Source organism: Dipodomys merriami, unplaced genomic scaffold (genome assembly GCF_024711535.1).
Source record: "Dipodomys merriami isolate MVZ:Mamm:240054 unplaced genomic scaffold, mDipMer1.0.p SCAF_2, whole genome shotgun sequence".
NCBI lineage: Eukaryota > Metazoa > Chordata > Mammalia > Rodentia > Heteromyidae > Dipodomys > Dipodomys merriami.
This window is the reverse complement of record NW_027203381.1, coordinates 43,499,446-43,621,341: the sequence shown is the minus strand read 5'-3', so window position 1 is coordinate 43,621,341 and position 121,896 is coordinate 43,499,446. Positions and strand designations below refer to the sequence as shown.

At 38.7% G+C, this 121,896-nt stretch overlaps 2 protein-coding genes and 1 pseudogene across 2 annotated transcripts; 1 reads left to right on the top strand and 2 right to left on the bottom strand.

Moving 5' to 3' along the window:
- Positions 1–1,681: 1,681 nt before the first annotated feature.
- Ndc80 (NDC80 kinetochore complex component) lies at positions 1,682–51,687 on the bottom strand. Its single transcript, XM_070028664.1, has 17 exons — positions 51,548–51,687; positions 49,667–49,776; positions 46,577–46,654; positions 44,391–44,514; positions 44,124–44,296; positions 42,854–42,956; positions 34,239–34,328; positions 30,635–30,728; positions 28,823–28,929; positions 27,974–28,118; positions 22,265–22,470; positions 16,501–16,653; positions 15,992–16,081; positions 7,059–7,151; positions 6,047–6,177; positions 5,282–5,384; positions 1,682–2,240 (listed from the first exon to the last, which is right to left on the bottom strand). Exons 2-17 carry the CDS (start codon positions 49,765–49,767, stop codon positions 2,103–2,105), a joined length of 1,929 nt encoding a protein of 642 aa, XP_069884765.1. The 5' UTR covers positions 49,768–49,776; positions 51,548–51,687; the 3' UTR covers positions 1,682–2,102.
- A 66-nt stretch (positions 51,688–51,753) lies between these two features.
- On the top strand, positions 51,754–100,592 carry Mettl4 (methyltransferase 4, N6-adenosine). Its single transcript, XM_070029481.1, has 10 exons — positions 51,754–52,051; positions 53,604–54,381; positions 56,622–56,684; positions 66,805–67,177; positions 67,637–67,706; positions 75,270–75,444; positions 80,111–80,220; positions 80,587–80,678; positions 90,547–90,694; positions 100,046–100,592. The coding sequence occupies exons 2-10, from the start codon at positions 53,989–53,991 to the stop codon at positions 100,083–100,085; spliced, it is 1,464 nt and encodes a 487-aa protein (XP_069885582.1). The 5' UTR covers positions 51,754–52,051; positions 53,604–53,988; the 3' UTR covers positions 100,086–100,592.
- A 7,596-nt stretch (positions 100,593–108,188) lies between these two features.
- Positions 108,189–108,320, bottom strand: LOC138832730 (U4 spliceosomal RNA; annotated as a pseudogene).
- Positions 108,321–121,896: the final 13,576 nt, after the last annotated feature.

Sequence of the window (121,896 nt, the reverse complement as noted above, 5' to 3'; positions counted from 1 at the left end):
GCTACATGTAGCTGGTACCACTTTGGACTTGCAGATAAGACAATTTCTATTTAAGAATGATATACTGAGCTGGGTATCAGTGGCTCATGCCTGCAATCCTAGCTGGCTAGGAGGCTGAGATCTGAGGATAGTGCTTCAAAGCCAGTCCTGGTAGCAAAGTCTGTGCGACTCCTACCTGGCTTGTATTTTTTTTTTTTTTGCATGGATTCTTTCATCTTTGGGTGTTTATAAACATTCTGTGTATCCATTGTTCATTCCTTTAGCAAGTACAATTCCATTATATGAATACACTTGGATTTATTCATTCACCTATTGACTCCTACCTCCCAATTAACCACCAGAAAACTGGAAATGATGTTGTGGCTTACAATGGTAGAATGTTAGCCTTCAGAGAAAGAGTTCAGGGGCAGCACCGAGCCCTGAGTTCAAGCCCCACCACTGACAAAAAAAACAAGGAATTCTCTACTGGATGTCTGAAGCTGAAACTGTGGAATACACTGGTAACAATTAGTCTTATCTGTTAGTTACCTTACTTTACTCACTCCACTCTCACAGAGAGTGCCCTTACTTCATAAATCTGTGCTGTAAGGTGCTGCTTACTTTTATCATGTTCATTCTGATTTACAGGACAATGATTCTGGAAATCAGAAAGTTACAATGGAGACAGACACCAATTCAATTGAAGAAGCAGTTTCCTAACAACTGATATGTTTAAAAATCTCACATTTTGCTTGACTTCATTATCCCAAATATTTTTCATGGCTCTTGTGGTTAAGTTCAGGATTGTGTATGGCAAGTTTTACTGTTGTTTACCATTATTAGATGTGACCTGAGATAAATCAGAATGTCCCTAGGAGTGAATTTTCATCTCTGAAATGAGAGGTTTGAGCTAGATTATTTTAGTTTCCCATGATTTTGACACTCCGCAATCATCTGTTGCCGAGTAAAGATGGTACAAAGGGGAAGTGGTGGTATGGCTCAAGCGGTAGAGTGCTTGCCTTGAGCTGAAGAGCGCAAAGACAGCGCCCAAGCCCAGAGTTCAAGCCCCACGACCAACCAAAAAAAAAAAAAAGAGATCTTGGGGCTGGGAAGGTGGCTCAGTGGTAGAGTGCTCGCCTTGCATGCCTGAAGCCTTGGGTTCGATTCCTCAGTACCACATAAGCAAAAAGAAAAAAGCCGGAAGTGGCGCTGTGGCTCAAGTGGTAGAGCACTAGCCTTGAGCTGAAGAGCTGAGGGACAGCGCCCAGGCCCAGAGTTCAGGCCCCATGACCAGACCCCCCCCCCAAAAAAAAAAGACGGTACAAAGGTAGAAAGAAATTCAACTTCTTGGAAAGCGACCAGGCTTTACATCAGGAGAGGACTGGGTGGTTTGTAAATTGCATCTGTTCGAAGTTTTACAAGTAAACAGTATCAACATTTGTACAGTTACCAGTGATCAGCTATTTTTGTATAAAGCATTAAGAAACAAGCATTTCTGGCTTTGTAGGCCACATAGTTTCTGTTGCTATTGATCAACTCTGCCGTTCTCATTTGAGAGCAGTCATGGCAAGTACAAGTGAAAATGCATGTTGTGGCCACATATTAGTTTGCTAATGCAGAACACACTATTGACATTCTCACTAACTCAAGTCTCAAGCAAGGAAATGGGAAATCAGGTGAAAAAAAATGGGAGAAAAGTCACTCCACGGATTTAATTTTATTAACTATAAATATAAAAACCTGTTTTTTACACATCTAATAACCCAAAGCTGGGCACTAGTGGCTCACTCTTGTAATCCTAGCTGTACAAGGGGGTGGAGATCTGACGATTGCAGTTCAAAGCCAGCCTGGGTAGGACAGTCCATGAAACTCTAATATACAATGAACTACTCAGAAAAAGCTGGAAGTTTTGCTGTGGCTCAAGTGATAGAGCTTGAGTAAAAGAAACTCAGGGACAGAAACCCAGACCCTGAATTCAAGCCCCATGACCAAAACAAACAAAGAAACCAAAAAGACCCCCCCCCCAAAACCAACCTCCACATGTCAACATGTTATTTCAGGTTATCCCTATTTTTATCTGATAAACTAGATTCTCAAAGGACAGGAAATTCAACATTCTATCTTCATTCATCAGAAGCCTTAAGAAGAGTGGCATTCTTTTTATACTTTTCTGTAATTTCTCTAATATTTTCCAGGAGATCTTCAGATATGCATTCTTCATATTCCCGATCAGCTTTAGCAATCTGCTCCTCCAGGTGTTTCTAGTGGAAACAATGAACAATTATTAGTTTAAAAACATGAATTTTGTTTAAAGTGTGAAATTTACAAAGAAGAGTAATAAGTTAAAAATACAAAAATATTCTTGTATCCATTATATAGGCTTTTCTGTCTTTTTTTTTTTTTTTTTAATTTTGTTGGTCGTGGGTCTTGAACTCTGGGCGTGGGTGCTGTCCCTGAGCTCTTCAGCTCGAGGTAAGCGCTCTACCACTCCAGCCACTGCGCTACTTCCGGCTTTCTGGTGAATTGGAGATAAGAGATTCATTGACTTTCCTGCCTGTAATCCTCAGATCTCAGCCTCCTAAGTAGCTAGGATTATAGATGTGAGCCACCAGCACCTGGGCACTTTTGTCTTTTCTTAATGATGTTCCCAGAGGTACCTATTTGCCTACGTGGTGTTATTTTATATTCCTAAACGCACACACATGCACACACCTCTAACATATAGTTGCGTGCCATACAATAATGTTTTGGTTAATGATGGACTACACATACAAAGATGGTTCTACATTATGATACTATTTAATAATGACATCTTATTTTGTTCAACTAACATTTTTTTGGGTCCGGTCATGGGGCCTGAACTCTGGGCCTGGGCGCTGTCCCTCAGCTCTTCAGCTCAAGGCTAGCGTTCTACCACTTGAGCCACAGCGCCACTTCCAGTTTTTTCCTTATGTGGTGCTAAGGAATCGAACCCAGGGCCTCTTCATGCAAGGCAAGTGCTCTACCACTGAGCCACCTTCCCAGACCTCAACTAACATTTTTTTTTTAATTTAATTTAATTTGTGAACATACTGTACAGGGGAGTTACAATTACATGGGCAGGATAATGCGTACATTTCTTACCAAGCATTGCAGCCTCCTCCTGTGTTTACCCTTCACATCCCTTCCCAGCCTCCCCCCTCCCCCCCAATCCCAATCCTTCTCCTTCCCCCCTCCCCCCACCCCGCACCGACGTTGTAAAGCTTGTTTTGGACATGACAACTTGTACTTCTCATTGTTGCAACAGGTCCACCTGTATCCTTAAACAACTGGTTTTTCGGGGCTGGGAAGGTGGCTCAGTGGTAGATCGCTTGCCTTGCATGCCTGAAGCCCTGGGTTCGATTCCCCAGCACCACATAAGCAAAAAGAAAAAAAGCCGGAAGTGGCGCTGTGGCTCAAGTGGTAGTTCACTAGCCTTGAGCTGAAGAGCTGAGGGACAGCGCCCAAGCCCAGAGTTCAGGCCCCACGACTGGACCCAAAAAAAAAAAAAAAAACAACAAAAACAAAACAAAACAAAACAAAAAAACAACAAAAAAAAACCAGTTAAAAAAAAAACAACTGGTTTTTCCCCATCTCCTCCACAAGTTATACTGACATCAAATATAGTGAAAGCAGGGGTTATACTGTGGGGGAGGGACATACAAAGCAACAAAGAGATAATCTTATAAATGCGTTAAAAACACATGCATGAAAGAAAAAAACATTAAAATACACATTTAAGGGTTCATTTTCCTGACATCACATTATCTGACCTTTTCCGCTTGACTCATACATATACTAGATATTACAAATAAGGGAAACCATGGGACCTATGTTTCTTTGGGCCTGGCTTACTTCACTTAATATAATTTTTTCCAAGTTTTTCCATTTCCTAACAAATGGGGCAATGTCATTCTTTCTGATGGAGGCATAGAATTCCATTGTGTATATATACCACATTTTCTTGATCCATTCATCTACTGAGGGGCATCTGGGTTGGTTCCATATCTTAGCTATGGTAAATAATGCTGCAATAAACATAGTTGTGCTAGTAGCTTTAGTGTGGTCTTGTTTGTAAACATTTGGGTAAATGCCCAAAAGTGGGATTGCTGGGTCATAGGGGAGTTCTATGTGAAGTCTTTTGAGGAACCTCCATACTGCTTTCCAAAGTGGTTGAACAAGTTTACATTCCCACCAACAATGAAGTAAGGTTCCTTTCTGTCCACATCCCCTTCAACTAACATTTTTAATGTTTACAAAACAATGAAATTATCTAACAACACATTTCCCAAAATATGTCCTCATCATGCAATGCACGAATTTTATTGCTTTACTGGGACCTGGTTTTCACTTTTATATTTACTAAGTGGTAATGAATGCAATATTCTGACATTTTCCTCACTTGGTATTTTAAGATTCACTCATATTAATGAAGACAGCTGAAGTTTTATCTGTATACTGTTATATAATAGTCTATAATGACCTTTAGTGTTTATTTATTTACCTATGTTACTTCTGGCCTTTTGGTGGGTAATTGAAGATAAGAGTCTCATGGACTTTCCTGTCTAGGTTAGCTTTGAACTATGATTATCAAGATCTCAAACTCCTGAGTTGCTAGGATTACAGGCATGTGCCACTGAAAGTTCAGAGTTTCTGTGTGTGTTGATTTTTTTTTATGGTGCTGGGATTAAACTCAAGGATGTGCACATAACAGCAAACACTCTACCATTAAACTATACTCCTAGCCTACTGATGAACTTTCAAGCTACATGAAGAGTCCCTGGGGATAGGGTAAATAGACTTCAGACTTTATCCTGTGTCTATATGAAATTATAGAAAGGAAAATCACTTGTTATAATATTTATGCAAACAAATTTACCCTCTATCTGCTCATCAGACCAGTCAGAATTCTGATAAAATGTGTGTGTGTGTGTGTGTGTATGTGTGTGTGTGTGATGGTCCTAGGGCTTGAGCTCAGGACCTGGGTACTGTCCCTAAGCCTTCTTGTTCAAGGCTAGCACTCTACCACTTGAGCCACAGCTCCACTTGTAGCTTTCTGGTAGTTAATTGGAGATAAGAATCTCATGGAATCTTTTGCCTGGGCTGGCTTTGCACTGTGATCCTCAGATCTCAGCCTCCTGAGTAGCTATGATTACAGGTGTGAGCCAATGGTGTCCAGCTTCTGATAAAGTTTTACTATAATAGTTAATAAATACTTAGCATTGAATTTATATAGAAACAAAGCGGAAATCCATCAAGTTTTCAAGAAAACCTTCACACTTACTTCTACAGACCCTACATGTGTAGCAACCATCTCTAAAAGACGTTGTAAATTATTTCCTACTTTGCGTCTTTCTTCAGTTGTGGTCTGTACAACTAGTTGGTACCTGCAGAAGAAAAACTCTTGTTTAAGAAGTCTGTAACGTATATTAACAAATCAGTTAGCTTACTTCCTATTTCTATAGTCAGTAAAACCAAGCTGTAACTGGTCTAAATGCTGTTTGCTACAGAGAGTCCAGCAACCAATCATTTAAAGAGAAATAAGAGCATTTTTAAAGATTCTTCGTAAGCAATAAAACAAAATATTAAGCACTAAAACCTCAAGCTTCTACATAAACTTGCTTGGATTAACACCTACCTCCCTACCTATTGCCCCACTCCTACTCCACATTATAACTGGGGAATGATTCCAGGGTTGGCCTGGCTATGGTCCCCCTACCTGTGCTTACTTGTGTTGCTGGGACAATAGATGTATGCCCCTGTGCCCAGCCATTTCAGGTATTTGAATTAATTTAAAATTTTGTTTTGTTCTCAGGGGTTATAAACCATTCATTCATTAGGCCTAAAATAAATGATTTCTAGGTGGGCAGTAAATTTAACAGTAGCAGCATATATCTCAAGTTTTAAGTTGTTTGCTTATTAAGTTCTAGTCACCACTCTCTTTCCAAAATAGGTTTATAAGAGAAATTAGGGGAAAAAAACAGTCCTTACTTACAGAAGTTTTAAATAAAATGGAAACAGACATATAAATCTTGGTAGGTGAACTTACTCCCTCTGAACAGCATCTAACTCGTTTATAGCTTCACTGAGTCCCTCATTAACAGCACTCTCCAGCAGGTGCTTGTGTTTCTCCAAGGATTCAAGTTCATTAGCACATTTTTCATCCTCTTCCTCTGCTTCCTACCAGGATAAAATCATGGTTATAGATCTCTATTTCTTTGGCATTTATATCCACATATTCAAGCTAGATTAAAAATTAAGTAAAGCTCTTAGGAAACATCAGGCTGCGATATTTGTATCTTCAGGATGTTTACTGTTTAACACATAGGAGATTTGAAAGTGTTCCAGTGGGAATTTTATACTAGCAACACAAACGTGACCTTTTACAAGAGGCCTGTAGAGCATTCGTTCAGCAACATCTTCCAGTGTGACTTACAAAATTTTTTGATTCTCTTTCCCCACTATTGTTTGGCAGTACTGGGGACTGAACTCAGGGTTTGGGCTTGCAAGGGAAGTGCTTCACTATTTGAGCCATGTCTCTAGTCCAAATTTTGATACTTTGATTAAAAATTTTCCATGAACATAAATTAGCTAGGTCATTATTTCATAATAGTATCAATTGCATACAGGAAAAGTATATATTCTAAAGTCAATTTCTAGGTTTCTGAAGGTGAAGTTAGTAGCTTAGATTTTCCTATTAGTGTTGCAGAGAATAAACTCAAACCATGGGGTTGAAGGGATATGAATCAAGTTGTAAGAGGACCTGCTTAGCCAGTACTACAAAAGGAAAGAGAAAAAAAGAGAAAAGGATTACACATTTCACATGTCGGTTTTTTATTGGCTGGATGGGTTTCAAACATTTTTTGCTTGAACTGCTTCTCGAAACACTATCTCCCCCATGTTAGTCTTCTAAGTAGCTAGGATTACAAGTGTTAGCCTCTATAGCTGGCTTTTCTTCCTTTTTCTTTTTTCTTTTTTTTTTAAGATAAGGTAAATACGTGCTTAATCAATCAATGATGATAGAACTTTGACTAACCTGAACAAACTATGAAAGTTCTCACCTTAACTTTTTGTTGATAGAGATCATCCAGCTTTTGAACTTCTTCTTTTAGAGTCCTCACACTTCTCTTGCTTTCTGTTTTCATTGTATTCAACTTGGGAAATAAAACTTTGGTTGAGCCATTAAATAAATTTTAACAAGTTATTTAACTATGCTATAATGTATATATCATATGTAAAAGATAGGCTGAAATAATTACACATTTATTTATTTATTGCCAGTACTGGGGCTTGAACTCAGGACCTGGGCACTGTACCTGACCTGCTTTTGTTCAAGGCTAGCACTCTACCACTTGAGCCACAGTACCACTTCCAGCTTTTTCTGTTTATGTGATACTGAGGAATTGAACCCAGGACTTCATGCATGCTAGACAAGCACTCTACCACTAAGCCACATTCTCAGCCCCAATAATTACACTTTTAATATTAAGATACTTGCATATGCTTCTTATTGAATCATGATAAATCTCTTCTACAGGACACTCATTTCCTCCTTTATAAGTAAGAGGATGGACTGGAAATAATGTTTACTTAGGCTTGTATCAGTAGCACTCAAAGCTAGGTATTCTAACTCTGATGACATTTTTTTAAAGGTAAATATACTAATACAGTGTGTTTCACCATAATCACTTGCAATAAAAAACAGATATTTAAGTAACCATAATTTACCTCAAGATTTATTAGCACCATGTTTACCCATCTCAGAGCAGCTTTCATGCCTGCTTTACTAAAGGTGCAATTACTTAAAACATTTTTATTATAAAAATACACATTCGGGCAGGGCGTTGGTGGCTCACGCCTGTAATCCTAGCTACTCAGGAGGCTGAGATCTGAGGATCGCGGTTCAAAGCCAGCCTGGGCAGGAGAGACCGTGAGACTCCTATCTCCAATAAACCACCAGAAAACCGGAAGTGGCGCTGTAGCTCAAGTGGTAGAGTGCTTGCCTTGAGCTGAAGAGCTGAAGGACAGCGCACAGGCCCAGAGTTCAAGCCCCATGACCAAAAATACAAAAACAAAAACAAAAACAAAAACAAAAAAAAACACATTTGGGGGCTGGAAAGTTGGCTCAGTGGCAGAGTGCTTGCCTCGCATGCATGAGGCCCTGGGTTCGATTCCTCAGTACCACATAAGCAGAAAAAAGCTGGAAGTGGAGCTGTGGCTCAAGTGGTAGGGAGCTAGCCTCGAGCTGAAGAGCTGAAGGACAGTGCCCAGGTCCAGAGTTCAGCCCCCACGACCGACAAAAAACAAAAAACAAAAAAACCAAAAAAACCAAAACCCCCCACAAAATAACAAAAAACAAAACCAAAAAACCTCCACAAAACAAAAACAAAAAAACCCACATTTGCACTGTAGTAAATTGGAGAAAATTTTCAAAGAAAGTATAAATTGCCAACAATTTTTCACTCCCAAATTAATAATTTTGTTATTGTTTTTCATACTTACCTGAATGTTTCTCATTTAATCACTCAAGGGGCCTGAATCTGTTTATAACAGATACTATAATTACTTTGATGACTGCTGTCTCTTTTATCACTGAGAAAGCCACCCAGATAGAATTCCATCACTTCTGGCTTCTAAGCAAGCAACACATTTATAAGATCTTTCCTTCTTTCTTCAGTCAGTTGAAGGATAGAGAATATTCATTTTCTTCCTAATGAGTAGAAGCCCCCTTGCTCTTCAATAGATTCCATGCTTTCCTATCTCTTCAAGGATTACATTCAAATCTGTCAGTCTCTTATTCTAAATTATTTAACTTTACCTTCTTTCCTTGTTTATTTTATTTGAGACAGGATTTTGTTATGAAGCTAGCATTTATCCTGTCTCAGCCTCCCAAGTGCTGGGAATACAGGCATGTACCACCCTCACCATGCCCAGCATACCCTCTCTTTCTTTTCTTTTCTTTTTTTTTTTTTTTGTCGGTTGTGGGGCTTGAACTCTGGGCCTGGGCGTTGTCCCTTAGCTCTTCAGCTCAAGGCGAGCGCTCTACCACTTGAGCTACAGCGCCACTTCCCCTCTCTTTCTTATAGGCTTTACACATCATTTAAAAAACCAAGCCTCACTGGGTGCTGTTGGCTCACACACCTGTAATCCTAATTACTCAGGAAGCTGAGATCTGAGGATAGAGGCTCAAAGTCAGCCCAGGCGGGAAAGTCCGTGAGACTCTTATCTCCAATGAACCACCAGAAAAACCAAAAGTGGCGTTGTGGCTCAATGGTAGAGCGCTAGCCTTGAGCTCAAGAGCTCAGGGACAATGCCCAATCCCAGAGTTCATGCCCCATGACTGACACACAAGAAAAACAAACAAACAAACAAACAAACAAAACCCCCCAAAACTTTAAAAAAAAGCCTCTTTCCGGACAAAAACCAAATCATCCCTCCCCCATCTTCCTTTTTTTCTTCTAGTGTTCTAAATCCTTTTTTCAGATACAAATATTGATTGTCTAATTTGGCATAGTCATAAAAGAGTAGTTTATACATCATCACGTCTCCTTTTCTACCAACAAAATTTCAAATGGGAAAGGTTTGTGGCTTGCAAATGTCACCAGCAACAAAAGTACTACTCTCTCACTCCCTGAACTTAAGACCTAGGGAATGCCAAACATAGACCCTATCTCTTAGCTACATCCAGGCCCTCCTGTTACATCTTAATTGCCAAAGCTAATGGGTACCTTTCAGATTTAATATTACATTTGTGGAACTTTTGTGAATGTTAATCACTCCCTGTCTAATCTCCTGATTTCTTTTTCTTTTTCTTTTTTTTTTTTTTTGGGTCGGTCGTGGGTCTTTTAGTCTGGACCTGGCACTGTCCCTGAGATCTTCAGCTGAAAGTGAGCACTGTACCACTTGAGCCACAGTGCCACTTCTGGTCTTCTGGCCATTAATTTGAGATAATAGTTCTGCCCACTTTCCTGTCCAGGATGGTTTTGAATCGAGATCCTCAGATCTCAGCCTCCTGATTTGATAGGATTACAGGCGTGAGCCACTGACATACAGCTCTTCTTTAAAGCTTGAGAGATTCCTTTTAATTAATTATCTGGTAGGCCTCCTTCTCTGCTTGTATTCTTATAGGTTTCTTTCTCTGGCGGAGGTTCCCCCAGAGGACTCTAATCCTTTCTGTAGTTTCACTTGCTCAATTTCACTTGCTCAATTTGGAACGCTGCCTTCATCACACCTGGGAAATCTCTTTTTGGTGCCAGTTGCTTCCCTGAGCTTTTTTGATCAAGGCTAGTACTCTACCACTTAAGCCACAGCTTCATTTCTAGTTTTTTGGTAATTCAATGGAGATGTAAGTCTCACAAATACTCCTGGCCTAAGCTGGCATCAAACCATGATCATCAGATCTCAGACCCTTGAGTAGCTCAGATTACTGCCCTGAGATCCTCTTGACAGTTCAAAGACCTGCTTTCAGAATATTCCATTGTGAAATTCCTGCCGGCTACCTTTTTTTTGGGTCCGGTCATGGGGCCTGAACTCTGAGCCTGGACGCTGTCCCTTAGCTCTTCAGCTCAAGGCTAGCACTCTACCACTTGAGCCACAGTGCCACTTCCGGCTTTTTTTCTTTTTGCTTATGTGGTGCTAAGGAATCGAACCCAGGGCTTCAGGCATGCAAGGCAAGCGCTCTACCACTGAGCCACCTTCCCAGCCCCAACTACCCTAACTTTTTGAGGTACAGTTACTCTGTAGCCCAGACTGGATTTGAACTCAAGATCCTCCTGCCTCATTTTCCCCACTGGTGGGATTATAGACACATCTTATAAGCCTCATGAATTTAATGAAATTCTCTTTTTTGTATCTATCTCTTGTGTTCTTTATCCAGAAGAACATTGCCACACACTTTTCTGTCAGATTTGACACCTTGATATGCTTCATTTCTCCCTGCATACAAATAAATTGCTGAATTCTGTTGTTTCTATTTTCCAATTCTCACTGTAACAACCTTCATTCAGGTCATTATTATTTTCTGCATAGGCTATTATTTCATGTCTTAATTGCTTGCTGTTAGTCATGGGTTTCTAATCTATTCTTCCCAAAATACATTCTTAAAAATATTCAATGGGAGCTTGGTGCCAGTGGCTCATACCTGTAATCCTAGCTTCTAACAAAAAAAAAAAAAAGAAAAAAAATTCAGTAGGAATGAGGAGAGGGATGGGTGACCTGCAGATCCCTCTCAGGCTGGCAGAGGGTGTGGACCATGCTGAGCAGCGCATGCCACACACTGGCCTCAGTCCCAAGGTGCCTACATGCCAGTGGATTGTGGCCTACAGCAGATAAAGGCCAGAGGTCTAAGGGCTGCCCCATATCTTTGACCCAGGTCTGCTGGAGTTCCTGGTGTTCCCCCCCCCCTCAAAAAACTGATCTGATAGGAAACATTAACAAATGAATTGATTAATGAAGACTTGGGAACAGCCCATCCAACTACTGATGGAATTCCTAATTTGATACTCCAGGCAGCCACAAGAAAAAAAGAAATGGAATAGCACTAGACCAGAATTTAAAACACCACCATATATATTTATATATATTTATATATATATATATATACATGTATAATTACATGTTCCGAATACTATATACCTTTTGAAACAGGGTGTTGGAGGCTTAGGTGAGGAGAATGTTTGTGTCTTTGCTCACCTTGATTATTTGCCTTCTACTAATCTCTTTAGCAGGACTATTCTGCTCTATGTCTGTGAAAGATGACTTCCCTCAGGGTTGCACCAACACTACCAGCCTCTGCTTTTACAGTCTGCTCTTGACCATCACCATAGCAGTCTACATGTTCCTCTTCTTTGGGATCTAGATGGGCATTAAGTTCTTTGGCATAATTAGTGTAACCAGACAGGATGGTAGACATATTAATGATGTCCTACGTGTGTAGCCCTGAAAATGCAACTGAATGGAAATATTTGATGTCTATTTGGTTTGAAAGAAAGCTGCTTTGCCTCATGTCTCTCAGGCTTAGGCCTCTGGGGGGCTTAGGCTTCAGCTTCTTTGGGCTTTAGTTCTGCCCTCATTATTTTTGGAAGTTTCTAACTTAATTGTTGAATACAGAAACATTTCAGGAAAATGTCCTGATGGAGAGGAGCACCACCATTCATCATCTAAGTATTCAAATAAAAGTTAGTCCCTTGGAGTTTTATGTGTTTAACTTCAAGGTACATGGTAAAGTCACATGTTAAGATGACTCAGATGATCCCAGAGGCATAGCTGTAGTGAAATACATTATAACTAATGGGACATAAAACTGTCTTAAGTTGGGCTGGGCATTGGTGGCTCACGCTTGTAATCCTAGCTACTTAGGAGGCTGAAATCTGAGGATCATGGTTTAAAGCCAGCCCCGGCAGGAAAGTCGATGAGACTATTATCTCCAATTAACCACCAGAAAACCGGAAGTGGCACTGTGGCTAAGTGGTAGAGGGCTCACCTTGAGCTGAAGAGATGAGGGACAGGGCCCAGACAGAGTTCAGCCTACCACCAAAACAACAACAACAACAAAAAATCCTACCAAAAAACAAAAACAACAAACAAACAACATTGTCTGAATTGGAAACTGGAAAGTTCATGAATTTACAGAAAATCTGAGTTTGTAAAACTTGTGTTTCTTTGGTATCAAATGCTCATATTACAAATAATAAGATGCTATTTCCCACAAAAAAAATGCAGTGGGTCCTCACTAATTAGAAAATAAAAATCTCCTCTCAGCTCAACTACTATTTTCCTGACAAATAATCCTGTGCTTAGCCTACAGCTGAAGAGCTGAGGGACAGCACCCAGGCCCAGAGTTCAGGCCCCATGACCAACAAAAAACAAAACAAAACAAAACATCAACAACAAAAAGTTCTGATAGAAGAAAAATTGTTCTCATTCCACCCCATTTTATTAAGTACAAAATTGTAGAACACTATTAGTATCCCCAACATCTATTAAAGGCATTCAAATATTTGCTAAATAAGTATCAGTAGCAAATATTTAACTTTAACTTTATATTATATATTCATAAATATTGACTGATAACACCTCATGAAAATTATCTGACCTTCAATATTTCAAAACACTGACTTACTTGTATGTAAATCAAGTTACTGGAATCTCTTTTGCAGACTTTTTTTTTTTTTGCAACTTTTCTTTCTGGTTATATAATTTGACTTTTTATTTTATATCACTTTTGAGATTTCTGCTGTTCCAAGTTATAATCTATTTTGTCATTTTTTTTTTGGAAGGAACCTCTGCTCATCCCTCTACTACCAATGCTATACAAAATGCAATGGCATAGTAAAATTTTATTTATTTATTTATTTATTTATTCATACTAGTCCTGGGATTTTGCTCCTGAGCCTCTGTGTTCAAGGCTAGTACTCTACCACTTGAGCCACAGCGTCATGTCTGGCTTTTTCTGAGTAGTTTATTGGAGATACAAGTCTCATGGACTTTCCTGCCTGGGCTGGCTTTGAACTGTGATCCTCAGATCCCAGCTTCCTGAGTAGCTAGGATTACAGGTATGAGTATCTGGTGCCTAGCTTAAATTTTTTATTTTAAAAGTTAAAAAGAGGAAGTGTTGATATGGCTCAAGTGGTACAGTGCTAGCCTTGAGAGGCTCAGGGACAGCACTCAGGCCCTGAGTTCAAGCCCTACAACTAAAAAAAAAAAAAAAAAATGTTAAAAAAGATTTTAAATGGTCGGGCGTGGCGGCTCATGCCTCTAATCCTAGCTACTCAGAAGGCAGAGATCGAGGATTGCAGTCCAAAGCCAGCCCAGGTAGGAAAGACCATGAGACTCTTATCTCCAATAAACCACCAGAAAACCAGAAATGGAGCTGCGGCTCAAGTGGTTGAGCACTTGCCTTGAGCTGAAGAGCTCAGGGATAGCACCCAGGCAGAGTTAAAACCTCACGACTGAAAAAAAAAGAAAAGATTTTAAGTATGACTTTAATTTAAAAATTTTATTAAACTTTTATTATGTTACTTTTTCTGAGACAGAGCCTTGCTATAGCCTAAGCTGGCCTTAAACTAGCAATCATCCTGCTGTCCCTCCTGAGTGGTAGAATTACAAGCACTCACTATTCATCCTGGCTTGCATTTTTTGAGGAATGGAAAAGTTCTTTCTCATACAAAGTATTGTTTGTGGAATATTGTAGATTTTGTTTCCTGTTGAGAAAAATTAAGGAAGTTTCTATTCCTAGAAAAGACAGAATTTCATTTTCTATACTAAAATTTTAGCCAGAGCATTTTGGAAGTGATAAATTAACTAGAGTACTCCTTTAATTGTTTGATGTTATATAAACCACAGTTTGAGTACATTTGAGAGATAGTATCTTAACTTTTCTTAGTTACAATAATAAATTTTACTTTTGTGTCAGTCATGGGCTTGAACTCTGGGCCTAAGTGCTAGCTCTGAAATTTTTTTTTCTTCGGTCGATCATGGGGCTTGAACTTTGGGCTTGGGCGATGTTCCTAGGCTCTTCAGCTCAAGGCGAGCACTCTACTGCTTGAGCCACAGCGCCACTTCCGGTTTTCTAGTGGTTTATTGGAGATAACAGTCTCACAGACTTTCCTGCTCGGGCTGGCTTTGAACCATCATCCTCAGATCTCAGCTTCCTGAGTAGCTAGGATTACAGGTGTGTAAGCCACCAGTGCCTGGCTCTGATTTTTTTTTTTTTTCTCAGGGCTAGCGCTCTACACCATTGGAGTCACAGCTCTACTTTCAGCTTTTTGGTGGTTAATTGGAGAGAGATAAAAGTATCACAGACTTCTCTGCCTAGGCTGGCTTTGAACTGCAACCCTCAGATCTCAAATTCCTGAGTAGCTAAAATTACAGGCATGACCCATTGGTGCCTGGCTAATATTTACTTTAAAGGTTATTGGATTTAATACCAGCATCCTTCAGGGATACAGGTTTTATGATATCTCAAGGAACTCTGAAACAAGAATCTTCTGAAAATTACTTTTAGAGTGGACTTCCAGGGTGAATGGAAAGGGGTGAAAGAAGTACTTTATATGCATGTATGAAAATAAAAATAATAAAGCCCATTAAAAATTGCTTAAAAGACTAAGAGGGTTCATAAGGAATACCAGGGATGAATAAAAGTACCGTATTGCATATATGAAACTATCACAATAATCAAAAAGATGAAAAAGAAAAAAGATACAAATAATAACTCCCCCAACCATTAATATAAATGAAAAAATGGACTTTAGTAGCCATTTGAGTTTTCTTGAAATTGAATTGTTCAGAATAAAAAACTTGATGTAAAAAACTTAGTATATCAGCTAGTTACTTCTAACCACAAATATAAATAACTACTTGTAAGGGAGTCAGTTATCTCACACTTATTTACTTTTATTTAATAATGTTTTTGGTGGTATTGGGATTTGAGTGGGCTGCTGTGCTTGCTAGGCAAATGCTTTATCACTTGATCCACACTTTAGCATCAGTTATTTTAATATGAAAAATATATTCAATTATGTCAAGTTCAAGAGACAATTATTATACACAAAAAAGGAAATGTTAGTATTATAGCATTTCATCATAGTAACATGTAAAGCCTAAATGTTTAAATTCTTTGATAAAGTACTTCAAATTATTTCTGTTGTTTATATTCAGCATTTTCTTTATCACATTTTACTAAAACATTAATTCCTTAACAATTAGACTTTGCAAACATGTTTAACTTTAGATTTAATTTTACCTTTGCTTTTTTTGTTTTTTTGGTCCGTCATGGGGCCTCAACTCTAGGCCTGGGCACTGTCCCTTGGCTCTTCAGCTCAAGGCTAGTGCTCTACCACTGGAGCCACAGCACCACTTCTGGCTTTTTTTCCCTGCTTATGTGGTTCTGAGGAATCTAACCCAGGTCCTCATGCATGTGAGGCAAGCACTCTACCACTGAGCCACCTTCCCAGCCCCCTTTACCTTTGCTTTTAATCACTGTTTTATTACTTACTTGTTCTAATGTATCCTCCAAACCTATTTTTTTATTTAGAGCTTTATTAATCTCTTCTTCATTTTCATTCAGGAGTTCCTTTAGAGGTGCCTATAAAGTACATAGAAATGTAGGTGATACATGATGTTTAATTACAATTTGTCTACTGAGGAGGTATTCTCACATAGTGATACAAGTCAGTTTTAGGAATAAAAGCAAAGCTATGACATTTAAAAACTTGATATGTTATTGGTAATAGTTTATTAAAAAAATGTTTCCTAGGACTGAACTCAAGGCCTTGTGCTTGCAAATCTGGCCCTGTACTATTTGAGCCTTCAGGCCCTTTTTCTACTGGTTATTTTCAAGGTAGGGCCCCAGACTTCATGCTCAAGCTAGGGTGGGCTATCATATCTACTGCCAAAAAGAAGGAAAAGAAAAGAGGTTCCGTGCTTCATTTCTTTGTTTAGTCTGGAGTAATGGAAATAGTGAAGTTTGGATGTTTACAGATACTAATAGTTTAATTTACTTACGTAAACTTGAGCTCTGTATTTAACAAGGCAGTTGGCACCAGCTTCAGGATTAAATTTAATTTCAAAGTCATAACCTCTGGAATTCTCAGCACCTTTAGGGATAAGTTTTAATTTTCTGGCCAATTTGTGATACTCTGCTAACTGTGTTTCAATCTGGTAAGGAGAGAATACAAAAAGATATGTTAAAAATAATACATTTATTAAAAATAACCCATTCAATGTAATTTTCAGTTAGCATTTCTGCAATTTTATATAAAATTTTATGCCTATTTAATCTTCTGTGTAGTCTAATTGTAAATGTTAACTATCTTACCACAATTATTAAATAAAAAAAATTAAATTGAAAAAAATTCAAAGACTTCAAGAAATCATGTGCAACACTGACTGTCCTATATTTAACGTGTTTTAATAGAAGCAGGTTTTTCTTTTCTTCTCTACTACTTCCATTTCCCTCTCTCCCTCCCTCCCTTCTTTTCTTTCTTTCCAGTACTGTGGTTTGAACACTGGGCCTGGTATGTGCTAGGCAAGTCCTTTACCATTGTGTTATGCTCCTAGCTCTTTTTTCTTTTTAATTTAATGAAAATAGCTCATGCACTTTATGTGCCTAATGCAGGGAGGGCAGACATATGACAGATGTGTCTCTTTTCTTTGTTTTTGTTTTTTTTGGCGGTTGTAGGGCTTGAACTCTGGGCCTGGGTGCTGTGCACTCTTCAGCTCAAGGTGAGTGCTCTACCGCCTGAGCCACAGCGCCACTTCCGGTTTTCTAGTGGAGATAAGTCTCATGGACTTTCCTGCCCAGGCTGGCTTTGAACCGATATCCTCAGATCTCAGCCTCCTGAGTAGCTAGGATTACAGGCATGAGCCACCGGCACCCGGCCCTGACAGATGTGTCTCTAGATTTTCCTTTCCAGTTAACACAGTCAAACTTATCACATTAGTCCCCTATGAACTGAGATGTAGTTCAATGTCTAGATGGTTACTACCAAGTTCACATATGAATGTAAATTAATCCAGAAACAAAGACGACAGATGACATGTTCAATAAAAAAATGACTCAAATGAACACTTATGTCCAGTTGCCATTCTTTCACCCTTTTCTTAGCCAACTCGCAGGCAACATAGAACTCTAAGCTGTCTTCATACTGTCTATCACCCTGCTCTGACCCATCTCCAAGCCACTGTCTCTGTGCTGGCCATATATTTTTTTTTTCGGTTGTGGGTCTTGAACTCTGGGCTGGGCGCTGTTCTTGAGCTCTTCAGCTCAAGGCTAGTGTTTTTACTACTTGAGCCATGACACTACTACAGGCTTTTTCTATTTTTATGTGGTACTGAGGAATCAAACGCAGGGCCTTATGCATGCGAGGCAAATACTCTCCCACCCACTGAGCCACCTTCCCAGCCGCTGGCCAGATTTTTTAAATTCTTACAGAATAATTAATACTTTAGGATGACTAATTTTATCTATCTATCTATCTATCTATCTATCTATCTATCTATCTATCTATCTATCTATCTATCTATCTATCTAATCTATCTCTTTCTCACATAGTGTTTGGCAGACAAGGTATCCTGAAATAATTAATTTCAGACTCATCAATTTAGTTAAACCATACTTCATTTCCTAAAGGAGGGAATGGTGGATATGAGATTGGATGGCATGCTAAGATGCAAGGTGGGTAGTAGCAAATCCAGAACTAAAACTCAGGGTTATCAAATTCTAGAATCAAAGATTTTGGGCTTACCACCATTGTCTATTTCTTACCTTGGATACTCTCAGTATCGCTCTATCACTGAGCTATGTACTCCTATAAATGTATAGTTTTTTCCTTCCTTGATACATGGAGACAAAGCTTACCCAGAAAAGAAGAGGAATGTAGATAGCTAAAGTAAAAGACAAATTATAGCCAAACACGGCAAGGAAAGGAGGTAATGTTTACTGCTTATACTGAACATGTTTCATATTATCAACTATGTTTATGAGGACTAGCAGAAGAGGTTGGACTGGCATGGAAAACAAAGGAGTGAATACTGTCACGATAGATTATCTGCAACTATGAAAACAGAACAAGCAAATCTGTTGGGCATGTAATTTTTTTGGATAGGGGAGTAGGGAGTACGATGATCAAAGGATGAGATTGATTGGAATACAGGTAAACATATGTGGAGATATAACAATGAAATTCCTCTCCCCTGATATAACTACTATAAGCTAAAAGATAAATGCTTGCTAAACTTAAAAAAAGAGAGTCAGATATGTATGTATACTATAGGCTTTTAATAATATAAAATAGTTAAGCCCTGAATGATTAAAAAATTATTTTTGTATTATGGCTATAATATAGTTTATAATGATGTCAGAACAGAAAACTAGTATTACCTTCTTAGGCTAACACTGTTGCTGTCTGAAGAATTTTTATTATTTTAACAATGATAAATATATGCAATAACTACCGGGCTAAGAAAAAGTGCTGGAGGTAATAACAGAAAATCATTACTTTTGAGCAAAAGTTAGAGGCTAAATTTTTCTCAATTAAGTTTAGGTCTTAACAACTACATTTACCAGTAAACAAATGTTACAATTAAAAATACAAAGATGAAAAATTTACCCTAAAACTTAATCCTGAAATTTTCTTTTCCTTTTTTTTTTGGTCGGTTGTGAGAACTAAACTCTGGGCTTGGGCACTGTCCCTCAGCTCTTCAGCTCAAGGCTAGTGCTCTACCACTGGAGCCACAGCCCCACTTCCGGCTTTTTCTGCTTGTGTTGCTGAGGAATTGAACCCAGGGCCTCATGCATGCAAGGCATGCACTCTACTACTAAGCCACCTTCCTAGCCTCAATCCTGAATTTTCTAATATATGTTTTTTTAAAAGAAGTATTAAAAAAATGACTTTTAAAATCACACTTTTTTTTGGTACATGAACTTGAACTCAAGGGCCATGCATTCTTAGCTTTTTGTGCTCAAGGAAAGTACTCTACCACACCACTACATCTGGCTTTTTGTTGGTTAATTGGAGATCAGAGTCTCAAGATTGAACTCTGGGCTTGGGCATAGTCCTTGAGCTCTTCAGCTCAAGGCAAGCACTCTACAGTGCCACTTCCTACTGTTCTCTTTTTCTTTCCTTCATCCATTCATTTTTTTTTTTTTGGTTGGTCATGGGGCTTGAACTCTGGGCCTGGGTGCTATCCCTCAGCTCTTCAGCTCAAGGCGAGCGCTCTACCACTTGAGCTACAGCGCCACTTCCGGTTTTCTGTTGGTTTATTGGAGATAAGAGTTTCAAGGACTTTCCTGCCCAGGCTGGCTTTGAACTGTGATCCTCAGATCTCAGCCTCCTGAGTAGCTAGGATTATAGGCGTGAGCCACTGGCGCCTGGCTTCATTCATTTTTTTGAGATATTATTATGTAGTCTAGGATGCCTTTTGAGTGCAGATATTTCAGTCATGTGGCACTGTGTGCTCTAGAAAAGTATTAACTATGTGCCAGATAGGTACTTTTTCCTTTTTTTTTTTTGTCGGTTATAGGGCTTGAACGCTAGGCTTGGGTGCTATCCTTCAGCTCTTCAGCTCAAGGCAAGTGCTCTTCCGCTTGAGCCACAGTGCTACTTCTGTTTTTTTTTCTAATGGTTTATTGGAGATAAGAGTCTCATGGACTTTCCTGCCTGGGCTAGCTTTGAACAGTGATCCTCAGATCTCAGCCTCCTGAGTAGCTAGGATTATAGACATGAGCCATCAGTGCCCAGCCTTTTTTGTTTTTTAAAAAGCTGTGGTGCTAGGGATTAAACCTGTGGTGGTAGGGAGCTTTGTGAATACACAGCAAATTCATTGAACTATATTCCTAACCCTCTTTGTTCCCATTTAATAAGCTACATTTAAAAATATGAGTGAGGAGTATATATATATATATTAAGGTACTAGTAGAGAATATCTATAAAATACAAGAAAAGTGAGAATAAACTTCAATTGTCTGGAAATACATATGGTCAAAATATGTGTTTTATCAACATTGTTGGCTAACAAGTTAAAGTACTATCTATAAATAAAATTACATTTAATAATTTGGTTCTTCGTGTTTTTTTTTCTTTCATGGAACTGGGGTTTGGAGTCAGGGCCTTGTATTTGCTAAGCAGACCATTCTAATAGTTGAGCCACATTGCCAGCCATATGTTTTCATTATTTTATTTGCTGGTCCTAGGACTTGAACTCAGGGCCGGGATGCTGTTCATAAGTTTTTTGTTTTTTTTTTTGGGTCCGGTCATGGGGCCTGAACTCTAGGCCTGGGCGCTGTCCCTCAGCTCTTCAGCTCAAGGCTAGTGCTCTACCACTTGAGCCAGAGCACCACTTCTGGCTTTTTGTTTTTGCTTATGTGGTGCTGAGGAATCGAACCCAGGGCCTCTGGCATGCAAGGCATGCGCTCTACCACTGAGCCACCTTCCCAGCCCCGTGTTCATAAGTTTTGTACTCAGGGTAGTGCTTACACTTGAGCCATAGTGTCACTTCTGGCATTTTCTGAGTATTTTATTGGAGATAAGAGTCTCATGGAATTTCCTGACTGGGCTGGCTCCTAATAGCGATCCTCAGATCTCAACTTCCTGAGTAACTGGGCGTACAGGTCTGAGCCACAGCATCTGGCTATTTTGTTTTTAAGCTTAAGTCTAGGTGCAAATCTACAGTAGTCTAGTATGTTTTCTCTTGGATGCCCTATGAATACAATATATTCATTTCTGTTTCTGATTTCTTCCTTTTCTTTCATTCTTAGGTGAGTGTTACTCCTCCTGGCCAACTTTCCTTCTATCTCATTTACTGTACCATAAAGTAGTCAGAATAGTTTTTAAAATCATCATTAGCAATACATACCTAAATCCATCTTATAGTTTCTCACTAGATTATTAACACTTAACATTCTATGCAACTGTATCATTCCCTTCCAACATTTTTTCACGTTGCCAAATACCATCTTTCTGAAATGTGATCACATCTGTTCATAAATTTTAGAAATTTTCACAATAAACTTCTGTCTCATCTGTGCTAGTCTTTGGAGTCTCATTTCCTGCTGTATATGCTCAAGCCCTTATTATTAAGCTTCATGAAAGATTACACATTAGGCTGTATACTCTGAGCTTCCCCATATATTCCTTGTTTTTTTTTGTTTCTGTTTTGCTAGTCCTTCTTCCCTTGCCATGCTAACTCTTCCTGTCTTTTCCAATTTAGTTCCAGGTTGCATCTCCTTAAGGAGGCTTTTTCTAAGAATGTATTCATTTCCACATGCCATGTTCACTAAATCTGGGTTAGGTATACTAGATGCTGTATGTAAATATCTATGATTATCTGTATGGTAGAGTATACAAACAAGGTTGGAAGTTTCCTGACAGGAAAGTCTGTCTTGTTATCCATATTTCCCATATATATGCAAAGTGGCACATTGTGGGTGTGACAAACATGTCTGAGTGGTGAAGAGATATAAGAGGAGAGGACCATTTCCTCTTTCAGAAAAGGAGATGGGGTTTATGAAAATTATTTTGATGACCTTTTTGTTTTTGCTTATTTTTTAGTTTATTGTTATAAATTGCAATCTACCTTTTGCTTGAGAGAAACTGGGGTGTTACTGAATTGGCATAAAGGGATCAGTGTGTTTTAGTCATGCTATATGACAATGCTAACAGGCTATATAAACTTTAGAATTTATTGTATATACTGAATTCTTGGTTGGAATACACCTTTACAAAGTTCAGCTTTGATGTACTGCCCTTCGCGAAATGGTACGACTTACTGTCTCTTTGCCCCTGGCATATTTTAGCTCCTCATTCCATAATTGCTGTTGTTCAGCCTCTAGCTCTTTGGTCAATTTATTAATGGTCTGCTGCAGTTCATTTTTTTCATGATTTATTCTCTCGATGTCGGCAACTGAGTACTTCTGGTTATCAACAATATTCTGTAGTCGAGCATTCTCCTGCTTTATTGCTTCACATTCTAGTTCTGTAATGGAAAAAGCAGATTTTATTTTCTTCTGTTTCTACAAAGAAACTAATGTCATTATTTAATAAAGTTAATATCTAAATACTCAAATTACACCCATTTTTGGGGTAGGGAATAATCCTTCTTGATGCTATTTTGCTAATATTCTTGAAGATAATACTTATGTATTAGCCTACTATGGTTTTCAGAAAACACTATATGAAAAAAAATGATTCCCATTTGTACTGATTGAAATTAAGAATCCTGATATTAAAGGACAAGCTGGGTGCTGGTGACTCATGCCTGTAATCCTAACTACTCAGGAGGTTGAGACTTGAGGATCACAGTTCAGTCAACCCAGGAAAGTCAGTTAGACTCTCTCTCTCTCTCTCTCTCTCTCTTGCCAGTCCTGGGCTTCAACTCAGGGCCTAGGCACTGTCATTGAGCTTCTATTTTGCTCAAGGCTAGCACCCTACCACTTGAGCCACAGCACTACTTCAAGCCTTTTCTGTTTATGTGATACTGAGGAATGAACCCAGGGCTTCATGCATGTAAGGCAAGCACTCTACCACTAAGCCACATTCCCAGCCCAGTGAGACTCTTTTTTTTGGGTGGGATCATCAGTCATGGAGCTTGAACTCTGGGCCTGCTCTTCAGCAAAAAGCTAGCGCTCTACCACTTTAGCCACAGCACCCAATTTCAGTGTTCTGGTGGTTAAATGGAGATAAGAGTCTTTCAGACTTTTCTTCCTGGGCTAGCTTTGAACCGCGATCCTCAGGTCTCAGCTTCCTTAGTAGCAAGAATTATAGGCGTGAATCACTGGTGCCTGGCTTCATGAGACTTTTTTTTTTGGGTCCGGTCATGGGGCCTGAACTCTGGGCTTGGGCACTGTCCCTCAGCGCTTCAGCTCAAGGCTAGCGCTCTACCACTTGAGCCACAGCGCCACTTCCGGCTCTTTTCTTTTTGCTTATGTGGTGCTGAGGATTCGAACCCAGGGCCTCATGCATGCAAGGCAAGCACTCTACCACTGAGCCAACTTCCCAGTCCCTTCATGAGACTCTTATCTCCAACTAACCAGAACACTGAAACTGGTACTGTGTCTCAAAGTGGCAGAATGCTAGCCTTGAGCAAAAAGCTCAGGGATAATGCCTATGCCCTGAGTTCAAGCCCCACAACTAACAACAACAACAAAAGGGACAGATATTCACTTTATTCATTTAAGTGTTTTCTTTTAAATATTCCTATACAATTTTCTGAGTAATTCAGAATTATAGTTTTCCATAAGATAAAAATATTAAAATAAACCAGTGTTTTTTTTTTTTGGAGGGGGGGTCCGGTCGTGGGGCCTGAACTCTGGACCTGGGTGCTGTCCCTTAGCTCTTCAGCTCAAGGCTAGCTCTACTACTTGAGCCACAGCACCACTTCCGGCTTTTTTCTTTTTGCTTATGTGGTGCTGAGGAATCAAACCCAGGGCCTCAGGCATGCAAGGCAAGCGCTCTACCACTGAGCCACCTTCCCAGCCCCAATAAACCAATTTTTAGTGATTAACTGTACTGGCTAGTATCTTGCTGTGTCTATTTATCAAATGTGTTTTTCCAATTCATGACTCATATAGAATATGATAGTACTTTTATAGTAGTTGGGATAAATGAATGAGGATGCCCAGTTGAGTAAAGAAAATCATCCTGAGTGCTAAGAGAATCATTATGTTGGCTTTGACATACCTATTTGCAGAACAGTAATGGGAAAGCTTCACAGGTGAGCTTAAAATAAAAAATAAAGTTATAAGGTCCCAAATTCAATTCCAATCCCAAAGTATGGGAAAAAGAAAAAGAAAAGACAAAAGAATCAGTAGATTTAAGCAAAAAAAAAAAATTAGATATCTGCACAAAAACTCACAGCATATACCTATAGTTACATTCTATCTTATTAATTCTTAGCTAAAATTACTTTAAATAACCAAGAAATTTAAAATACTCATAGTATCAAAACATACTTGGTTAACAGTTATAAATATTACTCTACTCAGTTTGCAGCAAATTATTCATAAGAATAAATAAGAAGCATGATATTTGTAAAAAGAAGATAAAGTACCAATGTCAAAAATACTGATTTTTGTTGTTTTTAATGTGATTTTTGTTTCTTTTGCATTCTCCCCCCCATGATTTATCCCCTGTTGTCACTATATTTGATTTTGGTATGCTGGGTATTGTATATACATTTATCTAATTAGTGAAGGGAAGGAGAACAACAAAATGGTGAGACAAAGGACAAAGGGTGAACCAACGCAACAGCAATACTCACAAGACACTATGTTGGAAATGATCTGTACAATTGGGGGGGCAAGTTGGGGGAAGGAAAGTGGGAGAAAAATGAGGGAGGGGGTAACAAGTTTGACAAGAAATGTACTCACTACGTTACTTATGTAACTGTAACCCCTCTGTACAATAAAATTTAAAAATATATTGATTTAATTACATTAGAAACAAAGTTAGAAATGAGCATATAGTTCCCTGTCATGATACAGAACAAGCAAAGGACATGACTAGGGACCAGGCTAAATGTACAATATTTAAAGAGTTCCTTTACAGCAAATCACAAACATACATGTGAGTCAGGCATGATAGCTCAGCACTCTTATACTCCCAGCTACCTGGGAGGCAGAGATCAAGAGGATTGGGAGTCAAGGCCAGCCTAGGCAAAAAGTTCACCAGACATTATTTTAATCAATAGTTGGGCATGGTAGCACATGACTGTCATTCCAGCTATGCAGGAAGCTGACAATGGGAGGATGAGGTCCAGGTTGGCCTATGCTGAAAGACCTTATCTCAAAAACAACTATAGCAAAAAGGGTTGGTGTCATAGCTCAAGTAGTAGAGTGTCTGCCTAGCAATTGAAAGCCCTGAGGTAAAATCCTAGTACTACAAACAGAAAACAAACCAGAATTCCCCAGCACTACATAAGCAAAAAGAAAAAAGCCGGAAGTGGCACTGTGGTTCAAGTGGTAGAGCACTAGCCTTGAGCTGAAGAGCTGAGGGACAGCGCACAGGCCCAGAGTTCAGGCCCCACGACTGGACCCAAACAAAAAACAAAAAACAAAAAAACAAAAAAACAAAAAACAAGCCAGAAGAAAACAACATAAAACATAACAAACCTAATTTGGCAAATACTCCAGGATAAGGACAGATGAGGAATACTAAAAAAAAACTTAAGAGTTCAAACAAACATTTTAAAGATCATCTACACATATCCTACAAGATAGACATAACCTTTAAAAACCTAAAAGAATAAAACACAAACAGACTCCAGGAAAATTGAAGTTTTCAACTATAGCCCAGTATCGTGTCATTTCAGACATGTCCCTTTGCTTCTTGAAGTTATACAGCAATCATATGTGCCACAACAAATTCCAGGGATGAAGAACGAAGACTGAGAGGTGTTTAGTAAGACATAGGATGTAGGCACAGTTTCTTTTCTTTTTTCTTTTTTTTTTCCTGTTGGTTATGGGGCTTGAACTCCAGGCCTGGGTGCTGTCCCTCAGCTCTTCAGCTCAAGGCTAGTGCCTACTACTTTAGTCACAGTGCTACTTCCAGTTTTCCTGATGGTTTTTTGGAGATAAGAGTCTCATGGAGTTTCCTGCCCCTGCTGGCTTTGAACTGTGATCCTCAAATCTCTACCTTCTGAGTAGCTAGGATTAGAGGCATGAGCTACCAGTATCCAGTGGGCAGTTTCTTTAGTTGTGATTTGGTTGTAAGAAATGTAGTATTTAGGCTGCGTACTGGAGTCTCCTATCGGTAATCTTATCTACTTAGCAGGCTGAGATCCAAGAATCTTAATTCGAAGCCAGCAGGGGCAGTAGACCAAGAAACTCTTGAACTAATCAGCAAAAAGCCAGAAGTGGAGGTGGTAGCTTGAGTGGTAGAGCATTGTCTTTGAGTATTAAAGCTAATCAAGAGCAAGAAACTCTGAGGTTAAGCTCCAGTACTTACATACATGAAAAACTGTAGTACTTGTACTTTTTCATCTTATTTTCAGTTTATGTACACAGCTGCTTAGATGGTTAAGATATTGATAGCACACTGAGATAGGAAGAAATTAAGAATCTGGGTTTTTAATTACAAATAGTCTGTATATTTATATAAAACATTTATGAGGAAGTGGCTCTGTGGCTCAAGTGGTAGAGTGCTAGCCTTGAGCTGAAGAGCTGAGGGACAGTGCCCAGGCCCAGAGTTCAAGCCCTATGACCAAAAAAAAAAAAAAAAGGGTATCGTTGGCTCATGCCTGTAGTCCTAGCTACTCAGGAGTCTGAGATCTGATAATTGCAGTTTGAAGCCATCTCAGGAAGAAAAGTCCCTGTGAGACTCTTATCTCTAATAAACTACTTGGAAAAAGCTGGAAATGGCACAGTGGCTCATGTGATAGAGCTCTAGCCTTGAGCAAAAGCAGGTCAGGGACAACAGCGCCCAGTCCCTGATTTCAAGCCCCCAAACGAGCAAAAACAAAAAAACAAAAAAAATATAGAATATACTTATAGTGTTCTTAGGGTAGATCTCTGTGAGCCATGTACGTGAAAACATGTTAGAAGGTATAGTAGGCTGAATAATGTTTACCCAAATAAATGAAATCTGAAAGTCTAAAACTTACAAATACTACATTAAAAAAAATGTGTCTTTTCAGATGTGTCTTTTCAGAATGCTGTGAGAAGATAATCCTAGACTGTTTAAGTGAGCCATAAACATCACCATAAGTGTCCTTGTAATGCAGAGGGAAAATTTAAATCCATAGAAAGGGGAAGCTAGTCCTGTATAGTAGTACTCACTCTTAATCCCAATACCTGGGAGGCAGAAGCAGCAGGACTGAGTTTGGGGCCGTCTAGGCTAACAGCAAGTGAGGAGGGAAGGATAGGAAGAGGGAAAAAGAGACAGACACATACATAGTCAATGTGAAGATGGAGGCATAGATTGGAGCAAGGTGAAATGCTATCAAGCACCAGAAGCTAAAAGAAGCAAATATTTCTCCTGAGTCCCTGGGGAGTCTTGGATCTTGGTTGTTTGTTTGTTTGTTTTTGGGTCCGGTCATGGGGCCTGAATTCTGGACCTGGGCGCTGTCCCTCAGCTCTTCAGCTCAAGGCTAGCGCTCTACCACTTGAGCCACAGCTCCACTTCCGGCTTTTTTCTTTTTGCTTATGTGGTGCTGAGGAATCGAACCCAGGGCCTCAGGCATGCAAGGCAAGCACTCTACCACTGAGCCACCTTCCCAGCCCTGAATCTTGGATTTTGGACTTACAGAAGCTATAACTAAGAGAACAAATTTCTATTTTTTGAGCCACTAACTTTGTAATGAATTGTTATAGCAGCCTCAGGAAATTAATAAAGAAGGCAATGAAACTTACTTGGTAGCCTGCTATAGAAATTTATTACAGAAGGTAAAAAAAGATATGGATAACACAGTTATTTGTACATGAAACAAACATACAAACGTTCATGTTAGTCGGAGTGATGGCTTTATAGCATTAGGTACTTACCGACTCTAGCAATTTCTTCATCAAGACCACTTAATTTCTGGTCCAGAATGGCTGAGTGAGATTCCAAGTTGGACATATATGCCTGATATTTTTGAACATCTGCTTGTAAGGAAGTTTTCAGTTTCCTCAATGACTCTAGACGATTCTTTAAGAGAAAAGCTTATCAATTTATTCTCATCAATGATCCTTCCACATTTTATTTTAAAAGAAAGCAATAATCATTCAAAGTTATCTTAGAAAATGCAAAATTATCAGTTTCTTTTCATTTTATTATTATTTTTAATTTATTATTATTATTTTAATATTTTTATTATCATTTTATTATTATTACCCAGATTTTCAAAATCAGCTTGCAAAGAAAACAAAACAAAAAACAAGGGCCATAGTAAAAAACATATCTAAATAAAAAAATTTGTATTCTTGCTTAGATTGTAGAAAATATTTAGTCTATAGTATCTTTATATAAGCTATTTTATTACCATTCCTTTTTCAGTAACTCCAAAACTCAGGGTTTCTCTGGTTGAGACAATAGTGTTCCCTAGAGGGACATACCTTGGGGACCTTGTTCAGAAGATACTTTTGGTCTTATGTAAATAGGTAGAAAGCTTTCATCATATTCTGAGCACCATTAGTCCAAAACCGAGGGGCCACAAGGGAAAACACAGCTCTACAGATACCAAACATGTTTTCACTAGGAAGTCTATCTTACTTTAAAAAAATAACAACAACAAACTTTTAGGAAGCTTACTTTTTTAGAGCATTTAAAAACTTTTAAAAAGACAGGCAGTACTCTCTATGGAGACCTGCGTCAAAGAGCTGCTAAGTTAGTATGTAAGTATTTTTACTCACCGGCTCCTTCTCTCGTTCTTGTTCCAATCTTGCAATCTGTTCATTCAGTGCTTTGTTTTTTGCTGCTAATGATTCCAACTTGGAAGCGTCCACATTATATAAATTCTCTGGAGACAAAATTCAAAAGCTTCATAAGCATCAGCCTACAACATTTTTCTCTACATTTTCACCATTGCTTGTTCCCTCAATTCCTTCTGATCTCTGCTCAAAATACTATTAATAAATACTATTCTATATAAAACAGCAAAATTCTCCCCTTGGCTCCATTGTAGTTACTAGTTGCCTCTCACTGGCTGACTTTTCTTCAAAGTACCTTTTATCATTGGACGTGTGTGAGCTGGTCCTGGGGCTTGAACTTGGCCTAGGCATTGTCCCAGATTTTGCTCAAGATTAGTGTTCTATCACTTGAGCCACAGCTCCACTTTCAGCTTTTTGTAGTTAACTGGAGTTAAAGAGTCTCATGAACTTTCCTACCCAGGGTGGCTTCTAACTGTGATCCTTAGATCCCAGCCTCCTGAGTAGGTAAGATTACCACTGGAGCCAGGCAGAGTCAAAGATTTTTTACTTCTCATTCCTTATTTGGTGCATAAATAGTGGCTAGTACATAGGTATACAATAAAAATTTGGTCGAATGAACGAGTGTATTCATATTTTGGCATTTAACAGAAATATTAAATAGATCACTAAATATTTTCTGAATTGTTATTTTAAAACAAAGCATTACTTATCTTGCCCCCTTTCTCATGTGTACAAGGTGAAACTATTTTAGTTATTCTTCAGAAAAATTAAGAGTAACATAAGAAGTGGCGCTGTGGCTCAAAATGGTAGAGCACTAGCGTTGAGCTCAAGAGCTCAGGCCCAGAGTTCAAGCCCCATAACCACCACCCCCACTAACAAAAGTAAGAGTAACATAAGAGTAATGTTTTTCATACTCAGGAGAGCATAGGGGATACTATCTTTTTGTACCATGACTGATACCACTGACTTTGGAGGAGTGACTCACACATCTTACAATATTCTACCCACCTGTCTAACATTTATGTATAATAATTTTATTAGTATAACAAACTACAAAATAATACCCTGGGTCATTTTAGAGTTAGCTGGCAAAAATTGAATGCCACTAAATAATATCTTATTTAAAATAATTTATTTGGAAATATAATGGCCTGAAATTTTTGAAAAAAGACCTAGGTCTTTTGGTGTTTTAATTTCTCAAACAATAAAGCAAGGACACAACAGGGACATTGTCTCCCAAGAGAAATAACATTTGCTAATTATCTTCAATGCTCCCAGTAGTACACTTGGTATTTTATTCCACTGCCATCTCATCCAGTAAAGCTTTATCAGAGAGGTTGTTGTTAAGGTCATATAAAGGTGATGACTTAGGGCTGGAAAGCTGGCTCAGTGGTAGAGTGCTTGCCTTGCATGCATGAGGCCCTGGGTTCGATTCCTCGGCACCACATAAGCAAAAAGAAAAAAGCTGGAACTGGCGCTGTAGCTCAAGTGGTAGAGCGCTAGCCTTGAGCTGAAGAGTTGAGGGATAGTGCCCAGGCCCAGAGTTCTGCCCCACGACTGGACCCCAAAAAACAAAAACAAAAAAACCCAAAAAGCAAAAGGTGATGACTTAGATCTGTCTCCAATACCAGCATTCTGTCTATTGTTTCTACCAGAAAAACAACCAAGATGAAAATCTTTTAGTATGCGCAATACATTCAATATTCAGAGTAGCTATTACAAACATCAGAAAGGCCACATAAACTACCACTTTAAATGACTAAAGACAAGCACATTGGGACCAAGAATACTTACTCATCTTTGACTGTAACTCTGCATTCTTGTCTTCAAAGCTATCAGCACCAGTCATAAAACTCTCATAGCATTTTATGGTGTAGTCCAAAAACAACTGGTTAGGTTAAACAGATTTAAAAGAGACATGATTCTATATTTAGTTTGTTTCATTTTTTAAAAATGAAAATTAAATGAAAATCAAGGCAGGAATAGTGAATAATACATAAATTCTTATGAATCAGAGACATAAATCTATACTATTAATTATGCCAGACAGACCTAACTCAGTCTGCTATTTCTAAAATATGAATAATGGGGATAAAATAATTTAAATTTAGATACAAGTGATAACAGTAAATAAGCTACACTTCCAGAATTTGAGCTCAGACAAAGTTTATCAATGTGGTTCAACATAATATGCACAAACTTTAGAGAAATAATTTAAGAAATTGTTTATAAAAAATACATATGGCTGGACAACAATGGCTCACGTCTGAAATTCTAGCTACTCGTTATAATGTCTGAGATTTGAGGATCTCGAAGCCAGTCCAGGCAGGAAACTCTGTGAGACTCCAACCAACTACTCAAAAAAGCCAGAAGTGGCACTGTGGCTTAATTGGTAGAGTGCTAGCCTGGAGCACAAAGAGGCTCAGGGACAGGCCCAGGCCCAGAGTTCAAGCCCCAGGACAGGCAAAACAAACAACCAACCAAACAGATTGATCATCTAAATCCACTTAAAGTGTGACAAGGCATAATCATGAAAACCAAAATATAATTAACTAAAGGTTGTAACTACATTTTAAGTTCAGGCTAAAAAGTTAGATACATAGAAGTTTACACAGTAGAACATTAGAATATTTTTTTTTTTTTTTTTTTTTTTTTTTTGTTGGTCGTGGGGCTTGAACTCTGGGCCTGGGTGCTGTCCCTCAGCTCTTCAGCTCAAGGTGAGCGCTCTACCACTTGAGCTACAGCGCCACTTCCCGTTTTCTGGTGGTTTATTGGAGATAGGAGTCTCACGGTCTCTCCTGCCCGGGCTGGCTTTGAACCGCGATCCTCAGATCTCAGCCTCCTGAGTAGCTAGGATTACAGGCGTGAGCCACCAGCGCCCGGCGTTAGAATATTTTTTTTTAAATTTAATTTTATTTTATTTGTGAACATACTGTACAGAGGAGTTACAATTACGTGGGCAGGATAATGCGTACATTTCTTACCAAGCATTGCAGCCTCCTCCTTGAACATTAGAATATTTTATTCAAAAGAAAATAATACTGCATTTTGCAATCATGAGGTATTTTGGTCCCTGAGAATGCAGATTTTATTAGGAGATAGGGATGGCTGATCAGAATTTTCCATAGCCTACATAAAGTAAATATCTCCAAAGACAAACCAATTTCCTTTGCTCCAATTCTACACTTACTAAGTAACATTTTATTACTTTGTTGATGAAGAAGGGAGTTCCCTAAGTAGGCAGTATGAGTATTTCTTTTTTTTGTAATGGGGCTTGAATTCTGGGTCTGGGCATTGTCCTGGAGCTCTTCAGCTCAAGGTGAGCACTCTACCACTTGAAGCATAGTGTGCCAATTAACTGGTGGTTAATTGGAGATAAGAGTCTCATGGACTTTCCTGCCCATGATCCTCAGATTTCAGCCTCCAGAGTAGCTAGGATTACAGGAGTGAGCCACGGGGGCCCAGCAGTATGAGACCAGAAAGATGTATTACTGGTGAACTTGTGAATTGCTGGACAGCTCTGGGCTTATAGATGAAAAAAATTACGTTTGCAAGCCAAAACGCTGCGTATTCGAATCTGGGGAAGATGTGTAGCTCTCTACAGTCAAAAACAGCACTGTATATGGTTTTCAAAGTGCTCTTCTACATGTTATTTGAAATAAGAACTTAGATGAGTGAAATAAGAACTTAGATGGGAAGAAAAACATTATAACTGCTAGGATGAATGTCCTCCTAAAGGTTAAAGATGAATTTAATCATTAATAAATGGTCTGGGGGCTGGGAAGGTAGCTCAGTGGTAGAGTAGCTTTCCTGCATGCATGAGGCCCTGGGTTTGATTCCTTAGAACCGCATAAGCAGAAAAAGCCAGAAGTGGTGCTGTGGCTCAAGTGGTAAAGCGCTAGCTTTGAGCTGAAGAGCTGAGGGAGAGCGCCCAGGCCCAGAGTTCAGGCCCTATAATCGACAAAAAAACAAACAAATAAACAAAGATGGGTCTGTAATTACATTTGTGTGACAACTGAGGTATAACTAAAGGTGTTCTATAGTACACATTATTCAAGTGTGGGAGAGTTCTCTACAGAGTCTATTTATTTTGGTGCTGGCGATGGAACCTAGGGCCTTGTACATATTAAGCAGAAGCTCTACCACAGAGATAAATTCCCAGGCTAATACTCTCAATGATAGAATTAGAGATTTTCTAGAAGCCTACTTTGCTGGGATCTCAGCTAAAGTAGTAAAGGGCATTTCTGTTTTTTAAAAAAGGCAGATATCTTACCAGCCAGTTGATAAGCTTTTGAACTTTTTCTCAGGTAGCAATAAAAGAAGAGGCTAGAATGATTTCCTGTTTTGTGATAAGGGCTCTAAAGAGTGAAGGCTAAGATCTCTGACTTTGGTGCTGTGGCTCACACCTATATTCCTGATATTTTGTGATTTGAAGATTGTTCTCCAGATTCAACATCACTTGACTGAATAGCTGAGCATGGTAGAGATTTCCCTAGTAACCAGGGAAGCACAAGTAGAAGGAATAAAGTCCATAACAGCTTGTCTAGCCCTGGTTATCCTTAAACTTTTGAGCCTCCAGCCTTATTTCCTGAGTGCTAAGATAACAGACATATAGCAGTATGCTCTGTTCTATTATTATGATTATTTATTTATTTATTTTTTTTTTTTGGTCGGCCGTGGGGCTTGAACTCTGGGCCTGGGCGCTGTCCCTCAGCTCTTCAGCTCAAGGCGAGCGCTCTACCACTTGAGCTACAGCGCCACTTCCGGTTTTCTGGTGGTTTATTGGAGATAGGAGTCTCATGGTCTCTCCTGCCCGGGCTGGCTTTGAACCGCGATCCTCAGATCTCAGCCTCCTGAGTAGCTAGGATTACAGGCGTGAGCCACCAGCGCCCGGCTGTTCTATTATTTTTATGTCAACTACTTTTGGAAGTGGTATATGTGAGCTAAGTGACAATATACTTAAATAAAAAAGCCAAAACCTAAAAAAACAACAACATTCAGTAGGCTTCTGTACCTACTGAATTTTAGAAAATTATATAACTTCAGCAGTGGATCATTGACAAGTATTTTCAAAAATAAATTTTAGGGCTGGGAATGTGGCTTAGTGGTAGAGTGTTTGCCTAGTATGCATGAAGCTCTGGGTTTGATTCCTCAGTACCACATAAGCAAAAAAAACTGGAAGTGGTGCTGTAGCTCAATTAGTAGAGAGCTAGCCTTGAGCAAAAGAAGCAGTGCCCAGGGCCTAAGTTCAAGTCCCAGGACTGGCAAAAAAAAAAAAAAAAAGGAAGTTTTTTAGGAAGCAAAAATAAACCTGTATAAAAGTACATACTAACTTCAACAAAGACACATTTAATTTGTAATAGCAAAGCAATTCATCATAGCTTATGATAATGTATACCTTATTATGTACAATTCCATCTTCAGTTTCTTCTCCCCAAGGCTGTCCATCATCAAATACAGGTGAGCTTTCTTTCATAGCAGTATATATCTAATCAGTACACAAATCACAAAGCTGATTTGAGTTTTCATGTTCTGTCAAATTCATATTTAGTATAATTTTTAGAAGCATTCACTTGAAGGACTAAAAGTTTTACGAAAGATATTATACAGAGTTTTAAATATCATCTTTAGAGCTGGGCATGGTGGTACCCATCTGTAATCCCAACACTTGGGAGGATAAGACAGGAGAGGATCCAGAGTTCATGGCAAGCTTGGTCTATATGATCAGAGATTGTCTTAAAAAGTGGGGAAAAAGAAGAATCTTGAAATTTTGATTTAGAATTTTATGATTTAGAAAGGATGGATCCATATTTAGTTGATCCAGAGAAATACGCTGACATTTATGCTGTTACTAATCTAGGAGGAGCACGTAAGTATTTTAATTCAACACTGAGTATGCAGAAGAGAACTGTCACATTCAAGATGATCCAATATATCTCTTACATGAGCTAAATTCTGATGCTCAAATGTTATCAACTGACTCCTTCAGTATGTACAAACATAAAACTATCAATCAATCAATCAATTTGTTTTTAGTGCTGGGGATTACAGGGCCTTATGCATATCAGGAAAGCATTTTAACACTAAGTAATACTCCCCAAAATATAAAATTTAGATTGAATTTTCAGAATATACAACTTGAGAAATGCTGCAGTTGTTTAAATCTGAAAGTGATAAAAACGTCATTTCAGATGAAACCTGTTAATTTTCTTATCTTGAAACAGGATTTTAGAAACATGCTCTCTTTAGTCTATGCTTGTCCTATTATATTCTAAAGGCACTCATGTGGCTTTCTATAGGCCTAGTATGGATAGGGTGGGTGTAGGGAGAAGAGGTACAAAGTCTCATAATCAGATTTAATAAAGCCTTGGATAGAGCTCAAGATGAAGAAAAGAACTTTTTACATTGACATCAGGGTAAAGAGTTTCTTGTTGCCTTATCAAAGGTTCTTATGAAAACCCCATTATTCTGCAAAGTTCAAAAAAGCCTTAGAGAGGGAGAGCAGATCCCCAGAAATCCTACAGTGAAAAAATTGACAAGTTCTGCACTGAGGAGAAAATTTAGCTGAAACAGTTTTAACTTGAAGTTGTTTAAGACCGACATAAAAAAAATATAGATTGGAGCCATCCTCTTAATTGTGGCATTTTCCAACATAATTATCACCTACCTCTCAATACAGTCAAACTTCAGAAGGGAACAAAAAGATTCAGGAGATCTGAGATAAGTTAAGACATGTTCACTTCGATTACTAAGCAAATCTCTTGGAGTACACCCAACCCGCCTTCCTACTCATGGTTATTAGTAGAGGGGAGGAGATGGAGGAACTCAGCCTAAACTATTGCTATTCAAACCAATTATGTGCCAAGTTCTGGTCAAGGAAGCCTAGTAAGAATAAGGGGGGAAAATCAAGCTTTGTTATAAAATATCCACAATCAATGTGGGAATCTAACAAGAATAAACAACAAAGAACAGATGCTATTAAGAAGCCAATGTATTATATCATTTACAGAAAAATATTCTCAATCAATCCTGTGAAAGAATGTAACTTTCAGTAACCATTCTGGATAAAAAGCAGGTAAACTTCAACATACAAAACATTATCCCTTAACTGAAATATTATGATTAAATGATAAACTAGAAGATACTAACTTTGAAGACAATGATAACAATAGAAATCAACTAGCTGGTTGCCAGTATCTCACATCTGTAATCCTAGCTACTTGGCAGGCTGAGATTGTGTTCTGAGACCAGCCTGGCAAAAACAATTTTGAGACCCCTTCTTAGCCAATAGTTGGGTGTGGTGGCACGGGCCTCATTTTGGCTTTGTGGAAGGCTAAGATTGGAAAGATCTTAAGTCCAGACTAGTCTGGTAGAAAAATCTATGAGCCTCCATCTCAAAGGAAAGAATCTGGGTGTGATTTATCAGTCTGTCATTCCAGCTATGATGGATGTGTCTTGGTACAAGCATATGACTGGGCAGGGAGCATAGCCCTATCTCAAAAATAACCAGTAAAAAAAAGGGCTGTTGTTGGCATGGCTCAGTGGTAAGACTATCTGTTGAATAAGCATAAACACCTGGAAATAAAACTCAGAACCACAAGAAAAAAATCAACAGAGAACAACAATATTAAGGAAGTCCAATAAAAGTAGTAACTATAAAAGAATATTAATAATTTTAGAAGTACAATGAATAAAAAGTCTATTCATCTTAATAACAATGGAACACATGAAATTAACTTAAAAATGTTTTTAACAGGGTATAATATGTCTCAATCCTGTAATCCTAGCTCCTTAGAGATCAGCCCAGGCATAAGAAAGTTCAGGAGACTCCATCTCAGTCAGTGAGGGTACAGTGGTGTGTATCTGTCATCTTATTCAACAATGGAAATTCAACTAGAAGGCTCCACAGACCAGGCTAGCCCAGGTATAAAGTGAAACCTTATCTTGAAAATAATCGACAAAAGCTGGGCACTGAGGATTGTGGTTCAAAGCCAACCTGGGCAGGAAAGTCTATGAGACTCTTATCTCCAATAAACCACTAGAAAACTGGAAGTGGCACTGTGCCTCAAGAGGTAGACAGAGTGCTTGCCTTGAGCTGAAAAAGGGCTCGGAGTGGGGCTCAAGTGATAGGTCACCTGCTCAACAAATGTGAGGCCTAGTATTATAAAAAGCAAAAAAAAAAAAAAAAAAAGTTGAAGTGGAGAAAACTATAACATTTTGCTTAAGAAAAGATATAAATATGCAAAACATTTAATACTTTTTAAAATGACAAGATAATTTTTCACCAATATACCTGTGAGTTCAATGTGATGACAATGAAAGGAAAATCACAAGATATGTATGGAATTAAAAAAATAGTTTAAAGTATGAGAATATGTCTGTCTAGAAAATTATGAAAAGCAGTTAAGAATGTTCTACTGTGTAAAATATATTAGAAAGTGACAGATTATGATTCTATGATAGGGCAAAAATCTTGAGACATAGACCTAAGACTATATTGAGGACCATTCAAAACTGGGAAAACAACAAGTTACTTAATAAAAGGTAGTGAGTTATATGAGTGATAATACCTTCTCTCTCTCTTTTTTTTCTTCTTCCAAGTCTGTGCTGTTTATTTCAGGTTCAAGGTGTAAATGTCCAGTAGGGAGGTGGAAAGAGGGTTTCTAATTTTTTAGTTGTTATTATAAATGTGATGTACAGAGGTGTTATAGTTATACAAGTAAGAGTATATTTCATTCTGGATGTCACCACTTCCCTTACTCTCTCCCAGTTTTCCCCTCACTTTCTCTTTCTTAAGCTAAAATGAATTACAAATGAACTAACACTCAAAACCATTTGGCTATGTTGGTGTTTAACTGTAGGCCTAGCTATTCAGGAGGCTGAAATAGAGTATCACTGGAGTTCAAGAGTCTGAAACTAGCCTGGCAGCATGGTAATACACCATCTCAAAATAACAAAGGCACTCCCTATAACCATACCAGTTAAATAATCAACCAAAAAACTAAAACATCACAAAATCCCATAAAAATACTAGGGAAAAAATTGGAAGCATTAAAAAATATTAGAGAGAAAAGGGAGGCTTTCCCAAATGCATTTAAAGTCTTTAATTAAGTGGAAAAGATAATTAGAACAAGAAACTAACAGATTATTTACATTGTCATAGTTTTCAGTTCTACCTCATAAAGCAAAGCAAGATAGGAAGAAAGGGATTTCAACCTAAGTAATGGGATGAGAGGCATATGACCACTGCCATATAGCTATTGCATAATTCCTAGACCATTGTAGAACTACTGTCTCACAATCATCTAAGAAAACCCTAAACTGATTAGGCAAATTAAGGGTAGGTGTTCCAGTGACAGGAGGGGTATGGCAGTATCTGAAAGAGCACAGATGTAGTTCCCTTATCACATATATCATGAGGGAGAGACAGACTTGAAGGCATAAATGTAAAGTCCAATAAAATTTCATTAATGGATTATAGTATTGGATTTCTACTCCTATCTTGACAACTGGTATTGTTGAATGTAATGGGGCTCCTGGGTCAAAATGCATCTACCCACTTACATTTAGTTAAGGGACTTAGATAGCCAAGGGAATGGCTGAGGGGCCTTCATACTTTTCAGAATTCTAGCACAAGGTAGGACAGGAAACTCAGAAGGTACAAAAGGAAGAAACTGCCTTAGACTATCAAAATAGAGGAATCTATGGCCTGAAGGCTGAATAAGATATATGATAAGACATACACATATACTTCTTATTGGCTGCCTGTGGCCATCTATCTGCACTGATGATTTTGTATGACTTAAAAATGATGTTAAAAATATCCTAATGGCCTTTGACAGAAAAAAAGTTCTCCACTTCTGGAAGATAAAAATGATCAACTATGAAACAGTCAATATACAGCATATTTGCTGGATGCTGATGGTTCATGTCTAGAATCCAAGCTAGCTGGTAGATTGAGATTGATGTTTGAAGGTAGTTGAGGCAGACAAATCTGAGAGACTGTTATTTCTAATTAACCAGCAAAAAGATGTAACTAGAAATGTGGCTCAAGTGATAGAAAATAAGCTGTGATCAAGCAAGCACTAAAGCCTCTAAGTTCAAGCCCCAGTACTAGCACAAAACACATAACCAACAAAAACCCAGCACATTAAATTAGAAGGAAAAAGTGGGAAAAATATTTGCATTAAATAGAGTAGCTAATTTATTTAACTTAACCATTTTTACCCTACAAAATGGCACAACAGGGCTACAGGTGTAACACGGTAATAGAGTACTTGGCTAATACATTTAAGGCTCTGGGTTTGAGCCTCAGCATTACAAAAACAATACAAGACAAAACAAATCCCCAACTTCCCCCAAGCAAAACAGTACCTTTGTGCCATTTTCTTCGTAAGAAAAAAAGATATCTCCTTGAGTGTGGTAATATGATTTAATAAAACTTATGCTATAGAAATAACATTTTTGTTGGTTATGGGGCTTGAACTCTGGGCCTTGGTACTGTTCCTGAGCAATTTTGCTCAAGGCTACAGCTCAATCACTTTGAGCCACAGTGCCACTTCCAGTTTTCCTGGTGGTTAATTAGAGGTAAGAGTCTCATGGACATTCCTGCCTTGGCTGGCTTTGAACCATGATCTTTAGATCTCAAGTTTCCTGAGTAGCTAGGATTACAGATGTGAGCCACTGGTGCCTGCCTGAAATAACTATAATTTAATGTGTGTGTTTAAGGAGCTGTTAAACACAAGGTCTGTTATTTGTATTGTTAAAACAACTAGCTTCATGTTAATTGTTAAGTACTTTTGTAGAGCCAAGAGGTTCTTTAAAGAATGTTCCTTTCAAAATACAAAGCAGGCTAATGATAGTTACTTTTATGTGAGACATTTATTGGAGTTGTGCCTTCTCTACCATACTGGACTACTAAATTCAATAAAAGTTAAAAAAAAAAAAGCTCACGCCTGTAATCCTAGCTACTCAGGAAGCTGAGTTCTGAGGATCGTGGTTCAAAGCCAGCCCAGGCAGGAAAGTCCATGAGACTCTTATCTCCAATAAATCAGTAGAAAACCGGAAGTGCTACTGTGGCTCCAGCGGTAGAGCGCTTGACTTGAGCTGAAGACCATAGGGACAGCGCCCAAGCCAAGAATTCAAGCCCCACGACCCACCAAAATAAAAACAAATGAACAAACAAAAAAACTGAAAAGGCAAAAGATATAAACAGTTTCTATAATATAAAAATGTTCAACTTAAAAAAAATTGAGGGGCTGGGAAGGTGGCTCAGTGGTAGAGTGCTTGCCTTGCATGCCTGAGGCCCTGGGTTCAATTCCTCAGCACCACATAAGCAAAAAGAAAAAAGCCAGAAGTGGCACTGTGGCTCAAGTGGTAGAGCGCTAGCCTTGAGCTGAAGAGCTGAGGGACAGCGCCCAGGCCCAGAGTTCAGGACCCACGACCGGACCAAAAAAAAACAAACGAACAAACAAAAAAAAATTGACTATTGGGGCTGGGAAGGTGGCTCAGTGGTAGAGTGCTTGGCTTGCATGCCTGAGGCCCTGGGTTCAATTCCTCAGCACCACAGAAGCAAAAAAAAAAAAAATTGACCATTTTCTTTTTGTCATTTTGTTGACTAATTACATCACTGGGACTAGAGGGTATATCTCAATGGTAGTATATTTACTTAGAATGTCAGTCTATAGGTTCAACCTGTGGGAAAGCATAACACTGGGCAACACTGAGAAAAAGCTGGGCACAGTGTTGAGCATGAGAACCTCTAGTCATAATTATTTGGGGGAGTCCTAGTTATTGGGAAGAGAGGGCAGAGGTAGAAGGATGATTCAAGTCCATGAATTTTGAGATCAGCCTAGTCAACATAACAAGTCTTCATCTCAAAACAAAACACTCAAATTATCAGTAAAAGAAAATATGAAATTGAACAACAAAAAAAGTATGTATAGGCAGGTTTAAAGAAATATGAATAAGGGCTGGGAAAGTGGCTCAGTGGTAGAGCACTTGCCTTGCATGCATGAGGCCCTGGGTTTGATTCCCCAGCACCACATAAGCAAAAAGGAAAAAAGCCGGACGTGGCACTGTAGCTCAAGTGGTAGAGCGCTAGCCTTGAGCTGAAGAGCTGAGGGACAGAGCCCAGGCCCAGAGTTCAGGCCCACGACCGGACCCCCCCCCCCAAAAAAAAAAAAAGAAATATGAGTAACAAACCATACCTAAGTAAAGTTGTTTCAACAATATATATAGTAAAACAAGCTGCTTTTACTTCGCTAACTGAAGAAGATTTTCAAGCAATAATGCCTAGGATGGCAGGGAGTAGTGGAATATATCTGTAATCCCAGCTATGCAGAGATGGATGCAGGAGAATACTTAATTAGAGGCTAGTCAGAGCAAAATTAGCAAGACTTTCCTACAAAAACAAAATAAAGACTAAAGTGTTAGGACACAGCTCTAGTGGTATAGTACTTGCTAGAGCCCTGAGTTCAAACCCCAGTAACACAAACACAAAAAGCCTAGAGTAGGAAAATGGGTATGTTCCCACATTGTGACAAGTTTGTACTTGGTACAAGTTTCCCAAAGGGAAATTTGTCAATATGTATCAACAGTCTAATAAATATATAGCCACAAACCACTTAATGATGGAGAACATGTTCTGAGAAATAAGGGGATTTCACTGTGTAAACATCATAGCATAATTACATAAATCAAGATGGCGAGATTGCCATCATTTAATGTGGTCTCTTAATCCAATCAAGACATGTAAATGCAAGGTGTACAAAGCTGCCTCTGGCATAATGAAGCCCTTTGTTTTATAATGAATACTTTTACATTTATATTTACATTTTCTTTACTTTTTTTTTGAGATACTGTGAATTGAGCTCTAGGTCTCACACTTGTTAATAAAGTGTTCTACCACTTGAGACACACCTTACTCCTAAACATTATTTTTTAAGTAGGAGTACACTCTAATAATAAAATGCATATGAATATACACTAGTACCATAGTCACTTATTATTATGAAGTATCACGATCTATATGTAACTATATGTGCTATACTTACATATTACTGGCAGTGGCAGTGTTGTAAGTTTCATTTTCTTCTTTTTTTTGTGTGTGTGTGTGCTGGTCTTGGGGCTTGAACTCAGGGCCTGGTTACTGTCCCTTAGTGTTTTGCTCAAGGTTAGACCTCAACCACCTTAGTCAGAAGCTCTATTTCCAGACTTTTTCTTTTAGTAGTCCACTGGATATAAGAGTCTAATGGACTTTCTTGCCCAGACTAGCTTAGAACTGCAGTCCTCAGATCTCAGCCTCTGGAGTAGCTAGGATTACAGGCATAAGCCACTGATGCCCAGCTAGGTTTCTTTAGATTAGCATCAATCAGAGATAGGTTGAGTAATGGTTTGTAATGGCCACAGTGTCACTAAGCACTAGGAATTTTTCAAGTCTATAAAAATTTAGTGTGACCATTCTTGTATATGCTATCCACCTTTGATTGAAATGTTATTAAGAGGCACATGACTATACATATTTTGCAAATGAATAAAACACTTTTAAAACTATATCCAGACTGAAGGTATAAGTCAGTGGCAGAGTGCTTGTTAGCCTGTGTGATGCCTTGGGTTCATTCCCCAACTCCATAAAAATAAGCAGAAGAACTATACTAAAAGGAAGTACTCTAAGCTGAGATATTATGGCTTTACCGCATTTATAAAACTTTTTGCAATAAATATGAATTTTTAACTTAAAGAGGGGCAAATAAATTTCCTGAGGGACAGTTAAAAAATCTATTTTCTACTGACTTGTTTTTATTTAAATTGTAAAACATCATGAGAACTATCTATGTACCTCTCTTGTTTTGCATTAACATTTTGAAGAATTTAAAATCAAAAGTACTTTGAAAAGATAAAACTTTGAAGTTGACTTTGAGAAAAGTGGCAGACGTAATGTTAGAGAAACAAGAATATCTTTTTGACAAAGAAGCATTCTTAAGTATGTTCTAAAAATATTAAATTACATACCTTGATGCAGTCTATTAGCCACACCAGAGCTGCCACAATATGAGGCCAGGTGTGAGGGGCTCCCACTGTATACATGGAGCTTTTAGATAGTGCAAAAGGATATCTACACAAACGAGGGAAAGAAAAGTTAACTTCTGTTGCCATAATAAAGCACTAAATTAAATTGAGAAGTTACACTGGAAAACCTTTGCTTTGCCCCAGTTGGACAGAATCTGCTGAGATTCTTACTCGCTAATGATTTTATGTATTTTTGTGATTTCTTCTCTATGGATTGCTTTGCATTATACCTTAACCTGCAGAATTTGATTTACAACCAGAATGCTGAACTCCCAAAATATCTTTTGTTTCCTTAATGTACTCTCAATAAACCATGTGTATGAACTTCTGATATTCTCATCCTCTATCCACCCTGTGCTTACCTTTTTTTTTTTTTTGACAGTCTTGTGTAGTATAGGTCACATTGGAACTTGTTAAGTAACTCAAGCTGGCCTTAGACTGGTGATTTTCCTGCCTCAGCTTTCCAAGTATTGGGATTATAGGAGTGCACCAACTACACATGGCCTGTGCTTATTTTTTATGGTCTTTTTTCAATTTTACCTCACTCCATTTTACTCTAATCTTGCTGTTTTCACTCCTAAAATCTGTAACTAGGTTGTACTTTCTGTACTGTATTATTTCAGCATGTTCAACACCTTATGTGTATCACCTGTAATTCTGTAATAACCTACTACTATAGTTAGAGTGTTTGTCCCTTAGAACTCAGGTGTTAGAATCCTAATGCCCAAAGCTCTGTATTGGTTATATATACATGGCACCACTGGGAGGTGACTGATCCTTTTATGAATGGATTAGTCCATTTCTGGATTAGTGGGTTACTGAGAAAGTGGGCTTTGTTTTAAAAGTTAACTCTGACACACTTGTTCTCTTTTGTCGTGTGGTACTCTTTATCATGACATGACCTAGCCAGAAAGCCCCCACTAAATGCTGAGCCACTAGCCCCATTCTTCTGGGTTACCCAGGTTCCAGAACCATGGGCTACATAAACCCTTATTCTTTATAAATTTTCTAGTCATAGGAATTTTTGTTATAGCTAAACAAACAACCCTCCAAAAGCAAAATCTGAATCAATAGAACTATGAAGTTGTTTTATTTACCCTTCAATTTATTCAAACTCTTTACAAATTTATTGAGTTTGGTTCCTCTCAGTGTTCCAATAAATTTTTTTTTTTGGGTCCAATAAATTTTTTAGACTGATGAGAAACATACATACCCAAGATCTTTAAAAATTCTTGGAACCTCTTCTTCAAATTTTGTGTCAGGAAGTTCATATGAAGGGCATAAGAAGCCATAAAGAAAACTGAAGATCTTAAGGAAGTCCTTAATAGATGGAGCTTGAAGAGACTTCACGGACACATTATATGCATAACCATTTTCTGTAAGAAACTACAATAATTTTTATGAACAAGCAAACAATTTTGAAATAGAAAAAAAATTATTGCAATAAGGCCACAACTTGACTATTTAACTTAGAAAATACCTCACAGAGTTGTCGAATACACTGCTGAATGAATGCTTTGTCATTAAGTGGTCTTGGATCCTTTATTTTTTCAGAACTGGAAAATATACCAAGCTGACTATTCCGGGATCCATGTCCACTCGTTCTAGAAACATATTTTTAAAAAGGCAGTCAAAACAATATCCTTCTGTGGTCAAGTCTGACTTATTTTAAGGCGATTAATACTAAAGGTTAATTTTTAGTTCTTATTAACTAAACAAAATTCTATTAATTAAAGCAGAGGAAGAGTAAAGTATGATATTATAGCAGTCAAAGATAATTTTGATATACTTCTATGGAGATGTATCTCATGGCAGAGCACTTGCTTAGTATGTGCAATGCTCCCAGGATTGTACAAATGAAACAAAACATACAACAAAAAAATCTTCTGATGTTTTATATTATTGATACACATTATTCTTTAACAATGTACATTCACAGTCCACTCTATCGTTTAAGTATTCAATAAACACAGTCTCTTTCAGGCTTATCTGCCTATGATTGTTCCCTTACTCAGCACTACCTAATTTGACACTATTCTTTTTGGAAAAATGCCTGAGGATTATTGAAAGAGTTAATGTAGACAAAGCATTTAAAACAATATTTGACCCATAGGAATGCTCAATACCTGTTCAACTTTGTAAATATTACTGTCATCTCCTTTAATAATGTCTCAGAACTGCTTATGGAGATACTCTTATTTGTTGTCTCCACTTTTACACTTGATGAAATTGAAACACAGAGGTAAAGTAATCCTCCCAAGGCTTTTCAAATAATAGGAATTTTTCCTGTTAATCTGTCAAACTTCTACCTCCAGTACAGATAGCTGCTAATCTAGTTTAGTGAATGGGCTCAAAGTGTTAGCTAAGGATCACTGAGAAGTCAAACCTATTACAAAAATATAATTACATTGTTATTATTTATTTATTTTTTGCCAGTCTTGGGGCTTGAACTCAGGGCCTGGGCACTGTCCCTGAGCATCTTTTGCTCAAGGCTGTCACTCTACCACTTGAGCCACAGCTCCACTTCTGGCCTTTTCTCTTTATGTGGTTCTGAGGAATCAAACCCAGGGCTTCATGCATGGTAGGCAAGCACTCTACCACTAAGCCACATTTCCAGCCCCACATTGTTATTATTAAGGGGTTGTACAGAGGGGTTACAATTCTTTAAGTCAGTAAATGAGTACAATTCTTCTTGGACAATGTCACCCCTTCTTTCACTTTCCCCAGTTCCTCCCTCCAATCCCTGCCTACAAATTGCATAGTTCATTTTTTTTTTTTTTTTTGTCGGTCATGGGGCCTGAACTCTGGGCCTGGGTGCTATCCCTCAGCTCTTCAGCTCAAGGCTAGTGCTCTACCACTTGAGCCACAGTGCCACTTCCAGCTTTTTCTGCTTATGTGGTGCTGAGGAATTGAACCCAGGGCCTCATGAATGCAAGGCAAATACTCTACCACTGAGCCACCTTCCTAGCCATGTATAGTTCATTTTTAACATAAGTGTATATTATACTTAATACCATGACTGCATTTGTTCACCTTTCCTCCTTCCTGTGAATTGCTTTGCCCCTCTCAAAGACAACAAAAAATACCAAAAACAAACAACATCAACAATAATACAAGTCAAATCTCTCTCTCTTTTTTTTTTTTCGTCAGTTGTGGGACTGAACTCTGGGCCTGGGCACCTATCCCCTCAGCTCTTTAGCTCAAGATGAGTGCTCTACCACTTGAGCCACTGTGGTTTTCTGGTGGTTAATTGGAGATAAGAGTCTCATAGACTTTTCTGCCCTGGTTGGCTTTGAACTGCAATCCTCAGATCTCAGGCTCCTGAGTAGCTAGGATTACAGGCGTGAGCCATTGGTACCCAGTGAGATAAGATTTTATTATAGCCAGGACTGCCTTGAATAAACTATTCTCCATTCTCTGCCTCTAAACTTTTGGGATTATAGGCAAGTGCCACCAGGATGACTCCAAATTTTACCATCTTAAACTGGTGAAAACTAGAGTACAACCTCTGTCTTGAAAAGAATCATGTCATTTAATTTTTTCCTTATCTGAAAGCATCAGTGAATGGTTACTTGGACTGTAGAAGGCCCTGGTTTCAACTCACAATGAGACACTACCACTACCAATGAAAAGAAATCTATTAGAACAAATAAAAAATAGTATTACCTTTTACCAAATATAGATAATTTTCTTTCAGATGTAGGTTTACTTATACTCAACTTTCCAAAGGCTGGTTTCTCTTTGCTTGAAGAAAAATAGAAAAACAATTGTTTAAAATAAAAAGCATAAGCTCAAAACACATTGGAAATATGTTAGAACCAAAATTTCTTCCCATTAAAACTATTCAAAATCACAAAAGATATCAGCAGCAATCTCTAACTGTTATGACTACAACGGGCTACTATAAGTTACAATGCTAAAGTTAAGAAGCAGAATACTTACCTATTTTATTCTATCTTCAAGTATGCTATGGATAACAACTTTAAGGAAAAAGAAAAGATATAAAAATCCTTTCAGAAGCCGGGTGCCGGTGGCTCATGCCTGTAATACTAACTACTCAGAAGGCTGAGATCTGGGCTGGGAAGGTGGATCAGTGGTAAAGCGCTTGCCCTGGGTTCAATTCCTCAGCACCACATAAGCAAAAAGAAAAAAGCCGGAAGTGGCGCTGTGACTCAAGTGGTAGAGCGCTAGCCTTGAGCTGAAGAGCTGAGGGACAGCGCCCAGGCCCAGAGTTCAGGCCCCACGACTGGACCCCCCCCCCCCAAAAAAAAAAAAAAGAAGGCTGAGATCTGAGGATCGCGGTTCAAAGCCAGCCTGGGCAGGAAAGTCCATGAGACTAGATTGCCAATAAAAACCACCAGAAAGCCGGCGCTGTGGCTTAAGTGGTAGAGTACTAGCCTTGAGCTGAAGAGCTCAGGGACAGCACCCATGCCCAGAGTTCAAGCCCCATGACTGACAAAAAAAAAAAAAATCCTTTTGGGGGGCTGGGAAGGTGGCTCAGGGGTAGAGCGCTTTCCTTGCATGCATGAGGCCCTGGGTTCGATTCCTCAGTACCACACACACACAAAAAAGTAGGAAGTGGCTCTGTGGCTCAAGTGGTAGAACACTAGCCTTGAGCTGAAGAGGTGAGGGGCAGTGTCCACGCCCAGAGTTCAGGCCCCATGACCAAAAAAAAAAAAAAAAAAAAAAAGAAAATCCTTTCAGTCATACATTCATAGCTATTTTGAATTTTTCTTTTAAAGCTTGCTTTTTTAAATTAAAATTTTTGACTTTGTATTTATTATATTATACACAAACCAAACCAAGAATATTTGGGGAAATTTTCATCAGGACTCTCCTCTTCCTTCAATGGTGGTACCCAGTGCAAATAAGGATGTACCTTCTGAATACTTGTCTATCTGTCTGTCTATTTTATGGGAGTGGGATTTGAAATCAGGGCCTATGCTTGCTAGACAAGTGCTCTACTTCTTGGCCTATGCACCTAGTCCTTCAACACATAGTAAGATATGCAGTTCTACAAAAGATAAATTTAGAAATGAAAAAAAGAAAGTGAGATATGGACCTCGCTAAAAACATGCTATTGCCAGGCGCCAGTGGCTCATGCCTGTAATCCTAGCTCTTCAGGAGATTGAGATCTGAGGATTGCAGTTCCTGCCAGCCTGGGCAGGAAAAGTCTGTGAGACTCTTGTCTCTTAACTACTAGAAAAATGGAAGTGGTGCTGTGGCTCAAGTGGTAGAGAGCTTGCCTTGAGCTGAAGAGCTCAGGGACAGCACCCAGGTCCAGAGTTCAAGCCCCATGACCAACAACAAACAAACAAACAAACAAAAGCAAAAAAACCCCCCAAAACTTAAAAAAAAACCATGCTATTATGTCTAATGTTACTCTTACTAAAATTAGTATCTGTTAATATTTTAAGTTTTAATTTCTAATATGGTTAATACCAACAGATATAACAGGAGAATAGTGGTGTGTATGATGTAAGTCTGCCCTCAAACCCTCCATTTGCCTTCTTCTCTCTTGAGTGCTGGTATTATAGGTGTGCATTACAAAACTCACTGTCAGAATAAAGCTCTATGTAATGTACATGTTGTAAATTACTGAAAAACCCATTGACAATGGCAATATTTCTCCTTTAATACAACTGAAGACATAAATCTGTAACAGTACAAAAATTCCTTAGGGCTGAAGAACTTCTGGCTAGTGAGCTGCATATAGCCCAAGAAATGATTTGGTACATGACAAAACAGAATACATATGCTTCTTGTGTTTTTTGTATGTAGCCTGAGGTGGTCTACCTACATTGGGCTGATAATGGTACTACAAATATCCAAATGGCCGTTGGCAGAATAAAAGTTCCTCATGCCTCAAAATGTATTCAGAAAAATATATTTCAAACATCTACAAATAACAGAAACTCACCCTATGTAAATGCAAGGACTTTATCAAGTAACTTGTACCTAGGCATTAGTGCCCCCATTCCACAAGGGCTTACAAAAATCTTCTGTTAACTAGAAGAATGTCATTGGGGGGGAGGGGGGGAGAAGTCTACATTTTTTGATACCAAGCTCATGCAGACACCTTTTCCTGTGAATTTTGAGGGAATAATTTGAAGCAGTGTTCTGTTGCCTTCTATGACACTGTAGCTAATCAACAGAGAAAATAATACTGCTTTGATTTGAGTAAGAACTTTGGTAGTAGGAAACATTTTAGTAAGTTCAAAGTTATAGAATAGACTGTGTATGAACCAAAAACCATAAGATAAAAAAGAAGAACAGTATTGAAGGGGCATTCCTTTTAGAAGGTGCCTTGCAAAGGACTTAACTTTGAGAATTTAAGGAACAAATGAGATAAATTCGTAACACTTAACTGACGTACCACTTTTACTCCAAATTAGGTAACACTGGAAAGAGAAATCCATCATACTACATCCCCCCCCCCCCCCCCCCCCCCCCCCGGCCAGGTCATGGGGCTTCAGCTTAGGGCCTGGGTGCTGTCCCTGAGTCTCTTTTCAAGACTATTTCTCTACCACTTGACTCACAGGCACCACTTCCCATCTTTTCTGAATAGTTTATGGGAGTTAAGGTCTCACAAAGTTTTCTTACCTGGCTAGCTTCAAACCAGGATCCTCAGATCTCAGCCTCCTGAGTAGCTAGGATTATAGGTATAAGCCACCAGCACCTAGCCATACTACATCTTTATATCAACTACTTTTTATGATTTCTTTGCCCAAGACAATAGGTATGAGAGACACTTACGTTTGAGGGGTATAAAGGCATTGTTTATTCATGTCCAAAGATCTCAACTCCTGCATAGAGAGACGGCCAGCACCACCAGTAGAAACTGAACTGCGCTTCATGCTTATGACCTACATTCATGAATTTAGTGTTAGCAAAAATTCCACAGGTAAACGGTAAATAAAAAACTTTATACTCAAGGGAAAAGCAGTGTTCTGCTTTTTCAAGATAATCTCATGTACTACCTTTACTTGCTCACGTACATACAAGTCTTGATTTGCAAAGAAACACCTATGTAACTTCAAGTATTCAATACTTAAAAACATTTACTAATGGTACATCATATATAAGGGCATCTACTAGTGTAGAAGATACAAAGATGAATATGATTCCTATCTTTTCAAGGGTACTCATGATCACAAAAATCCCTGAATATCCTGACCATATCCCTATTATTGTGTGTGTGTTTATTTCAATGGGAAGTCAGAGATAGGTTGAGAAGAACTGCCTCAAGTTCTCTTTATTCCCCTTAAAATGCTCATTTCATTATTCATCTCAAGGAAGAGAGATATTCTGTTTCGTTTCCTAATACCAATCTCTCCTTTATACCCAATTACTGTCTCTATGGTTCTAATCTCAAGGTTTATACTTGGATAAACCATCCAGTCCATAAATGATTTGTAGCATGCTTCCATTTTCTTTATTATCCTTTTAAAGAAAATTGATTTTATTCTTAATTCAGCATAATGTAACATTTAAAACTTTGTAACTGTGCATATTTAGATCCAGATGTACTCGAGTGTTTTATATACAATAATTTAAAATTGTCCTAACATAACACAAATATAAACGGCAGAATAAACCTGTCAAGTATTTTTATCCTTATCTTTAAGCACATGTAAAACACACTGTCAAACAACATAAAAACTCTTGGAAGGGGTATGCGCAGTGCTTACTATACTATGGCTTTTTATATTATATATATGTGTGGACAATTTAATTCTTTTAAAAAGAAAACGAGTCTTTTATCAACTTTGCAACATCCAAACAAGTTTTGTAACGAGGAAGAATTAACACTGTAGTTGAGCCTGGGTATTAAACATCTGTTTCATTTACTGAAACCAATGCCTCCCTTCTTGGGGTCAGGGTTCCATTTTAAAAAACACATGATTAGCACCTCAGTCCTTTCAGGGCTACTCTAAAGGCTGTCTTGTAATTTATCAGGATTGACACACCTTGATCCTCGCTCCATCTCTGGTATTAGGCACTCTCCACGCAACGTTCTCAAGATCGGCCCTCCCTAACGTGAGGGAGTGGACATCTGTGCTGATTTTTACTTTGGACACCCCATACTCTTTCACAGTGACTACATTCACTTCCACTTCCTTTGTGTTTGTTTTTCGCGCATATAGGTATATACAATCCAGGGCTCTGGGCTGGCTAGGCAAGTGCTCTACCCGCCCCCCGCCCCCCCCCGGGAAGTATCAACCCCTCCAGAATTCTGGCTAGTCCTTCTTCCACTCTCTCTTCATCTCTTCTCCTTCGTCTCGTCTACTTTACAGCGCTGTCTGCTCTCAACTAACACTTAAAATGTACTCTCAAGATTTAGGCTTTCAGACATGACAGAGTCGCTACTAGACCGCTAAGTACGAAGCTGCGGTGGCAGAGGAAGCCGACACATCACAACAACAGGCGAATTCTAGTCTTTCCCTTCCCATCCTCTTCTCTCTCAGCGCGCTCCAGCCTCTCGTCTAGACCCTTCTCTCGTCCCTTGAGCAATCGCTGCCAAGAGTAATGTTGGGGACTCGGAAAAAGCACCAGGCCGCCTCCGCCCGGGCGCTCGCAGGACAACCAACACCACACCATCACCTTCTCCCTCCACCGCAGCTTGGCCTTCATTACCTTTCTTTCGGCCTTCTGACAAGGTCCAGGGGTCAAATTTCTCCAAACCGTGCTGACACTGCTCAGATACCAGAGAAGCCGCCAAAACGTAGGGTCCTACCTCCGCCACTCCGGCGGCGGTTTGAATTTTAAAATCTCCGCCGACGCTGACGTCATCGCGCACGACGTGAGCACGCGTCATTCATCTGCGCCGGCTCTTCGTCGCCGGAAGTCGGCCTCTGCACAGCACCCCGTCCCGCGGTCTTGCGGGCATACTGGCATCGGTCCCTGCCCTTGGCCAAGTTGGCCTGTCTTTGAAAGTGGGCCCTGAAGACCCGAGAGCTCCCACACCGCCGGGGAATGGCCTGGACGCTTTAAGTTTCCAAGGAAACGCCTTTTCCGTACAGCAATATGGCGGCGCCCATCGGCTCTCCTTCCCCACCCTCTCTTTAATGGTTACTGTTGGGTGCTATTTCCGTGAGGAAATCTGAGAAGGCGGCGTGCATTTTACCGGCCGGAGACGAGGTGAGGTGGCTGTAGACTGTGGCGGCTGTCCGTTCCGAGGCTTTCGCTTCGAGGCCTGGCTCAGTGTTCCCTCTGCTCTCGTGGTTCTCATGGTCCTCTAATCGTGGGTTGCCCGCGAGGGCCCGAGGTGCTGAGGAGCCTACGGGAAGTGGCCCTGAGTTGCTGTGAGGCAAAGAAGGAGTCACTACTGTTGTTTTATTTCCTAACATTTCTCTGAATTTGAACCGAGAGTCAGGCATTGCCCAGTTCCTGGAAAGTAGCAGAACGTCTCTGAGCGAAAGCTGAGAAGACTTAAGTAATTGTGTCATTAAGCAGAATTGTAATTTGGAGGCAGATTGCTTTTTCTTGTGTGGATTTTAGGTTCCCCCCCCCCCCCCCAACAAAATTTTTACAACTCATTAGTCATTTCTTGGCTTCCTCACCTCATGAGGTAGCCAAGAAAGGGGTGCCCAGGGTCACCAGCATCGCCAATTGCAGCAATGGCCATTTGGCTGAGCAATTGCTGTGGGCCAAGCATTGTGCACCACATTCCATGTGGTTTATCTCCTTCATGTAAATAATCTCTTTATACTGAGTTATTAGTGTCCTGTACACTGAGATGTAATAAAAATGATGACAGTGATGCTGAATGAGATCAAGTAACTTGTCAGTTGTCATATTGGGAATACACAGGGATTTGAATCTAAATGATATTAACTGTTCTGTGAACTACTTCTTATTTGTACTCACTGTCTGGGGTTTAGAAAGCTTTATCCAGAACTGTAAACCACCTTCTGAAAACAATAACGAAGTTCTGACCAGTTAGTTACTTGAAACTGTGGCTCAGACCTATTATGGATCTGGACCCTTAACCTTGGAGTTTTGCTTAAAGCTTGTTTTCTTGGGGGGGGGGGGAAGGGGAGGAAGGAAAGGTGTAGTCCTAGAACTTGAATTCAGTCCTAGGTACTGTCCCTTAGTTCATTTTCTCAAGGATAGTGCTCTACGACTTAAACCATAGCTTCACTTTTGACCTTTTTTTGGTAGTTAATTGGAGATAATTAGGAGTCTCAACAGCTTTGCTGCCTGGGCTTTTTATTTTTTTTTAATGGTCTGTCGTGGGGCTTGAACTCTGAGGCTGGGTGCTGTCCCTGAGCTCTTCAGCTCAAGGCTAGCACTCTACCACTTGAGCCAAAGCACCACTTCTGGTTTTCTGGTAGTTTATTGGAGATAAGAGTCTCACTGATGGTTCCTGCCCAGGCCAGCTTTGAAACATGATCCTCAGATCTCAGCTTCCTGAGTAGTTAGTATTACAGGCATGGGCCATGGGGATTCTGTGGGTTTAGTATTTTTGAAGAGCTGTTAAATTGGATTTGTTCTGGCTAGATCAGTCCTTTAACCCTTTTACTCTGCTTATAGAACAATGATGCTGGGAAATGGGGTGTATTTACTGTGACAAAATCAAGCCTTGACTCATTAACAACTTCTCCTGAAATTATAGAACCCCTCTACATTGGTTTATCTCCTTAAATAGAAGGAGTTCACATAGTTAATGTATTACTTTCTGATTTGTCAGGACACTTTTAAGGATTTATTGACTTACATACCTGAAGAATGCGGACCTAGTGACTGGATCCAAGAACTAAAGCAAGAAGTGTGGAAGACATGAGAAGATAGTAGGAGGATTATATTGGGATTCCAGATAATAACAAGTTAAAACCTTCTTTGGCTGAGTTGGCCGAAAATTTTGAATGATCAACTCTGAAATGAAAAGAAGTTTATATTAAAACATTGCAGCTTTCCTTAGAGCTGTCATATACATTAACAAGCATGAAATTCTCTTCTGTGCACATCAACTCTGTGAATCTGTTTATTGGAATACAGATTATTTAAGAACTTGATCTTCAAAGTTCTGTTTTACTTCTAATTTTTGATTCCTAGACTTTTTTTGAAGGAAGAAAATGTCTGTAGTACACCAGCTGTCATCTGGGTGGCTACTGGATCATCTTTCTTTCATTAACAAGATAAATTATCAATGTCAGCAACATCATGAACCTCATTGCAAAAATAAGCCTGCTTTTTCTGTCCATTTTGATTCTCTTCAAATGGATTCTTTGCCATGTTTTGGTGCCTCTGCTCCATGTATTGCTTTGGACTCTACCACTAAGCCAGAGAATGAGGATGGGGGAAATTGTGAAGGATTCACAAAAAAATATGTCTTTCGGCCTGAACTGTTTAATGTCACTAAACCTTATATAACTGCACCTGTTCACAAAGAACACCAACAAAGTAATGAAAAAGAACATCTAATGAATGGTGTTAAAAGAAAAATCTCCGTTTCTGTTATTGGGAAGGTAGACAGTTTTACACATATAATTTTCTAAAGAAAACAAAATTTTCATTGAGCAAATCAAATACTTTGTAGTTTATTAACTATAAACAAGATCTAATGAAGCAGAAAGCATTAGCATATCCAAGGTGATTTTTAACTAAAGATTCTACCATTCTAGAACACCAAATTGAGTATTTCAGGAGTAAGCAAGTTTGACTCAGAAGTGAGTGTTCTATAAATAAAACCAAACCCCAAGCTCTTTCTGCTTAGCCATTTAATGAGTAAGATTTTTAAAATTAAAGAACATGTTTCTTTCTGTGCAAAATGCTAAAAGCAGTAAGTGGAGTTTGGAAGGTTTATAGAGATCTGTTGGGGATAAGTTCATAATTAAAGTTTGACAAAAAGATGGTAGATTTAGAAAAGTTTCTACTAATGAAAGTGGAAATATACTGTTGGAAATGTACATGTCTGAAACACAAATGTTTGTATACATATATTTAAAAATACTAAAATATTTGGGTATATATGTAAGTATATTCTTTAAATTTATTTATATTTTGATTATGTGGTACTGAGGAATTGAACCCAGGGATTCATGCATGCTAGGCAAACACTGCCACAAAGCCATATTCTCAGCCCCATCTTTTAAAAGTTGAGAATTACATATAGGCTTGAACTATACCTCAATACATACATAAATATATATATGTGTGTGTGTGTGTGTGTGTGTGTGTGTGTGTGTGTGTGTGTGTATATATATATATATATATATATATATATATATAGTTCAGGAGCTCACAGTTGATTACACAAAGTCCATTTCACATGAGTTTTATTTATTTATTTTGTTTGTCATGGGGCTTGAACTCTGGGCTTTAATGCTGTCCCTCAGCTCTTCAGCTCAAGGCTAGCCCTCTACCACTTGAGCCACAGGGCCACTTCTAGGTTTTCTGAGTGGTTTAATGGAGATAAGAGTCTCATGGACTTCTGTGTCTGGGCTGGCTTTGAACCACGATTCTCAGATCTCAGCCTCCTGAGTAGATAGGATTACAAGTGTAAACCACCGTGCCTGGCTTCTTGTTGTTAGTGATAGGAATGACATTGATTACTCATCCATTGACTCTGTGTGTGTGTGTGTGTGTGTGTGTGTGTGTGTGTGTGTGTGTGGCTTCTTGTTGTTAGTGATAGGAATGACATTGATTACTCTTCCATTGACTGTGTGTGTGTGTGTGTGTGTGTGTGTGTGTGTGTGTGTGTGTGTGTGTGTGTGTGTGTGTGTGTGTGTGTGTGTGTGTGTGTGTGTGTGTGTGTGTGTGTGTGTGTGTGTGTGTGTGTGTGATACTGGGGTTTGAATTCCGGTCTTCACACTAGCGAGATCAGTGCTTTTACCATTGAACTACAACTCCAACCTTGATTTTAGCTTATAAATGAGATAGGGTCTTGCCCAAATGGGTACCTGGGCACATCCACCTATGTTAAACTTCGTGGTAGCTAGAATAACAGATATGCATCGCTATGTCTAACTCTTGGTTGGATAGGGAAATCTTGAAAACCTTTTACTTTCTAAGCTGGCTCAAACTGCTATCCCAATAATTCAAGACTCCTAGGTATCTAGGATTACAGGTGTGAGCCACCAGCATCTAGTTCTATGTGCTTCTCTACAGAGTGATGAGGCAGTCTTTGTCCCCATGTACCTTATAAATGAGCAGAAAAGAAGGAAATAGAAAGCATGTTGAAAATTAAAGTAGCCGATAATTTTTATTACATTATTGTAGCTACCTAAAGTGGAATTTTTAATGCTCTTGTGAATTTTTACTGCATATATTTCTTTAATATGTATTGATTGTTTATGTGTGAAGCACAGAAAAGACTATATTGTGTTGTAAGATTTCAATAAAATGTGGGCAATGTACCCTTACTGTTCTTAATTCAGACAAATAAGCAGTTGTAGTTTGGTGTGGGCATTATTTTTAAATTTTTTAGTCTCATATTGAGTTTTCATATTAATATATAAAGGTTAGATGAAGATATGTAGTGAATGTTAACTTTTTTTCTTTTGCCTTGGGAAAGTACCTCCTTACAATGTACCCTTTGCATTGATTTTAACAGCAGAAATTATTGCCTCCTAAAGATAGATACAAAATATAGAAAATGTTTGAAGATAAAAAGATACTATTAAAAAAAAGAAAATATATGTTTAGAAGTGTTAATGTCTACCAGATGGCAATATAACTTTTTCTCTGTAACTTATCTACTCTTTAGAAGCGTAAAAGATGTGTTGCTTTCAATCAAGGTGAATTGGATGCTATGGAGTATCATACAAAGGTAACTATAAAATGTTCATTAATCACTTTGCAAGTTTAATGTGAATTGGTATAAAACAAATGGACAATATAAGGATGTTCTTAAAAATCAAAGGGTGTGTGTGTGTGTGTGTGTGTGTGTGTGTGTGTGTATGTGTGTGTGCTGGTACCACATGGCTTGAACTGCAGGCCTCATGGTCTTGCTCAGTTTTTTTACTCAGCTGGTGCTCTACCATTTGAGCCAAGCCTCCAGTCTAACTTTTTTGCTGGTTTATTGAAGATAGAATCTTGCAGGATTTTCTGCTCAGGCTTGCTTTGAACTGTGATCCTCAGATCTCAGCCTCCTGAGTAGTTAGGATTACAGGTGTGAGCCCACTGCCTCCTAGCTTCAAGGCTCATTTTGATCAGTTAGAACTTGCTTTTATAATAATGACTAGTATAAGCCAGTTATCTTTCTTTTTAAAAAATTATTTTTTGTGGTGCTGAAGTTTGAACCCAGTGTAAGGTTTTAGGCGATCTCCAGTGGCCTGACAGGACCTCCTACATGCCAGGCATGTGATAAGTTACATTTTATTTCTATTTGGGGTTTATCTTGGTATCTTCTTGTTCTTGATTTCCAATTTGTCTAGTGGCATTTAAGAATATATTCTAGTGATTTCAATTCTTTCAGATATATTGAGCCTTGTGTTATTACCTAGCATCTTTTTTTTTAAATTTTTTTTATTGTAAAGATACTATACAGTTATATGAGTGAGGTAATGAGTACACTTCCTCTTGAACATTGTTACCCCCTCCATTGTTTTCCCCCTACCATCCCCTCCCTCCCTCCCTTCCCCGAGGTTCTTTTTTTTTTTTTTTTTTGATTGTGATTAAGTGATTACTTAATTTCCGGAAATTCACAGTATTGTGGAATAATGATGCTCATTTAAAGTCACAAGTTCATTCTAACTTTCCTGGAGCAAATTGTCTATCACAGTCTGTAATATATAACGGTGCTCACATGTTATATACCATATATGTGATCAGCAGCATGGGGATATTTGGTAGTGGTTCAACCAGATGAGTGGGAGTTCTTTGTTTCTTAAGTCCTGTTAGTTTTGTCATATCACCTAACATTTTGGATTTAGCATCCACTTATCAGGGAGACCATGTACTGTTTGTCTCTTCGTTCTTGGCTTACCTCGCTCAACATGATTCCTTCTAGCTCCATCCATGTCCCTGCAAATGCCATTATTTTGTCATTTCTAATGGCTGCATAATATTCCATTGTGTATAGATACCACAATTTTTGGATCCATTCATCTGTGGTGGGGCATCTGGGTTGTTTCCATATCCTAGCTATTGTGAACAGTGCTGCAATAAACATGGAGGTGCACGTGTCCTTGTATATTGGTTCCTGTTGTTCAGGGTAGATGCCTAGAAGTGGTATGACTGGGTCGTAAGGGAGGTCAATCTTTAGCTTTCTAAGGACCCTCCAGACTGCTTTCCAAAGTGGTTGTATAAGTACACATTCCCACCAGCAGTGTAATAGCGTTCCTCGTTCTCCACATCCCCTCCAGCATTTGTCGTTGGCTGATTTGTGGATGTGGGACATTCTGACTGGGGTAAGGTGGTATCTCAGGGTTGTCTTTATTTGCATTTCCTTCACCACCAGGGATGATGAACATTTCCTCATGTGTTTCTTTGCCATTTTTATTTCTTCATTTGAGAAGTCCCTCTTTAGTTCCCTTGCCCATTTAGTAATTGGTTAGTTAGGTTTGGGAGGGATTAGTTTCTTGAGTTTCCTGTATATACAGGATGTTAACCCCTTGTCTGATATATTGCTGGTAAATATTTTTTCCCAATGAGTTGGTTGTCTTTCTAGCTTGGTTGCGATAGCTTTATCTGTGCAGAAGCTTTTTATTTTAAGGTAGTCCCATTTGTCGAGTCTCTCCAACTTGTTGTGACCCTGGGACTCTGTTCAGGAAGTTCCTTCCTGTGCCTATTAGTTCAAGTGTCTCTCCTACTCTGTCCTGCAGTATTTTCAGAGATTCAGGTTTAATGTTAAGGTCTTTAATCCATTTTGAGTTGATGTTGGTGCATGGTGATAGGCTGGGGTCCACTTTTAGTTTTCTGCATGTGGCTGCCCAGTTTTCCCAGCACCAGCGGTTGAAGAGGCTGTGTTTCTTCCATTGTATGTCTTTGGCTCCTTTGTCGAATATCAGCTGGCTGTAGGCCTGTGGATTTATTTCTGGATCTTCTGTTCCATTGGTCTTCGGGTCTGTTTTTGTGCCAGTACCATGCTGTCTTTGTTATTATAGCTCTGTAGTAGAGTTTGAAGTTCGGCATGGATAGCCCTCCCATATTGTCTTTATCCCCTAGAATTGTTTTGGCTATTCTAGGTCTTTTGTTGTTCCATATGCATTTTTGGACTGTTTTCTGTATTTCAGTGATGTACGTCATTGGGATTTTAATAGGAATTGCGTTGAATTTGTATATTAGTTTTGGAAGTATTACCATCTTTACTATATTAAGTCGGCCTATCCAGGAGCATGGGAGGTCTTTCCATTTCCTAGTGTCTTCTGCAATTTCTTTCTTTAACTTTTTATAGTTCTCATTAAATAGTTCTTTTACATCTTTGGTTAGGTTAATTCCTAAATATTTTATTTTTCGGGAGGTTATTGTGAATGGGGTTGCTCCTTTTATTTCCCTCTCTTCCTGTACATTGTCAGTGTATAGGAAGGCAACTGATTTTTGTGGGTTTATTTTGTATCCTGCTATTTTGCCGAAGTGATTTATGATTTCTAAGAGTTTGGGGATGGAGTTTTTGGGATCGTGGAGGTATAGTATCATGTCGTCTGCAAAAAGGGATAGTTTAACTTCTTTCCCTATGCGGATCCCTTTAATGTCTTTTTCTTGCCTTATTGCCCTGGCTAAGGGTTCTAGGACTATATTGAAGAGGAGTGGAGACAGTGGGCATCCTTGCCTTGTTCCTGATTTTAGGAGAATTGGTTGTAGCTTTTCCCCATTAAGTATAATATTGGCTATTGGTCTGTCATAAATGGCTTTTATTGTTTTTAGAAATGTTCCTTCTATTCCTATTTTCTCCAGAGCTTTTAGCATGAATGAATGTTGAATTTTATCAAAGGCCTTTTCTGCATCTGTGGCGATAATCATGTGATTCTTGACCTTGGCTCTGTTGATATGTTGGAATTACATTTATTGACTTACGTATGTTAAACCATCCCTGTGTCTCTGGGATGAAGCCTACCTGTTTATAGTGAATTATTTTTTTTATGTGTTTCTGGATTCTGTTAGCTAGAATCTTGTTAAGGATCTTTGCATCTGTGTTCATCAAGGAGATTGGCCTGTAATTCTCCTTTTTGGTTGGGTCTTTGCCTGGTTTGGGGATGAGTGTGATATTGGCTTTGTAGAATGAGTTTGGGATAGCTCCCTCCTTCTCTGTTTCTCTGAAGAGCTTGAGGAGTATGGGTATTAGTTCTTGTTTAAAGGTCTTATAGAATTCTGCTGTGAATCCATCTGGTCCTGGGCTTTTTTTTGTTGTAAGACTTTTGATAGCTTCCTGTATCTCGTTATAGGATATTGGCTTATTTAATTGGTTAACTTCTTCTTTGCTCAGTTTGGGCAACTTGTATTTCTCTAAAAATGCATCCATTTCTGCCCGATTTTCTTCCTTTAGAGAGTATAGCTTTTGAAAGTAGTCTGTTAGAATTGTTTGGATATCTTGGGTACGTGTTGTGATGTTTCCCGTGGCATCCCTAATCCTATTAATATGGGTTTCCTCTCTTCTTTTTTTAATTAATCTAGCCAATGGGCCATCAATTTTGTTTATTTTTTCAAAGAACCAGCTTTTTGTTTGGTTTATTTTGGTTATGGTTTTCTGATTTTCTAATTGGTTAATCTCTGCTTTTAATTTGGTTATCTGGCTCGTCTAGTAGCTTTAGGTCCCATTTTTTCTTGTTTTTCTAGCTGTTTTAATTGCAACATGAGATTATTTACTTGGTCTGTCTCCATTCTCTTGATGTGGGCACTGAGGGCAATAAATTTGCCCCTCAGGACTGCTTTTGCTGTGTCCCACAAGTTTCTTTGTGAGGTGTTTTCATTTTTATTGAGTTGTAGGAAATGCTTTATTTCTTCTTTGATCTCTTCTGTTATCCAGGCATTGTTAAGGAGTGTGCTGTTCAATTTCCATGTATTAGAGAAATTTCTGCGGTATGCTTTGTTATTGAGAGCTAGCTTGATTCCACTGTGGTCAGATAGGATACAGGGGATTATGTCGATCCCTTTGTATTTGCTTAAGTTCCTTGCATGAACTATGATATGGTCTATTTTGGAGAAAGTTCCATGAGGTGCTGAGAAGAATGTGTCCTGTGTTGTTTTAGGGTGAAATACTCGGTAGATGTCAGTTAATTCCGCTTGAAGTATGGCCTCTCTTAATTCGGTAGCTTCTTTGCCAATCCTCTGGTTGGTAGACCTGTCCTTTGGTGAGAGTGGTGTGTTAAAGTCTCCTAGTATTATTGTATTGGCATCTATTTTATTCTGTAAGTTTGAGAGCATTTGTTTGACATATCTGGGTGCACCAATATTTGGGGCATATAAGTTGATGATGGTTATATCCTCCTCTTGGATTGTTCCCTTTATTAATATGTAGTGTCCGTCCTTGTCTTTCTGTACTGATTTTAATGAAAACTTTATTTTGTCAGATATCAGGATAGCTACACCTGCTTTCTTACTGGGGGCGTTTGATTGGTAGATCCTTTTCCACCCCTTCACTCTGAGTTTGTATGTTTGGCTGAGAGGTGGGTCTCCTGAAGGCAACAGATGGATGGGTCTTGTTTTCTGATCCAGTCCTCAGTTCGTTTTCTTTTAATTGGTGAATTCAGCCCATTTATATTAAGAGAAAGTATAGAGAGATGCATTGTTGTCCCTGCCATTCCGTTTTCCTAAGTTTTTCTTCTTTCCTTTCCTCCTGTGCTTGCTCAGTTAGACTTTGAGTAATGCCTGTTTGGGGCAGGCCCCAGTTCCTGGTTGCTTTCTTCAGGTTGTGTCCCCCCTCTTAGAATTCCTTGTAATGTCTATGTATTCATTTAGTTTTTCTTTGCTATTAAAAGTTTTCAGTTCTCCATCGAATGTGAATGCTAGCTTTGCCGGGTTTATCAGTCTGGGTTGGCAGTTATTGGCTCTCAGGGCTCGTATGGTGCTTTCCCAGGCTTTTCTTGCATTCATTGTTTGTGTGGAGAGATCTGCAGTGATTCTTATTTTTTTCCCGTTGTAGTATAGCTCCTTCTTCATTTTTGCTGCATGCAGGATTGTTTCCTTATTATTCAGATCTATCATTTTTACTATAATGTGTCTAGAAGTGTTTCTCCTGGGGTCTTGCTTGTTGGGTGTTCGATAAGCTTTTGTGATGTAGTTAAGATGGTCGTTTTTGAGGTGGGGAAAATTTTCATTGATTATCTTGTTAAATAGGTGTTGCATTCCCTTGCTCTGGAATTCCTCACCTTCGTCCACTCCAATTATCTGCTTGCTCTTGAATTTCCCTTTGGTTTAATTTGAGTGATTTTTCCATATCTGTCACTTTTTGGTCCAGTTGATGTATTCTGTCTTCTGTAACTGACACTCTACCTTCCATTTCATTCACTCTGTTGACAGTGGCTTCTATTGTGGTTTGCATGGAGGAAATGGATCCCTTTATGGATTCAATGTTGGTTCTCAGAGTACTGATCTCACCTCTCAATGAGGTATGCATTACCTCTAATTTGGCGTTTATCTCACTTCTTACTGAGGTTTGTGCAGCTTCTATTTTTGCATGCATCTCTTGTTTGATACCCTGTATTTCTTTGGATAGTTCATCCTTGTGCTCTTTCAATTTCTGATCAATTTCTCGCTTTATTTCTTGAGTCATTGCCTCCAGCAACCCTTGGATGTAGCTTTTGTCTTCCATTCCTGCTTTGCTCCCACTGGGGCTCTCCCCTGCGTGGCTGCTGGCTTTTGAGGTGAGCTTGCTGTCCTGGGTGGTGGTAAACCTTGTGATTTTTCTCTGTGATTTTCGCATGGAGGTTCAGGAGACTGCTCTTCAATTTTGTTTTGGTGTATCTGTCTTTGCTTGGTTGCTGATTCTGTATTGGTAGAGAGAATCTGTGCCTGATCTGGGTTCTGTTGGGAGCCTATTTCCAGCTGCTATTCTGACTTAGGATTCTCAGCTCTCTGCTGTAGATTGCTGGCAGTTCCCGCCTTTGGAAGGGTTGAGCAGCCTAGACTGCTTGTGTTTGCTCCTACGGGTGCTCTTGTGAAGAACAGATGCTCTGGATGCACTCTCCCAAATACTGGAGTCTGCTATGGGCTCCCGATGTGTTTTTGTTTGTTTGTTTTGGGCTGGTTGTGGGCTTGAACTCTAGGTTTGGGTGCTGTCCCTCAGCTTTTCAGCTCAAGGCTGGCACCCTACCATTTGAGCCACAGCACCACTGCTGACCCTTTTTGCTCTTGTGATGCTGAGGAATCAGATCCAGGGCCTCATACATCCAAGACTATCACTCCATTGCTGAGCCGCCTTAACAGTCTGAGCTCCTGCTTACTATCAGGTGCTGGCAGCCTGTGTTGCCCAATTCCCAGTCTAGGGTATATGGGTGGAGTTTTGGTGGGGTTTGGGCTTCTCTTGTCCTGGGCCTCCAGGTCTTTTGTTGTCACAGGCGTGCTTCCCAGGGGAGTGTTGTTTCCTGGTTTTCTCCCCTCTGTTGAGGCGTATGCTCAGCTTTTTACTTCAGTTGGGAGGAGTTGGTCGTGTTGTTCAGGCGCCGGATCCCCGGGCCTGGTTCCGGCCCCAGCCTGGAGCGCGCTTGTTAGGCCTGGGCTGATGTGTATACCACCTAGGTTATGCAGCCTGGAGCGCACTCGTTAGGCCTGTGCTGATGTGTATACCACCTAGGTTATACAGCCTGGGGGACACAGTTCAAATTTCTTCTACTGTTGGTAGTCTTGACCCAGGGGCGCTGTTCCTGGCTTGGGCATTTAAGCTCCCTTCCAGGGGCGCTCTTGCTCTAGCCTGGCCAGCTGAGTGTGCTCCACGGGCTGGTGGAGCTCTCAAACAGTTCCCAGTTTTAGTGGGTCCTGTGGTCCGGGTGTTGGGGTAGGGAGTCTAGGTCAGGGTCTGGGGATTCCCTCCAGCTCTGGTCTCCTTTGAGGGATACACTTCCCCTGTGCGGTACTCACCCTGGAGCTGGTTGTTTCTGTGTGGTGTAGGTCATCAGTTGTTGTTGCAATCCGAGTTCAGTTGGGGTGGTTGCGGGCTGGGTTGGGTGGTGGTGGCTCTGTGTGATTCTTTTCTGTTTCTGCCTCTGTCGAAGCCGTCGGGTCAAAAGTGTCCACGCTCAGGCAGCTTCTTCGCGGTGTCTCTGGGGCCCGAGCGGCTCCGCCGGGTCGTTGCGATCGCGATCGGGTGGGTGGTCTGCCGACAGGTCCCTTTGTTGCGCTGCTGGTGCTGAGCTGCTTTGGCGGGATGGAGCCTCTCTGCTCCGGTGGAGAGTGAGGGGTGGGGGTGGGATCCTTGTGGAGACTCCCGGCTGGTAGGTTTCTCTTTTCCTGGCGATCTGCTGTTCTGCAAACCGGTACCTGGTGATCTGCAAGCGGCCCCCTGTGTCTCTGGGGCTCCGGCAGCCCCCGCCGGGCTGGCTGGCCAGCGGCTTGGTGCACTGCTGCGCGGCCAGTAAAGGTTGGGGGAGGGGTCTTCGCTTTTCTCTGTTCTGAAATTCTTCTTTTCCTCTCTTTCTTTTTTTTGTTATTCTCCGCCTCTGGTTTTTCTCTGAGTGTTCGTCTTTTTGTTGTTGTCAGTCTCTTGGGGAGATTAAGCGTTGGAACTCTCTTTTTGGTTGGAGAGAGCTGTGGCGTTTCCCTACTGCCCTGTCGCCATCTTGGTATGTTAATCTTACCTAGCATCTTAATATCCCAATTAGCAAGTTCCTCTTGGGTATATTTTGTCGGTCACAGGGCTTGAACTCAGGGCCTGGGCACTTTACCTGAGCTTTTTCACTCAAGGCTAGTGCTCTACCACTTTAAGCCACAAGGCCACTTCTAATTTTCTGGTGGTTAATTAGAGATAAGGAGTTCTTTTGGCATTTTTTTTGGGGGGGTGGGGGGGTCGGTTGTTGGTCTTGAACTCTGGGCCTGAGCACTGTCCCTTAATGCCAGTGCTCTACCCCTTGAGCCACAGCACCACTTTTGGTTTTCTGGTGATTAATTGGAGATGAGTTTCATAGACTTTCCTTTCCCAAGCTGGCCTTGAATCATGATCCTCAGATCTCAGCCTCCTGAGTAGCTAGGATTACAGGTGTGAGCCATGAACGCTGGGCTTGTTACTGTTTTTGATCTCTGTACCCATTGTCTTGTATATAAATTAATCTGATTTAGGGAGAGGAAGGAATTCAAAGAAATGGTGGAACAAAGGGTGAACTGACTCAGCAGTGATACTCACTAGCTACTATGTTGGAAAGAAACTTTTATAACCTGGAGGTCAGTGGGTTGGGAGAGGAAAAATTGGGAGAAAATTAGGGAGGGGTAACTGTTCGAAATGAAATGTACTCATTAACTGACTTATGGAACTTTAACCTCTCTGTACATCACCTTTACAATAAAATGATTTAAATAAAAAAACACATATTTTCTAATACTTAAAAAAAAGATTCTCACAAACTTCCTGCCCAGGCCGGCTTTGAACCATGGTCCTCAGATCTCAGCCTCTCTGTAACTAGAATTACAAATGTGAGTCATCAGTGCTCTTAGATTTTTTTTTTCCCCAACTTACTTTATTGTTGTTTTAGAGGTGATATACAGTGGGGTCATTTCCTTTTGCATTTTCCTTTTGCATAGTGTCATCTGTTTCTTCTTCTCTTCCCTCTCTCCCATCTCCACCAACCAGTTTCATACCAGACATTCCATCAATGTCTGGTATATCCAGTGTGCTTAATTCCTGCACTTTTTCAACCTTTTCTGTCTGATTCTGTGCCATTCCCTTGCCTGCCCACAAATGTGGATGTGAATACGCTGTATATAAGGTAAAGAATACAGAGTTAACAAAAAAAGAAAAAAACAACTTAAGAAGAGAAGTCCATCCCCACCTCCCATCTTTGGAATTTGTTTTAGTATTTTACACACACACACACACACACACACACACACACAGAGATATATGAGGAGGCATTTGGGTATTAAGAAGAGAAGTCCATCCCCACCTCCCATCTTTGGAATTTGTTTTAGTATTTTACACACACACACACACACACACACACACACACACACACACACACACACACACACACACACACACACACACACACACACACACACACACACACACACACACACACACACACACACACACACACACACACACAGAGAGATATATGAGGAGGCATTTGGGTATTTGCACCTTTGTGATTCTCTCCTAAGACTATCCTCTTGGTCCCACTGTATGTGGGTATCTAATTGTGTGTATTTTGTCATATCCCAGTGCCTCCTCTTAGATGTTTTTAATGACATACTTTTCATATTTTACCAGTCTTGGGGCTTGAACTCAGGACCTGGGCACTGTCCCTAAACTTCTTTTGCTCAAGGCTAACACTCTACCACTTCTGGCCTTTTCTGTTTATGTGGTACTGAGGAATTGAACCCAGGACTTCATGCATTCTAGGCAAGCACTCTCCCACTAGGCCACATTTCCATCTGTAAAATCTGTTTTGTTCTACGATTAGGAAGTAATAATTCAGAAGTATACTGTATATCTCATTGTAGTAGAAAATTATTATAAGAGGGGCTGGGAAGGTGGCTCAGTGGTAGAGCGCTTGCCTTGCATGCATGAGGCCCTGGGTTCGATTCCTCAGCACCACATAAGCAAAAAAAGAAAAAAGCCGGAAGTGGCGCTGTGGCTCAAATGGTAGAGTGCTAGCCTTGAGCTGAAGAGCTGAGGGACAGTGCCCAGGCCCATAATTCAGGCCCCACAACCGGACCCCCCCCCCGCAAAAAAAGAAAATAACTGTAAGAATTAGGAATGTTGATTTTAATTTAGACATTAAAAGCTCAGTAGTAATTTCATTATTTAGGAGACATTTTAGTGACTCTTTTTAACATACTTTTAACAAATTCTCTTACAGATCCGAGAACTGATTTTGGATGGATCTTTACAGTTAATCCAAGAAGGTCTCAGAAGTGGTTTCCTTTATCCACTTGCTGAAAATGGAGACAACTGTAGTGGTGAACCCATTATTTTACCTCTAGAGTCCTGCAGTTTGTCTGAATTATGTGGAATGGCAAAGCACTTGCCTTCTCTGAATAATATGGAACTTCAGACATTACAATTAATGGAAGATGATACTTCTGTTACAGAGCAGGATTTGTTTTCACGCATTGTTGAAAACAAATCTAGCTTCTCAAAAATGATTACTTTAATGGGACAGAAATACCTGCTGCCACCAAAAAGCAGTTTTCTTTTGTCTGATATTTCTTGTATGCAGCCACTTCTGAATTGTAAGTAATTATTTTGCTTATCATTAATTAAGGATATTTCTGTAGTTTCAAATTATGTTTGTTATTAGTAAGAATAATATTTTGATGTTCTCATAAGAGACAGCTGAATTTTGAATTAAGGCCAATATTTATTGTTTTCAGATACTAGAGTTTAAACCTATGTGCCCTCTTGTACTTATTAAAAATGTGCTACTATTGAGCTACATTCCCAATCCTCCTTTAGTATCTATCTGTTTTGGCTGTCTGTCTGTCTACCTATTTATCTCTCTGTCTCTGTCTTTCTGTGTCTGTCTGTCTGTCTCCCTCTTTCCTTTTTACCAGTTTTGAGGTTTTAACTCAAGGCTTTCTATTTACTTGGGAGATGTTCTTACCACTTGAGTCACACCCCCAGACCTTGTGTTTAGTTTTTAAAGTGATCACATACAGAAGATATTTTAGAAATTATGTCTTTGATTTTAGGTAGGAAAACATTTGATGTAATTGTGATTGATCCACCATGGCAGAATAAGTCAGTTAAAAGAAGTAACAGGTAAGTAAAGATGAATTCTCTATTAAAAATGCTTTCTAAAACCTATAATCTTGGGCTGGGAAAGTGGCTTAGTGATAGAGTGCTTGCCTAGTATGCATGAAGCCCTGGGTTTCATTTCTTAGTACCACATAAACAGAAAAAGCCAGAAGTAGAGCTGTAGCTCAAGTGGTAGAGTGCTAGCCTTGAGCAAAAGAAGCTCAGGGACAGTGCCCAGGCCCTGAGTTCAAGCCCCAAGGCTGGCAAACAACAACAAGAACAACAAAACCGATGGTCTTTTGTATACTCTGGTTTAATATAATACACCATAAACTTGGATATAGGTAATCTAAAATGACTAAAATGCTTTCAATGGTTTTAAAATTTTAATTTTTTTGCTAAGTAATTCTCTTGAACTTTTCCTATATACTCAAAAGTAATGTATTTATATTTATTAATTGCTAAGGTTACTTCTGTACAGTAAAGGGCATTGTTTTTCCTGCTTTTGACATCAGATTCTAAAATTTAGAAATGTGCTAGAGTATTTCTAATTTTACTTAATAATCTGTTACATTTGTGCAATTTTTTGTGCCAGTACTGGGACTTGAACTCAGCTTTTTTGCTCCAGATTGGCGCTCTGTCACTTGAGCCACAGTTCTACTTTAGGCTACTTTCTTGGAGGTTAGTTGGAGATAAGAATCGCATTGTCTTTATTGCCTGAGCTAGCCTCAAACCACAGTCCTCAGATCTTAGCCTTCCAAATAGCCAGAATTACAGGTGTGAGCCATCAGTAACTGGCTCATTTTGTTTCTTTTTTGTTTTTTTCAGTTTATTGTTACAGAGGGGTTACATTTACATATGTTAGGTAAAGAGAGTACATTTCTTTTTGTGCAATATCATTCCTTCCCTTGCTCTCTCTCAGTTGTTCCTTCCCTTCCTACCCACAAGTTTTATAGTTGATTTTCAACACAGTCTAGTACCACTGCTTTGTTTTGTTTCTTTTTAATAGTGCTTTTGAAATATTACCTTCTATGTGTTTGTTTCTGTCATTCTCTGTCTATGTCTCTGTTTCTGTCTCTCTCTCCCTTTTGGTGCTGGTACTGGTGCCTGAACTCAGTGCCTCATGTTATTTGCTCAGTTTAATTGTTCACAACTGGTGCTCTACCACTTGAGCCATGGATCCAGTCCATTATTTTGCTGGATAGGCAATAGAGTCTCTTGGACTTTTCTGCTTGAGCTGGCTTTGAACCTTAATCCTTCATATTTCAGACTCCTGAGGAACTAGGATTATAAGCATGAACCATCAGCATCTGACTTCCCCACTACTTCTGATGAATGGTTTCAGTTACATTTCCTCTCTCTATTTAATTTTCTAGGGAAAGTAATCTTTCCCTAGAAAATTTGTTGTGCTTGAAATTTTTTGTGCTTGAAAGTAGGCCTTGAACCCTCAGAACCTCATGTTTTCTTGCTTACCTTTTTTGCTCAAGGCTGGTGCTATCCCATTTGAACCACTCTTTCACTTCCAGCTTTTTGCATGTTAACTGGAGATAGGAGTCTCTCAGTTTTGTCTGAGAGACAAAAATCCAGTTGGCTTAAAACCAGGACCCTCAGATCTCAACTTCTTGAGTAGTGAGGGTTACAAACATGAGCTACTGATGCTTGGCTTGAGAAAATAATTTTTATTTTGACTTGAAATTCATTTGTAAAGACTCCCTTTTAGCAGTTATCTTTAGGCTTCTTTTTGTTTATGAACTGTGTCAATAGAATATTTTTTCTTTTTTCTTTTTTTTTTTTTTTTTTTTGGGTCTGGTCGTGGGGCCTGAACTCTGGGCCTGGGCGCTGTCCCTCAGCTCTTCAGCTCAAGGCTAGCGCTCTACCACTTGAGCCACAGCGCCACTTCCGGCTTTTTTCTTTTTTGCTTATATGGTGCTGAGGAATCGAACCCAGGGCCTTGAGCATGCAAGGCAAGTGCTCTACCACTGAGCCACCTTCCCAGCCCAGAATATTTTTTCTTAAAGTTGCAAGAATCATACACAAATTAACATAGCTGATGTATGTGTATTTGTGTTCAAGTGTCAATATTTATGTGAATGAAATTTTTTTGAATCACCTGAGAATGAATTTAGAAGAAGCTACTTTTTAATTTTTTTATTGTTATTGTAAAGGTGAGGTACAAAGGAATTACAGTTACGTAGGTCAGGTAAAAAGTACATTTCATTCCTTCCTTCTCTTCCAGTTTTTCCCTCCCATCCCAAGTTATAGAGTTCATTTTCAATCTAGTGTCTAGTAAGTACCCCTTTTGCATTTATTCACTCTTTGTCCCTCTATTTCTGTGACCCTTTAGGCACTCTTAAATGTTATATTTTCTAAAAACATTATCTGACATAATCATAATGCAATCCTTAGAATAGGTAATTGACACTAATCAAATGCTCTTATGTATACACTAGGCCTTAATCAGGTTGCACCAGTTGTACTAGAAATGTCTTTTGTAGCAAAATAAAATTCTAGATCATGCATTTTCTTTGTCAAATCTACTTAATATCTTTTAAGTCTCTTTCTTTTACTCATTTTAATCTGTCCTTTCTTCTAATAAGCTAAAATGGTACATGTATTATCTTTCATTATGTGTCATGACTTTTTCTAACAAATTATGGAGTCTGAGGGTAGTTTGGGAAACTGAACTTACAGTTGGCGTAAGGAATGATGTTAATCTTGGAGACTGTGCCTTCCAAGATTATAGTTTGGCAGACTCTGGGTAATGATTTCAGTTCCTTCGGAAGCATACCTAGGAGTAGCTTGAACCATTTTACATTCCTGTCACTAATGAGTACTAATTTGATCATATTTTTACCATTACATTCTTCTTATCATGATTTAGATTCTTATTTTTCTAACAAATGATGTTGAGCATGCTTTTTGTGTCTTTTTGGTCATTTGTATATTCTTTGTGGAAAATAGTTTGAATTTTTTACACATTTTAAAATGGACTTTTTAAAGTTGTTCATTTATGAATTCTTTATGTATTTTGATACTATAACAGACATGATTTGTAAATATTTTTCCCATTTTTAGATTGTCTTTTCATATTCTTTATAATGTTTATGGAAACATTAAAGCTTTTAATTTTTTTGTTGGATTTAGGATTGAATCTTGATCCTCATACCTGCTAAGCAGGCACTCAATTACTTGAGCTATGCTTCTTGCCCTTTTGCTTTTATTTTGTTTTTGATATTAAATATTTGATATAAAAATAGAATTAGGGTCTTTTTAAATTTGAAGATACATTGTCTATGTCTTTCTTTTTTCTTTTTTCTTTTTTTATTAGCTTATATAAGTTATACAGAGGAGAATTTCATTATTACATTTCTTCATATGTTTATAATGTATTCCACTCAATCCCAACTCTTTTTAAAAATTTTTTATTGTGAAAATACTATACAGAGGGGTTACAATTACATGGGCAAGGTAATGAGTGCATTTCTTATCAAGCATTGTTGCCTCCTCCTTTGTTTCCCTTTACCATCCCCTCCCATCTCCCCCCACCCCACGCCAAAGATGTATAGTTAGTTTTCGACATAAGATCTTGTGCATCTCATTGGTGCGATGGGTCCATCTGTATCCCTATTTAAACAATTTGTTTTTTCCCTTCCCCTCCACAAATTATATCAACATCAAATACAGTTAAAACAAGGGTTATATGGTGGGGGAGGGAAATACAAAGCAACAAAGAAATACCTTATAAATTTGTTGGACACAATAGCAAGAAAGAAAAACCATTTGAGTCCTTAACTTGGGGTTCATTTCGCTTAATATCATCTTATCTGACCATTTCTGCTTGTCTCAGACATATACTAGTTACTGCAAATAAGGGAAACCTTGGGACCTATATTTCTTTGGGCCTGGCTTACTTCACTTAATATAATTTTTTCCAAGTCTTTCCATTTCCTAACAAAGGGGCAATGCCATTCTTTCTGATGGAGGTATAGAATTCCATTATGTATATATATCACATTTTCTTGATCCATTCATTTACTGATGGGCATCTGGGTTGGTTCCATATCTTAGCTATGTAATGCTGCAATAAACATAGTTGTGCTGGTAGCTTTAGTATGGCCTTGTTTGTGATCATTTGGGTAAATGCACAAAAGTGGGATTTCTGGGTCATAGTGGAGCTCTATGTGGAGTCTTCTTAGGAACCTCCATAATGCTTTCCAAAGTCGTTGAACAAGTTTACACTCCTACCAACAATGCAGTAGGGTTCCCTTCTGTCCACATCCCTTCCAGCATCTGTTGTTATTAGAGTTCTTGATTCTAGCCATTCTAACTGGGGTGAGGTGGTATCTCAATGTTGTTTTGATTTACATTTCTTTTATGGCTCAGGAGGTTGAGCATTTCTGCATGTGTCTATTGGCCATCCTTCTTTCCTCTTCAGAGAAGTCTCTCTTCAAATCTTTAGCCCATTTATTAATTGGGTGGTTGTTTCTTTGAGGATTTGTTGTTGGGGGATTTAATTTTTTGAGTTCCAGGTATATTTTAGATATGAGACCCTTGTCCGTTGTATGACTAGTGAAGATCTTCTCCCAATCTGTGGGCTTTCTATTGATCTTGCTAACTATGTCCTTTGCCATGCAGAAGCTCTGCAGTTTCATGCAATCCCATTTGTCCAACCTTTCTTTGATTTGTTATGTTTCTGGGTCTTTATTAAGAAAATTTCGGCCTGTACCAAGGAGACCTAGATTTTTTCTATTCCATCCTGTCATATTTTCAGGGTGTCTGCTTTGACTCTGAGGTCTTTGATCCATTTGGAGTTGATTCTGGTGCAGGGTGATATATATGTATTCTTATATAAGGATATGTAAGGAAGAGGCTGTCTTTCTTCCATTCTATTTTTTTTTTTTTTTTAGCTCCCTTATGGAAGATTAGCTGGCTGTAGGTCTGTGGATTCATTTCTGAGTTTTCAATTCTATTCCATTGGTCCTGAGGTCTGTTCTTGTGCCAGTACCAAGCTGTTTTGATTACTATGGCTTTGTAGTAGAGTTTGAAATTTGGTATTGATATTCCTCCAGCACTGTTCTTTCTGTTAAGGATCGTTTTTGCTAATCAGGGTCTTTTATTGTTCCATATGAATTTTTGGATTGCCTCTTCTATTTCCTTGAAGAATGAGGTTGGAATTTTTTAGCTATTGCATTGAATTTGTGGAGAGCTTTCAATCCCACCTCTTCTATCCCTCTCCCTTCCTTTTTCCCCTTCCAAAACATTGCCAACAGATTTCATTATTGTTTTTATAATTGCAAAAAATCTATTTTGACCGTATTTATACTCTTTCGTCTTCCTTAACTAGCTCAACAGCCTTCTGTTGATACCCTCCTTCCATCTCCTATTTCTATTTCTCTTTCCTCACTCTTCTATTCACCTATTGTTTCATAGAATTATTCAACCTCTATCCTTTTTTCCCTTGTCCTTTGCTTTTTGCCTCTTGACTCCCTTTCATTCATAGTCTGTGCTTACCCAAATATAATCATGTATGTGGATGTATATACAAATATATACATGCCCATGAATGTGTATGCCTTTTGAACTAGTTCCACATATGAGCAAAAATAAACAATAGGTTAATTTTTTATTAAGTAGTTATATGAAGAGATGACATTTATTATTTATTTATTTATACTGATGTATGAGTTAACTTAATTTGCCAAGGCAAGAAACCTATAAGATGAGGATTTTGTACTATTTGACAAGAGTAAGTAAAAGAATTAATGAGCAGTTTTGAGAATCTAAGAATAGATTTAATAAGCTTGTATTGATCTATTATTTGTTTTCCATTTTTCTTCACCCAACTTTTTCTAGAGGAAACCAGTTTTCTTGTAGGATAGGCTACAGGTGAACTCAATAGTAGAGTGTAGAGTCTGTTTTTTGTATGCACAAGAACTCGGGTTTGTGGCCTTTCACTGAAAATAAATTAAATTAGGTTTTGATTATAGATTGGGTTTTGCAGGAAGAATGTGAAGCTGAAGGGTAAAGGGGAGTTAGAGTGCTAAATAGGAGTTAGGGTGCTAGTGAGAAGGCAGTAGGATGGTTGATAGTCTCCGAGGAAGAGGAGTAATTTTGGTCAGGAAGAAACTGATAGACTCAGTAACATAGAGTGATGGGGTACTCACTATATGCTTTGATATAGTAAGAATAGATGAGACATAGGAAATTACAGCCAGAGACTCAAGTTTATTGTTTCAGAGACTGAATAAATGTGAGTGATATCAAAGCCTAACTTAGGTACAACATTGGAGTAGATTCTTGGAGTGGGATAAATGTAATTATTTGTTCAGGTGAATAATAGTTGAGGTATGTGCATGGTGAGTTGTGCTTTGAAAAAGGATAATGGAAGGATTGCATTGTTGAGGTAGAGAGATCTTTAAACTTATTCCTCATTGAATTTGGAAAGTGAGGATGAAATAGGTGTAGTAAATGTTTGAAGTTAGCATTGTGGGATAGCATACTTCTCAAAGAGGGAAGGATTTTTTTTTTTTTTTTTTTGGTCGGCCGTGGGGCTTGAACTCTGGGCCTGGGTGCTGTCCCTCAGCTCTTCAGCTCAAGGCGAGCGCTCTACCACTTGAGCTACAGCAGCACTTCCGGTTTTCTGGTGGTTTATTGGAGATAGGAGTCTCACGGTCTCTCCTGTCCGGGCTGGTTTTGAACTGTGATCCTCAGATCTCAGCCTCCTGAGTAGCTAGGATTACAGGCGTGAGCCACCAGCGCCGGGCAAAGAGGGAAGGATTTTATGCAGAGTAAGTAGTAAGCTAGAATCTGGAAGCAGCAATGCGGGGAGGAGGACTATTGTGTGTTGGTTAATTGGGTATTATAGAGCCTGCATTGTTCTCCATAAACTTGCCATGGGATTATTAACCACCAGGAAACACAAGACAATACTTGTTTTGTTTTTTCTTCTTGTTGTTGTTGTTGTTTTAATGGAAGCATGAGGATTTCAGAAAGAGCCTGGTAGAATTGATTTGAAAGGAAGAAAGAAGCAGGATGACTTCTTTTGGGTACTGGAAATGTGGTAGGAAGAAAGTGAAATTGGGTAAAATGTTAAATTACCCAAAGGGTCAGTATTTTTGAAAAGTTTTAGGATTGTAGGGGAATAAAAAGCTTCACTGAACTAAACTTGCATTAGTATTACCTGTCTCACAACCCTTACCCAGTGTCAGATTTCAGTTGAGTTATCGAGATAATTGGTTTCAAGACTTATTGTGATGGCATTCCTCTGTAGTACACAGACAGTATTTAAACAGTATTTGCTTAATTTTGAAAAGAGTAACAAAAAAAAAGGAAAGGTACCAAAAAATTGAAGTGATTATAGCCTGACAATTTTAAAGAAAAATGAACATTTTAATGAAAAAGAAAAATGAAGTTATTTTTGGTGTGGATCATGTGTCCACCAGGTGTCACTGTGGCTTCATATTTACCTATACAAATGGTATTCCAGGACCTTTGCATTTGGGGGATCAATATAGTCCAGGTTTCCTCTCTGCTTATTTTTCTTTCTTGAATCAAATTTTGCTCATATTTTTTTCTTTTTAATTTTAGGTACAGTTATTTGTCATCACTGCAAATAAAACAGATACCCATTCCTGAACTGGCTGCCCCAAACTGCCTTATTGTTACTTGGGTGACCAATAGACAGAAGCACCTGCGTTTTGTTAAGGAAGAGCTTTATCCTTCTTGGTCTGTGGAGATGCTTGCTGAATGGCATTGGGTAAAAGTGAGTTTAGAAGTTACCTTATTAGTTAATAAAGTATGGCATACTATTCATGTAAAGACATCATCCTTTTTGTTGTTGTTTAAGTCCTGGGTCTTAAACTCAGGGCCTGGGAGCTGTCTTTGAGCTTTGTTGCTTAAGGCCAACTAGTGCTCTATCACTTGAGCATCTACTTCCAGCCTCTTTTTGTGCTAAATTGGAGTAAAGACTTTCTTGCTTGGCATGGCTACAAATCATGAGCCATAGATCTTAGCCTCCTGAGTAGCTAGGATTATAGGCACGAGGCACAGGTGCCTGGCAGCATCTATTTAAAAAAATATTTTTAATACATATTTTTTATTGTAAAGATACTATACGGAGGGATTACAGTTACATGAGTAAGGCAATGAGTCCATTTCCTATTGAGCATTGTTACCCCCTCCTTTGTTTTCCCCCTACCATCCCTTCCTTCCCAACTCCTTTCCCCCGACCCCCAGGCAAAGTTATAAAGTTGGTTTTCAACATAGTGTCTTATACATCTCATTGTTACAATGGGTCCTTATTTAAACATTTTGTTGGGGCTGGGGGTTTAGCTCAGCGGAAGGGCGCCTGCCGGCTCGTGCAAGACCCTGGGTTTGGTTCTCAGCCCTGGAAAAACAACAACAACAACAAAAAAACCCAAACATTTTGTTATTTCCCTTCCCCTCCCCCAATTAGGAAAAAATATATATACAAGATGCAGGGCACCAGAATCAAATACTGTGAAAAAGGGTTATACTATGGGGGAAGAACATACAAAGAAACAAAAAAATCACATGGTACAATATAAATACGTTAGAAACAATAGCAAGAAAGAAAAAAACATTTGTGTCCCTATCTTGGGGTTCATTTCGCTTAACATCATCTTATCTGGTCATATGTACATACCTTTGACCATTTCTGCTTGTCTCAGACATATACTAGTTATTGCAAATAAGGGAAACCATGGGACCTATGTTTCTTTGGGCTTGGCTTACTTCACTTAATATAATTTTTTCCAAGTCTTTCCATTTCCTAACAAATGGGGTGATGCCATTCTTTCTGATGGAGGCATAGAATTCCATTATGTACATATATATCACATTTTCTTGATCTATTCATCTACTGAGGGGCATATGGGTTGGTTCCATATCTTAGCTATGTAATGCTGCAATAAACATAGTTGTGCTGGTAGCTTTAGTATGGCCTTGTTTGTGATCATTTGGGTAAAAGCACAAAAGTGGGATTTCTGGGTCATCGTGGAGCTCTATGTAGAGTCTTCTTAGGAACCTCCATAATGCTTTCCAAAGTCGTTGAACAAGTTTACACTCCTACCAACAATGCAGTAAGGTTCCCTTCTGTCCACATCCCCTCCAGCATCTGTTGTTATTAGAGTTCTTGATTCTAGCCATTCTAACTGGGGTGAGGTGGTATCTCAATGTTGTTTTGATTTGCATTTCTTTTATGGCTCAGGAGGTTGAGCATTTCTGCATGTGTCTATTGGCCATCCTTCTTTCCTCTTTAGAGAAGTCTCTCTTCAAATCTTTAGCCCATTTATTAATTGGGTGGTTGTTTCTTTGAGGATTTGTTGTTGGGGGATTTAATTTTTTGAGTTCCAGGTATATTTTAGATATGAGACCCTTGTCCGTTGTATGACTAGTGAAGATCATCTCCCAATCTGTGGGCTTTCTATTGATCTTGCTAGCTATGTCCTTTGCCATGCAGAAGCTCTGCAGTTTCATGCAATCCCATTTGTCCAACCTTTCTTTGATTTGTTGTATTTCTGGGTCTTTATTAAGAAAATTTCGGCCTGTGCCAAGGAGCTCTAGATTTTATCCTATTCCTTCCTATAATGTTTTCAGAGTGTCTGCTTTGACTTTGAGGTCTTTGATCCATTTGGAGAAGGTTCTGGTACAGAGTGATGTAGAAGATCTAGCTTTAGTTTTCTACCAATTTTGCCAGCACCATTTATTGACGAGGCTGTCTTTCTTCCATTCTATGTTTTTAGTTTCCTTGTTGAAGATTAAATGGCTATTGAAGATTAAATGGATCTGAGGTTCATTTCTGGGTCTTGGGTTCTGTTCCATTGGTCCTCAGATCTGTTCTTGCTGGCAGCATCTATTTTTTTTTTTGGGGGGGGGCGTTCCGGTCGTGGGGCCTGAACTCTGGGCTTGGGCGCTGTCCCTCAGCTCTTCAGCTCAAGGCTAACGCTCTACCACTTGAGCCACAGCGCCACTTCCGGCTTTTTTCTTTTTGCTTATGTGGTGCTGAGGAATCAAACCCAGGGCCTCATGCATGCAAGGCAAGTGCTCTACCACTGAGCCACCTTCCCAGCCCCCAGCATCTATTTTTTAATGCTTAACATGTCTCTCTTCTCCTTCAATATAATCCAATGAAAACTTTTGCTTTTTGGTTAAACCCCTTTTTTTCTAGTCAGCAATTTATTTTTATTTTCCTCTGTTTTGTTATCTCTAAATAGTTGTACAAAGGGGTTTCAACTTAACATATCTGTTTATGAGTACAGTTCATCTTGATCAATTTTACCTTGTCTTCCATTTATGCTATCCTTACTTCTAAAGTTTTCTAGGTCCCTTTTCATATGTGCATACTATATTATGGCCACATTTATCCACCATCTCTTGCTGTATTCACCTATTTCTCTTCCTCTTAGCATCTTCTTGCTAATCAAGACACATTTCAGTTTCTTGGCATTTAGTTTGTTAAACTGTCTGCTTATAGTTCAGAGGGGTTATATCATGGAAATCTACCCCTACGCATACCATAGTTTGGTTAGTTTGATCATATTCTGTCACTGAGCTCATTCCCAGCTTGATAATTCTTCTGTAGTCAGAGACTGGGCCAAAGCAAAAATGTTAGCTCCTGAAATCAAGCCTAGTAAAATGTAAATACATAAAAAAAACCCAAGAATGAAAAAAAAATAAAACCGAGAATATTAATTTATAGTAGTACTCAGTTCTAAGAGATGGGATAAGATCTGTTTAAAACCAATATCTAGTATATTATATGAAATATTTGTTAAGTAATTCTACATATTGTTATAATTGAGATTAACTTGTAATGAATTTAAAGACATCCAGAGAATTCGCCAGTTGTTTATATGGTTCTGTGTGTGAGAGGTGCAGTTTCTGGCCCTATAGGAAATGTAATAGGATTTTCTGATTATTGAATTGGCTGATTAAAAGTCCAATAAAAGGCAAAGGTCTCCATAGACACTAGATAAAAATATTTTGACTGAAAAACTATGGATCCATTATAAATCAATCAATTTGTATTATTAAGTTATAGTTTCTGAGCTGGATTAGCTTAAACGATTATTTGGTTAATTTGAATTTCTGAATTTTTAGTAACAAGAACTGGTCTTGGATAAAATAGTGTGTATCTTATTAACTACTACATCAGTTTTATTTCTGACCTTATTTATTTTTTGTTGGTCCCGGGGCTTGAACTCTCGGCCTGGGCGATGTTCCTCAGCTCTTCAGCTCAAGGCTGTTGCTTTACTACTGGAGCCACAGTGGTACTTCCGGTTTTCTGGAGGAGGGGACACGGGGGTTATTGGAGATAAGAGCCTCACGGGGTGCCGGTGGCTCACGCCTGTAATCCTAGCTACTAAGGAGGCTGATATCTGAGGATCACTGCTCAAAGCCAGCCAGGGCAAGAAAGTCCATGAGTCTCTTACTGGCAGTAAACCACCAGAAAACCGGAACTGGTGCCGTGGCTCAAGTGTAGAGCGCTAGCCTTGATCTAAATAGCTAAGGGACAGTGTGCAGGCCCAGAGTTCAAGCCCCATGACCGACAAAAAAAAAAAAATAGTCTCACCGACTTATCCCTGGCTGGCTGGCTGGCTTTGAACTGTGATCCTCAGATCTCAGCCTCCTTAGTAGCTAGGATTACAGGCATGAGCCACTGGTGCCTGGCCTGACTTTATTTTTAATTACTTAGTTTAATTTCATTGTTAGTAATTAATATTATTTGTGTAATTTTTAAGGTAGAGATTGTTTATGTGCAAAATGTTAATAGATTTCAGCCTATTACAGTAGCCATGGTCACAGGTGGCTCTTTAGACTTGAAATGTGACTATTTCAAATAATGTGTGGTTTGTGAGGCTTGAACTCAGGGCCTATGCACTGTCTCTGAGTTCTTTTGCTCTACCACTTTGAGCCACAGCTCCACTTCCAGTTTTTGAGTGGTTAGAGATAAGAGTCTCATGGGGACTTTTCTGCCTGTGCTGGCTTTGAACTGTGATCCTCAGACTGCAGCCTCCGAGTAGCTAGTATTATTAGGCATGCGCCATTGGCTCCTGGCTCAAATAATGTGCTCTTAAATGTAAAGTAAGCATTGGGCCTTAAAGATCTGACAGGAAAGAAACAATCTCAGTACATTTTTGTGACTTGATTACATATTAAAATTATATATTAGATATAGTAGCTTAAAATAAGTATTTAAAATTACTTACATTGTATTCTTTTTATTTTTTCTAATGATACTACTAGAAAATTTATGATGATATATGTGGCTCACATTTGTGAGCTCACATTATATTTTTATTGGACAACAGTAGCCTGGAGGTTTAATAATTTCTCTCTTTTGGGTGGAAACTCTATATACTCCATAAGAAAAAGAATAATTCTTTTTGTTGGCTCTTTCCTGTCAGATCACCAATTCGGGAGAGTTTGTGTTCCCGTTAGATTCACCACACAAAAAACCTTATGAAGGCCTTATACTGGGGAGAGTTAAAAAAAAAGCTGCTGCTTTACCATTAAGGTAAGAAAAGTGATATTTTTCAAAATTTAGAAGTGGATTAGGTTTTAGGCTTTTAAGAATAACTAACAGTGATCATTGATTTTCTTTAAATTTTACATTTTTGAAAATCTTGAAATGGTCCAAAGTAGAAAAGTGTGAATTATATGGAATATAAAATTTTCTGTTACCTTTGTTTTATTTAGTATTTAATTATTTGTATTGTGGGAAATGAAATCCTTAATTCTTAAGTTGTTCTATTTTCTTCATTGATTCTTTAAATTTGTTTTAAAATTGGATACTATTTGAAAGGGAAAAATATCAGCCCAATATATGATTAGAAAATTGTGCATTAAAGTATGGTTTACCATATTTTTTTGTTTTAACTAGGAACCCAGATGTAAAAGTGCTACCCATTCCAGATCACAAACTAATTGTCAGTGTGCCTTGTATTCTTCACTCACATAAACCACCTCTTGCTGGTATGTTCCTCTACAACAGAATTGTCATGAGTTTTGATATAACTGGAAAAGTTATTGAATTGAATATTTAAAATGTGTATAGATTTTGCAAGTAAATCTTTTATGTGTTGTTTTAATATTCTAAAATTTTATGGCAGAACTCTTAGAACTTATGAAATAGTGAGAGTATAAATTAGTTATACTGTTAAGCCATTTATCATGTTATCTTACTGTTGGTTGCTCACTCCTCACTGGCCTATACAGAAAAGACTGATTGGGCTTCAGAATTCAGCTAAGGGCTTTAATTTACCACCAGGTTTTAGTGCAAGTTGCTGGAGTTTAGGACAGTGATGAGAAGAGTAAGGGTTTGATTTCCTTTGATGTTTGGTAGATACTTACAGTTTTATGTTTCATAAGAGGTTGTACTGCTTTACTGAAACATTAGATAGTTGCTTAATTCCTTTAGCATTAAGTTCAGCATCCAGTGAAACTAAGCAGCAGGAACTAATGGAAGGAGTTGACTTTGGAAATTGGCTAACACATACGTGAATACTAGCTCTGATACTTGGGCAATTTACTGGGATCCTTTTCTACCTCACAATCTTAACTTATTGAGGGAAAAATGGTATTTAATATTTCAGAGTACAAAGATTGGATGTAATGTATTTAAAAATGTAGCACTTAGTAGAAATATAGTTAACTGCCAAGAGTTAAAAACTTAGGATGTGAGTGAGAATTTAAAATCTTAAGTATCTAAGTCTTTGAGGGAGATTCTGAATTTGATATTCAAAGTTTATTTTTTAGGGAATTTCTTTAACAATGTATTTTGTTATTGTGATGATGCATATACCCTTTTTGCCATAAAAACTTCTCTAACTTGCCACTCAGAAAACATATTTTATTGTTATTACTTTTTTTCTTTCAGAATATGGGGTCATTTATGAGCTAGGAAAGATAAGAAAGTGAATACAAATTCACAGGAAAATTAAGTTTGTAACAGGATTTCTGTTAAATTATTACCAGGAAGGAGTTTTTTTCTTTTCTTTTTCTTTTTTTTTATTGTCAAGGTGATGTACATAGGGGTTACAGTTACATTAAGGTAATAGTTCATTTCTTGTCAAACTTGTTCCCCTTTCCTCATTTTTCTCGCTGTTGCATTGGTTCCCCCCTTGTCCTTTGGTCTCACCATTCAGTTCTTCTCCTTTCCTTCCCTAATTCAGATAAACTTATATACAATACCAGGGTACCAAAACCAAGCATAGTAACAACAGGGATATAACATAGAGGGCAAAACATACAGAAGAAACAAGAAATCACATAGTACAATAAAAACAACAAAGAAAAATCTCTTGTGTCCATGTCTTGGAGTTCATTTTACTTAGTATCATTTATATGGTCATATGTACGAAGCTATTGAGCTATTCTGCTAATCTGCTAAGATTATCCTAGATGTATACTAATTATTGCAAATAAGGGAAACTATGGGACCTATGTTTCTTTGGATCTGGCTGACTTATATTCCATTCCTTACAAATGGGGCAGTACCATTCTTTCTGATGGAAACATAGAATTCACACACACACACACACACACACACACACACACACACACACACACACACACACACACACACAGATGGAAACATAGAATTCACACACACACACACACACACACACACAAACACACACACACACACACACACACACACACACACACACACACACACACACACACACACACCACATTTTCTTGATCCATTCATCTACTGAGGGGCATCTGGTTTGGTTCCATATCTTTGCTATGATGAATAATGCTGCAGTAAACATAGTTGTGCTAGTAGCTTTAGTGTGGCCTTGTTTGTGATCATTTGGGTAAATGCCCAGAAGTGGGATTGCTGGGTCATAGAGGAGCTCTATGTGTAGTCTTTGAGGAACCTCCATAGTGCTGAACAAGTTTACACTCCCACCAATCAATAGTGCACTAGCGTTCCTTTTTGGCCATATCCCCTCCAGAACCATGAAGGAGTTTTGAAATAGTATTCTTAACTTGAGAAACATTCAAATGTCTGTGTATTGAACCATTCTTTGGCTTAGAGGAATTCTCAGTGAGTTCACCTTCAAACTAGATAATATAAGCTCTTTAATACATTGTTTGTGACTTAAGTGAAAATAGTCTGTACTATTCTTTGAGGAACAATTATATTTGACATTAGTTATATTCAATGGGGAGATTTAATCTGTGTTCCTGTTATTTGAATTTCACTTATCATTTGGTGAAGACCAAAGCTTAATTTAGTGTTTTAGATTAGAGATTAAATTTTACTTAAACAATTCTAAAACTGACATCCAACATCTTGTATTTTCAAATAATAGTTGAATTATTTTCCAGTCTCTCTAGAATGAGTGTACTTATATTTAAGGATTATTTTTCAGAAAAAAGATTTAAAACGGATACGTTTTGCCATAGTGTGTCATTGGTTTATCTGTGAAAATGCAGTTCTGCCAAACTGTCAGTAGAGAGCAGCACAAGTACATTGTTTAGGATTGAGAACAGTTAAAAATGAGTATTTTCGGCAAAAAATCTGAATGATTCAATACATGTTCATCCATAAGCTTTGACTAATTAGTAATAGACAGGAAATATTTGTAATAGCTTTATTTTTGAGTTCATATTATTGTATTTTAGACATGAAGAGTGGCACTAATGGGAGCCATCACATATCAACTTCCAGATTTCTGCTCTATATTTTACCCTGAAATCATTAGGGATTGATTGATTGATTGATTTTTAATTTTATTGTAAAGATATTGTACATAGAGGTTACAATTACACAAGTAAGGTAATGAGTATATTTACTGTCAGTCTTACTCCCTCCCTTTTTTTCTCCTGCTTTCCCTCCTTCCCATTTTCCTACCTCCCCAGTTTTAAAGTTCATTTCCAACATACTGTCTTGTGAGTATCTCTGTTGCATTGGTTCATCCTTTGTCCTTTGTCTCATCATTTTGTTATTTCCCTTCTCTTCCCTAAATCAAATAAATGTATACACAAGACACAGGGTACCAAAATAAAAAACATTGACAACAGTGGATAAACCAAAGGGGGGGAAAATCAAAATGTAAGAAAAAAGAAATAACTTCACACATAGATTATAAAAAACACAATAAAACCCTGTTTCAATATCTTGGAGTTCTTTCTTTCTTTTTCTTTTTTGTTGGTCATGGGGCTTGAACTCAAAGCCTGGGTGCTGTCCCTCAGCTCTTCAGATCAAGGTTAGCATTCTACCTCTCGAGCCACAGCATCACTTCTGGATTACTAGTGGTTTATTGGAGATAAGAGTGTCACAAACTTTCCTGCCCGGGCTGGCTTTGAACTGACATCCTCAGATCTCAGCCTCCTGAGTAGCTAGCTAGGATTACAGGTGTGAGCCACTGGTGCCCAGCTTGGAGTTCATTTTTTTTTTTTTTTTTTTTTGGTCAGTCATGGTGCCTGAACTCTGGGCCTGGGCACTGTCCCTCAGCTCTTCAGCTCAAGGCTAGTGCCCTACCACTTGAGCCACAGCTCCACTTCCAGCTTTTTCTGCTTATGTGGTGCTGAGGAATCGAACCCAGGGCCTCATGCATGCAAGGCAAGCACTCTACCACTGAGCCACCTTCCCAGCCCCTTGGAGTTCATTTTGATTAACATAATTTTATATGGTCATATGTACATAGCTATTGAACTATTGTGATTCTCTGCTAGGACTATCCTAGACATATACTAATTATTACATATTAGAGAAACCATGGAGCCTATGTTTCTTTGGGTCTGACTTCCTTCACTTAATATGATTTTTTCCAAGTCTTTTCCATTTCCTTATGAATGGGATAATGTCATTCTTTCTGATGGAAGTATAAAATTCCATTGTGTATTTATACCACATCTTCTTGATCCGTTCATCTTCTGAAAGGCATCTGGGTTGGTTCCATATCTTAGCTATGGTACATAATGCTGCAATAAACGTAGTTGTGCTGGTAGCTTTAGGGTGGCTTTGTTTGTGGTCATTTGGATAAATGCCCAGGAGTAGGATTGCTGGGTCATAAGGGAACATTATGTTTAGTCTTTTGAGGAACCTCCATACTGCTTTCCAGAGTGGTTGAACAAGTTTACACTCCCACCAACAATGAAGTAAGGTTCCCTTCTGTCCACGTCCCCTCCAGCATCTGTTATTACTTGTTTTCTTGATAATGGCCATTCTAACGGGGGTGAAGTGGAATCTCAATGTAATTTGCATTTCTTTTATGACAGAGATGATGAATATTTCTTCATGTGTCTGTTGGCCATTTATTTCTTTTTTGGAGAAGTCTCTTTAAGTCATTAGCCCACTTATTAATTGGGTTGTTGTTTCTTTGAGGATTTCTTTTTGGGGGGTTTAATTTTTTGAGCTCTGAGTGTATTTTAGATATGAGGCCCTTTTCAGATATATAGCTAGTAAAGATCTTCTCCCATTCTGTGGGCTTTCTGTTGATCTTGCTAGCTATGTCCTTTGCCATGCAGAAACTTTTCAGTTTGACGTAATCCCATATATCCAGTCTTTCTTTGACTTGTTGTGTTTCTGGATCTTTACTTAGGAAGTTTTGACCTGTGTCAAGGAGCTCTAATTTATTCCCTAATCCTCCCTTTAATACTTGCAGTTTATCTGCTCTTATCTTGAGGTCTTTGATCCATTTGGAGTTGATTTTGGTACAGGGTGATACATAAGGATCTAACTTCAGCTTTCTATGTGTGTTTAGCCAATTCTGTCAGCACCATTTTGTTGAGGAGGCCTAACCCTCATCCCCAAACCAGATAGGGACCCATAAAACAATGAGAACCGTAGACCCATTTCTTTGAGGAACATTTATGCAAAACTTCTCAATAAAATTTTGGCTGTTTGGTGCTGGTGACTCATGCTTGTAATCCTAGCTACTCAGGAGGCTGAGATCTGAGTATCGAGGTTCAAAGCCAGTCTGGGCAGGAAAGTCTGTGACACTGTCATCTTCAATTAACCACCAGAAAACTGGAAGTGGCTCTGTGGCTCAACTGGTAGAGCTCTTGCCTTGAGCTGAAGAGCTAAGACCCAGAGTTTAACCCCCACCGCCCTCCCTCGCCAAAAAAAAAATTAGGGCCAAAGGACTTCAACAAATAATAAAGAAACTCATACACTATGATCAAACCAGATTCATCCCAGGGATGCAGGGATGCAAAGCTGGTTCAATCTACACAAGTCATTTAATGTAAGAGGTTATGCTGGCTCCCTTATCAAAGATTAAATGGTTCTAAGTCTGTGGGATCATTTCTAGGTCTTTAGTTCTATTCCATTGGTCCTCAGGCCTGTTCCTGTGACAGTACTAAGCTCTTTTTACAACTATGGTTTTATAATAGAGTTTGAATTTTGGTATTGCTATTCTTCCAGCCCTGTTTTTCCTGCTAAGGTTGTTTTTGCTATTTGTGGGTCTTCTATTATTCCATATGAATTTTTGGGTTGCTTTTTCTATTTCATTAAAGGGTGTTATTGGGATTTTGATGGGTATTGCTTTGAATTTGTAGATGGGTAGTATTAACCCTCCTAATCCAGGAGTATGAGAGGTTTTCACACTTCCTTAAATCTGTTTATTTTCCAGGTTTTTAAAGTTTTCATTATAGAGGTCTTTCACTTCTTTAGTTATTTCCTTCATTTTTTTTTTTTGAGTCTATTACAGGAGTTGCTTTTCTGATTTCAGTCTCACTCTTGTCATTATTTTTTTTTAATTTTATTTTATTTTATTTGAGAACATACTGTACAGAGGGGCTACAATTACATGGGCAGGATAATGCATACATTTCTTACCAAGCATTGCAGCCTCCTCCTTTGTTTACCCTTCACCTCCCTTCCCAGCCTCCCCCCTCCACTCTTGTCATTATTGACCTACAGAAAACCTACTGATTTTTTTTTTTTTGGGGGTCTGGTCATGGGTCCTGAACTCTGGGCCTGGGCGCTGTCCCTCAGCTCTTCAGCTCAAGGCTAGCACTCTACCACTTGAGCCACAGCACCACTTCCGGCTTTTTTCTTTTTTGCTTATGTGGTGCTGAGGAATTGAACCCAGGGCCTCATGCATGCAAGGCAAGCGCTCTACCACTGAGCCACCTTCCCAGCCGCAAACCTACTGATTTTTGTGGGTTAATTTTATACCCTACTACTTTGCCAAAGTTTCAGATCAGCTCAAGTAACTTGGGAGTGGAGTCTATGGGGTTATTTATTTCATAGGAATTTTATTTAGATTTTAGTTCATCATTAAGTCACTTTGGAGCAGTGAAGATTATTTAACTATTTTTTTTTCTTTTTTCTTTTTTTGCTAGTCCTGGGGCTTGAACACAGGGCACAGCCATTGTCCTTGAGCTTCTTTTTGGTCAAGGCTAGTACTCTACTACTTAAGCCCCAGCACCGCTTCTGGCTTCTTCTGTATATGTGGTACTGAGGAATTGAACTCAGGGTTTCATGCATGCTGGGCAAGCACTCTATCACTAAGCCACCTTCCCAGCCTTATGGGGTTATTTAAATACAGGATCATGTTATCTGCAAAGAGAAAGAGTTTTACTTCTTTCCCTATTTGGATCCTCTTTTTGTTTGCCTCTTGCCTTATTGCTCTGGCTAGGAATTCCAATGCTATATTGAAGAGGAGTGGAGAGAGTGGACATCCTTGTCTTATTCCTGATTTTAGAGGAAATGGCTTTAACTTTTCACTGTTCAGTATAATGCTAGCTGTAGGTTTGTCATATACAGCCTTTATTATATTGAGGAATATTCCATGGATTCCTAGTTTCTCCAAAGCTTTCATTGAGATGATCATATGGTTCTTGTCCTTGTTCCTATTGATGTGTTGAATTACATTAAATGACGTGTATATTGAACCAACTTTGCATCCCTGGAATAAATCCCATTTGGTCATAGTGTATGAATTTTTTGATTATTTTTGTTGGTCGTAGGGCTTGAACTCTGGTTTGTTTTGTTTTGTTTTTTGTTGGTGGTAGGGCCTGAACTCTGGGCTTGGGCGCTGCTCCTCAGCTCTTCAGCTAGCTACCGCTCTACCACTTGAGACTCAGCACCACCTTTGGCTCTTTTCTGCTTATGTGCTGCTGAGGAATTGAACCCAGGGCCTCATGCATGAGAGGCAAGCATTCTACAACTTAGCCACCTTCCTACCCCCCAGGCTTGACTCTTGAACTCTGGGCCTGAGTGCTGTCTCTCAGCTCTTCAACTTAAGGCTAGTGCTCTACCACTTGAGCCATAGTGCTGCTTTCGGTTTTCCAGTGGTTTATTGGAAATAAGAGTCTCATGGACTTTCCTGCCCTAGCTGGCTTTGAACCATAATCTTGAGATCTTAGCTTCTTGAGTAGCTAGGATTACAGGTGTGAGCCACTGGTGCCCAGCTTATTGAAAAGATGTTCATCAAAAAAAATGGGTCTATAGTTCTTTCTTTGATGGCTCTCCATCTGGTTTGGGGATGAGAGTTATGCTGGTCTTATAGAACAAGTTTGGTAGTGATTATTTGCTTTCAATTTATGAGTTTGAGGAGTAACTTGTCCTTTGAAGGCCTTGTAGAATTTGGCTTTGAATCCATCTGATCCTTGGCTTTTCTTGGATGGGAGTTCTTTTATTGCCATTTCTATTTCAATACTTGATATGGGTCTATTTACTTGGTTTAAATCTTCTTGGTTTAATTTGGGTATACCAATATTTGCTAGAAATTCTTCCATTTCTTCCAGATTCTCAAATTTGCTAGCATAAAGGTTCACCAAATATTCCCTTATAATGTTCTGAATCTTGCTTGTTTCTGTCATGATGTTCCTATTCTCATCTCTGATTTTTTAATTTATTTGGGTGTTCTCTCTCTCTCTTTCTATCTCTCTCTCTCTCTCTGGGTTAGATTTGCTAAGGGTCTGTCAATTTTATTAATTTTTTCAAAGAAACAACCCTTTGTTGATTCTTGCTATGGTTTTTTTTTTTGAACTCTAATTTATGTAATTCTGATTTAATTTTAAGATTTGTTTCCATCTACTGGGTTGGGGTTTGGTTTGTTGCTCATTTTCAAGTAGCTTAAGGTACACCATTAAATTTGTTGGTTTGAGATTTCTCCAATTTGTTGATATAGGAACTCCGAGTTATAAATTTTCCTTTGAGTACTGTCTTTGCTGTGTCTCAGAGGAGCTGGTATTTTGTATGTTCATTTTTGTTAAATATCATGAATGTTTAAATTTTCTTTCTGGTTTCTTCAATGACCCACAAGTGATTCAACAATGTGTTGTCCAGTCTCGATGAGTTACACAATTTTCTATGGTGGATTTTGGTGTTGAGCTCTAATTTTATTCTTTTGTGGTCTGAGAGAATATAGGGAATAATTTCAATATTTGTGAATTTGCACAGATTTTCTTTGTGACCTAAAATGTGGTCTGTTTTAGAGAATGTTCCATGTGCTGCTGAGAAGAATGTGAATTCTGATGCTGCTGGTGAAATATTCTAAACTTAGTTGGTCTGTGCAGTTATTTAGTTCTGAGGTTTCTCTGTCGAGTTTTGAGTATTTTTATCTATACTCAAATCTTCAGTTACTATTATTTCATTAAAATTTGTGTTAAAAAGGGACAGGTTTTACTTTCATTTTAAAAGTGGGCTGTTTCAACCTAGGCTGGAAAGTCCAGGAGACTCATCTCCAATGATCCTCCTAAAAGTCGGAAGTAGAGTTGTGATTCATATGGTAGAATACCAGCCTTGAGCAGAAAAGCTAAGGGACAGCACCCAGGACCTGAGTTAAAGCTCTAGTAAACACCCTCTCCCTGCCTCCCCCACGTACAGAGCTACCCTGTGGCTTTTTGATAACTGGATTGGGAAAAGTCAAGTCCAGTTTTTTATATCTGGAATGAAGGGTAGGAGCTCAGCAGAGCTCCCCCGAAAGTATCTTTGTTTTTGTCCTCTGGCCTCATTCAGTTTCAGAGGTTGGACTATCAGCCCCAAAAGCTGTTCTTGAATTATGTAGTAAGAAAAGGTTTGCAGATTCTACAGAAGACAGAATAGAATGGGCTAATAATTGTGTGAGATTAATTAAAAGTTCAGTGTTACTGGAGAAGACTATAGAGAGAATTTTTTAAATGAACAAACCTATAAAGTGTATTGTTTCTATAGAGTTATTTTCTTTCATGCAAGGATTGCATTTATTAAAAAGTAAAGTAAGTTCTCAGGAGATATGTGTTATTGGAAAACTGAAAAGTCACTTATGTAGGTGTTAAAAATCTTCATTTCTCATCTACAAATGAAAACCAATAAATCAGGACTGGTGAACATGTTGATAATGTTGTTCTCAGGCTCACAGGTACTTATTTCATTGGCATTCAGACTATAAATAGTAAGCCTATAATGAAATCCTTCATATTAATTTGCTGTCTTTTTAAAAAAATGAAATATCCATTTTCTATTGTTTTTTTGCTTTTTGTTTTTGGCCACTCTTGGTGCTTGAACTTAGAGCCTAGGAGCTGTCACCTGAGCTTTGGTACTCAGGGTTAGCCCGCTACCACCTGAACCACAACACCAGTTGTGGCATTTTCTGTGTAAGTGGTACTGAGGAATCAAACCCAGGGCTTCATGCATGCTAGGCAAGCACTCTACCATAAAGCCACATTCCTAGCCCAAACACTTTTTTTTTGTTATTGTTGGTCATGGGGCTTGAACTCTGGGCCTGGGTGCTGTCCCTGAGTTATTCAGCTCAAGGCAAGCAAGTTCTCTACCACTTGAGCCACAGCACCACTTCCATCTCTCTTACTCTTTCCTGTTAAAAGGAAATAGATTTTTCTCAATTGTAATTTTGTTATCTCTCACCATGTCTGTCTTCTTTTGTTTGGACAGAGGTTCTGAAAGATTACATCAAGCCAGATGGAGAATGTTTGGAATTATTTGCTCGAAATTTACAGCCAGGTTGGACTAGCTGGGGCAATGAAGTTCTCAAATTTCAGCATGTGGATTATTTTATTACTCTGGAATCTGGACACTTATGGTAATGTTATGAACATTGTTTCCTTACCCTTGTTCTCTTTATCTCAGCTTTCCTTTAATACCAGTATCTGCTTAGAAATGTAAATAGGATTTTTTTAGTAAAGTGATCAGAAATTAATATCCTTCATGTCAATTTTAGATGAATTATACCTCACTAATATCCTATATTATTTAAGAGTCTTTACGATTAAAGAAGTAAGCTGTTAGAACAAAGCAGTTAAAACAGGCTGTTGAGTAAGTTTGGAAAGCATATACTGTGTTCCTGCCTAATGTGTTTGCCAATATGATAAAAGAAGTAAAAGTGTCTGGGAATTGGTGGCTCCTGACTGTAATCTTCGCTATTCAGGAGGCTTAGATCTGAGGATTGTGGTTTGAAGCCAGCTCAGGCAGTAAAGTCTGTGAGACTCTTATCTCCAGTTAACTACCAAAAAAAAGCAGAGGTGGAACTGTGACTCAAGTGATAGAACACTAGCCTTGAGTAGAAAAAATCAGGGACAGTGCCCAGGCCCTGAGTGTTTAAGCCCCAGGATCTACCCTCACCTTCACACAAAGGAATTAAAAAAATAAAATAAAAGGAGCCCTCACCTGGGTGCTGATGGCCTATACTTGTTATCCTAGCTTCTTGGGAGACAGATCAGGAGGATCATGATTTGAAGCCAGCAAAACCTTTTTTTTTTTGTTGATCGTGTGGCCTGAACTCTGGGTCTGGGCGCTGTCCCTTAGCTCTTCAGCTCAAAGCTAGCGCTCTACCACTTCAGCTACAGTGCCACTTCTGGCCTTTTCTGCTTATGTGGTGCTGAGGAATTGAACCCAGGGCTTGATGCATGCAAGGCAAGCACTCTACCACTGAGCTACCTTCCCAGCCCAAGAGAAACTTTTATTTATTTTTTTGAGAAACCTTCTTAACTCAGCTAAATACAGTGGCACATGCCTGTCATCCATCCCAAGCTATGTGGGAGTCTGAGATTAAGGAGATAATGGTTCTAGTCCAGTCCAGAGAGGAAAGTCTATGAGACTTCGTCTCTATCTCCATGGAGGAAAGCTGGATGTGATGGTACATATCTGTGACTTCAGCAATTCCAGAAATCCTAAAATTGGCAGATCTTCATCTAAGCATGTATCCAGATATGCATGAAGGTAGACTCTATCTTAAATATAAGTTGAAGAAACCAAGGCTGACAGTGTGGCTCAGTGGTGTTGTGACAGTGGTATTGTATCAGCCTAGCAAACTTGAGGCCTGGTTCATATCCTAGAACCACCAAAAATAAGAAAAACAAACAAAAACTACAAGAAAAAACCCAACCCAGATTTCTACCTCTTTTAAATATTAGAAGTTCTGGCTTCTGTTTTTTCCAAGTATCACCCTGTAGGATCTTGTGATGGTGGCTCACTGTGTGCTTTCCAGTTTATTACAGTATGACTGACTTGCTCTATGTACTTGCTTTGTTATCTACTATGACTATGCTTTCAGGGATCATTATGTACATTCTTTACTTATGTTATCTATGTGGCCTCTTGTATGACCTGAATCTGCAGCCTCTGGCATAATTTTATATTCTTGGAAAAGTATCCAGTGACCTGCCAAATATTCCATCAGAGTAATGAGTTTATGCAACAGTTTCCGAGGGCTTTAATTGCATTCAAGATCACTTTTCAAGTACTTAATTTTGCTCGTTTTTTGTATGATGATGTATTTTCTTTTTTTTTTGGTCGGACATGGGGCCTGAACTCTGGGCCTGGGTGCTGTCCCTCAGCTCTTCAGCTCAAGGTGAGTGCTCTACCACTTGAGCCATAGCGCCACTTCCGGCTTTTTCTGCTTTTGTGGTATTGAGGAATCAAACCCAGGGCCTCATGCATGCAAGGCAAGCACTCTACCACTGAGCCACCTTCCCAGCCCCTGATGATGTATTTTCTGTATAAATGTTAAAAATGTGAAGAAATGCCTTTTTTTTTTTTTTTTTTTTTTTTTTTGTCTTGTTGGTCATGGGGCTTGAACTCTGGGCCTGGGCGCTGTCCCTCAGATCTTCAGCTCAAGGCAGGAGCTCTACCCCTTGAGCCACAGTGCCACTTCTGGTTTTCAGTGGTTTATTAAAGGCAAGAGTCTCACAGACTTTCCTGCCTGGGCTGGCTTTGAACCACAATCCTCAGAGCTCAGCCTTCTGAGTAGCTAGGATTATAGGTGTGAGCTACCAGCGCCTGGCTGAAAAATGCTTTTTATATTATTTACAGATTTTCTACAACAAAGTTTTTTTTTGTTGTTTTTTTGTTTTTTTTGGGTCCAGTTGTGGGGCCTGAACTCTGGGCCCGGGCGCTGTCCCTTAGCTCTTCAGCTCAAGGCTAGTGCTCTACCACTTGAGCCACAGCGCCACTTCCGGCTTTTTTCTTTTTGCTTATGTGGTGCTGAGGAATCGAACCCAGGGCTTCAGGCATGCAAGGCAAGCACTCTACCACTGAGCCACCTTCCCAGCCCCCAAAGTATTTTTATACTGTATAATTTTTTTCTTTTTTCTTTTGGTGGTGCTAAAAAGGGTTTCACTCTTGGTAGGCATGTACTCTACCATGGAGCTATATATAACCCAGGTCCTATTAAGTAAAATATTTTGAATGAAATAAATTGGAAAAACATTCTCATCAGTGGCTCACTCCTGTAATCCTAGCTGCTCAGGAGTCTGAGATCTGAGGATTGCGGTTCAAAGCCAGCCCAGGCAGGAAACTCCTTGAGCCTCTCATCTCCAATAAACCGCTTAGAAAACCAGAAGTGCTGCTGTGACTCAAGTGGTAGAGCACTCACCTTGAGCTGAAGAGCTGAGAACGCCTAGAGTTCAAAAAAATAAAAATAAAAAACTCATTTATTATGTTACCTTTTTTCAAGTTGAAGTATAATTTTTTAAATTTTTAAAAAATTGTCAGTATATAGATCATGTACAGGGCTGGGAAGGTGGCTCAGTGGTAGAGCGCTTGCCTTGCATGCACGAGGCCCTGGGTTCGATTCCTCAGCACCACATAAGCAAAAAAAAAAAAAAAAAAAAAAAAGACCTCCAAAAAAAAAGATCATGTACAGAAGGGTTAAAATTACCTAAGTCAGGTAAAGAGTGCATTTCTTTTTGGACAGTGTCACCCCTTCTCTTGTGAAGCGTAGTTTTTATGTAATAAAATTTTCCAATTTCTGTTGTAGGGTTAAGTGAGTTTTAAAAACATACATTGATTGCTACCATAATCATAATATAGAACATTCTTTTTGTTCCCCAAACTTCCTTGAAGTCAGACCCCTCCATCTATTTTTTTTGGGGGGTCCGGTGGTGGGTCCTGAACTCTGGGCATGGGAACTATCCTTCAGCTCTTCAGCTCAAGGCTAGAGCTCTACCACTTGAGCCACAGTGCCACTTCCAGCTTATTTCTTTTTGCTTATGTGGTGCTGAGGAATTGAACCCAGGGCCTCATGCATTCAAGGCAAAAGCTCTACCACTGAGCCACCTTCCCAGCTCCCCCTCCATCTATTCTTGGCCCCTGAAAAATAGTAATTTGCTTTCCATCATTAGTTTTACTTTTTAAACAATTTTGTATAAATATAACCATAGAATGTAGAATTTATTGTATCTGTCTTCTTTAGCTTTTGAGAAATCACTTATAAAATCATAGTTTGATCCCGTGCTCAAACTCTAGCAGTTCTACATGTCAGATCTAGCTACTCGTTTCTATATATCAAATAAATAGACATGGTAAAGGATAGAGTAAGGAGATTTATTAAATGTAGTCATACTAAGAAAACACTTGAGGGCTGGGAAGGTGGCTCAGTGGTACTTGCCTTGCATTCATGAGGTCTGAGGTCCTGGGTACAATTCCTCAGCACCACATAAGCAGAAAAAACTGGAAGTGGCCCTGTGGCTCAAGTGGTAGAGTGCTAGCCTTGAGCTGAAGTGCTGAGAGACAGCTCCCGGGCCCCATGACCGACCAAAAAAACCCCCCAAAACAAAAAAAAGCACTTCAGTACATCTTCAGCTGTCTTTAGGGATATAGACATTTGCTATAGGTCAAATTAGGAGAATTGGGGGCATGGAGTGAGAAGCTATGCATAATTTAAATAGTTCCAAGTCACAGATATGTTTAGAGGTGGCTTGTTTGATGATTCAGGTGTCTCATGATTGGTCATATGGGACCTTGTTGCAATGAGTTAGTTGTTGACATCTGGTAGGTGATCCAGCCTTTCCCAGATTCCAAGATGGTTGCAATGTGACTTTAGGAGAGAATGGATCAAGGAAAAAGGACATAGGTACAAAGTGGATAAGTTAATTTATGAGCCCAGTTATTTTATGAGTCCAGTAAAAGCAACTTTTAAGCACTTGTTATAATTCTTATTAGTTGTTTATACATATTTATCTACTAAGGAAAACATTAAACTGAAAACGACTCTTGACAAGCTTGTCAGTTTATTTCCTGATTTTGTTTAAAAGAAAAAAATTGTTATTTTTGAAGTTTGCTTATTATTTGAGTGTGTAACCGATACTAACAAGACAACATGTTGGAAATGAACTTTACAAATTGGGGGACATTAGGGAGAGATGGAAAGTGGGAGAAAAATGAGGGAGGGGTAACAATGTTTGACAAGGAATGTATTCAATACCTTATGTGTGTAACAGTAACCCCTCTGTACATAACCTTAACAATAAAATTGAAATAAAAATAAATATCCAAAAAGGTAATTTTGTTTTTTAAAGGTATTTTAAAGGAAATATGTACTAATTTTCAAATGAACCTTTGTAACCTTAAATTCTTTTCAGCTTTTGTAGTACTAGTTTTTATAGTTTGTAGAAACATTTTATCCTTACCAGGTTTTTGGACATTTTTCTTTGTATCATGAATATTGGTCCAGAGAGTGAGAGAGAGAATGAATGTTCATTAAGTGTGTCCTCTGTTCAAGTGGAAGAAGTTCTGGTGTCAGCTTAGCCTCTTTTTGTGCCACCTCTGGACTTTGTTTGTAACACTTGTTTAATTATTAGGCTCTTCACTGAACAGAAGGCTACTCTGCAAACTATAACCACAATACACTTTATGTAAACCATGTGGAATATGAGCTCTGAACTTTGACATCTTTTTTAAATATATATTTTTTACTGTAAAGATACTGTACAGAGGGGTTACAGTTACATGAGTAAGGTAATGAGTACATTTCCTATTGAGCATTGTTACCCCCTCCTTTGTTTTTCTCCCACCATCCCTTCCCTCCTCACCTCCCCAAGTCCTCACCATTCCCCCCCGCAAGTTGTAAAGTTCATTTTCATCATAGTGTCTTGTACATCTCTTTGTTACAATGGGTCAACCTGTATCCTTATTTCAGCATTTTGTTATTTCCCTTCTCTTACCTAAATTAAAAAAATGTATATACAAGATGCAGGGCACCAGAATCAAATACAGTGAAAATGGGCTATACCATGGGGGAAGAATGTACAAAAGAAACAAAAAAAAAATCACACAATACATTATAAGTACATTAAAAACAACAGCAACAAAGAGAAAACCTTTTGTCCCTATCTTGGGGTTCATTTTGCTTAGCATCATCTTATATGGTCATATGTACATAGCTCTTGACCTTTTCTGATTATCCTAGACATATACTAGTTATTGCAAATAAGGGAAACTATGGAACCTATGTTTCTTTTTTTTTATCGTGAAAATACTGTACAGAGGGGTTACAATTCGAGGGGCAAGATAATGAGTACATTTCTTATCAAGCATTGTAGCCTCCTCCTTTGTTTCCCCTTCCCATCCCTTCCCATCCTCCCCCCGCACCACCACCCAATCCTCCCCACCCCCCCCCCCCCCGCATCAAAGTTGTAAAATTTGTTTTTGACATAACGACTTGTACATCTGATTGTTGCAATGGGTCCACCTGTATCCCTATTTAAAGGATTTGTTTTTCCCCTTCCCCTCCACAAATTATACTGACATCAAATACAGTGAAAGCAGGGCTTATACTGTGGGGGAGGGACATACAAAGCAACAAAGAAATAATCTTATAAATGTGTTAGAAACAATCACATGAAAGAAAAAAACATTTGAATACATATCTTAGGGTTCATTTCCCTAACATCACCTTATCTGATCTTTTCTGCTTGACTCAGACATATACTAGATATTGCAAATGAGGGAAACCATGGGACCTATGTTTCTTTGGGTCTGGCTTACTTCACTTAATATAATTTTTTCCAAGCCTTTCCATTTCCTAACAAATGGGGCAATGTCATTCTTTCTGATGGAGGCATAGAATTCCATTGTGTCTATATACCACATTTTCTTGGTCCATTCATCTACTGAGGGGCATCTGGGTTGGTTCCATATTTTAGCTATGGTGAATAATGCTGTGATAAACATAGTTGTAGCACAACATTTTGATCTTGCTTTACTGAGAAATACTTCTCAGTCAAGCTTAATGAAGTCTCATACACAAACCCATTTTTATGGGTTTATAGAGCTTCATTTGGCTCAACCGACACAGTCTTTAAGTATTATTCTAAGTCTCTTGGCTTTATCCAGGTTCTCAGCAGCCTGAAAGCTTTTTGAAATGGCATCCAGAATAACCAGAATTAGGACTGGAGGCATAGCTCAGTAGTAGAGAACTTGCCTGCTAAGTACAAGGCCCTGAATTGAAACCCCAGCAACACACACACACACACACAAACACACACACACACACACACACACACACACACACACACACACACACAATAAACACCAAAGAACAATAATAATAATAATGATCTTTTGTATTTTTTAGCTGTTCAGTAATTCACCAGTGGTTTCATTATGCCATTGTAAAGGAGGTATACAATCTGTTCTGGTGTATAATTAATTGTACACAAGCCATATAACCTCCCTTTGGGTTTAAAGTCTGCCTTAGAATGCTAACACTATGGAGGTTCCTCAAAAGACTAAACATAGAACTCCTTTATGACCCAGTAATTCCACTCCTGGGTATTTACTCAGATGACCACAAACAAGGCCACACTAAAGCTATCAGCACAATTATGTTCACTGCAGCATTATTTACCATAGCTAAGATATAGAATCAGCCTAGATGTCCCTTAGTAGATAAATGGGTCAAGAAAAATGTGGTATATATACACAATGGAATTCTATGCATCTACCGGAAAGAATGACATCACCCCATGCATAAGGAAATGGAAAGACTTGGAAAAAATATTGAATGAAAATGCCAAAGAAATGGGATAATTTGTGATTCTCAACTTATTGTCTCTGATTCTGATGGCCAGTTGTGATGTTTGACATGGTCTTTGTAGTTTTTGTTTGTTTGCGTGTTTGCTTTTACTGAATATTTTGTCTGGAGATTAGTTGGCAGGTTTGAAAAGATGACAACTGCACCTGCATCTATCACAGTCTGCTCATATATTGCAGTGATAATATTCCCTATGGCTCTTAGTGCATAAGAGACAATTGGCAATGCAGTAGTTCCTAGAATCTTTTCAAGATGAGTGTAATTCCTGTTTTCACAACCATATCAGCACATTCACTGAAATGTTTGCATGGTTATTAGGTAGTACTTCTAGATCATTGTGATGTCAGAGACAAAATAGGAAGAATTTGTTCACCAAAAAAAAATTTTTTTTTGTAAAAAATAAAACAATGAAGGTATCCAGGTAAGGCTACTTAAAACAATTACATTATTTCACATATCAGAAACTGCAAGAAGATCTCACAGAAGGTTAGTGGTACCATACCATACTTGATAAGCATCACTTGCAATATTCCCCCAATCCTATACAGCTTCTTCACTGACATGAACATGATCAGTTGCCAGCAGAGAAATGAATGCTGGGAATGCACTGTATCCACCTGACATCATCTGATGTCCTAGAAATGATGCTAGTGAGTGCCCAGCCACATTTGAACCAATTAGGACTACGATAAATTCTGTCCAAGAACGAAGCCATGATGAGTAACTTTGACAGTTAATGTAGGTGGATTGAAATGTGCCTAAGAGATCAATAAAGTATACTTCTTATTATACCTGTGAGTTTCTTTCCAGAGAGGATTCACAAAGAAGGGATATCTTCCCTGAATGTGGGTGGCACCATTCCCATAGGGTGAAGGCACAGCTGGGATAAAAGAGAATAGGAGAAAGCCAGAGCTACTCTTCTCTGCTTTTTGGCTATGATGTGTGCTGCTCTGATCTGCCAAGCTCTCTCTGTCATCATGGGCTGTAACCTCTGAAACTATGTGCTAAAATAAATCTCTTTTAAAGTTATTTATGTCAGACATTTAGTCCCAGCAATAAGAAAGGTAACCAACACAGAAACAAAAATTAGAATCAAACCAGCCATGGTTATGTTGTCTATGGGGGAATGTTTACCCTAGAAAACAATTTCCTAGCTGCTTGAGTAGCTTGGAGCTGGTGTTCCAAATTGTTGCTATTTATGCCTTTGGCAATGTCATGAACAGTGAACAATTCACAGTGTGCTGATTGTTGTGGTTTTTCTGCAATAGAGGAGCATCATCGTGAAATGATACTTCTCCTTCTAACATCTGGTCATCTTTCTCAGCTTTCCCCAGCTCTCCATTAATTTCTACTTGATGCTACTTCATTTCTGAACTTTCTGTGCCTTTGTTCTTGAGTCTGTTAAGATATGCAATGGGACAGTTAGTATATTCATTGGTAGACATGGTTATAAGATGAAGGAAGGATGGTTCAATGTTCAGGCTGCAGATGGCTGCCCTTGAGACTTCCAGCCATTGCTCAGCTCACAGATGGTGTCTACATATCTCTTCCTTCAGTAGATTATGGAAGGTGGGACCATTTTATATTTGTTTCTCAAACCGTAATAGGCAGAAGAATCTTCCACTACAAAATATATCTTTGGAATGAAGATTATTTTGAGTGATGACAACTGAGGCAGAAGCAACAAAAGCTCCAGACATTTTCCCTTTTTGTCTAAAAGCAGGGCATGAATTTACAGTGGTGTCCCTCCTCCCTTCTCTAACAGAAAGGACAGGAGCTTTTCCCAGACTGAGGTGGACTCTAGTCCTTTCCTGGTTTAGCAGTTCTAGAGGAATCTACATAACAGACTTTAGGAGCTTTATTTGCCATTAGTTATCCATATGTATATCTTCCTACAATTTGCTGGTATGTGGGACTCAAAGTCCTTTTCCTTTGTCTTGTTATTTTAAAAATAGATTATTTGCTGAAGGTGTTTCTACAGGCCAGAGTGCTTAATCTACCTTTTTGAAAATTACTCATTCCTTGGATATTTCTTATGTATGTTGAGATATACATGTTATAGTAAACTTCAGTTAGTTTTCTTTTTGTTAATCTGTTTTTCTTTTCTTTTTTTTGTTACAGGGGCTTGCCCAAGGACTTGGAAAAGCAGAGGGAAAATTAAATTGTTTCTCGCATCAACATATTGGAACTGCCAATATTTAATGAACAAATGAATTGACTCTTGGCTTTCAAGTATCTTTCAATTAATTGAATTGACAGACTCCGTAAGAAGTTAGTAGAGCATAATAAATCAGAATATGCAGTCAGAGACTGAGCAGTGGAACAGGTAGAAAGTATTGCAAAAGTTCAGAGAAGCAGATCTTTTAGAAAATATGAAGCAACATGAGAAATGTTAAATTTAGTTTATTTCTAAACTCCAGTTAGTGACTAGAATGTAGTTAACAGACAATAGGCAGCTAACGTGCTGATTAAACATCCTGGTTTAGAAGAATTTAAAGGAATTAGGTCCTTTAGATGGGTAAACCTTAAAAAAAATTGTTTACCTAGAGACTGAGCAGTTAATACACAAATTTTTGTTGTTGTTGTTGTTTTACTTTTCTTTAAGAAACAAACACGTTTTAATCTTCACAATGGTAGTCATCATTATCTTAATCTACATTGCTTATAACTCTATGACCTTTAACAATAAAACTATTTTTTTTACAAATCGAGTGACATGTACATTTCTTTCCTTTTGCTTAGTATCAGCTATTCCCCTCTCTCTCATTCCCTCCCTCCCATTACTGCCCTTGAGTTGATAAGTTCACTTTCATCAATGTCCAGTGCAGTCGATGGGCCCCTCTGCTGTATTTTTTCACCTGTTTCCACTGATTCTGTGCTCAATATACAAATTTTTGTTAATTTAATAGAACTAGAAGTAAAACTTATTGAAGATTTCAAAAGCTTTTGTATTTGTTTTTAAGCTTGTACTGGGGCTCCAGCGCAGGGTCTCATGTGCTTACACAGCTTACTTGTTCATGGCTGGTGCTCTACTACTTGAATCATGACTCCAGTCTAGCTTCTTGATGGTTATTTTGGGGGCAGAATCTTGAGGTCTTTTCTGTCTGGGCTGGTTTTGAATTGAGATGCTCTGAACTCAGCCTCCTAAGTAGCTAAGATTACAAGTATGAGCTACTAGTACCTGGCCATTCTCTACTATTAAATAAATCATACATATTTAATGCTTTGTTTAATGACTTTTAACTTGGGGATACATCCATGAACCCACCATCTCAAATAAGATAATAAACATAACTATCACTACTCAATTTCTCATGGCTCTTTATAATCCATTTTTCCTTAATTGCCCCTTCTATTCCATTCCATGCAATTGTGATCTGTTTTCTGTATTACAGATTGTATGCATTTTCTAGAATTTTATGGGGATGAAATAGTATAATATCCAGTCTTTCTTTTAACTTGGCATAATTTGTTTTTGTAAACTTTTTTTGTGCTAATCCTGGGGCTTGAACTCAGGGCCTGGGCTCTGTCCCTGAGATTCATTTTGCTCAAAGCTAGTGCTCTACCACTTGAGACATAGTGCCACTTCTGGCTTTTTCTGAATACTTTATTGGAGATCAGTCTTACATACTTTCCTGCTTGAGCTAGCTTTCAACCATGACCCTTAGATCTCAGCTTCTGGAGTAAGGTTACAGTCATGAAGAATCAGTGCTGGACAACAATATGTTCCTTTTTGTTGCTGACTAATACGTGATTATATGGGTCTACCACCATTACCCATTAATATAGTAGTTTTCCATTGCTGATATAACAAATTACCACAATCATAATGGCCTAAATTAGAACCAATTATTACCTTTTATTTTTTAAGGTCAGAAATTTTGAACAGTACAGTCTAGGTTTACTGTTTAGCATCTTAAAGGTAAAAATAAAGGCGCTGCCTAGCACTTCAAATAGGCTCTTATTTGTAGGTTCTAGGGAAGAATTCCCTTTATTATTTTATTTTTTGGTTTATTTGATGCAGGTCTTGGGGCTTGAACTCAGGTTCTAGGTGCTGTCCTTGGGCTTTGTGCTCAAGACTAGTACTCTTACCACTTGAGCCACAGCTCCATCTAGCTTTTTTGTGTGGTTATTTGGAGATCAGAGTCTTTCAGACTATCCTGAGCTGGTTGACTTTGAAACTCAGTCTTCTTATCTCAGCCTCCTGAGTAGCTAGGAATACAGGTAAGAAACAAGGCAAGAATTTGTTTTCAAGCTCCTTCAGATAGAATTCTATTCTGTTTTTGGCTGTTGGCTTGGATTTGTAGCTTCAAGAGGCTGCTCTCAAGTCCTTGCACATGATCATCTTCAAAGCCATAGTAGCACACCAGCTCCTCTCATCCATTGAATCTCTTCAATACCCTATTATGTTACCCTGTGGAAAAAATTCTCAGCTTTTAAAGGTTTGGTAATCAGATTGAGTTCACCTGGGTAATCTTTCTCCCCCCCCCCCTCTCTCTCTCTTTTTATATATTCAGATTTGTTTCCTCCCTCCTTTCTTCTTTTGTTCTGCCCAAACCAGAGACTTTTGGAACCAATTTAGAAAATGTTCTCCCTTTCTATTTTCCAAAAAAATAGGGTAAAGTTGTTAATCGGTCCCTATATCTTATTGCTGGCCCCTTCTATGTCCTAGATACCATGAAAGTGAGCAACTTTTCCTACCATGTACTTTTCTTCCATGATATTTTGGCCTTATTTTTAGCTCCAAAGCAGTGTAGTTAAGTGACCGGATTGAAACTTCTGAAACAATGAACTATAATGAATATTTTCTTCTTTAAGTTGATTTTTCTCAGGTAATTTTTTGTCGGTAATTTATTTTCATTTTTATTTCCCTTTTTATTGTTATTATCAAGTTAATATACAAAGGGGTTACAGTTACATGAGTCAAGTAAAGAGTACATTTCTTTTTGGATAATGTCACCCCTTCCCTCACTCCCAGTTTTCCCTTCTCATCTCCACTATCAAGTTCATTTTCAACATAGTGTCTAGTAAGTACCATTGCTGCATATTTTCACCCTTTGTCCCTCCATTTCTGTGCTCCCTTACCCTCCCAAATACAGATAAATGAACAAACAAGACAAAAAGAAAGCAAAAACAACAAAGAAAAACTTGTATTCATTTCCTGGAGTTCATTTGATGCACATAGGCATTATGCCTTTGTGTTCCTCTCCTCAGAGTATCTTCCTTTGTCTCAAGTATTTTTTTTTTCCAGTGACAGACCAATCTCCCTTTAATTGTCAGATAAGAAAAGCTGAGATCAAAAGAAGTTGCTTGACTTGTTCAGTCAGAGCCAATAGCTAGGTAGTCTAAGAACAGATGGCAAGGGCTGATTTGATACAATGGAGAAGATAGTCTTCTTAGAATATATAATTTAATTTGGATAGATGGATCCTAATTGATCTTATCCTCAAGTGATTATGTACTTATAAAGTCCCCCATCTCAAATTTGACTTAAAGATAGTCAAACTGAAATGGCTAAGACATGAATAGGCTTAGGTGTTAGTATCTTGGATTTGTTTCTTACAGGAACACTTGTGAGACTCCATAGGGGTGTGGAGTGGGATGGGAATGATGGAGGTGGTCATTGGTAGGCCAAACAAAGAAGGTGAATGGCTGTGGCAGGACTTAAATAGTAATCTCAGTAGGAGAAAGAAGAAAATTATCAGTCATTCTTTTTTCTGTTACTGAATTTATGATTACAGTACTATAGCAATGGCTTGAGTGTTTAGGGATAATTTTGTCTCTGCTCAACTCTTAATTTCATTGTTTCCATTTTCTCCTTTTTATATTTGTTCATGATGTGCCTGAGAAGATCTACTTATTAAGAGGTAAGCCTTAAATATGTTGGAAATCCTGTCATGAACCTGAAATTAAAATGAATAAGCTTCCAAGTTGCAAATAGATGGAACTCAGTAGGCCCTCTTATAGCATAAGCAAAAGGAATGGGATTTTGGAGATAGAAGGCTGACCTACAGATCTCATTTTAATTGTAAGGAAACCCCAACTGGAGTCAAGGACAAATTTCTAATAGGCAAAGACACAGGAAAATTCTTAGTAATCTCCATAGTTGCTATTTGTAGGTTTTATTTTTCTTTACTGCAATTTGGTAGGTTTAAAAGTGAACTTTTCTTTCTATTAACTTATTGATATCAATTATTCTCCAACTGTAATCTTTAGAATCAATTCAAGTTATTAAAGTTATTTTTGGGAGGTACACTATTCAGGAGGGAAAGTATATCCTCTGAGTCCCTTGAAAGAAGCAAAAAAAGGATAAGAACTTTCATTATATTCAGTGTAAATTAAGTAAAAATTGAACTACACTTTTTGAGTGTAGGATGGGGAAAAATAAGGGAGAACTACAGAAGAGGCAACATAAGAGGCTGAGATCTGAGGATTGCTGTTCAAAGCCAGCCTGGGCAGGAAAGTCTGTGACACACATCTACAATTAACCACCAGAAAAACCAGAAGTAGCACTGTAGCTCAAGTGGTAGAGTGCTAGCCTTGAGCTGAAGAGCTGAGGAACAGTGCCCAGGCCCAGAGTTCAACCCCACAACTGACAAAAAAGGTGACAAAAAAGGGGGGAGGGGCTGGGAAGGTGGCTCAGTAGTCGAGTGCTTGCCTCACATGCATGAGGCTCTGGGTTCAATTCCTCAGCACCACATAAACAGAAAAAGCCAGAAATGGTGCTGTGTCTCAAGTGGTTGAGCATTAGCTTTGAGCCGAAGAGCTGAGGGACAGTGCCCAGGCCCAATTTTCAAGCCCCACAACCAACAACAACAACAAAAATAATAAAAAAAAATAGCTTAATAGATACATGAAGTATAATCAGGTCCAAATAGTTTTTGCATGCAATTAAAAAAGTAGTCATTAACTTCCTGAGTGTTTTTCTTATTGTGACACTTCAGAACTAGTTTTTTTTTTTTTTTTTAAATATGATTAGCTGGGCACTGGTGGCTCATGCCTGTAATCCTAGCTACTCATGAGGTTGAGATCTCAGGATCTCAATTCAAAGCCAGCTCAAGAAGACATATCTCAGAGACTTTTTATTTCCAATTTACCAGCAAAAAAAAAAAAAAAAGCCAGAAGTGGAAGTGTGGATCAAGTGGTAAGTATCAGCCTTGAGAGAAAGAAAACAAGAGCACAAAGCATGGAGTTCAAACCCCAGTACTAGCACAAAAAGAAGAAAAAAAGAGAAAACATGATTAAAGTAGCCAATGGGTATTATAGTAGCTTTCTCTAGACTATAAGAACTCATCATGTCTATCCTTCCTTTTCTGGAGAAAATATCCCCAACCTACAATGGAGTCCTCAAGTACATATGAACATAATATAGGTAGAGCTTGGCTTAAACAAAAATGCTTCTGTGAGAAGTATCAAGAAGTTAAAAGTAGGGGCTGGGAAGGTGGCTCAGTGGTAGAGCGCTTGCCTTGCATGCATGAGGCCCTGGGTTCGATTCCTCAGCACCACATAAGCAAAAAGAAAAAAGCCGGAAGTGGTGCTGTGGCTCAAGTAGTAGAGCACTAGCCTTGAGCTGAAGAGCTGAGGGACAGCGCCCAGGCTCAGAGTTCAGGCCCCACGATTGGACCCCCCCCCCCCAAAAAAAAAAGAAGTTAAAAGTGATTTTTTTACAACATGATTATTGGGGGGAATAGTCATCTGTTGGAACTTTCCCTCTCCCTCTCCTAGCTTCTACCGGTCTCTCTTCTAGTTTATTTAATATAGCTGGTAAGAAAGGTCTGAGACTAACTCTTCTTTCACGTAAGAGGACACTATTGAAAAACCTACCAGGCACTATGGGTGTGTGTATGGGGGTCCCAAATATAAATGGAGACTAACTCTAGCCTAGGCAAAGTGGTCTTTGCTTTCCCACATTATCCATCTAACACTGCCACATAGGTGGTCTGAAGACCTTAGGACCTGAAATTTGCTTTTATGGGTTACTACAGAGTTAGGCAGTTAAGGGAGGAATCGAGGTCTTAAGATTTTTGTAAATTTTCCCATTTATTAAGACTAAGAAGTATGTTTATTATTATGTTTATTATTACACTACACTATGACTTTAAATATATTTATGACTTGAGTGGTTTATTGTCTCTGAGGAAACAATGTTCTAATCTGTAGTGTTTGGTGCTTTGAAAAAAAATTTTTTTGTCGGTCGTGGGGCTTGAACCCTGAGTCTGGGCACTGTCCCTCAGCTCTTCAGCTCAAGGCTAATGCTCTACCACTTGAACCACAGCACCATTTCTGGTTTTCTGGTGGTTTATTGGAGATAAGAGTCTCACGGACTTTCCTGCCAGGGCTGGCTTTGAACAGTGATCCTCAAATCTCAGTCTCCTGAGTAGCTAGGATTACAGGTGTGAGCCACTGGCACCCAGCTTGAAAATCTTTTAATAAGAGGAAAGGCATGTTTGCCCTCTTGGACAGTAAAACAATATAAAGAAAGAAAAATGAGGAAAAAAAGCTTAAGTTTAAAGAATGTTAAGCATTTGGCTATGCTTGTATACAACATGTCTCAAGGTTGTTCTATTCTGTTACATACAATAGAACAGTTGAGCTCATACAATTTTTATCTTCTTTCCTGATTATCCTCTATTGGATCTTTAGCTTTTAGCACAGTACATCACACATAATAGGGACTCAGTAAATACATTTTAATGTTATAATGGAGAAAGCTGCATTAAAGCTGAAGGTTAATGTAGGGAAGTGAGGTCTTTTGTGGAGACAGCTGGAACTTTAGTCCCTAAACTCAGTATTTTAATATGTTTACACAACTTTTCAGTTTACAAGAGATGGCTGTATAGGGTGCCTTATTTTTCCTCACAACTCTATGGGGGAAAGTATTTGTCTTTTACTAAGGAAGTACAGAGAGGTTAACTATTTTATCAGTGACAGGTCTCAAATTGAGTTCTTTTTTGTTCTCCCTCTAGAGGGAGGGGGTTAACAGAGAATTCAGAGCTGCAGAAATAGTAAGTTAGAACATTTCAACAATGTTCACAGCTTTCCTGAGAGAGAGCTACAACAGTAGATTAGAATGATTGGAAGACAGTTAAAGGCCACTCCCAAGAAAGTAGACTTTCTTTAAGAGTGGAAAAGGCTTTCTTCAGTACAATGATTTCCTTCTATATTTGTTAATTGGAAAAAGTTAATTATTTTACTATAACCCCACAGCTATTCTATAATATTCCAAGTTGTAAATTTATATACAAATAATTGTTTTCAAGAAAGTTAAGAAAAAACCTCAACCTGTGTTCTACCTTTTTTTTTTTTTTTTTTGTCGGTTGTAGGGCTTGAACTCTGGGCCCGGACTCTGTCCCTGAGCTCTTGAGCTCGAGGCTAGTGAGCCACAGTGTTACTTCTGGTTTTCTGGTACGTTATTAGACATAAGAGTGTCACAGACTTTCCTGCCCAGGCTGGTTTTGAACCATAATCCTCAGATCTCAGCGTCTTGAGTAGCTAGGATTACAGGCATAAGCCACTGGTACCTGGCTTGTTCTACTTCTTAAAGACATTCACAAACATTTCTAAAAGACAGATATTAGTAAGAACTGTTGTTATGTAAAATATAATTTAATTAGGATTTTACTGATTATTTTCTTTCTTTGTGTGGTGCTGGAGATCAAACTAGGTTTTTGTTCATGGTAGGCAGGCTCTCTGCCATTGAGAAAAAGATTATCTCTCCCCCTTCATTTTTTTTTTTCTGATTGAACATTATCTTTTTACCTTTTTATTGGCAAGGTGATGTACAGAGGGGTTCCAGTTACATAAGTAAGGTAAAGAGTACATTTCTTGTCAAATTTGTTACCTCTTCCCTCATTGTTCTCTTAGTTTCCCTCCTCCCCACCCCTGCCCTCCAAGTTGTACAGATCATTTCCAACATACTGTCTTGTGTATATGGCTGTTGCATTGTTTCCTTTGTCCTTTGCCTTACCATTCTGTTGTTCCCATCCCTTCCCTTCATTTTTGTTTTTTTTGTTTTTGTTTTGGGTCCGGTCGTGGGCCTGAACTCTGGGCCTGGGCGCTGTCCCTCAGCTCTTCAGCTCAAGGCTAGCGCTCTACCGCTTGAGCCACAGCGCCACTTCCGGCTTTTTTCTTTTTGCTTATGTGGTGCTGAGGAATTGAACCCAGGGCCTCAGGCATGCAAGGCAAGCACTCTACTACTGAGCCACCTTCCCAGCCCCCCTTCATTTTTGAAGTAAGGTGTCTCTATGTAGCTCAGGTTGGTCATGAATTGCTAATCCTCCTGCCTTTGTTTCCCAAGTTTTGGGATTGCAGGTGTGAACTGCTCGAATTTTTCAATGAGCAATAATCGCACCTCGGATAAACCTCATTGGCTACGATACTGCCACTGCGCAAAGCTAACTGCTCGAATTTTTAAAGTCACCATTCAATTTTTTTTCTTTTAAAACTTATTTATTACTTTTTTTTGGGGGGGGGTCCAGTTGTGGGCCTGAACTCTGGGCCTGGGCGCTGTCCCTCAGCTCTTCAGCTCAAGGCTAGTGCTCTACCACTTGAGCCACAGCGCCACTTCCGGCTTTTTTCTTTTTGCTTATGTGGTGCTGAGGAATCGAACCCAGGGCCTCAGGCATGCAAGGCAAGCGCTCTACCACTGAGCCACCTTCCCAGCCCCTTATTTATTAATTTAATAAATTATCTTTAAGAAGTTGTACAAAGGAGGTGCCATTATAACAAAGCAGTTCAGGAATACAAAAAGCATTTTGATCAGGGTCACTCCTTCAATATTCTCACTCCCCTTCAATTTACCCTTTCTCATACTTTTCTTAGTTTTATGGAATATACAATGAATTTTTTTTTTGGGGGGGTCAGTCATGGGACTTGAATTCTGGGCCTGGGCGCTACCCTTGAGCTCTTTAGTGAATGCTCTACCACTTGAGCCACAGTGCCACTTCTGGTTTTCTGGAAGTTTTTTTTTTTTTTTTTAAATAAGGTTTTTATTATTAAAATACTGTAGAGAGGGATTTCTGTTACATGAGCAAGGTAATGAGTACATTTCTTATCAAGCATTGTTGCCTTCTCCTTTGTTTTACCCCTACCATCCCCTCCCACCTCTACACAACAACATCCCCCCGCCCCCCAGCCAAAGTTGTAAAATTTGTTTTCAACATAGTGTCTTGTATATCTCATTGTTACAATGGGTCAACCTGTATCCCTATTTAAACATTTTGTTTTTCCTTTCCTCCTCCCCAAATTATACAGACATCAAATGCAGTGAAAACAGGGGTTATATTATGGGGAAAGAACATACAATGCAACAAAAAAATCACATGGTACCTTATAAATATGTTAGAAACAATACCAAGAAAGAAAAAAAACCACTTGTGTCCCTATCTTGGGGTTAATTTCGCTTAACTTCATCTTATCTGGTTGTATGTACATAGCTTTTAAACTTTCCTGCTTGTCTCGGACATATACTAGTTATTGCAAATAAGGGAAACCATGGGACCTATGTTTCTTTGGGCCTGGCTTTTTTCACTTAATATAATTTTTCCCAAGTCTTTCCATTTCCTAACAAATGAGGCAATGTCATTCTTTCTGATGGAGGCATAGAATTCCATTGTGTATATATACCACATTTTCTTGATCCATTCATCTACTGAGGGGCATCTGGGTTGGTTTCATATCTTAGCTACGGTAAATAATGCTGCAATAAACATAGTCGAGCTGGTAGCTTTAGTATGATCTTGTTTGTGATCATTTGGGTAAATGCCCAAGAGTGGGATTGCTGGGTCATAGGGGAGCTCTATGTGAAGTCTTTTGAGGAAACTCCATACTGCCATCCAAAGTGGTTGAACAAGTTTATACTCCTATCAACAATGCCGTAGGGTTCCCTTCTGGCCACATCCCCTCCAGCATCTATTGTTATTGGATTTCTTTTTTTTTTAAATTTAATTTAATTTAATTTAATTTGTGAACATACTGTACAGAGGAGTTACAATTACATGGGCAGGATAATGCGTACATTTCTTACCAAGCATTGCAGCCTCCTCCTTTGTTTACCCTTCACATCCCTTCCCAGCCTCCCCCCTCCCCCCCAATCCCAATCCTTCTCCTTCCCCCCCTTCCCCCCCCCCCCCCCCCCCCCCCCGCTCCACACTGACGTTGTAAAGCTCCTTTTGGACATGACAACTTGTACTTCTCATTGTTGCAACAGGTCCACCTGTATCCTTAAACAACTGGTTTTTCCCCATCTCCTCCACAAGTTATACTGACATCAAATATAGTGAAAGCAGGGGTTATATTGTGGGGGAGGGACATACAAAGCAACAAAGAGATAATCTTATAAATGCGTTAGAAACACATGCATGAAAGAAAAAAACATTAAAATACACATATAAGGGTTCATTTTCCTGACATCACATTATCTGACCTTTTCTGCTTGACTCATACATATACTATTTACAAATAAGGGAAACCATGGGACCTATGTTTCTTTGGGCCTGGCTTACTTCACTTAATATAATTTTTCCCAAGTCTTTCCATTTCCTAACAAATGAGGCAATGCCATTCTTTCTGATGGAGGCATAGAATTCCATTGTGTATATATACCACATTTTCTTGATCCATTCATCTACTGAGGGGCATCTGGGTTGGTTCCATATCTTAGCTACAGTAAATAATGCTGCAATAAACATAGTCGAGCTGGTAGCTTTAGTATGATCTTGTTTGTGATCATTTGGGTAAATGCCCAAGAGTGGGATTGCTGGGTCATAGGGGAGCTCTATGTGAAGTCTTTTGAGGAAACTCCATACTGCCATCCAAAGTGGTTGAACAAGTTTACACTCCTATCAACAATGCCCTAGGGTTCCCTTCTGGCCACATCCCCTCCAGCATCTGTTGTTATTGGATTTCTTGATTATAGCCATTCTAACTAGTGTGAGGTGGAAGCTCAATGCTCATTTGATTTGCATTTCTTTTATGGCTGGAGAGGTTGAGCATTTCTTCATGTGTACACATTGGCCATTCTTATTTCTTCTCCTCTTCTCTTCACAGAAGTTTCTCTTTAAGTCTTTAGCCACTTATTTATCGGGGAGTTGTTTCTTTGAGGATTTGTTGTTGGAGGAATTTTTTGAGTTCCAAGTATAATTTATATATGAAACTCTTATCTGTTGTATGTCTGGTGAAGATCTTCTCCCAATCCGTGAGCTTTCTATTGATCTTGCTAGCTATGTCCTTTGCCATGCAGAAGCTCTACAGTTTCTTGCAATCCCATCAAACTTTATAATTAAGTTGATCTCCGAGTTTACATTGTGAATTGATATTTTTAAAATCCTAGATAACTTGAATTTAATATATCAAACTAAATTTATAATTTATTTTGTTCCAAAATGGCTTTCATTCCTGAATTAGCTTAATTGACAGCATCTCTGCTTCAATCATCTCAAGCCAGAAATCAGTGAGTCATTCTGAATCATGTCCCTACTGGGGCAACCCAAACCCCATCCAGTTATTGTAGAATACCGTCTCTTGAATTCCCTTGAAGCCATTTCTGTCTTTCCATTGCCTTAGTACAAGTTTACATTTCTTTCATGTGTATAACTGGTATCTCTTTTTAATTGGTTTCTATTTTTAAAGCTTATTTTCTTTAATCTATCTCCACATGTCAAAGTAATCTTTGATTATGATCATCTCATTCCTTGCTGAAATCCTTCTGTGACCCTTTCAGCCCTCAGACAACAAATGAAATTCATGCCTTCAGGCAAAAGTTTGTCCTTGATATGACCTTTTACTATTTCCATAATTCAATCTTTATATCTCCTATTAGGTTAAATTTGCTCAAAATATGGTCTCCAAAGTGGTCTTCTCATTTCTACTTTCCCCACATATTCATTCCTATTAGTATTTTGAAACTCAATTTGATTGTTGAGTGCTATAGTTATAAATAGGTAATATTTTAAGATTTTTTTGGGGGGGGATCTGGTCATGGGGCCTGAACTCTGGGCCTGGGCACTGTCCCTCAGCTCTTCAGCTCAAGGCTAGTGCTCTACCACTTGAGCCACAGCACCACTTCTGGTTTTTTCTTTTTGCTTATGTGGTGCTGAGGAATCAAACCCAAGGCCTCATGCATGCAAGGCAAGTGCTCTACCACTGAGCCACCTTCCCAGCCCCATATTTTAAGATTTCTTTTTTTTTTTTTTGTCGGTCATGGGGCTTGAACTCTGGGCCTGAGCGCTGTCCCTCAGCTCTTCAGCTCAAGGCGAGCGCTCTACCACTTGAGCTACAGCGCCACTTCCGGTTTTCTGGTGGTTTATTGGAGATAGGAGTCTCACGGTCTTTCCTGCCCGGGCTGGCTTTGAACCGCGATCCTCAGATCTCAGCCTCCTGAGTAGCTAGGATTACAGGAGTGAGCCACCAGCGCCCGGCTATTTTAAGATTTCTAAGGATTGGCTTGTGATCTAATCTGGGGCAGTTATTTGTTGTCTGGGACTTTTCTCTTGAAGGAATGGGAAAGATATCAGAATGCTGGGGTTTGTGTGTGTGTGTGTGTGTGTGTGTGTCTTTGAAGCTAGACTAGTACTTCACCACTGAGGTTCACCTGTCACTTCTCTCCAGTTTTTCACTTAAATTGATTTAGCTTTTATTAATTGAGGCCATTGAGATGCAATAGAGTTTAAGGTTTAACAAAGTAAATATTTGTCTTTATAATTTTTTTTTTTGTTGGTCATGGGGCTTGAACTCTGGGCACTGTCTGTGCATTCTTCAGCTCAAGGCAAGCGCTCTACCGCTTAAGCCACAGCACCACTTCCGGTTTTCTAGTGGTTTATTGGAGATAAGAGTCTCACAGAGTTTCCTGCCCTGGCTGGCTTTGAACCATGATCCTCAGATCTCAGCCTCTTGAGTAGCTAGGATTACAGACATGAGCCATTAGCGCCTGACTTCTGTCTTTATAATTTTGGGCTTTAGACACCAGTATAAGTTTTTGGTGGTACTGAAATTTTACTTAGGATTGCATGCCTGCTAGGCTGGTGCTGTACTATGTCAGCCACATCTCCAGCTCTCATGGTATAATTTTGACAGATGATTTCCATTGCCAATCTTTAGGCTTTGCAGTATACAGGTTAGCATGTGTTTAAGTCTACATAAAGAGGGCTATACTTAAGAGTGGTTCAATCTTTGCCTGAATGAGCACTGGATATAGATAGAAGAAAAACATATTAAAATGCTTATTTGTTATCTTACATCATTTAATCAAATGGTTCTCAACTTTGGCTATACAGTAGAACCATCTGAGGAACTTGTAAAACTGTAGATAACTAAGAACTTTCCAGAAAAGCAGGCCAGAATCTGTAGGGGTGAGAGACAATTAGTATTTAAAAAACATTTCTCAGATTTCTACTTTGAGCGAGATTAAGACACACTGATCTAACTTAATATTTCTCTCTGTTCTTTGAAAAATTCAGATTACCAGCACATGACACTTTTTGACCTTTTTTCTCCAGTGTAATTTTCCCTGCAGTTAGGATAATGTTAGAAATCAAGTTGCTGGCTTTCATGCTGTTTTCTAGGTTGGGATTAATTTGTGCAATATTATAATTAAGCAATAGCTGCTATTAATTCTTTCTTTTTTTCAGGCAGGAAAAGAAGTTTATTTACTGAACTGCTGCTCCTGCCACGCATGATGGAGAGGAATGGCTGAAAAAGAAAAGGGGATGAACTACCCCTGGGCCAGGACTTATCTAGGCCAGGGACAGGAAGAGGTGTGGCCAGGTGGGGGAAAGGTGTGGCCACACTGGATCCGGTTGTAACCTCAGGGTCTGGGACCCTCCTAAGGTCAGATGGGAGGCATGTGACCAGAGGTGGCCCAGGATGTAATCTACGAGGGGAGGGTGACTGCTTCCATGTGTGCCAGTTACCTAGGTAGCAAATACTGGGTGGAAACTTAGCCAACAGGTAGAGAGGTGTCCCTCTGCAGACCTTACATTACAGCCTTTTGATAATTGTGAAAAAGAATGAAGATTCTCTCTGGCTACTTCCTGCTGTCAAGGGGCATTGGCAGTAGGGGTAAAAGGCTGAGATGTGGACCTCTCTGGGAGAAGGCAGCAGGCACCATCTGTCACCTGGTAGGCATGAGTCCTTAGATGAAGTCTGGAGGAGGAAAGTCTCTTGGATGAAGTCTGAAGGAAGTCTCATGAGGCAGAGAGGGGCAGAGTAGAGAAGTGGTGTGGACGTGGGATGTGTGAAGGCCAGCCATAGTATTGGTGGAAAGTGTCACATGGTGTCTCAAGGCAGTTTGTGGAAAAGGGGTAGTTAGGAAATTCTAACATTTCCAACTCAAAAACCCCATCCATATGTAAGGTATATTAAATAGGTAAGTTTCATTAGGTAGCTGATGAAGAGAACACTATGTGCTATTCAGGCAGGAAAAGAAGTTTATTTACCGAACTGCTGCCCCCACCACACATTGTGGAGAGGCATGGCTGAAAAAGAAAAGGGGGACTATTAATTCTTAAAATAATACTGTGGCTATAAATGCCAGTGTCTGTGAATTAAGTTACTCTAAATTGTATTCCTCAGACATTTTGGTGAGAACTTTCTATAAATGATACTAGAAGTGAGAAGACAATTTCAATGTAAAATTGATGCAAAAGAAGACCATGAGAACAAAACGAGCACAATTTGTGTCATTAGAAGTTTAGTGTATGAAACAAACAAACAAACAAAAATATATTTTTTGTAGTTGTGGGGCTTGAACTCACGGCCTAGGCGCCATCCCTGACTGTTTTGCCCAGGGCTAGTGCTCTGCCATTTTAAGCCACAGCTTCACTTCCAGTTTTTGAGTGGTTAATTGGAGATAAGATGAGCTACAGTTTGCTTTTTTATTTTGCCTCACTTTGGCATTTTATTTGATTCTTCATCTGAGAATCCACTCCTGGAAATAAATAAGAGTGTATCTACCAACTAATTATATTTCAATTCTTCCAGCCTCAGGTGCCTTGGGATTTTACAAATTGCTTTTGATATGGTGAAAGATTTTTTAAAAAATGTTTCCACTGCAATTATCTAATGATTCAACTTCTGTAGAAAAGTAAACTTCAGAGGTGCAAATAGCCTCCACATAATGCTAATCAAGTTTCATCTTACCCTAGCAAAGTTGGGAGAATACTCAGTGAGGTGCTGTCATTTCCTGTAGAGCTTGATTAAAAGTTAAGTTTAAAAATGTTAGTGCAGTCTTAACCTGCATGAATGTTTCAGGTTTCATTTGAGAGAGAAATGGTAGTTGCTAGCATGATCGCTAAAATACACGAATCTATTTCCATGATCAGAGCTCCATGTGACGGGGCATAGATTTGATGGAGCCGGGTGTTCATGTTTTCTAGTACACTGATTAATACTATGTTCTCAAGTGGAACTCAAGGAGAGGCAAGCTGCCAGAGGACTAGTTCAAACAATTTCAACTGAACAGTGGTATCTGTGGAAATCTTAAGACTAAAGAAAAGTTGATGAATATACTACAATTAAACTTGTCTTGTGAATTGAAGAATGAAGCAAAGGGTAATGAACATATTGAAATGATTCCACATGTTTTATGCATGGCACATGTGTAATTAAAACAGATCCTGAAGGTAAGTTTATGTATACTAATATAATGATTGCAGAAAAGCAAAATGTGTTATTAAATATCTACAGGGCATATTTCCCAAGAGGCAAATGTGAAAGTTTGGTTCATATCACTTCCTCTACAGTTCTTTATCAGAAACTAGAGATTTAGGGCTGGGAAGGTGGCTCAGTGGTAGAGTGCTTGACTTGCATGCATGAACCCCTGGGTTCGATTCCTCAGCACCACAGAAGCAGAAAATGCCAGAAGTGGCGCTGTGGCTCAAATGGTAGAGCTCTAGTCTACCACTGATGGACAGTGCCCAAGCCCAGAGCTCAGGCCCCACGACTGATCAAAAGAAACTAGAGATTTAATGTACCAGCAAACTACACTTGTTAGGAAATTTGCTTATTTTGTAAATGTATGCAATTTACAAATATATATTATGTACACAATATACAACTATTTACAAACATGTATATGATATATTTAATACTATATTTGTATTCTGTTTGGTGTATTTTTGTATCTACCATTATAACCCTAATACTTTAATTTTTAAAGTGTTTTATAAATAGTTATTTCAACTATTTAACTAAATATTGACGTTTTAAAACAATACCTCACTCTTGCAAGGATCCTTTAAGATCTTTCACATTCAGCAGTTGCTGTTTGTAGCAACCCAAGGTTGCGGGACTGTTGCAGCCAAAGCTGTGTCTGGATTTAAATAATAATAACTTACATTTAAAAAACATATAAACCTTATTGCAGTTTATAAAATATTGTTACAACCTGTCTTATCATTTGATCCTCAAAAGATGCTGTCAGGTAGGAAGAAATATTGTCCCCTTGCAACTGAGGAAAGTAGAGGCAAATGACACATTTAGTTGACTTTTAACGTTAAAATCTAAGTTAGGACTAATCACCAATAATCCTTTGAATGAGTTGTTAAAGTTGACTAAAGTTTGGTTTTCAGAAGTGAAAATTAGTAGGTAACTAGAGGATTACTATTCATTATATTGGTGATTGGAGCCAGGTTGCTCTGTGGCTCTCTGAGTTTGCAATGCTCCTCTTGAAATTGTGCACATGTTGTTAGCTGCAATTCTAATAAGATTAAGTTATCCCTACATTATCCCTGTTTTATTGACTGTGATGTTATTTTTAGTTGTTGTTCTTTTGCTTTGTAATTGTAGTTTTAAAGTGTTAAAGTTCATTTAGTTTAATTAAAACTGTAGCATTGCCTATTTATATCAACTCTATTCACTGCTCCTTTCATCATATATGACTTTAAGTTGTGTGTATGCCAACATCTAAACTGCTGGGTTGTGTATGCAATCTTTAAATTGAATATACACAGCAATAAGCCAGTGTACTTATATATTGAATGAAGCAGATTTCCTTTACAGTGAGAATGGGTTACATGTTTGAGTGAACTGTATTCAGAAGTCCTGAGTGGGAGAATCATTAGTCACTTTTAAGGAGTAGGGTCCGGAAGGAGAGAGGTCATTGGAATACACACTTGAAGGAAATTGTGGCACCTTGTTGCTCCCCGTTGTTCTCTTTTGCGTCTTTGCCATGGAGTGAGTGGTTTTGCTCTGTCTCACATTCCTGCCATCATGTGCTGCCTTCCACAGGACCAAAGTAATAGGGAAAACTGGCCACAAACTGGGACCTCTAAAATTGTGAGCCAAAGTAAACCTCTAGAAAGATACCCAGTCTCAACTTCCTTTTCTTTTCTTTTTTTGTATTTCCCTATTTTTTATGTTTTTTAATAGTTAAAATACTGCACAGAGGGGTTACAGTTATATTTGTAAGGTAATGAGTCCATTTCCTATCTAGCATTGTTACCTCCTCCTTTGTTTTTCCCCTACCTTCCCTCCTTACCTCCTCAACTCCTCCCCCCACCCTCAAGTTGTAAAGTTCATTTTCAACATAGTGTCTTGTACATCTCATTGTTACAGGTCAACCTGTATCTTTATTTCTGCATTTTGTTATTTCCCTTCTCCTCCCCAAATTAGAAAAATATATATACAAGATACAAGGCAAAGACATCAAATGCAGTGAAAACAGGGGTTATACCGAGGCGATGTACGAGCAGATTCTTTTCTTTTCTTTTCTTTCTCTTCTCTTCTCTTCCCCCTTCCTTCCTTCCCCTCCCTCCTTCCCTCCTTCCCTTCTTCCCTCCTTCCCTTCCTCCCTCCCTCCCTCCCTCCCTCCCTTCCTTCCTTCCTTCCTTCCTTTCTTTTGTTGTTTTTTTTCATTCTTTCTCTTTCATTCTTTCTTTCTTTCCCCAGTTCTGGGGCTTGAACTCAGGGTCTGGGCACTGTCCCTGAGCTTCTTTTTGCTCAAGGCTAGCACTCTGCCACTTGAGCCACAGCACCATTTCTTGCTTTTATGTTATGTGGTACAGAGGAATGGAACCCAGGGCTTCATACACTCTACCACTAAGCCATATTTTCAGCCCAACTTTTTTTTTCTTTTGAGAAAAGTTCGAATGTATGTAACTTAGGCTGCTCTATGACTCATTAGGTAGCCCTGGCTGGACTCAGACTCAAAATCCTCTTGCCTTTGCCTTCTGAGTTCTGTGAGTATAGAAATGTACCGTTGATGTCCAGATAGCTTCAATTATTTGTTATAGCAAGAGAAAATAAGCTAAGACATGTTTTTAACATATATTTTTATTGTAAAAATACTGTACAGAGGTTATAGTTACATGAGTAGAGTAATGAGTACATTTCCTATCAAGCATTGTTACCTCCTCCTTTGTTTTTCCCCAAGCTAAGACATGTTGTGATTTTCTTTTTTTTTTTATTGTGAAAATACTGTACAGAGGGGTTACAATTACAAGGGCAAGATAACGAGTACATTTCTTATCAAGCATTGTTGCCTCCTCTTTGTTTCCCCTTCCCATCCCTTCCCATACATCCCCACAAAGTTGTAAAGTTCGTTTTTCGACATAACGACTTGTACATCTCATTGTTGCAATGGGTCCACCTGTATCCCTATTTAAACGATTTGTTTTTGCCCTTCCCCTCCACAAATTATACCAACATCAAATACAGTGAAAACGGGTTATACTGTGGGGGAGGGCCATACAAAGCAACAAAGAACTCATCTTATAAATATGTTAGAAACAATCACATGAAAGAAAAAAAAAACGATCACTTTTTTTCTTTTTTTGTCAGTTGTGAGGCTTGAACTCTGGGCTTGGGCGCTGTCTCTGTGCTCTTCAGCACGAGACTAGCGCTCTACCCCTTGAGCCACAGCACCACTTCTGGTTTTCTAGTGGTTTATTGGAGATAAAGAGTCTCATGGAGTTGCCTGCCCGTGCTGGCTTTGAACCGTGATCCTCAGATCTCAGCCTCCTGAGTAGCTAGGATTACAGGCATGAGCCACCAGTGCCTGGCTATGATTTTTTTTTTAATCACTGAATCCTATACTGTGCCCAGCATAGGATGAGGGCATACTGCTCACTCTTGAGAATAATAAGTAATCACATAGTTTTGAATGCATGTATTGATGTTGAGAATCTTTTTTTCTTGGTTACAACTAAAAGGGTTGGGAGAATCATCAGGAAGAAGACTTTATAACAGTACCCTACGAACAGTGTCTGTTTCTGATCATCTCTGCTATGCATCAAAGTTAAAAGAAGACTTTATATTACAAAGAAGTGCTGAAAAATGTGTGGCTATCTGGAAAAATTAACTCGTTTCAGAAATAGCAAATTTCTTAAAGACCTGTATTTGCATTTAGTTTAGGGAATTATTAGTTGATCAAAAAGTATGATTTTGTTTGAGTGTCAATTAGGTAACTCTCTCAAGTAGGAAACTTCTGTTTATCAACATTAGACATTTTTGATTTGCTAAGAATAGAGTAGGCTTTGCTCTCCTGACAGATGAGGAAGATAAGGCTTAGAGAAGTAAAAAACAATAGACAATTTGACCTATTGCATGTAGGTTTGAGATTTTAGGGTTAGCAGAAATGGCTTTTTATTTGAAAATTGTCTAGAAAAGCCTCATGTTCAGCTTTTAAAATTACCTAGTTGTCTGTGTCATGGATCTCAATGGAAAACTGAGAATAACACGAAGAATTTCTGATGATACTTGAGAAACTAAAAATAGTAAAAGAATGTATAAGAAGAAGTAAAATTTGTTATTAGAGTATTATTTGCAATATACAACATTGAGACAACTATCACCATTTTGTAGGAAATAGAGATTAAAATGTTTATTCTATCATTAATGAATCCTCTAAAATATGAATGAAGAAGAATGGGGAAAACCACAGAAGTAAGCAATCTTGGCATTAAATAGTTGAGTATAAAATTTGCCTATAGTTAGTAAAGAATATTAATTAATCTTCTCTGGATATATATATATATATATATATATATATATATATATATATACATACATACATACATACATACTTTTATAACATAACATCAAAATATAGTATTGCAGGCTTTAGGGTGAAAATGAAGTTATATTTTATGTTCTATAAATAGAGTTCTAACCAGACAGAGTAGCAGACTGGATTTTGTTGGATTCTTAGACTTTCAGTGAAATTTATCTAAAGATGAACATGTAGCAAGTGGTAGGATTCAGACTTGTAAATCAGTTTGATAGTTTTTTAATTGTTTTAATATTGTTTCCTAGGTTACTGAGTAACTGCTGAAAGAATTGCACAAAGAGAAAGGACATTATTTTGAGACAGAAAAGTGCAACAATATAACACATATAAAATAAGATGTATAAATTTTTCATCATTATCAGAATGTGATTCCTAGCTAGCCAAGAATGCAGTTGGCCTTTATTCTTTTAAAGTGATGTCTTGAGAGCACTTTACTTCTTTTAAATTGGTTTATTTTATTATTGGTGAAATTATGATTTTTGCTCTCCTATCCTATTCAGATCCTGAGTCATGGTCATGATTGTGTTTTCTCTTCCAGTGAGATTATTATAGCATCAAGGCCAAATGAATGTCAGGGAAATCAGAACTGCAATAAATGGAATTCTTGTATTAAGATAAGTTTAAAAAAATATGACCCCACAGTGCTGGGGCAAAGGAGAATTGATCAGTGGAGAGAAGGTGCACCGAGAAGGTGAAGAATGAAATGAATGCAAAATTCTCTGTTCTTCTGAATTATGGCTAGAATTTGGCCTTCACTTTCCTTTTATGGTCACTGACTCTCCCAACTCAGAAGGGCAGAGGCAGGAGTTTGAAGACAAAGGTCTATGCGAGGAGCTTTGTTGTGGTTAGGCCTCTGTCTAATTCTGAGAGCAGCATGTGAGGCCACAAGTTGTGTGTAGGTAAGACAAAGAGGGAAAGTCAATTTATGGCTTTATCATTGTTTTTTCCCTCATTGTGGACTCTGAAGAGTCATATAGAATATATCTCTGTATTGTTTGCCTGAATGACAAAGGAGGATGATATTTATCAGGAGGGATCTTCATTGCTCCTGAGTTTCCCCATGGGTTGTTATTTTCTCAAGCATATGTGCAAATGCCATAGTGTCAGAGAAGCCTGAGGTGTCACTTTCAATCTATGTAGCTGTAGGTGCCTTTGTCTTGAAGTTCAGAATAATTTTATAAGAAGCTTTTCTTTTAAGTGAATTAATTATTGTATTGGTATATTAAGTCCACAGAATGAGTTTTATTGTGGGGTTTCCATACATGTATATAATGTACTTTGGTCAAATTTACTTCTTCTACTACTTTTTTTTTATTCCTACTTTCCCTACTTCCCTCATTTTAAACTTAAAAAAAAAATGTATATGGAGTGGGCTGGGAAGGTGGCTCAGTGGTAGAGTACTGCCTTGCATGCATGGCCCTGGGTTTGATTCCTCAGCACCACATAAGCAGAAAAAGCTGGAAGTGGCGCTGTACCTCAAATGGTAGTGTGCTAACCTTGAGCTGAAGAGCTGAGGGACAGTGCCCAGGCCCAGAGTTCAGGCCCAATGACTGACAAAAATATATGGATTTTATTATGATAATTTCATATATGTCAATCAGATTCTCTCCTTTCCCCTCCTCCCACTTCTTGTTAATTCTTCCTCCAAGTGGTCCCCTTTTTATATTCATGTCTTTTTGTTTGTGTGATTACTGGGGTTTGGATTCAGTGCCTCATGCTTGCTAGGCAGGTGAGGCACGAGTCAGCCCATTTTGCTTTTGTAATGTTTTGAATAGGGCCTCACTTTTTGTCTGAGTAGGTAGGTTTTGGATTGTGATCCTCCTATTTACTCTTCTGGTATAGTTGGGATGATAGATGCACTACTGTGCCCAAATTTGTATTTGCTGAGATGGAGTCTTGTGAACTCTTTAGCTTGGGAGGGCCTCAATTCATGATCCTGAAGGTCTCTGCCTCTTGAGTAGCTAAGATT

Bases quoted from the DNA above. Each gene is read 5' to 3' on its own strand.
- Ndc80 (XM_070028664.1), bottom strand. From the start codon at position 49,767: ATGAAGCGCAGTTCAGTTTCTACTGGTGGTGCTGGCCGTCTCTCTATG. The intron at 28,930-30,634 runs GTAAGTATTCTT...TTTTGTCTCCAG, and splicing joins AGAGTTACAGTCAAAGATGA to AGAATTTATATAATGTGGAC. The intron at 16,654-22,264 runs GTAAGTCGTACC...TCTCCTTACCAG, and splicing joins ATGCCAGGGGCAAAGAGACA to ATTGAAACACAGTTAGCAGA.
- Mettl4 (XM_070029481.1), top strand. From the start codon at position 53,989: ATGTCTGTAGTACACCAGCTGTCATCTGGGTGGCTACTGGATCATCTT. The intron at 56,685-66,804 runs GTAACTATAAAA...ATTCTCTTACAG, and splicing joins CTATGGAGTATCATACAAAG to ATCCGAGAACTGATTTTGGA. The intron at 80,221-80,586 runs GTAAGAAAAGTG...TGTTTTAACTAG, and splicing joins GCTGCTGCTTTACCATTAAG to GAACCCAGATGTAAAAGTGC.